Raw genomic sequence first — 144,179 nt, 5'->3', positions numbered from 1 at the left:
CAAGGGCTTCCTTTTGGTGGGAGAGATGATTTGAAAATCAACAACTGTCTTTCAGGTATGCTTAAGTTTCCTATTAGACCTCAGGGAAGTGAAGAAGTGTGGGCAGTTGGTCAGAAGAATCCAGAGTTTACATTGGAGGGACAGGTGCTCTTTGTAAATCTGAATTTGGGATTATTGCCTATGCTGGTAACTAAAACCATGGGACTTGCTGATTGTTGGCGAGGAATGGGGATAGAAAGGGAAGAGAAGATGCTGAGGAAGAAACTCCCAGGAATCCCGTGTTTAGAGGGCAGCGCAGGAGGAAGCAGGCGAGAAGAGAGAGTGGCCAGCGGGCTATAAAGACAGTTGGGAGCATTCATTCTAGAACCCAAGGAAATAAAGGGTTGTGAGGAAACGGGGCTGATCCAATGCTCCTGGCAGGTCAGGGAAGATGAGAATTGAGACTGACTCTTGGATTTGGCATCCTAGACAGAGTCCTTTCAGTACTATTGGGGGCAGGAGGAGCCTAATTTGAGAAGAACCAGGAGAGAGGTAGGAAACAGATAAGGGAACACAGGGAAGTAGGTGGGTTTGATGTGGGAGCACAAAGGAGTTCCCCTCTGACAGCTTCTCCTTCCTCGGTGAGGCATGAGGTTACTGCTCAGCATCGGGCGAGGAGAAGGCATGGCTGCAGCCTGGAAGAAGTGAAGAGACTGACTGGGATATGCAGCAGGACGACTAGGAGCTGTGAGGGCCACCAGTGGGCTGCAGCCATGAGCGGGGAGCAAGACAAGGCAGCACAGCAGAGGTTTGTGACATTCTTCAACATGGCTCAGCTGCTTGGACACAAAGAGGAGGAGGGGGAAACCTGAATTTAACTAGAATTTGGTCCCCCTACCCCAGGTAAGTATGAGAGAGGCGGTAGGGTTGAGAGCAGATGCAGTGGTGGCAGATACATAGCGTTCGCTGTGGCAGGCAGAGTCTCATTGTTCTACAGTACTTGCTTACCAGACCTGTGGGTCTCAAACAGACCTAGGAGTAGGTTCCATTATCATCTCCATTTTACAAGTGAGGAAACAGTGAGGAAACAGAGGCACAGAGGAGAAGTAACTTGCTCAGGTTGCAAAGCCAGTATGTCATGGAGCCAGAATATGGACTCAGGCGGTTTTGGTTGGATAATCCCTGCTCTTAACCCTGTGCTGCATTGGTGCTTGCCCTCCTGGCTACATGCAGGGGAGTGATTTCAGTGAGGAGATATAGGAATGCAGCTGATGTAACAAAATGCAATGGTTCAAATTAAATATATTTCCTTTTTCTTTCTTAATACTCCGGGGAAGATGTTCTAGATGGGTATAAGTTAGGGTCTCAGGCTTCCAAGATCACTGTGGTTATCATCACTGCCATTCTGAACCCTGTTCCTATGCACACATCCTATCCACTCATGTCCCATTGGCTGGAACTCTGTCACATGACTGCACCTAGCTGCAAGGGAGGCTGGGAAGTGTGGTCTGGTGTGTGCTTAGTAGGAGTTCCTGACACATGGACCATGAACTCTAAGCTGGACAGTGAGAGAAGTACAGAACAGTGAAAAAGTGGTAGGATTCATGAATCATAAATGGGAGGTCTTGATGAGCACAAAAAATTGTCAGAGTTGGGTAACTTGAGGGAATAAGCTGGAAAAATAGTAGTCAGTGGCTGGTCTGAGCATAGGATGTTTGAGATGTAAGTTTTGCAAGTAGTACAGCAACATTTCCTTGTAATGACAAAGGTTGAGTTATGAACATAGAAGTAGATGGCTGAGGTAGGATGAGGAAGGTAAAGTGAGGAGATCAAAGATGTGTTGACGTTATAAAGAAGCAGGGCAGGATAGACCACAGGGAGTCCAGAGCTGACAGCTCCAGTAAAGGAACAGGCCCTCTCTAAAATATGCAGGACCCAGGACAAAGAATGCAAGTGGAGGCCCACGTATGTTAGGTCTAAATATTTAAAAGTTATGAGTCAAGCCATCAGACTTTAAATAAAAATCTGACTTTAAATATGTCTGTCTTCGTACCTTAGTAAATGTACCTTCATAACCTCCTGGAAGATTAAATGTGAAATGAAAATTCTAACTCTTTGGAATTTATGGACTTCTAGCCCCAGGCCACGGGCCACTACTCTTCCAAGTCTTCCCCACACTGTCGGGGCTCCAGGTCCTCACAGCCAAGCTCCAGCCACATCCACATCTGGAGGACAGATGCAGGGAGGAGGCAACCCATACAGGTCCTGAAAGCTGGCATAGTGCTGGTTGGGCAGAGCACTTGGAGCAGAGCCCAGAGGAGGGGCATAGGGGCTAGCACATCACTGGTTTTACCGTGTTTCCCACCATTCAGAAGCAGCTGGTTTAGAACAGAGGGATGGCCTTTTGAAGACTCAGTTACAACACCATCTAGGTGGCAATGCCTTGCAGGGTTGGGGAAGCATTCTCTGGGAAGCTCTATATGCTCTGAATCAGCATTCACTAAAGGCGTTCCTTCTCCCATAGCCGGGTTTCATGGGCCCAGAGTCAGGCGGTAGAAATGAGGGTGGCACCATTCATTATTACCCCTAGTCACCCACAGCAAAAGTTTTGCTTCCTGTTCCTGTGACCTTATGCTGTGCATGCTGTTAAGTCTTAGTTTCAGATGAAAGAATGCTTCTACTGGGAGACACAACAGTTAAGACTACCCAGTCATTGTGGGTTCTTCATGCCTCTGAATCAACAGGCAAAGATGGGAGTTACTATGCTGGCTGAGGTGACTGATCCTCACTGCCAAGGGGAAATTCAACTGCTGTTACACAATGGAGTAAGGATTGGAGATCTCTTAGGGCATCTCTTAGTATTACCACGCCCTGTGATTAAGGTCAATGGAAAACTACAACAACCCAATTCAGACAGGAGCTACCAATGGCACAGACACTTCAGGAATGAAGGTTTGGGTCACTCCATCAGGTAAGGAACCATGGTCATCTGTGATATTTGCTGAAAGTAAAGGGAATACAGAATGAGTAGTGAAAGAAAATAGTTATAAACATGAGCAACGACCATGTAAACAGTTATAGAAATGAGGACTGTAATTATCATGAATATTTCCTCCTTATTTTGTTATGAATATATTTTTTGTGTGTATATAATATTTGTTTTCTTTCCTTTCTTATTCCTTTTTCTGGGACATAATATATATTGACTTTATATCATAGTATTTAAGTATTGATAATTTTACATCAAGTATTTAAGTTATGATATATCAAGAGGAGAAGTAAACATCATTCAAGGATTTTACCTCTCTTATGGGGAAAGGGTTATTAAGTGGTTTTATTTATTTATTTATTTTTTGTCGTATGCAGGGTAGTTGTAACATGTTAGGTGAAATAATGCCCTTGTTATTGTCTTGTCTTTATTTGGAAATTAAGTGTGATATACACTTTACAGATACACTGTGTGTCTTTAAATCACAGTCAAGTAGACACAGGGTAGACTTGTGGTGGCTAATTTTATGTGTCAATTTGATTGGGCCATGAATTGCCCAAATACTTGGTTAAACGTTATTCTGGGTATATGATATTTTTTGGCTGTGTTCCCACCCAAATCTCATCTTGAATTCCCACATGTTGTGGGAGGGACTTGGTGGGAGGTAATTGAATCATGGGTTCAAGTCTTTCTCATGCTGTTCTCCTGATAGTGAATAAGTCTGATGCTGTCTGATGGTTTTAAAAAGAGGAGTTCTCCTGAACAAGCTCTCTCTCTTTGCCTGCTGCCACCAATGTAAGATACGACTTGCTCCTCCTTGCCTTCCGCCATGATTGTGTGGTTTCCCCAGTCATGTGGAACTGTAAGTTCAATAAAACCTCTTTATTTTGTAAATTGCCCAGTCTCAAGTATGTCTTTATCCGCAGCATGAAAATGGACTAATACAGTAAATTGGTACCAGTAGAGTGGGGTGCTGCTGAAAAGATACCCAAAAATGTGGCATCTACTTTTTAACTGGGTAACAGGCAGAGGTTGGAATAGTTTGGAGGGCTCAGAAGAAGATAGCAAAATGTGGAAAAGTTTGGAACTTCTTAGAGACTTGTTGAATGGCTTTGATCAGAAGCCTGATAGTGATATGGACAATAAGGTCTATACTGAGGTGGTCTCAGATGGAGATGAGAAACTTGTTGAGAACTGGACCAAAGGTGACTCTTGTTATGTTTTAGCAAAGAGAATGGCAGCATTCTGTCCCTGCCCTGGTACCCCCCAAATTGATACCCTGTACACCCCAAATTGGAGGAGATTTTTGGAAATTTGAACTTGAGAGTGATGATTTAGGGTATCTGGTGGAAGAAATTTCTAAGCAGCAAAGAATTCAAGAGGTAACTTAGGTGCTGTTAAAGGCATTCAGTTTTATAAGGGAAGCAGAGCATAAACATTCAAATCATTTGCAGCCTGACAATGTGATAGAATACAAAAACCCATTTTCTGAGGAGAAATTGAAGCCGGCTACAGAAATTTGGAAAAGTAACAAGGATGAGGCTGGAAACCATCATTCTCAGCAAACTAACACAGGAACAGAAAACCAAATACTGCATGTTCTCACTCATAAGTGGCGATTGAACAATGAGAACACATGGACACAGGGAGGGGAACATCACACACCTGGGCCTGTCGGAGGGTTGGGGGCAAGGGAAGGAATAGCATTAGGAGAAATACCTAATGCATGCAGGGCTTAAAACCTAGATGATGGGTTGATAGGTACAGTAAACCACCATGACACATGTATACCTATGTAACAAACCGGCATGTTCTGCACATGTATCCCAGAACTTAAAGTGTAAAAAATAAAAAAAATTAGAAAAAACAGTGACAAGGAGCTGAATGTTAATCACCAAGACAATGAGGAAAATATCTCCAGGGCATGTCAGAGACCTTTGTGACAGCACCTCACATCACAGGCCTGGAGGCCTAAGAGGAAAAGGTGTTTTTGTGGGCCGGGCCCAGTGTCCCCATGCTGTGTGCAGCCTAGGGACTTGGTGCCCTGTGTCCCAGCCACTCCAGCTGTAGCTGAAAGGAGCCAGTGTAAAGCTCAGGCCATGGCTTCAGAGGGTGCAAGCCTCAAGTCTTGGTAGCTTCCACGTGGTGTTGAGCCTGCAAGTGCGCAAAAGTCAAGAATTGAGGTATGGGAACCTCTGCCTAGATTTCAGAAGATACATGGAAATGCCTGGATGCCCAGGCAGAAGTTTGCTGCAGGGGCAGGGCTCTCATGGAGAACCTCTGCTAAGGCAGTGTGGAAAGGGAATGTGGGATCAGAGTCCCCATACAGAGTCCCTACTGGGGCACTGCCTAGTTGAGCTGTGAGAAGAGGGCCACAATCCTCCAGACTCCAGAATGGTAGATCCACTGATAGCTTGCACTGTGTGCATGGAAAAGATGCAGACACTCAACACTAGCCCATGAAGGTAGCTGGGAGGGAGGCTGTACCCTGCAAAGCCACAGGGATGGAGCTGCCCAAGACTATGGGAACCTACCTCTTGCATCAGCATGACCTGGATATGAGACATGGAGTCAAAGGAGATCATTTTGGAGCTTTAAGATTTGACTGCCCCACTGGATTTCAGACTTGTGTGGGGCCTGTAGAACCTTTGTTTTGGCCGATTTCTCCCATTTGGAATGGCAGTATTTAAACAATGCCCGTACTCCTACTGTGTCTAGAAAGTAACTAACCTGTTTTTTATTTTACAGGCTCATAGGTGGAGAGACTTGCCTTGTCTCAGATGAGACTTTGGGCTGTGGGCTTTTGGGTTAATGCTGAAATGAGTTAAGACTTTGGGGGACTGTTGGGAAGGCATGATTGGTTTTGAAATGTGAGGACGTGAGATTTTGGAGGGGCCGGGTTGGGATGATATGGTTTGTCTGTGTCCCCACCCAGATCTCATCTTGAATTCCCACATATTGTCGGAGGGACTCGGTGGGAGGTAATTGAATCATGGGTGCAAGTCTTTCTCATGCTGTTCTCATGATAGTGACTAAGTCTTATGAGATCTGATGGTTTTAAAAAGAGGAATTCCCCACACAAGCTCTCTGTCTTTGCTTGTTGCCATCTATGTAAGATGTGACTTGCTCCTCTTTGCCTTCCACCATGATTGTGAGGCTTCCCCAGCCACATGGAACTGTAAGTCCAAGTAAACATTTCTTTTGTAAATTGCCCAGTCTCAGGTGTGTCTTTATCACCAGCGTGAAAACAGATTAATACAGTGTACCTGTAAGGTTGTTTCCCAGTGAGATTAGCATGTGAGTTGGTGGACTAAGTAAAGCAGACTCCTCTCTCTAATGTAGGTGGGCATCACCCAGTCTGTTGAAGTCTTGAACAGACACAAAAGCAGAGGAAGGGAGAATTTGCTCTCTCTCTCTCTCTGGCTGACTGTGCTGGGCCATTGGTCCTCTGCTCTTTGGGACTTACCATGTTTCTCAGGCCTTTAGACTCAGAGTGAAACTATCTCATCTGCTCTCCTGGATCTCCAGCTTGCAAAAGGCAGATTGTGAGGCTTCTCAGCCACCATAATCACATGAGACAATTCCTTATAAATAAATATCCAATTGGTTCTATTTCTCTGGAAAACAAAAGAGCACAACTGGCAATTGGATTTATTATTGAATTTCACTTGATTATATACCTCACTTTCAAGAACTCTCTATAAATAGTAATAAACACAGTTTTTGAAAGTGAAGCAATTAAATTTAAACATATATAAACTCAAAGATTTCGATCAGCCTAAAACCTCCTTCAGCTGATAAACAACTTCAGCAAAGTTTCAGGATACAAAATCAATGTACATAAAAATCACTAGCATTTCTATGTGCAAACAACAGCCAAGCCAAGAGTCAAATCAGAAAGGCAATCCCACTCACAATTGCCATAAAAAGAATAAAATACCTAGGAATACAGCTAACCAGGGAGCTAAAAGATCTCTACAATGAGAATTACAAAACACTACTCAAAGAAATCAGAGAAGACACTAACAAATGGAAAAACATCCCATGCTCATGGATAGGAAGAATCAAAGCATTAAAATGGCCCTACTGCCCAAGGCTATTTACAGATTCAATGCTATTCCTATCAAACTACACAATATTCTTCACAGAACTAGAAGAAAACTATCTTAAAATTCATATGGAACCAAAAAAGAGCCTGAGTAGCCAAAGCAATCTGAAGCAAAAAGAACAAAGCTGGAGGCATTGAGTTACCCAACTTCAAACTATACTACAGGGCTACAGTAACCTAAACAGCATGATGCTGGTACAAAAACAGGAACACAGACCAATGGAACAGAATGGAGAGCCCAGAAATAAGGCTGTACACCTACAACTATGTGAATCTTCGACAAAGCTGACAAAAACAAGCAATGAGGAAGAGACTCCTTATTCAATAAATGGTGCTGAGATAACTGGCTAGCCACATCCAGAATATTAAAACTGGACCCCTTCCTTATACCATATACAAAAATTAACTCAAGATGGATTAAAGACTTAAATGTAAAACCAGAAACTATAAAAACACTGGCAGACAACCTAGGCAATCAATACCATTTGGGACATAGGAACTGGCAAAGATTTCATGACAAAGACACCAAAAGCAATCACAACAAAAGGAAAAATTGACAATGGGATCTAATTAAACTTAAGAACTTCTGCACAGCAAAAGAAATTATCAACAGAGTAAACAGAAAACCTACAGAATGGGAGAAAATATTTGCAAAATATGCATCAAACAGAAGTCTAATATCTAGCATCTATAAGGAACTTAAACAAATTCACAAGAGAAAAACAAACAACCCTATTAAAAAGTGGGCAAGGGACATGAACAGAAACTTCTCAAAAGAAGACATACATGCGGCCAACAAGCATATGGAAAAAAGCTCAAAATCACTGATCATGAGAAAAATACGAATCAAATCCACAATGAGATACCATCTCACACCAGTCAGAATGGCTACTAATAAAATATAAAAAGTAACAGATGCTGGCAAGGTTGCAAATAACAGGGAACACTTATACACTGTTGGTGGGAATGTAAATTAGTTCAACCATTGTGGAAGACAGTGTGGCAATTTCTCAAAGACCTAGAGAGAGAAATGCCATTTGACTCAGCAATCCCATTACTGGGTATATACCCAAAGGAATATAAATTGTTCTGTTATAAAGACACATGCATATTTATGTTCATAGCAGCACTATTCACAATAGCAAAGACATGGCATCAATGTAAATGCCCATCAATGACAAATTGGATAAAGAAAATGTGGTATACATACACCATGGAATACTATGCAGCCATAAAAAAATAATGAGATCATGTTTTTCATGGGAACATGGATGGAGCTGGAGGCTATTATTCTTAGCGAACTAATTCAGGAACAGAAAATCAAATACAGCATGTTCTTACTTATAAGTGGGAGCTAGATCATGAGAACTACGAACACAAAGAAGGAAACAACAGACAATGGGGTCTACTTGAGGGTGGGGGGTGGGAGTAGAGAGAGAACCAATAACTATTGGGTACTGGGCTTAATACCTGGTTGATGAAATAATTTGTACAACAAACCCCCATGACATGAGTTTACCTCTGTAACAAACCTTCACATGTACTCCCGAACCTAAAATAAAGTTGTTTTTTTTTAAAAAAAGATCATACATAATAAAGAATTTTGACATGAAAAGAACCTTAAAAAATAAAAATACATAAAATATTACAAAATTATATAGGGAATAACACAGAGATGACTCAGAGAGAAACAATTAGCTTTGATAACTTGAAAAACAAAAATACATTAACAAAATTTCTGTGCAAAAAAAATGGACTTAATGAAATGTTAGCAGAGCAACAGTAGAGGGGGGTTACTGCTGGATGCTAGTATTTTTAACAGAAAAAGTGAAGGTGGTGGTGACTTTTAGCAGATCAGCATTTACCTGTTGACCAGTGACTTAGGTGTTGCTTTTTTGTTCTGTTGTGAACCAGCCACATGACTGGAGGAGTTAACTTTCTTCCTCTGGGGGAAAGATTGCATTGTCAGCCTGAGAAAATTACTAAATAAAAATTACCTGGACACTTGCTGAAAATACAGATGCTCTGGCTCTGGCCCAGAGATTCAGGTTCAGCAGATTCAGGGCGGTGCCTGGGAATCTGCATTTTATCGTCTTCAAGGCTGAATCTGATGAGAAGATAAGTTTGGAAAAAACAGTAAAAGATGGTTGCAGATATTGTAAAATGTTTTGCTAGCTAGCAGGGAATGTCAATACAGATAGCTTTAAGCAGGAAAAATAATTTGTAAAACATTGTGTTTTTTAGTTTTTTTCAAGTCATATAAGGTTATAAGGGGAAAAATACCAAAATGAACAATAATTTTCCTGACTAAATAATGAACCAAAACTCTTTCCCCAAAGCAACCACTAGTAAGTTGCTTGTGATTCCTTCCAGAACCACAAGACTATGGCTACATAATATTCTAATATACTACAGTGTATAAAGAATAATATACATAAATATACATAAATATACCTGGTCTTTATGTACCTATTTGTGATAAAAGGAAATGTACTAGGCTATTCCATACCTCTTGTCGCTTCAAAAATTTTCTAGGCAATTGTTATATGCCAGCACACACAGAACTACGTTCTTTCTTTACACAGCTGCATAGCTGGTTTTCTGCTGTGTGTGAACCACAGTAATCACTGTTGATGGGCACTTCAGTGGCCTTCAATTTTCTGCTATTACAAAAATACACTGCAATGAGCATCCTTTCTCAGACGCCTTAGTGAACTTTTGCAAGAATGTCCATGGGGTTACTTCTTAGCAGCTGGGTTTACAAAGGATATGTGCATTTACAAATTTGATGAATATTACCAAATTCCCTGCAGAGAGGTTGCACTTATCTATAATCTCACTATTGGCATATGAGAGTGCTCATTCTCCATGCCCTCACCAGCACTGAGTTTCATCAAATTTTTTTTTTTTTTTTTTTTGAGATGGAGTCTCACTGTGTCGCCCAGGCTGGAGTGCAGTGGCGCGATCTCGGCTCACTGCAAGCTCCGCCTGCTGGGTTTGCGCCATTCTCCTGCCTCAGCCTCCCGAGTAGCTGGGACTACAGGTGCCCACCACCATGCCCGACTAATTTTTTGCTATTTTTAGTAGAAATGGGATTTCACTGTGTTAGCCAGGATGATCTCGATCTCCTGACCTCGTGATCTGCCCGCCTTGGCCTCCCAAAGTGCTGGGATTACAAGTGTGAGCCACTGCGCCTAGCCTCAAATTTTAGTATTTTATTCTGTAGTCAAGCAAAAACTCATGTTTTCTTTTTAAACAAATACTTTTCAGTTTTGACACTGCTTTTGATTTAAAGGGCTTGAGAGATCTGTTCTTTTGCCCCTTCCACTACAGAACTATGATCTATTTCTTGCTGTTCTCCATCTCTGCTGGTTCCTATCTGAATCCAAGCATCAGAGAGAGTAAGAATTCCTTTTCCCCTAACCACATTTTTCTTGCTTTCTCACAGACAGATCCAGGTTATCCTTTCCTCCTGCTGCTTTCACATGGTTCCCTGTCCTGTTGGTTGCAGGTCCAATGTCTGACACCATGAAAGGGCGTGGAGGATTCTTGAGTTGATGACACTAAGCTTCTGCTCTGGGGCCGCCCCTAGTTCCTTGCAGAGCTTTCTTTTGATTGGACCAGGAGATAAAGATACATCAGTGTAAAAGCCCTGCTGAGCAGCAATCCCATTGCCTTCAGTGGCACCTAATCCACTTGAGCTCTTCCTGGCTCTCTCACGGGTCACTGGCTTTGAGGACGCAGGCTGCTGGGGTGGCGGTGCCTGCTAACAGGCCAGAGACTGCGCAGAACCCAGGGAACGAGAGTGGTGGCAGGAAAGGGAAGGGGCCTTGTTGACTCACTCACTGGGCAGCAAGTGCTTAGTGACAAGCAGTAAACAAAGGCAGCGGCAACAGTGCTGGTGGCAGGGAGCTCCGCGGACAGACTTGCAAGAGACCCCTGCTCCTTGTTGGAAAGTTGTCCCATGATGAAGGCCTAGACCCGGTCACGGAGACTTTCGGATGCAGCCTTTAACGAAGGACACAGGTATTCCTTGGTGTTATTCAGTTTTTCCTATAAATCTGGGTCAGGGAAAGGGCAAACTTCTTACTGGGTCTAGGTATCCGCAATAAGAAGAACACAGCTGGGCAAGGACCTGTGTCAGTGCCCTTTGTGCTATTATTTGGAGTATTATCTGTTCCAGGTCATTGGCTAAGCCTGATAGACATTGTATTTCTGTTTTAGCAATAAAGAATGGGCTCAGACTAGAAAACATGGACTTTAGAATCAGAACAACCCCTGTTTGAATCACTGCTTTGCTATTCAGCATCTGTGCAAATTCAAATGACTCTTTTAACTTTCCTAAGACTCATTTTTCTCACCTGTAAAATAGGGATAATAATGCCCCATGTGTTACGATGTTGTTGAAGATTCATGGGGTGACACGTGTAAGGCACTTAGATCATACTTGGAGCATCCGAGTAGCCCAGTAAATGGTGGCTGTCACTATCTTTCAGAAGCAAGTGTTTTGTTATTGCTTAAAGAGTATCAGTGGTTTAAAGTAAGAAGTCTCAGGCTATGTCTAGCTGACTTCCAGAAAACAATGGAAAAGAAATGATTCACCTGGCTTTATTTGTATGCTTAAAGGAAAGAAAAAAACTCAGTTGAGGTTTTCAACAGTTTAAACAACTTTTTTTTTTTTTTTTTTTAAAGCAACAGTTGAGTTCAAAGATGAGTCATGCCTATTTCTCCTGGCTAAATCCTGTGATTTGCTATAGGTTGTAGCTAAAACCAATTAAGTAGTTTATTAATTCAACAAGAACTTACTTGGTATCTCCTGGGACCAAGCCACATGCTAGATGCTGGGGATGTCTCCCCCGGCCCAGAGGATCTTCCAGATCATAGGAGAGTGGGAGTTGGGGGGCAGAATGTTGGACCTGCATGAAACCTGGCAGTGATAGCAACTGCTGAAATGGAGTCGGCGTGGTCTCCTGGGAGAGGTGATGCTTGAGCATGGCTTTAATGCTAAGTGGACACTAGCAGGAGGTGGGAGCAGGGGGAGTGGGAAAGGCATCTCAAGCGGAGAAAAGCACATGCAAAGGCCCAGTGGCATGAATAAGTAAAGCATACTCTGGGAACAGCAGGCAGTTTGGCCTAACTTTAGTAAAATGGGAACAGGGGAGTCTGATAAGAAAGGAAGCTGCAGAGGTGAACAGGGGAGAGCAAGGAAGGCCTTCTATGGCCCAGAGTTCACTCAGAAGGTCCCAGATAGACACTGGTAGTTTTAATGAAGAATGTGTCGTGACTGCATTTAATATTAAGAAGATTAATCTAGTAGCAATATGGGTGTGGGATTGGAGAGGATGAAACCTGGAATGATGACAGATGGCCTAACCTAAGAAAACAACAGTGGGATGTAGAGAAGAGGAGGCCTCCAAGCTGGTGCTGCCAGCACTGTGAGCAAAAACAAATAAATATGCATCTAATAAGTTCATTATAAATTTTACTGATATGAAGGATGTATATTGCATAATTTACAAGTAATAAAATATAAAATACTCGTTATTACAAATTCTATATAGCCATTTGATTCTCACAGCATGCATTCATTGATTTTTGCTGAACTCTTATACCGTTGGTCAGCCTGTTTGCAACTGACCACTGAATGTAGTTCCAATATGAATGCTGGTTGATATTTTTGTTTACATTGACAAGTAAGAAGAAAGTGAAACAATGAAGATGATTGTCTTAACTTCACTCATCTGTAATGACATGAGTGACTGCTGGATCAGATGACAGTTTTTGAGTTTGGAAGAGTATTTTCCCAATTTTTGTGTTATTCAGAATGTAACAAATATGGACACGGCACACTTTTAGGTTTAATCTGCATGAACATTTTCTCCATCACTTTCTTAGCTTTCTTAGGGAATGAAAAAAACAGCAAACCAGCCCTAATTTGTAGCTTTTGACAATTTCTGTGGTATAAATACTACCACCATGGCCAATCACAAGCTCCCAATGTGATATCGCTAAACACAAAGGTGGAAGAGCTGTGCACCAGCACACCATTACATAGTGTTTCCAAAATAGAAATATATTTCATTTAAATAAGTTCCAAAGCACAGACAGCAGTAAAATGCAGAAAAATAATTTGTAAGTAGTGAGTTTCAACATACTGTTAATATAACTTATTTAATTGGAGATTTTTATAACACTTTTTGGTAATGGCTGTGTTTAACAGCCAGCTTACAAAATTTTTGGAAATTTAATAATTGGCTCTCACAGGTCAGTAGGAGGCTTCTTCAGCATGTCACAGGATCCAAGAGAGGTTTAAGGAGCAAAATACAGGGTGGTGAAAAAAATGACTCATGGGCACAAATGAAGGGAGCACGAAAGGAGGAATTAGGAAGACTACTTCTTTCTCTCTAGGGATGAAGCTGTCACTCACCAAAATGTTGGACTCGTTGAAAAGAACACGAGTTGAAAAGATGGCTATGAATTCAACTGCTAAGGAGTAGCAAGGGCTGGAGTGTGCAGCCCAGGACAATGCTACCTGCAGCTCCATCAATGAAGTCATTTCTGATCTGAAACCCTAGTTTTGCTGGCTTGTCTCTAGCTTATTACCTGCCCTCTCCATATATTCAGCATTCATAACATGAAAAGCTAGGATTTATTGAGAAACTGCCATGTGCCAGACACAGTAACTCATGGTATAAACGAGTAAAGAGAGGAAGTAACTTGCCCACGGTGAGGTGGGATCAATCCAGCTCTGACCTCGGAGCCTGCTCTTCCAGCCACTCTGCTTTTCTATTCCCATTCCCCTTCTGAGTTGTATTCACCCTGAGATGTCAGTGTTTTTAGCTGCTTTCCTGGCAGAGGTCTGCTTTCGAGGCTGATTCCTGTTCCCCAGGCTTCTTTTCACCCTTGGTCACTGGCAGTTCTATTGTTAACTGCCCTCTCTTTTTTTTTTCTTGCCTTAGCTGTAAGCCTCCTTTATTCCTGTATTTCCTTAAGCTATCATAGCCCAACATTGTTGGAAATAGAGTACGTAATGAAGGGAGGCAGGAAGGAGATGTGTAGGATGGTGCACAGGAACCAGTTCCAGGAGGGCTGGTGCCAGGCAGGAGGCAGATCAAGGCTGAGCTGTCAGAATTCACTCTTCCATAGATTCAAGATGGGTTAAACAGTGTCTGGCTAGACAGTAAATGTATTAGACATTTTTTAAAAGTGCCATCTAGGAATTTCCTTTGTTTCTTCTATCAGTATCGTTTTTTTGTGATGCCAGTTCACAGAGTGCAGGCAGCATCTGAAGTATTCACCCGTTAAATTACTGAGTCATTCAGCCAGTGGGGGAAGAAGGAGCTCCAGATTTGAGTGTCCCCACAGAGCCTGCAGAAGGACAGGAGGCAAGGAGGATGTGGTGCATCTGAGGCTGGAAAAAGGCCATGGGAGCAAGAGGAAGCTGCTGGAGATCAGTCCAAAGAGGTGGGCCTGAGGTCCTGTAAACCTTGCTCAGGATCTGAGCTGATCCTTTGGAGAACAGAAAGTGGCTGAAGGTTTTCACGAGGTGTGACGTGGTCAGATTTGTGTTTTAGGAAGAGAACTCTGCAAGACAGAGAATGGATCAGGGCAGGGGCAAAGTATGGTTGTAGGAAACCATTTTGTAGGATTTCCATTTCAGTGGTCATTCAGGGGAGGGTGCTGGTGGCTTAGACCAGGTCAGTGGTGGTGGAATTGGAGAGAAACAGGTGGATTTTGGAGATTTTGGAGATGATGATTAAAGGAATGGGGAGTTGAGGGATGGGAAGGAGACAATAATGTTGTCTGAAGGTTTGGCTTGAGGGGTTAGGTGGTGGAAACGCTGTTTGCTGTATTCAAATAAGAGAGGTTGAAAGAGGAGGAGGTAAGGGGAAGGTGAATTCAGTTCTGTGCATCCAAGGGGGTTGTCTAAAGGACATCCTGGGACCACAAAGCAGGAGCTCAAGAAACAGGTCTGAGCTTAAGACATGGCTGTGGAGGGGATGGACTGATGGTTGGTAACTTTGGAGCATGTAGAGTGATTTGAAGAGGGGGCCAGGGCAGGGAGAAACCCAAGGACCACTGACATTTGGCATTGCCTTTATTCATTGTTACAAATAATACCATGGCAAATATCTTTGAATATACATCTTCGTCAATGATGTTCTTGGCATCAATACCCAGAAGAGGAAGACCCTGATGGCGGGAATGGACATCCCTTGGTTCTTGATACAGATTGCCAACCTGCTTTACAAATCAGCTGTCCCACATTGGCCACACATAAGTAAGGTCTCTGAGAGGGATGGTTTCATTGCCACCTCATGGGCACTGAGCGCTCATCATCGAAGCCCGCTTGAGGGATGAAAATGGGCCTCGTGACTGCGTCCACTGGCAGCTCCTTGGATTATAGGCAGGAGTGGACAGTTTTCCATATTGTTTAATAAGGAACCACAGTTTCTTTTATGACTTTTCTTAGTCTCACTTTCTCAATTATCTACTGCTGTTGGGCCCATAAGATTTTTCTGTTTCTTTGCACAGAAATAGTCACTTTCGGTTTGACCTTCATCCCTTATCCCAGCTGGCTGTATAGCTCTTTGTAGATATCACTGTGGGAAGCAGCTTCCTGACTCAGGGCCTGAGGAGGGGTTTGTGGTAAATAAAGCCCAGGAGAAGAGCTTGAGACTGGAGTCCTCTCCCTGAAACCACTCAGAGCGGGATTCTGGGCAATGCCTTCACCCTCCCACCTTGGCTGTCTCCCGTTTCCCATCTGTGCTACAGCAGGTCTCCCGGATCCGTCAAGTGTGAGTTAAGGACCCCCTCTTCACTAACCACTATTTTAAATGATCTGCTCTGGATGGATTAATTTGACTGAATGAAGCTGCTTCACTTCTAGAGGAAAATTTTTAAACAAAGCATTCACCTAGTGGGATTTGTGACAGGGCGAGCCACTTCTCAACCTGCATTAGGCTGGGAACCCATGGACAGCCTGGCCCTGCCAGAGTCCCATCAGCCAGAGGTTTATCCCTCAATCATCGCTGCAGGAGGAGAGAAGGCTCTGCTCTCCATGAAGGGGGGAACTCCCAGGCCTGTTCAGCTTCTGGATCCCCCTGAAGGCTGCATTTCAGTGACCCTGGCCACCCTTGTACCAGGTACCACCTGCCCCCCCGTCAACATCCACATGCAACACGCCTCTGTGCATCCTATTTCCTGTATGCTGAGAAATGTTCCCTAGGAGGCAGAGAATTGGCGTTGCTGGGACTCGGCAAATGCATGTTCTCAATTTTGATAGATGGCTCTAAAAAATCTATACCAATTTAATTCCCATGTTAATGGGTGTTACGAGAGGGCCTGGTCTGCAGCCCCCACCTTGCTGACATCAAATATTTAAATTTTTGACCCTCTGATAAATTCTCATTGCTGTTTTGTTTTCCTTGATTTACTAGAAACATAACAAATCTTTTCAAATATTTATTAAGTAGTTGTATTTTTTCACCTGGTTATTTCTTAACTTTTAAATTGAAGATTTTTTTTTTTTCTGAATTGATGAGTAAATAATAATCCTTTTGCCATTATATATATTTTCTTCTAGTCTGTTGCATATTTTCTTTTACATTTTATTTTCATATATGGTTGGATAAGAAGTTGTAAAGAAGTTCCAAGGAGCACAGAGAAGTCCCTATACTCTTCCTCCAACGTCGCCCGGTGATTATATCTGACCTAATTACAGCACAATGGCAAACCCACCATTTGACATTGGTACAATATGTGTATAAAGTACTACGCCATTGTAACACTTGTGTAGATTTATGTAACCACTACCACAATCAAGACACAAAATTATCCTATCCCCACAAAGATCTACCACTCTGCTCCTACTATCTCTGAGATCAGTCTCACAATATGTGACCTTTTGAGACTGGCTTTTCTCATTTGGCCTAATGCCCTTGAGATCTATCCAAGCTGTTGCATGTGTCAATAGTTTGCTCTTTATTTCTGAGTAGTATTCCATGGTATGAATATACCACAATTTGTTTAACCATTCACCAAATGAAGGATATTTTGACATTTTTGGCTTTCACAAATAAAGCTGCTATTACAAATAAAACACACATGTTCACATGCAGCTTTCTGTGTGGATATTCGTTTCTCTGGCTTAAGTGCACAGAAGCACAATTGCTTAATGGTATAGTAAGAGTATGTTTAGTTTTTCTCTTTTTTTGAAAGAAACCAACAAACTCTTTTCTGAAGTGGCTGTACCACTTACATTCCCGCCATCAACTTAGAAGAGATCCAGTTTCTCTGTGTCCTCATAAGCATTTGGTATTGTCACTTTTTTTCCCCCGTCATATAGGTGGACAGGGATATCTCATTATAGACTTCATTTGCCTTCGCCTTATGGCCAGTGATGTTGAACATCTTGTCATGTGCTTATCCGCCGTGTGTATGTCTTCAGTGAAATGTCTTTCTATGCCATTTGCTCATTTTTCTAATTGGATTGTTTGCTTTCTGCTGTTAAGTTTTGAAACTTCTTTATAGACATCCTATATGTGAGCACTTCGCATTAAGCATGGCACTTAAATCTACTTTCTGCCTCTACGGATTTGTTTATTCTGGATATCTCATATAGATGGAATTACACAATATGTAGGCTTTTACATCTGGCTTCTTTTACTTTAGCATAACATGTTCAAGGCTCATGAATGTTGTAGCATGTATCAGTACTTGATTTCTTTTTATGGTTGAATAATATTCCATTGTATGCATGGACCACGTTGTGTTTATCCATTCATCCCTTGATCGACACTGAGTTGTTTCCACTTTTTGATTATAAATAATGTTGCTACGAGCATTCACACATATTATTTGTAGAAATATCTGTTTGAGTCCTTTGCCCATTTTGAAATTGGATTGTTGGTGTTTTTGTTACGGAATTGTAGGAGCTCTTTATATATTCCAGCTACTAGACTCTTACCAGATTGAGGATTTGCCAATATTTTCTGCCATTCTGTGGATTGTCTTTTCACTTTCTTGATAATGCCCTTTGATGCAGAAATGTCTTTTGATATCTGTTGTCCGATTGGGTCATTTTTCTTGTTCTCTTCTCAATCTATGGATTCTCTACTCAGTCTTCTCCATTCTGTTGCTCTACTCAGTCTTCCCCTTTCTGCTGTTGAGCCCACCCATAGTGTTTCTAATGTTGGTTATTGTATTTTTCAGTTCTAAAATTTTCATTTGGTTCTTTATATTTCTTTGTCGAGCCTTTCTATGTCTTTGTTTTAATTGTGCTTGTCATTGCTCACAAAAATCCTGGTCAGATAATTCTAGCATCTGTGTTATCTTGGTAGTGGCTCCTGTTGTCTTTTTTTACTCAAGTTGAGATTTTCCTGGTTCTTGATATGATGAGTAATAGTGATTGAATCCAAAATGTTTGGGTACTATCATATGAGACTCTGGACCTTACTTAGAGCTTCATTTTTAGCAGATGTTCCCTGACACCGTATGAACAGAAGGGCTCTGCTTCATTACTTCCAGGTAAAAGTGGAAGTCTAGGTCCCTCACTCAGTCTCTCTTGATAACCTTAAGGGCATCTTGTTATGACTTTTCTGGCTCCCCTCTAGTCCTCTGCTGACACCACCCTTGTTAGGAGGGTTGGGAACACCTTATTACTGCTCCTCATGCAACACGTCAGGGGATGCCTTGTTACCACTGCATGGTGGTAAAAGTACTGACCCTCTATTATACATTCCCTGGTACCACCCCCGTCAGGAGGCCAAGGGGCATCTTGTTATCACCAGAGGAAGGTGGAAGTCTAGGATGTGGTGCAAGTCACCACTAGGTAGGAATGAGAGTTTCGGCTCCTACTTGGCCTTCTCTGAACCGACTGTGTGGAGGAAATGACTGTGCCTCATTATAGCTGGTTGATTGTAAAGTCTGGGGTCTCCTCTAGGCCCTTGCTGACCATTTGTTGAAAAGACTATCTCAATACTAATTGCCTTTGCTCCTTTGTCAAAGATCAGTTAAATGTATATGTATTGGTCTAGTTTTTGACTCTCTATTTTGTTCCTTTAATCTATTTGTGTATTCGTTCACCAACATCACACTGTCTTGATTAATGTACCCTATAATAACTCTTTTTTCCTCTTTTTTAAATTGAAGAATGAATGTTAGAAGTTTTTATTTTTTACTTTTTAGACTTTTATTTTAGGTACGGGGTACACGTGCAGGTTTGTTATATGGGAAATCTTGTGTCACCAGGGTTTGTTGTACAGATTATATTGTCACCCTGATACTAAGCCCAAGGACACAATAGTTATTTTTTGGGCTCCTCTCCCTTCTCTTAGTCTTAACCCACAAGTAGGACCCAGTGTCTGTTGTTCCCCACTTTGTGTCCATGTGTTCTCATCATTTAGCTCCCACTTATAAATGATAACATGCAGTGTTTGATTTTCTGTTCCTGTGTTAGTTTGCTCAGGATAATGGCCTCCTGCTCCAACCATGTTCCTGAAAGGGACATGATGTCATTCTTTTTATATGGCTGCATAATATTCCATAGTGTATATATATACTACATTTTTTTTTATCCAGTCTACCATTGATGGGCATTTAGATTGATCCCATGTCTTTGCCATGGTGAATACTGCTGCAATGAATATACACATGCATATTTCTTTATAATACAATGATTTATATTCCTTTGGGTGTATACCCTGTAGTGGGATTGCTGGGTCAAATGGTAGTTTGGGTTTTGTCTCTTTGAGGAATTGCTACACTGATTTCCACAATGGTTGAACTAATTTACACTCCCACCAACAGTGTATTAATATTCCCTTTTCCCTGCAACCTCACCAGCATCTGTTATTTTTTCTTTTTATTAGTAGTGATTCTGACTGGTGTGAGATAGTATCTCATTGTGGTTTTGATTTGCATTTCTCTAATGATCAGTGATATTGAACTTTGCTTCATATGCTTATTGGTTGTGTGTATGTCTTCTTTTGAAAATTGTCTGTTCATATCCTTTGCCCACTTTTTAATGGGGTTGTTTGTTTTTTTCCTGTGAATTTGCTTAAGTTTCTTATAGATGCTGGATATTAGACCTTTGCCAGATGCATAGTTTTTCAAATATTTTCCCCCACTCTGTAGGTTGTCTGTTTACTCTATTGATAGTTTATTTTGCTGTGTAGAAGCTCTTTAGTTTAATTAGATTCCATTTTTCAAGTTTTGCTTTTGTTGCAATTGCCTTTGGCATCTTCATAATAAAATCTTTGCCAGTGCTTGTGTCCCGAATGGTATTGCCTAGGTTTTGTCTTCCAGGGTTTTTATAGTTTTGGGTCTTACACTTAAGTTTTTAATCCATTTTGAGTTGATTTTTATATAATTGTTTAAGGAAGAATTTTTGTTTTAATCTTCTGCATATGGCTAGCCATTATCCCAGCACCATTTGTTGAATGAGGAGTCCTTTCCCTGTTGCTTGTTTTTGTCAGCTTTGTGGAAGATCAGATGGTTGTAGGTGTGTGGCCTTATTTCTGGGCTGTCTATTCTGTTCCATTGGTTTATGTGTCTGTTTTTGTACCAGTACCAAGCTCTTTTGGTTACTGTACCCCAGTAGTGTAAAGTTGGGTAGCTTGATGCCTCCTGCTTTGTTATTTTTGGGTAGGATTGCCTTGATATAGTAACTCTTGAAGTTGGATATTTGGACCTGTCCTACAACTTTGTTTCTCTTCTTCAGTATTGTGTTGTCTGTTTTAGGTGACTTGTTTTCCTTTTTCATTTAAACTTTAGAATTAGTTGTTGATATTCACAAAATAAATTTCTGGGATTAAATCTACAAGTTGAGAAGAAATGACACTTTAACAATATTGAGTCTTCTCTCAGTGAACATAGAATACTCTTCCTTTGTTTAGATTTTTAAAATATTTAAAAGAAATATTTTTATTTATTTCATCAGAATATTGTAGTTTTCCTTAGAGGGATCTTACATATATTTTGTTAGGTTTATTTCTACATACTTCGTATTTTTGGTATTAATGTAATAATTGATATTGTGTTTATAATTTCACATTTCAGTTGTCATTGCTGATGTTAATTAAAGTCAAAACAGTTGAATTTTGTATATTAGCCTTCTGTCCTGCAATGTTTCTATAATCACTTATTAGTTCTAGGAGATTTTTTGGTTCATTGTTTGAGATTTCATACATACACAATCAAGTCATCTAGTAACAGAGATAACTTTCTTTCTTTCCTTCTAATTTATATACTTTTTATTTCCTTTTCTTGTCTTATTACATTAGCTAGGACTTCCCATAGTGAGAAGGGACATCCTTGTATTTTTCCTGATCTTAGCAGGAATGCATCTAATTTCACCCCCTTAGTTCACGTGTTGGCTGTAGTTTTTTTTTTTATAACATATTTTTAAAAAATTAAGTTGAAGAAGTTTCTCTCTATTCCTGGTTAGCAGAGAGTTTTTAATCATTTGCTGCTGGATTTTGCTAAATGCTTTTTCTGTATTTATAAATTTGATTATATAATTTTTCTCTTTAGTCCATGAAAGTGGTGGGTTGCATTAATACATTTTCAAATGTTAAACCAGCCTTACATACCTGAATTAAATTTCACTTGATCATGGTGTATGATTATATTTATACATTGTTGGATTTGATTTGCTAATATTTTGAAGATTTTTGCATCCTTATTCATGAAAAATATTGATCTGTAGTTTTACTTTCTTGCAAGATTTTTATCTGGTTTTGGTATTGGGACAATTATGGTCTAATAGGATGAATTAAGAAATGTTCCCTCTGCTTCTATTTTCTGGAAGAGATTGTAGAGGATTAGTGTCATCTTTTCCTTAAATGTTTGGTAGACTTTAATAGTGAAATCATTTGGGCCTGGTGCTTTATGTTTTACAAGGCCATTAATTATTAATTCAATGTATGTAATACATATAGGCATACTTAGAGGATCTGGTTCTCTTAGTATGAGTTTTGATAGCTTTTCTCTTTCAAGAAATTGATCCATTTCTTCTAAGTCATTATAACTGTGGTCATATTATCCTTTTTAATGTCCATGGGATCAGCAGCGATGGCCCTTATTTCATTTGTGATTTTAGTTATTTTTATCGTCTCTCTTTTTTTTTCCTCTCTTTGTTACTTGGCTATGGGTTTATCAGTTTTGTTGATGTTTTCAAATAATCTGCTTTTAGTTTTGTTGATTTTCTCTACTGTTTTTCTGTTTCCAATTTTATTGATTTCTGTTCTAATTTCTTATTATTTGCTTCCTTTTATTCAGGTTCATGCTGTTATTTTTTCTGTAGTTTCCTAAGGGTGGAAGGTTAGATTATTAATTTTAGATCTTTCTTCTATTCTAATATATGCATTTAATGTTAGAAGTCTCTGTATAAGTACTTCGTTCATTATATCTCACAAATTTTGGTAACTTGTATTTTCATTTTTGTTTAGTTAAAAATGTTTTTTATTTTCTGTTGAGATTTCCTTTTTGACCCATTTGCTATTTAGAATTGTGTTGTTTAATCTCCAAATAGTTGAGAATATTCTGGCTATCCTTCTGTTATTGATTTACAGTTTGGTTCTACTGAGAGAACCACTTCTCTATGAGAGAAATCATACTTTGTATGATTTCTGTACTTTTTTTTTCTTTTTTTCTTTTGAGATGGAGTCGTGCTCTGTTGCCCAGGCTGGAGTACAGTGGTATGATCCTGGCTCACTGCAAGCTCTGCCTCCCAGGTTCAATCCATTCTCCTGCCTCAGCCTCCCGAGTAGCTGGGGCTACAGGCACCCGCCACCACGCCCGGCTAATTTTTTGTATTTTTTTTAGTAGAGACAGGGGTTTCACCATGTTAGCATTTTTTTTTTTTAGTAGAGACAGAGGTTTCACCATGTTAGCCAGGATGGTCTCAATCTCCTGACCTCGTGATCTGCCCCACCTCAGCCTCCCAAAGTGCTGGAATTACAGGCGTGAGCCACCACACCCGGCCGATTTCTGTACTTTTAAACTTGTAATCTCAGCTACTTAGGAGGCTGAGGCATGAGAATCGCTTGAACCCAGGAGGTGGAGGTTACTAGTGAGCCAAGATTGCACCCCTGCACTCCAGGCTGGACGACAAAGTGAGACCCTGTCTCAAAGATAAATAAATAAATAAATATACATAAATAAATAAAGTTTATGGCCCACAATGTGATGTATCTTGGTGAATGTTCCATGAGAAACTGCAAAGAACATGTATTCTGTTGTTGTTGGATAAAATAGCCTATAGCCATCAACTAGATCCAGTTCTTTGGCAGTGTGTCTAGTTTAACTACGTCTTTACTGATTTTCTGCCTGCTGGATCTATTAATCCCTGATAGAGGGATGATGAAGTCCCCAACTGTAATAGTAGATTGTTTATTCCTTCTTGCAGTTCTACCAGTTTTTACCTCATGTATTCTGATTCTCTGTTGTTAAGTGCATCAGAGATCGTTATATCTTCTTGGAGTATTGACCTCTATCATTATGTAATGCCCCTTTTTATTCCTGATAATTTTCTCTATTCTGAAGTCTGCTTTGTCTGAAGTTAAGATAGTTACTCCAGCTTTCTTTTAATTTGTGTTAGTGTAGTATATCTTTCTACATCCTTTTAGTTTTCTTAAAATTAATCTTTTTATTCTTCCCTTTACTTTTAACCTATATGTGCCTTCATATTTAAAGGGAGTTTCTTCTAGACAACATAACTGGGTTTTATTTTTTAATCTACTCTGTCAGTTTCTGTCTTGTAACTGGCATACTTAGAACTTTATATTTAAAGTGATTATTGATGTTGTTAGATTAATAGCCACCATATTTATAACTGTTTTCTATTTGTTGCAGTTGGTTTTTGTTTCTTTTTAAGATCTTCCCATATTTTTCTGCCTTCTTTAGTTGTAATTGAACATTTTCTATTATTTCAGCATGTAAATTATACGTCTTTTAAAAAACATTTCTAGTAGTTGCTCTAGAGTTTGCAGTATACATTTACAACAAATTTAAATCCACTTTCAAATAGCTCATGTGTGGTACAGGTACCTATTACAGAGTAATATCGGTTTCTCCCTTCCAGCCTTTATAACTGACTGGCATTAATTTTACTTATTTATAAGGCATAATCACCCAATATGTTGTTGCTATTATAATTTGAAAAATAGTTATCTATTAGATCAATTAAGAATAAGGGAAATAAGTGGCTTAAGATCTGAGTTTCTCTTCTGTATCATTTTCCTTCTCTCTGAAGAACTTTTCAAATTTCTTGCAAGGCAAGCCTACTGGTGACCAATATACTCAGGTTTTGTTTGTCTGAGAAAGTCTTTATTTCTTTTCACTTTGAATGATAACTTTGCAGTATACAGAGTTCTAGATTGGTAGTTTTTTTACTTTCACACTTTAAATATTACATTGTACGATCTTTTTACTAGAACAGTTTGTGAAGAGAAATCCATTGTAATTCTTATCCTTTTTCTGCTATGTGTAAGTTACATTTCTCTCTCTCTCTCACTTTCTTTTGTTTTTTGTTGTTGTTGTTGTTGTTTTGTTTTTTTCCCGGGGAAAATTAATTTACCTTTTTTTTTTTTTAACTTTTAAGTTGAGAATTGCATATGTTTCTTTTATTTATTCTGCTTGATGCTTTACAAGCTTCCTAGATCTGTGGTTTGGTGTCTGTTGTCAATTTTGAAATATTCTCAGCCATTATTCAAATTTTTTCTAGTATTTTCCATCTTCTCCTTCTGGTATTCCCTTACACATATGTCACACCTTTTGAAACTGGTCCACAGTTCCTGGATATTCTGTTCCATTTTTCTTCATTCTTTGTTTTCTTCACATTTCCATTTGGGAAGTTTCTACCAACACATCTTTAAGCTCCTTGATTCTTTCCTTGTAGGTGTCCAATCTACTGGTGAGCCCACCAGAGGAATTCTTCATTTCTCTTATAATGTTGTTGATTTCTAACTTTTAAGAAATTTTTATTTTTAGAATTTCCATGTCTCTGCTTACATTTTACCCATCTATTCTTGCATCTTGCCCACCTTTTCCATTTGAACACTTAGCATATTAATCATAGTTATTTTAAATTTCTGGTATGATAATCACAAGGTTTCTGCTGTATCAGAGTCTGGTTCTTTCACTTGTTTTGTCTCTTCAAACTGAGTTTTTTGTTGTTTTTATACATGACATAATTTTTTGTTGAAAGCTGGACATGATGTGTTGGGTAATAGGAACTGAGATAAACAGGCCTTTAGTGAGAGCATTTGTGTTTTTCTGGCTAGTAGTAATGCTGTGTTTACTGTTTGCTATAGCTGTAAGTATTATAATTAATTTTATGTGTCAATTTTAATGAAGCCATGGGCTGCCCAGATGAAATGTTATTTTGGAACGTGTCTGTGAGGGTATTTCTGGGACAGATCAGAGTTTGAATTGTGCTATGGGCAGGCATCATATAATCTATTGAGGGACATAATAGAACAAAAGACACAGGAGGGAGACACTCATCCCTTTTTTCCTACCCAGCTTGAGCTGGGACATCTCATCTCATCTCCTGCCCTTGGGCTGGGATTTACATCATTAGCTCCTGTGGTTGTTAGGCCTTCAGACTTGGACTGAATTATACCATTGAGTTTCCTGGGTCTTCAGCTTGTAGATAGCAGATTGTTAAACTTCTCAGCCTCTATAATATATAAGATATCTAAATCTATCTATACATATACATAGATCTATGTATACATATACATATATAGATCTATCTATCTATCTGTCATCTATTCTCAGCCATTATTACCTTAAATATTTCACATATTTTTCTACTCTTTTCCATTTTCTCCTTCTGGTATCCTTTTACATGTATGTTATACCTTTCGTAATTGTTCCACAGTTCTTGGATATCCTATCCAATATTATACATTGGATATATCTATATCTATATCATCTATATCTATGCATCTTATTGGTTCTGTCTTTCTGGAGAGCCCTAATACAGTAGGTATCTGAGACTTCCATTTTTTTCTATTGTTCTTGTTTTTCTCTCCCTTATTGTCTTTACCTTTTCCTAGAAACTCCTTCTTAAGTAGAATCTGGGCCTTGCTGTTCTTTAGCTGTCATCTGCTGTTCTTATGCAGGAGTCCTGGTGATGAGGCGATAAGGTGGGAGAAAAGGGTATGTGCTCTGTAAGTCTATGAGTAGTGAGTCTATTACCCCAGGCTATGACCTTAGCTTCCTTCTTCCTAAGATAAGAAAAAAAAAAATGTGTGCGTGTGTATACTCTCTCACACACACACACCCCCCCCTCTCACACACACACATTCACGTACTACTGGTTCTGTTTCTCTGGAGACCACCAACAGATTATGAATACATTACATATTAAACATCATGTGAAATGGTTCTTCTCATATGCAAGTCACTAGATTAATAGCACATAATACTTTAAATTTAAAGGTTTGAGACAAAGTTGCTTTTTAAATTCAGAACTTGAATAAACTGAAGACCAATTTAAACCCACATAGCTTTAATTAGTCTTGTTAGCTCACAACCCCAGCCTTCCACTCTTGCAGAAATTTAAATGGCCCTTACTAGCTGTGTGACTTTTGTGACCTTAAGTCAATTAAATTCTCAGTTTACTCATCTGGAAGTGGAGATCATTTTTGCCTTTTCTATTTTTAAGGATTTTTGTGGAAATCACAGAAGTTTATGAAGACTCTGTAAGCTGTAAAGGGCTACTCTCCTTAGAAGTAATTATCATCAAGTATAATCGGTGAGGATTCAACTAATTCACACCGTGGTCACATTACATTATAACTGGCTCCAAAGCCTGAGAGAAGGATAGGTGGGGCCATGGAACCCATGTGGAACATGACTGCATTAGTAACATTGAATGATGCTCTTGACATTTTACTTCACTTTTTCAGATTATGTCAAGAAGACAGTTTGCTCAGAAATAGACTTTTCATATTTCTAAAACTAATTGCTTCTTTCATAATGAAAAATCATACCCAGGCTCAGAGCCTTTGAAGGCAATTTTATTTGGCAAAAATTCAATAATTTTTATAAAAATAGTTATAATTACCTTCTATTTACATCTGATGATACTAACTTTCCATTTGCTGTAATGATATGTGGTATCCTTTTAAAATAAATGCATTTTAATGAAGAAACTTGTCTTAATTGTACAAGTGAGATGGGAAGGTGGCAAACACTGGGGAAATGGGATGTAAAAAATTGAAGATGCGAGAAACACTACTCTAAAATGTTCTAAATGCCCAAAAGTATTTCTCTGTACTAGTGTGCATCCTCTCATCTACAAATGCAAGATTCCATCTTGGAATCCTGAAGAATGGTAGGGTGTTCTCTAGTTGCCTTTCTTGCATTAGCTTGTTCTGTTTTTTACACACACCTTGTAAGGTAGGAGTTAACGTCTCTGTTTTGTAGATGGGGAAATGAGATGTGGAGAGTGTCCTTGTTCAAGGTCATACTGTATTAGTGCTGTAGCCACTATTTAAATCAGGGGCTGTGGGGGAGAAAACAGAGCAGGGAAGGGTCTGTGTGGAGAAGGTGATAGTGATGCAATGTCAGCATCACTCACTCACTCAAAGTCAGGCTCTGGGAAGCTGACTGTGAAAGAATTCCAGAAGATAAGAGCCTTGACACCGTTAACTCTTTAACTAGGGCCTAGATGAGGCAGGACAGTCTTTTCCTTCTTCGGGGGAAAAACTTGCCTTCTGGCAAGTTTTGTTCAGATCTCTGGTTCTGACTGTGGGCAGATGGTTTTTAATAAATGTCCAGAGGGAGAAGGAATGAAGAGAGACTGAAGGAACAAAAGGAGAAGAGAGGAAAAGATCACTCTGAGAGCTTCGATTCCTTGGGAGTCCCGCATTCTTCCTGGTTCCTTCCTAGGGTGTCATGGAGATACTTGAGGCATTTTGCTAAGGTTGAAAATGGGATGTTTATAGCACCTCAACCCTGGCAGACAGCTGGAAACAATTAACACCATATCTTAAAAATCCCATAGTTGGAAGCTGCTCAGCAGCCCTGATGTTTAAATCCCTTTCTGGATGGTTGGAGCAGAGATAAAAAGAGACAGGAAATTTGATGCACTCATTACCTTTTATGTGCTGAGCACTTGGGCAGTTTTATGAGGTCACTGCTGCTGTTAGCCCTATTTACCAGATGATAAGACTGAGTCTCAGAGATAAGTATGTGCCCTGTGCCCAGGGTCAAGGAGCTAAGAATTCAACCTCCCAAAGCTCATGTCTTTTTCAGGTGAACAGGTAGAGAATGTTGAATGACAAAGAGGGTGGGGTGGTCTGAATAAAGCCTCCCTCTAAAAAAAGGTAAAGGTTGGCTGGGCGTGGTGACTCATGCCTGTAATCCCAGCACTTTCAGAGGCAGAGGAGGGCGGATCACTTGAGGTGAGGAGTTAAGAGACCAGCCTGGCCAACATGGTGAAACCCCATGTCTACTAAAAATACAAAAATTAGCCAGGAGTGGTGGTGGGAGCCTGTAATCCCAGCTACTCGGGCGGTTGAGGCAGGATAATTGCTTGAACCTGGGAGGCAGGGGTTGCAGTGAGCCTAGATCACACCACTGCAATCCAGTGAGTGAGAGAGTGAAACTCCATCTCAAAAAAAAAAAAAAAAAAAAAGTAAAAAAAGTAAGAAAAAAAAGAAAAAAAAAAAAAAAAGAAAATCGTAAAAGTATCCACATCCTGATTTGTGGAACCTGTGAATGTTACAGGCAAAAAAAAAAAAGAGAGAGAGAGACTGCAGATGCCATTGGGTGACAAGATGTTGAGATGGGAAGATTGTCCTGGATTATCTAGATGGTGCTTAACTAGAATCATAGATATCTATAAAAGCGAGGCAGACAGAGATTTAAAATAGAAGAGGAGAAGGCGATGTGACCACAGAGGCAGAGACTGGGGTGATGTGGCCACAGCCGAGGAATGCGGCAGCTGGCAGAAGCTGGAGGAGGCCCGGGAAGGATTCTCCCTCAGAGCCTGTGGAGGGACCGTGGTCCTGCGGACACCCCAACTTCAGCCCAGTCAAACTGATTTGGATTTCTTGTCTCTGGAACTGTGAGATAATAAATTTCTCTTGTGTTAATCCGCGAGGTTTGTGGTAATTTGTTATAGAAGCCACAGGAATCCATACAGGGCCTCAAATAGAATCCTGAGGGACAACATTTCAGGGACCGTAAGAGGGAGAAAGGATGCTGAGGAGGTGAGGACAAACCAGGAGTTTGGAGAAACAAGGAGTGTCCCAAGGAGAGATAGTGGCCCGGTCCCCTGACCCATGAGGCCAGGAGTTGTGTGACTCGTCCCCATCCTGCAAGGCCTCCTCTGCTTCCCTTGGTTCCACGCCTTCTCTTCCTGGGCAGTGGCACCTTGGGCTCCAGAGCTGAGAAGGTCCTTAGCGACCTCTGAGACCTTGGTCCAACCTCTGTCCCAATGCAGAAGTGTCTCCAGGACATTCCAGAGAGTTGTCAATCTCGCTAACCAGTCACAGATGAAGGCCAGAGGTCATGGGTGGTGTCTTGATGGAGAGTTGGGGAGGGGAGATGAATGAAGGCAAAATACCAAAATGTGACCAAAATCTCACAGTTCAAAAGCCACTATACAGTCAGTCAATCAATATACAATTAGGGGTAACAGAGATCCTTACTTCTTCAAAAGCCAGCACTTTACAAATGCTGCAAAATATCTTGGCAACTAATGCATATGGTGTGCCACCTGGGTGAGGTGGCTGATCCCTGCAGTTGACACTCGGGGATCAACTGGGCAGCTCTCTAGGGGACAGGGACCCAAGGGTTCTTCCTGGGTCGGGGGGCAGGGAGCAGATGCGAGCCTTGCCCTTGATTAAAACCATTCCCACTTACAGGACTGATGAACATCAGATGAGCTAAGGTGTTAGCATCCAGCCCTCTGGAACTCTCCCTTCCTTCTAGTTAATACTCAGCCGCAAGCCAGTGTCAAAAAGCTTTTCCCTGGCTTTACAGTGTGGGTTGCACGTGCTCTGCAAACTAGCAGGTAGGCCAAAATTCATATTGCTCCTATGCCAAAATGCAAACTCTTTTTCTTGACCTAAGAGGTCTGCAGGCAGATGGGGCCCACCCACCTCTCCAGTTCCACCTCCCACCTCCCTACCCCTGGCTTATCATCTTCACCTCCCTCACCATGAGCGGGCTTCTCTTAGTTCTTGGAATCTGCCAAACTGGGATTTTGTGCTTGCTCTTCCCTCTACCTGGGAAGTTTTTCCCATGGCTGGTGCCTTCTCAACTTCCAAATCTCAGCTTCAGTGACACCTCCTGGAGGTAACTTCCTTGACCACTTCAGCAAAGATGTCCCCCACACCAAAAGCTTGTAATCATGCATTGCCTTTTCTTATTTCATAGTCTATCATTCTACAGAATTATTTTATTTGCTTACCTTCTCATTGGCTGTCTTCCTCTGCCCACCCCATGACTCTCAGGGTAGGTTATTAACATTGTTCCTCATTCTACTCGTAGTACAGAGCTTGAAATATACTAGGTCCTTGATGAGTATTTGTTAAATGTAGTAACGGCTGAGGGAAGGCTGTAGGGACAGCCTCACAGATGAAGCTGAGGGCTACTGTTGCCATGGCACGTGGAAGAGGGAGGCCCAAGTGGAACCACTAAAGATCAAGGGCAGGGGAAAAATTCTAGCCCGAGGCAGGCCAGGGAGAGGGGCTGCTACAGGCTAAGGCCGACAAAAACAGGATGGCAGACAGGATGCTCCTCAGCCTGGTAACTCACTGGAAAGGGCCCAAGGAAGCTCTAGATGGGCTAGTGGGGTCTCAAATGGCAAAGAAGACTTCTATGCTACTAGATGAGCCTCAAAGCCTTCAGATAGTGGAGTCAGTATAGTGGGTCAGTCCATGTAGGTGAGATCTGGGAAGGTGTATGAGAGATAAGGGTTGTGGAGGGGCCCCCCAAAATGCCCATTGACTGGATGCTTTCCCAGAACATCCTCGCTGTCAGGTCTCTCTATGCAGTGGGATCCCTGCATCCTTTACATAGTTAATGATCACCTTTTCAGTGCATGATACAGCCCACCAGACCATGAAAAACTTGGAGAGAAGCCCAGAGGCATCTTGGTATGATGGCTAAAGATTAATGACTGTTTCATAGCCTGAGATTATAGGCCCCATAAAGTGCTTCACAGCATTTCCACAGCCAGCGTGATATGGTGGGGAAGAGCCCTGCCTCTGAGACCAAGAGCATAAACCCAAGTCCAAGCTGTGTGACACTGGCCAAGTCATTTAACCTCTCTGTTCCTCATCTTTAAAATGGGCATGATAGTAGCCCTATTTCAGAAGGCTGTCATGAGGCTTAAATGAGTTTAGCCCATAAGGCACTCTGAACAGTGCCTGGCGTACAGTAAACACTATGGAAGTATTTAGCTTGTATTGTCATTCAAGGAAGTAGCAGTGGGCTTTGAAATAGTATTCACAATATTACACAGAGATAACAATGTTAATTGTGAGTCCAGGCTGGTTCTTGAGGGCTGGTGGGCTAGTGTAAAGAATTATCTTACTTTATAATCTATCACCTGCAGGCGGGCGTGGCTCAAGCCTGTAATCCCAGCACTGGGAGGCGAGGCGGATCGAGGTCAGGAGGTCAGAGACCATCCTGGCTAACAGGTGAAACCCGTCTCTATTAAAAATACAAAAACTAGCCGGGCCCGAGTGGTGCCTGTAGTCCCAGCCTGGGAGAGCTGAGGCAGGAGAATGCGTGAACCGAGGAGGAGGAGGCTTTGTGAGCTGAGATCCGGCCACTGCACTCCAGCCTGGGTGACAGAGCAGAGACTCACGTCTCAAAAAAAAAAAAATCTATCACAAGCCCAGTGTGATGGAACATGGTGAGGGAGGAATATGGTGAAGGGAGATAAGCAAGGGATAGGGAGGTGGGAAGTGGAGTTGGAGAGGTGGGTGGGACTCATCTGCCTGCCAGACCTCTCAGATCAAGAAAAGGAATTTGCATTTTTGCCTAGAAGCAAAACAAATCTTGGCCTACCTGCTAGCTTGCAGAGCATTGGTAACCCACGCTGTAGTCCCGAAGCCAGCCAGGGAAATTCAGAGCTCTGTATGGTTCCCAGGCTTCCCGCACTCTCTAGGAACCAACTTGCCACTGTGGACATCATTCCACTGTAACACTGTAGTTGGTCAGGCAGGGAGTTGGTGCAGAAAACTGGAATGCACATGTTTCCTTCTGCGGAGGGATCATGCTTGTGCATTGGAACAAGCATGACAACGGTTTCTTTCTTTTTTTTTTTTAATTGAAAGGATGATGAGTAATTTCCTGTCATTGACTCCTGAATCATGGTTATATTTGATATGGAAGTTGTGATCCTGACACTTCCAATAACAAAAACAGCAACTTCAAGCCTCAAGTGACTCTTAGCTTTAACAAAAAGAAGGGTGCTTCATTGGCAAACCTGGTCAGTTATGTGCTTTTCCAGATGTTGGATGCTCCTTTTAAAAAACTTCTTGTGGGAGAAAAAAGGGATCCAGTTAAAATACATTTTTATTGTCTTTTACATTTACCTATGTTATTATCTTTACTGGTGCTCCCATTTCTTCATGTGGATTTGAGTTACTGTCTAGTGTCTTTTCATTTCAGTCTGAAGGACTCCATTGGGATTTCTCGGAGGGAAGGGTGTACTAGCAACAAATTTGCACAGTGTTTGTTTATGTGAATAGGTCTTAATTTCTCTTTCAATTTTGAAGGATTGATTGCTTTGTTGTCTACCAAATTCTTGTTTGACAGTCTCCCTTCCAAGCATTTTGATATAATATCAAAAATGTATTTTGATATTGGGTGGGGTTTTTCTAACTGCCTTGTGACTAGAAAAAAATGCCTTAAGTCTTCAAGGCTGGTGTGGCTAGTTAAGACCATATGTCATCCAACTGCCTTTTGGCCTCCATGGTTTTTGATGAGAAATCAGCTGTTCGTTTTATTGGGGAGTCCTTGTTTGTGATGAGTCCTAAATATTTTCTCCCATTTTCCTCCATGAAAGTTTATAGTTTTATGTTCTATATTAAATCTATGATTCATTTTGAAGTAATTTTTGCATAAGGTGCAAGGTTTAGGCCATGTTCAGCTTTTTTCCATGACGGATCCAGAACTATTTGTTGAAAAGTTTGTCCTCCCTCCACTGAATTATTGTACTGAAATAATGGTCTTCACTAGCCATACCAGCCTAGAAGATTTGAATGCATTTTTATCTAGTCATAAAGCAATTTAAAACACCCCACCCATTCAATATTTTATTTTGGGATTTAGAGATTTTTTATATAAGAATCATGGTCTTGTTCTTCCCCCTTCTTATCTTTAATAAGCAATCTTTCACTGTGGCTATAGAGAGTTAGAAAAATGTGGTGGAATGGGAATGCCAAGTCTGTAAATCTCAAACAGTTTCTAAAATGAGAGGGGAGATAAAAAAAAAAAAAAAAAGGAAAGAAATGGAAAGGAAAAGGAAGGAAAGGAAAGAAAAAAGAAAAGAAAGAAAATAAAAAGAGAGTGGGCCTGGAGTTCAGCTTCGAATTCATCACTTTTCATCTGATTACCTTGGACTTCTTTCCTGTCTGCAAATAGAAACAATACTCCCTTCTTCACAGACTCCTTGTGATAAGTGACGGCTCACAGGTCAAGCTTCCTGAGGGGGTCCTGCTGCACCTCCCTTCCTGCCCCAGGGAGAGGTGGCAGACCAAGCCTCTTTCTCCTGAAACCTGCCTCTCTTCCTGAGGCTGGAGGAGGCAGGTAGCAGAGGTGTCTGCAGGGAGGTGGGCAACTGGGGGGTAGATCTTGGATTAGTGTGCTAATGGGGGATGGGGGTGCCTCTATGTGCTCCTCATCTAGCGCCCCACACTGCACACCCGCCCTGCTTGAGCTCTGGCTATAGAGAAAGATCAATGAGGATGTAAATGGATTCGGAAAAGCCTGCCTGGCTTCTTCCTGTGCCACCCAGCACCTGGGTCTCTGGAGATTAGTGGGTGGCGGCTTTGTCAGGGAGATAGACATTTAAACATCAGCTTTGGTCTAAAGGCCCTGCTTCCCAGAAGAGAGGGAAGAGAAGACTAGCCCTCTTCAGCCTCCTCCAGTTTCTCTGTGAGGCTGCCCCTTTCTGAAATGTGGAGCTTATACTTCTGTCTAGTGAGTCGCTCTTGCACTTCAGGCAGGTGCTGGAGAAAGGGGTGGTACTGGCACCAAATCTAACTCTGCATGTGGCAGTCAGAGATGAAAGATGTGAATCATGTATTGAAGGCAAAAATGGTTAGCTAACTTCCCCAGAGAGAGAAGGAGAGGAGGTCACACACTACCCAGGTGTAGGTTACTCTCTGCAACAGCTTGCGCCCAGCTGGGAGGTGCTGTTCTCATGCTTCATTTGGTCATTCATGTATTTATTCATTTAACCTTTCGTTTGGGAATTTGTTTGTTTACTCATTCACTGAGAACTGACCAGCCAGCCTGGCCAGTCCCCCAATTAACGTTTCTTTAACTCCTCTGTGTGCTTGGCTCTCTGCCTGACCCCAGAGACCTAGGTGATGAAAACAGTGCCAGTGCACGGTGCACGGGGAGTGGCCAGACCATGCCTGGCTGGGCCAGAGTGGCGAGTATGGGCCCGGACATGTTCCTGGACATTACAGGGGCCCTGTCACATGCATGTCTTTATCGTAGGCATGAGCCTGTCCTCTGTGACACTGGCCAGTGCCCTGCAGGTCAGGGGTGAAGCTCTGTCTGAGGAGGAAATCTGGTCCCTCCTGTTCCTGGCCGCTGAGCAGCTCCTGGAAGACCTCCGCAATGGTAAGAGAGTATGCTTGGGGCGGTAAAATCACGGGGGGTTGTATGTGAAGCTTCCCACACTAACACAGTTCTGGCTGCTACTGCTTTTTTTAAAAAACATTTTTTTCTTTTCAACCTCTGAGGGCACAGAACAAGGTTGCTGCTTCTTGATCTGTGATTAGTCTGAGGTATTAGAATGAGTGGACGAATAGCACCCACCCTTGGAGCTGCACTGGGAGGGCAGGCCTGTCTCTTGGACCCATGCCATGTGGCAGAGTTGAAAGAAAGGCTTTGTTTCTGCCTTGGAGTTGCAGCATTTCCAGGCATGCAAAGCTGGGAGGATTTAGGAAGAGAGTGGCTGCAGTGCTATGTGCATCTAACAGCACATAGGCTGTCTCTGGGCATAACCAGAGATGAGAGGCATGGGGTGGTCACCCAGGAGACCCCCACACTCTGTCCACCAGATGTCGCACTAGTCTGTGCCCCATCAGAAGGCAGGCCTGGCCGGGCGTGGTGGCTCACACCTGTAATCCCAGCACTTTGGGAGGCCAAAGTGGGCAGATTACCCAAGGTCAGGGGTTTGGGACCAGCCTGGCCAACATGGTGAAACTCCGTCTCTATTAAAAATACAAAAAAAAAATTAGCTGGGTGTGGTAGTGCCCACCTGTAATCTCAGCTACTCGAGAGGCTGAGACAGAATTGCTTGAACCCAGGAGGCAGAGGTTGCAGTGAGCCAATATTGTGCCACTGCCCTCCAGCCTGGGCAACAGAGCAAGACTCATCTCAAAAAAAAAGAAAGAAAATAAAAAGGCAGACCTACCCTGTGTTCTAAACAGGGGAGGTTAATAGAAAGAATTATTAAACTGTATTTGAAGACAACTGTAAGGCATAAGAAAATGCTGGTGGGGTGTGGTGGCTCACTCCTATAATCCCAGCACTTTGGGAGGCCGAGGTGGGTGGATCACCTGAGGTCAAGAGTTCAATAGCAGCCTGGCCAACATGGTGAAACCCTGTCTCTACTAAAAATACACACACAAAATATTAGCCGGGCAAGGTGGCGTACACCTATAGTCCCAGTTACTCGGGGGGCTGAAGCAGAATCGCTTGAACCCGGGAGGCAGAGATTTCAGTGAGCTGAGATCACACCATTGCACTCCAGCCTGGGAGACAAGACCGCAAAACGCCGTCTCAAAAAAAAAAAAATAAAGAAAGAAAGAAAAAGAAAAAGAAAATGCTGCTGGGTCTCCTAAGGCTGAGGGCAGGTAGCCAGTGAGGGAGAAACTTTGGAGGGAAGCCCCCTTCCCTGTTTGGGGTTCAGATCTGTGAAAGGAGCTGTGCTTGTAGCCCATGATGATGGTAGAATTTGCTGGTGTGCCCCGCCAGAGGTGGTCTGCAGTCATGGCCCAGGCAATAGCCACCGGTGGCCAGGTGGAGAGCACGCACTGCAAGTGGGGGTCAGGGCGACCCTTTGGGGTGTAGGTGGGCTCAGGCAAGTCACCTCTCTGGAGGTTGGTGTGGGCAGGAGGGCCGCTAGAGTCCTGTGTAGATTGGAGAAGGTGGTCATATGTCTAGTTCAGGCCTTGAGGTTGCCAAGGGATCTCATGTCTTGGGCATGTGTTCTGTGCAGAGCCCAACCTCCAGGTGGCCTCACATTTGCACTAAACTCTAGAAACTGCGGGAGAGATAAGGCCTCCTGCAGTGTCTCTTCAGAGCCCTCTAATGAGAAAGCTGCAAACTGCTCTCAGTACAGGAGAGACCTAAGGCAGCAGTATCCAAGGATGACTATGGGGCTCCTAGGCATTAAGCTCCAGAAGAAACGCTGAGTGCCCACACTGAAGTGTCCACTCAGAGGTCACACGTGCTTGGGGGCTTCAGTACATGAAGCAGAGGCTGCTGGCATGAAAGATCACACATGTTCTGTGAGGGCGATGGGTCCCAGCGTGGGCCGATGGAGGAGGCTGTGTACCTACGCCTTCAGTGTCATCTTCTCCCTCTTCCCCACCATGGAGGTTCTGATGAACAGCTACAGGGCTCTCAGAAGACCAGCTGCCTTGGGTCCTGGTCTGTCTCTAGAGAAGAGAGACAGGCTTGTGCTAAATTCCAGGTGTGCCTGACCCTCTCTTTACCTTTTACCTTGAGACTCTTGGGCCACGGATGAATTTAAGTGCAGGTGGTAACTTCCTGGCTGTGGCCACAGCCACCTTTTAGTATACCATGCATCAGGGTTGAATTTGTTCTGTTCCATGTCTCCTCCGGATCTTGCTCACATTCAGTCCCAGAGATGGGTACTGCCAGGCACCTGCTGGGCACAGTCCCATGCCGGCCCCCCAGATGGAAGCTCTGTCTCTACAGCCCCATCCCTGGCTTGGTTTCAGATTCCTCGGACTATGTGGTCTGCCCCTGGTCAGCCCTGCTTTCTGCGACTGGAAGCCTTTCTTTCCAAGGCCATGTTTCTCACATAGAGGCTGCTCCTTTCAAGGCCCCTGAACTGCTACAGGGACAGAGCGAGGATAAGCAGCCTGATGCATCTCAGGTAAGCTGTGCAGCTTCTCTGCAGCTGCTGAGTCCTGTGCCCTGGAAAAAGCCTGTCCCAGTGGCAGCCTCCCCAGCTCCCAGCTCAGCCTTGCAGAGCTTGGTTCTCAATACCAAAGCAGAGTGGGTTTCAAGAGTTTTATTCCCAGGATGTCTTGTCAGCAACTTACTACCTCATGGACAAGGGCAAGTCCACTTCTCTGAGCCCCAATTCCTACGATGGTAAAGTGGGGTTAATGTGGCTTAACTGATCAGGCTATTATCAATATTCAAAAAGAAGTGTTGAAAAGCTGTGGTTAAGTGGTCTGGCACATTGTTACCGTTGGCAGTATGCAGCAAGACACCTCAAAATGACCCAGCCCGTCCTCAACTAGGAATTTATTCCAAGGCACAAGTAAAGATAAATTTAGCTGCAGCAATGCTGATTGTTGTATTGCTGACATTAGTGATAAATTGAAAACAAGCTAAATAGTCAGTGGGAGAGAACATGAGACAAAACAGCATTAAAATGAGTCTGTAGAAGCTTATTTAATGACTTGAAAAGAAATTCAATATATGCGCACATAATATTATCCAAGTTTGGTTAAAGAGAATGAGAGAGAGACAGAGAGGAAGTTCTAAAAATACATGCACCAAAGTGTCTACAGTGATTGTTTCTGGATGGCAACATCAATGGAGATTTTTGATTTTCCTGCAATGGACATGTTTTGCTTTTGAACAGCAAAAGTTTCCAGTAAACATCATTCTTTATTTCAAAGAGAATTTTAATTCTCTCGAAGGAGAGAATGATGCAAGGTAGCCACACAACACTGGGTGGGGCATGGTGGGTGTTCTCAGAGTTCTGTTTCTTCTTCCTCGCCCTTTCATGAGAAAAGTGCAGATGTGAAAATGCTGCTACCCTCGGGAGGCATTGTGGAATGGGAGCTGCTTTCCCTCCAGGCTCTGAAAGGCAAAGAATGGGGACTTGGTGGCTTCCAGATTTGGTTTATCTGGGTCCACGTGTCTCTAAGGCAGCTCACAAAAGTGAAGGTCTAAGAGTTCCAGTTCCACTGACCCCAGCTCCGGCACCCCCTCCCTGCTGACATCCTGGAAGTCACTCTGGCATCCAGGCCCACATACCTTCTTACACAACCGGGACCCCAGGGCTGATTCACTGATTCCTGGATGGGACACAGACTTGGGTGCCTCTCAGGTCTGTTTGGGTCTCTTGGCTCCACCTACACCGAGTTGCCTCCTATGCCGTGGACTCAGCTAAGATGTGACATCTTGAGCCCTGGGACTGGGATTTCTGCATGACTGCTAAAGGACCATGCCAATGCAACCTGAGAATGCAGGGGAGCTAGTTTCTTATGGGGTAAACTTAGCCAGTAGTAAATGAGAGTCTGGAGGGAACTAAGAGGATACGTTTTCCCTTCTCGTTCTCTCATGGATGGTTTTGTGCTGTGCAAGCCTTGCAAGCTTTCTAGAGAAGTCCTGAGTTCTAGGAAGCCCTGTCTGCTGCACTTCAGGCTGTGCTCTGTTGCTTGTGGCAAGGAGGTGGCCAGAATTTTGACCCTGCATATCACATTGGTCCCTGTCTCCCTTCCCATTTTCTCTACACTCTCATTACCCTGGGATTGCAGCCCCTGAATGAAGGGTCTGCACTTAACCCTTGCCTCAGGCTCCACTTTCTGATGTACCTGAGCTAACACAAATTTGAGTGCTCCTGGAGTCCTTCCCTGACCATCCCAGCACTCACTGATGAGGATCAGGCATCACCCTCCTGATTGCAGGTTGGCCTCCATTGAGCACCTTGTGAAGGCCTAGTCACTCCTCTGCCCGGAGCATCTTTGAGCTGGAAAGTAATATGTTCCTCCCTCCTGCACACTTTCCTCCAGGCAAAGGCACGTGGACTCCAAAAGATTCAAGGCTAATAGGTTGAGTTAAGAACTGGCTAAATGTATTGCTGAGTCCTGGCCAGGAACATGAGAGTGAGTGTGAGCTAGAAGAGGTCCAGCATGAGAGGGACTGAGCTCTGAACTAACCAAACATTGGTTTAGCGCCCTAGGCATATGAAGCATGGCAAGTGGAGTGGGCTTTAAGGGGCCAGAGCCACCAGCCTCAAGCCCTCTTTATTAGGCCAGAAGGCAGAGTGACCAGGTTACTTGATCTCTTACAGCATCTCTAACACTTAGTTCTGTTCATCACTGTTCTTTTCCATTCATTACAGGCCCCTCTCTTCATCCAACTTGGCATGGGTCCATGAGGGGTTGGTTGGGCAGCTATGAGCTAGGAGAATGGTCCCTGGACAGGCTGTGCTCAGAATCCTCCCCCAGTCCTGGGCCTCGTTCTGATGCTGGGAGGGTGTACCCAGACCCTCTCCTCAGACCAACATCTGCCCTAAACAGTGCACTGACATATTTCCCCAACTACTTGGCATCTTAGTCCCAGGTGCAGGTCAGGTGGAAGGTGTGAGCAGGTCTCTAACTACAAGTCATCTGTGTTGCCAGTACCCCATCCTGTGCTCATAGCAGACATCACCAATCAAACATGGTGTTCTTTCCCACTGAGCCAGGAGTTGCCTTCAAAATCCTCTCACCAACCCTCTACTGGCAGTGTCTACCAATGGGCTGAATTTAGAATTTTGAATGAAGCCTTTTGTCACTGTGGCCAAGGCCTTGCCCTAAGACACTTTTAGACAGAGCCCTTGGTATCCATGTGAGCTCCCAGGTGTGGGTGGTGCCTCTGGCAGTGCTCAGGATGCTGGAGCTCTGTCTGCACTTCAGTCCCTGCAGCTCCATGAGTCTCTATGCTCCATCGTGCTAACCATGTGGGAAGACCAGCCTTGCAGGTGGCAGTCACTGCCATTGGTTCTGGGAACTTGTTGGGTTAATGAGAAAGAAGTGGCTGTCTACCAAGCCCCCGCTCTTCGAGTCCTTTCTCTGGAAGTGGAGGTGCAGCTTGTGAACTTTCTTGCATGGTATCTATGCACGTTCATCTGAGGGATGGGAGCTGGTTTCAGGATATAATTACAAACAAAGATGAGAGCTAATGAGTTGTCACAGGTGACATTGAACACATCTTGACCTTGAGGATGTAAACAACCAAAACCAAAAACTAAAACCACTTATATTAAACCCAGTGGGTGGCTCAAATAACTGTGTGTTTTTATATGAAATGTTTCATTACCTCATTGTTTCCTTCTAAAGTCCCAAAAACCATTTCCTGAGAAGAGAGATCTTAAGGTAAATGTGCCTTGTCAGTTATAATAGAAGCCCCACAATAAAAACCAACTGACATTGATTGAGGACTGGTATAATCCAGAGGTCATGTAGCCAAGTGGGAACAATTCAAATACTATGTCACAGGATTGCAGTGAGCACTAAATAAGTTTATATGGGTAAAAGACTTAGAACAAAGCTTAGTATATTGTAAGTACTCTATGTCCAATAATAACAATAATGGTAACAATAATAATAGTTAATATTACCATCTTTGGGTACTTTTGACTTGATCTTTATTAGAATTCAGGCAGAATACTCATTTTTAATATGATGAAACCGAGGGTCAGAGATGTCAGACAATGCTCTTCCCATGATACCATTTTGCTTTTTGACAACATATGGTGCTTTTTAATCAGGCTGAACCACAATGTGTCATGGAAACAGAAGGCCTAAAATACAATGGCCAGGGCCAAATATATGGTTATTAGTTACTTAACAAGAGGTCTAGGGATTGGTCAGCAGCCGATTCATGTCATCAAGGATCCAGGCTGTGTATTTCCATTCTACCTTCCCCAGTGGCTGGTTTTCTATCCTATTCTTGCTGCCTCATTGTCACAGAATGGCTGCAAAGACTCCATGTATCAATCACATCAATGTTCAAGGCAGGTACAAAGGGGAAAGCGTGGGGTCAGTCACATGTGTCCTTTTGTCAGTAAAGCAAAAGCCTTATCAGAAGCCCCCTAACAGATTTCTCTCACGCCTTTCACCAATATTGAGTGTCATGGTTTCTGCTAGAAAGCAAATTTCTGGCTTTCTAGCCTCCGAAGTAGAAGGGAACAAGGGTCAAGGGAGTTGCAGATGGTGCTGGACTAGCCAGACAACAGTGTCTGTTCATGTGGAAATTGGGTTGTATTTTTCTTGCAGAGCTATGGAATAAGAGAGATGATTGGAATCTAATCATGTACTCTTCTTTTGGGCAGATGCACGTCTATTCTTTAGGAATGACCCTCTACTGGTCGGCAGGGTTTCATGTTCCGCCACATCAGGTTTGTAAACAAGACACTTCAAGTCTTGCCAGGCTATGTCTTTGGGTTTATTTAGTGGTTTTCTCCTGGGCAGGGACCACATTTACTGAGCACATATACCACTACTCTCCCCTCCTCTAGGTCCTAGGCAGGCGTTGTGAACTCATCACACGACTCCTTCCTGCTAGTGCAGAAACAACCTCAGAATCCTACTCAACATAGCACTCCAGGCAGCCACAATTTGGGACTGGCAAGCAAGATAAGTTTGGCCATCTCCACTCAGGGGAAGTATTAATAGCAAGCTAGAGAATTTTATAGACACTGAAGATACAGATTTACATATATTTTTTAAAAGGCTTTAAAACAGCCCTTCCCAAAGTGAGATGCTTCCCTGAAAAAGGCTTCTGGGCTCAACAGATTTGGGTAAATGCTCCCTACAGTATCTCCCTCTCAAATAGTTTTTAGAGTCATTTTTTAAAGACTACAAGAAGGTTTAAAGCTTAGAAACTTTTAAACTTTATCCTGGCTGGGCATGGTGGCTCACACCTACAGTCCCAGCACTTTGGGAGGCTGAGGCAGGCAGACCACTTGAGCTCAGGAGTTCGAGACCAGCCTGGCCAACAATGGCAAAACCCCATCTCTACTACAAATAAAAAAATTAGCTGGGTGTCGTGGTGCTTGCCTGTAGCCCCAGCTACTCGGGAGACTGAGGCATGAGAACCGCTTAAACCCTGGGGACTGGGAGGGGAAGGTTAAAGTGAGTGGAGATTGAATCACTGCACTCCAGCCTGGGCAACAGAGCAAAACCCTCTCAAAAAAGATATACACAAAAATATCCTAATATTTTACACAATTTTTGACTACAGAATAGAAGTGTTTGTATACATTTCCATTTGACACTATAACAATTCTTTAGAGACTGGTGCCACAAGAACACATGCTGGAGAGCCCTGCCCAGCTGACCTTCTCCCTTCCTTCCTTCCTGCCTTTCTTTCTACTCACCCCATCCTCTCCAATTCAACATCCGGCACTTCCTGGGTGGTCTTTCTAAAAGAGAGACCAGCTCACCGCTGTCACATGCAACCTTTTGTAACGCCTCACTGCCCATGGGGTTGCCTTCTGGCTTCTCAGTGAGACACACTGGGAGCCTAGGAAAGGGTCCCTTCTTCCGTCTGGCTCCCCTTTGGCACTCTGCCAGAATCAGGACCGGCTTCCTGGATGTGTGTCCCGGATGTGTGACCCTGTGTCATAGCACAGGGTCCTGCATTTAGTTTAATGCTCTGCTATCCCTGTCTTGGAATTCTTAATAATTTTGAACAAGAGACCCCACATTGCCATTTTCCCCCAGGCCCCTGTCCTGCTCATAATCCCCTTCCCTTCAGATGCGTGTCAGCTTATCTGCATCTTCATGCCTTTGCACACACTGATCCCTTCACCAGCACCTCACTCCCCACTTTCCTCTTGGTTAACCCTAGCCTTGGCTAAGCCCCTTCCTTTACCTTAGTGCCATGGCCTGTGCTTCCCAAGGTCAAAGCCCTCGTCATCCTCTATGGTCTTTGTCTCTTTTAGTGACCGTCTCTCTCATCACACCATTATTTTCCTGAAGGCAGGGACTGTATCTGGTGTGGCTGGATTTACTGTGACGGCAGGACTCAGCAGCTTGGCTGTATACAGAGATAGGTGCTCACAGCTGATGCTCCCTGGCAAGAAGCGGTAGTGCAGCCTTTATCTGGAAACTGACCTGCAGTGTGAGTTGCGCTTGAGAAACAGTCTGATTTTGAATCTGAATTTGAGGCCTTTCTCATATGAATTGTGATCATTTAAATGCATGAGGGAAATTCTTATAAGATGCTTCCGTTTTCTTTTGCTCGATATGTACACGTGACATAAAGTTCAACCAGCAACGATTGAGCATTTGTGCTGACTGCTGGCTGTTGTGAAGTGAACAGGAATAGGCCACAGTCTGTATGTCCCTGGAGCTCACATTCCAGGGCAAAGGCCCAGTGAGACCCCATGAGTGACTGGATGCAACGACAAGCTGCGCAGGTGAACTTGAGTGAAAGACTGACCTCTGGTTTGATTTGGGGTGCTTGGCACAGGTGGAAATCCATCTTGTCAAAGCATCTATTTTTCATGAGCATTCCAAACACGCTTGGGCAGAAGGGTGTTCTGGTTTAGAAAGCAGCCGGCAACACAGAACTGATGCAGAGATGATTGCTCTGCACTTTGCGGCCTCAGTGATGGATCTTGTGTGTCCTTAAACTCTCCAGAAGGAGCAGGCATCTGCTCTGGTGCTTGTGGGAACACCCATTTCCATGTCTCCAAGGCCTGCCTGACAAGGTGCTGCCTCGCAGCAGCAGCTCTTACTGCTCTCTCCTCTCACCGGCCCTATCTGCCTCCAGCCCCTGCAGCTCCGTGAGCCCCTGCACTCCATCCTGCTGACCATGTGTGAAGACCAGCCTCACCGGCGGTGCACATTGCAATCGGTTCTGGAAGCTTGTCGGGTTCATGAGAAAGAAGTGTCTGTCTACCCAGCCCCTGCCGGTCTCCACATTAGAAAGCTGGCTGGCTTGGTTCTGGGCACCATTTCCGAGGTCAGTAGAGAACCGTGTTTTTTAAGCAGTAGCCACTGGCCTTGTGTGGCTATTAACATTTGAATTAGTTAAATTATAATTAACGAAAATAAAATAAAAAATTAAATTAATCAGTCACATTTCAAGTGCTCAGTTGCCACTTGTAGCAGGTGATGACCCTATTGAACAGGGTGGATCTAGAACATTCTTGTCATTGCAGTTCTATTGGGCAGTGCTGACAAAGACCTTTGGGCAAGCCCCAGTTTCTCACATGGGTAAGACCCTTGACATCTTGGCGAGTGCCTCCTTACATAAAGCAATCATGTTTAGAACCCATCATTCAGTTTTCTTTTCAAAATTCAACTCCAGGTTCTGCACAGAAGCCTTCCCTGACTTCGTTTTTGTGGTCCCTGGGTACGCTCCCCTCTGCTATTTTATACCTGCAGGGGGTCCTTTGTTGTGCTTGTCACACTGTGCTGCTTGCTGCCCTGTGCACTCCCCAGAGTGCAGCAAGGGGCGTGGCACATGGGAGGCATCTGGCTTAGGTTGGATTCCCTCCAAGCTAACCCAGAGCCAGGGATTCTTGTGCAAGTTATTTATTGGGGAAATGTTCCTGGGAGAGGGGAGTGATGGTAGTACAGCTGACAAGTTGAAGGATAAAGTCTCAGCTGGAGACAGGCCCAGCCTGGCCACCTGGGGAGCTCTGGTGCAGGAATGGCACCTTGGAGTTGGTCCCCCATGAGACCCGGGTGGAGCTGGGGTAGGATGGGCAAGTGAGGTGCCTATGGCACAAAATGTAAGGAAGTCTGTATTTGGGAGGAACCAAAGGCAGGTAAGCTAGAGACCAGTTGGGTGGCTGCACTTGTCCAGGGACAAGTTGGGGAGCTGAGACCAGGATTCATGAGGGGCCATGTGGATGGAGATGAGGGAACAGCAAGGTGGATAGTGGCAACAGTCAATCAGAGAAGGCCTCTTCCATCAGAGAAGGTCTCCTTCTTGGACCCTTTCTCTCTTGGCATGGGAACCTGTGGCTCCTGTGAATTGAGCCAGAGGATTTGTTGGGGGAAGCGGACTATATTTATTTGAAAGATACTGAAGTCTACCATCCACTGATGTGCCATTGTCCTTGGATAGACACTGTATTGACCTGCAACATTTCCATCAGGGACCTGCAAAGTAGATGTCAGTCACTTGTCAGCATTCACTGGGCACTGCATTAGGTGTGCTATGGCAGTGCGTAAAGCACACAGAGATGTTGGGGGAGACAGACAAGCAGCACACTCAGGGAACATGATGCAACAGAGCCAGGTGTGAGTGCAGTGATAAGGGAAGGTGATCAGAGGGCAGAGGTGGAGAGGCTTAGAAGTAGAGAGGACACAGTTCTGGGTCTTGTGGGCACAGAGGAGCTTCTGTGCCCACAAGAGGGAATGCATGAACAAAGGCACAGATGTGTGTGAGTGCGCAGGTCTGGAGTGGGGGGTGAAGTGCCTTCAGGGTGCATGTGGCGGATGGGTACAGAGCACATTCTGGGTGCCAGAGAACACATCATTAGGTGCTCACTGTGTAGGGCAGACAATTCCACATTGATTCAGTCTGACAGCCAGTTTGCATGTATCTATAAAAACGCCCCCTCCTTATCTTGGTATGTGGATGTGGGATGCACTTGACCCCCAGGTGGAGAAAAGAGTTGTGGAGGAAAGCTCCTCTGTGCAGCAGAACAGAAGCTACCTGCTCAGGAAGAGGCTGCATGGGACAAGCAGTGAGAGCCCAGCGGCACAGGCCTCGGAGTGTCTGCATCCTTGCAGAGGTGGGTACGTGCCCTGAGCAGTCCCTGTGTGGGCCGATGGTACCAATTCTATTGTTTCCTGCCCTGTATGGGCCACACATTCACATTGTGATGGCAGAGACAGCCTATGTAAGTGCCACTCTTTCAGGAAGCCACTGAAGAGAAGGGGCTGAGCTTAGGACTCACCTGTGTTCCCAGGAAAGTCTCATTTGGGGACACAACACAGTTATTTATATCAAATGAAAACTTTAAAAATGAGTTCTAACTGTCCAAGTTGAGAAAATCCAAATTAAAACAAACAAGAAAAGAAAAACTTGATTTTTTTTCAGTTATTGTTCTGGGTGTGTTAAAAGAGTGGTTTTTGGAATAATCTTCAAATCTACTGTTCTCTACTTTTCAACTAAATCTGAGCTTTTTTTTTAAATTAATGTTATTGTTTGTTGTCTCTAAAACAAGATGCACTTTGCCATTAGGCTTTATCTTCCCTTGTAACTCTCCCTCCAACCCTCTATAACTGTCCTTTCTGTTTTCTACATGAGAAACAGATTCAGAGAGGTTAAGTAATTTCACCAAGGTCACACAGCTAGTAAGTCATGATGCCATTCATGCTCTGGGATGCCTGATTTAAGAAAGCCTATGCCCTCTACCATGTTGCTTGGTTAGTTTCAGAAAGAAGCACGGAGACCCAGAGCTCGCCAGATCCCCATTGGAGCACCTCAACACATAGTCACTGCAGCCTCCTTGTTAACCGGTAAGCAGCAAGGCCTGCAGGGTGCTGTGAACTTGATGTGAGACATAGGTGTGGGGGCTACGGTACCTTATTTCTTTACTGATTATTAATGAGAAGCCTCTTGCTCCTCCAGAAAATGCCAATGCTGTTCCATTAGCAGTTGAAGAAGCCGCATTTAAGCAGATCCGAAGCCAAGATGATGGGGGCCTGGTGGCAGCTGTGCTGTCAGGGCATCCTGTTTCCCCTGGGAACCATACTCAGGCCGAGTGGCGGAGCGACAGCATGCCTCAATATTGTTGCCATTATCCATTGCCATATCATGCTGCATAACAAGCAACCACAAAACACAGTGGCTAAAAGCAACAATTATATATTTAGCTCATGATTCTGTGAGTTGGTCATTTAGGCTGTGCTCAGCTGAGAGGTTTTCTAGACTCTGCTGAAAGCCTTCCTGCATCTGTGACTATCTTCAGCTTGGCTAGCCAGCCTCTCCTGGGGGGTGAATGGCCATTGTCTGGGAAGCTCTGGCTCTCCTCCATCAGCAGGTCAGCCTAGGATTGTTCTCGTGACAATGGCAGAACTGAGAGAGAGGAACTGAGAGAGAGAGAGAGAGAGAGAGTGAAGAGAGGAGAGAGGAGGGTGGGGTGCATAAAGCCTTCAGAACTGACCTTCTATCATTTCCACATCATTCTGTTGGCCAAGTCAAGCCTAAAGGCCAGCCCCATTTCAAGGAGTAGGAAATAGACTCCTTCTCTTGATGGCAGGAGGATGCAAAGTCGGATTGCAAAGGGTGCAGATCAGGGAGAAGAATTGTGGACATTTTTGCACTTGTCTAACTTAGGATGCTTGAATCAGATCAAAACCTAGATGGGCTCATGTCTTCCTGGACCTGGAACCTTGTTCATTTTGAAGTTCGGGTGATTTATTTATTCACATATTGACTGTTGAGGGCTGTAACGGTGTCTTGTCATAGTTGATGTCAAATCCACAGTTGGCGCCCTGATTGGATATTGTAGAGTTTATCTTGCAATTATTTTTTCCTGCCATTTAAAACTTTGTTTTCCCAAATGAAAACAATTTTTACCCCCTGATTCCTTAAACAATATATTTTATTGTCAAAATATTTTGAGCAATATATCAAATTCTAAAGAAGCCAGAACCACTGCAATCCCATGACCTGCTGGGTGGTTGCTCTAGACCTGTGGTCCTGGCACCACAAACAGAGAGGCAGAGCCATGGGGTGGAGAAGTTGACTGTGCCTTGCACCTCCAACCCCACCACACCCCAGTGGCTGTGCAGCCTGGCTTTTCCAGGCCTCAGCTTCTGCCACTTGAAAAGTGGATGTAACTCCCCCATAGGTGGGGGAGAAGGTGACACGCATCAGTGGGCGCACCCTGCCCAGCTGAGCCCCTGTGTGGGTGGTCTTTCATGCAATGGAAACCCTTGTCGTTGCTAAGTGCTTCACCCCTTCTCAACCCCTGACCAGCGCTCTTTCAGGAGCAGATCCCCAGGACCAGCAGGAGGGCCGGAGGCTCAGCTCTGGATCTGTGTACTCGGCAGCAGATAGCTCATGGCCAACAACTCCTTCTCAAAAGGGTTTTCTGCAAAGAAGGAGCAAGGTAAGCAAAAGAAGGCTGAAGGGCACTCCTCAAGGAGGCTTGAGCAGGGAGCTGTGGGTGGCTGGCACAGTGGCTGAAAATGGGCCAGGTCTTCTAGGGCACAACTTCCCTGGGCTGAGGTTTATAGGATTGGACCAACATAAACCTGAAATTTGCAAGTTAGGGCATAGGCATTCACTGTGTGGTCTTGCTGGGGCAGGCTCTGTGGGGGACATTGTGTAGGATGTAGAGTTGAAGACATTGGGTCCCACCCTAGAGGAAGTTTGCAGCCACCCTGCGCAGGGTGGTGGCAGAGCGTGCTATGTGATTCGAGAGCTGACAAGGCAGAATGTGTTTGGAAGGGGCCTTCTGCACAGGTGAAAGGCAGGAGCACAGATCCAGGGCCGCAGGGAGGGCTTCTTTAGGGAGGAGAGAGTCATTTTTCCAGCTGGGTAACCCTAAGCTGACTCCCAGCTGAGTCCTGCTGGCCCTCCCAGCCTCAGCTAGGGAATGCTGTGAAACATCTACCAGGTGCCAGGCACTATTCTAGGCCCCCACCTATGCTGTGAATGAAACAAAGTCCTTTTCGTGTGGAGATTACATTCTAGAAGGAGGAGGCAAAGACAGTCAAATGCATAAATATAAAAGAATGCCAGGTAGTGATTTGTGATAAAAACAAAAACAAAAAAAAAAAACAATGAAGAAAGGAAGAGGATGGAGCATGGCAGGTGGTAGGAGGGAGAGTGTGCTCTTTTACATGGGGAAGTGGCTCTGGGGAGGCATCTTGTGAACAAAGACTGGGTGAAGACAAAGAGTGAGCCATGTGGGCTTTTCAGGAAGGGCAAATACTGTGTGGGCTGTCAGTTTCCTACCCCAGAGCCTGAGCATGTCCCCTGCAGAGCCCCATGTGTGGCTGGTCTCACCCTGAGCTCCCCAGGACATATCTGTCCATGTTCAGGTCCATATCTCTGTTGTCTAGGGCCCAGTTGGGGTCGGGAGCTTCTCAGTCAATGTTGAGTATTTGAATGTGAGCCTTTCCCATCTCCCCAACCCCCAGGGCTGGAAGCGCACACATTGTCAGTTTGGCTTTCTGGGCCTCTGTTCAGGGCCTCCTGGAGGCAGGGCTACAGTGGGGCGTGGCTAGACGCTCTCTCCTCCCAGGCTCCTGCATCACCTACCACTTGTCCTTCCTGCACTGAAGAGCACCAATGAGCCCACCTCTGGCTCACTCCAGCAAAATCCCATTGAATCCCAGCTTCCATATACTCCCCTGTCAAGGGAATGTCTGTTTCAGTGCACTGACATCATTCCCTCTACACTTGAGTCCTGAAAGTGTTGAAACAAACTGGTCAGTGCAAGTGGGATGCCCGCCTAACCCGGGCCTCCAATTCCTATGCAATGACCAACTGCATCAATTCATGTAGCACACACTGACTGGGCACCCACTGTGTGCCTGGTCCCTCTGCACTGGCACAAAAAGTATGAAGTGGGATGATAACTTTTACACCCCAAGTATGCAAGATTGAGTTACCCAAAGCATGAAAATGCTAAACTTAAGGAGACTGGTGTGTGAGGGGCTGGGGGTGTCAGGGTGGCTCACTCTGGAGGTCTACAACTTTCTGAAGACACTTCCTGTATGGGGCTTGCAAGTCAGAGGGCCATGGCCTCCTCAGGCCAGTCCCACCTCTGCCCATCCCCTTCAAATCACCAGCCCTCAGCTGAGGGGAAGAAAGGAAAATACACCCAGGAACCCCTTCCTGACATCCCTGTGGTCACATGGTTTACGTGACTGGAGACTCCTCTACCCACCAGGTAGATGGGCCAGACCTGCTGTGATGGGGGCCAGCTTCCCCTGCTCTGCAGGGACGCTTGTGCAGTGCTTAGGTACCAAGATTCCAGGTGATGGAAACAGTGCTATTGTCCCAGTTCTGTCCGGGGTGAGCATCTTGACCTACACACCAGGTCTAGGAGCCTAGTTATAATCCTCAGAGGGGATCTTGAACCCTAGCCTCTAGAAAGATGCCAGAAAGGCATGAGGGTGACCGAGGGCTCCCTCAATAAAATATTTTTTGGACCTCTGTCCCTTACCTGGGAAAGGGGAGGCCCCATTCCCAGGGTTTCCTATGTCACTCGGTCTGTTTGTCTGACTTGGACTGGAGCATTTGCCCCTGTTGCTTTAGCCCCTCCTTTCCTGTCCCCATGGTCCTCAGTCAGTGTAGCTCCCTATGTCTCCCTGTAAGTGGAGTTCTTCGTACACACACCCTTTCCTTCTGCTTCCCTATGGGTGTTGGGAACAAAACAGATTCCCCTCACAGCATGACTGTCCCATGGGAAATGCTGGCAAATAGGCTCACGGAAACGTGAAGAGGCAGCATCCTGTGTTCAAAAGCAGCCACCAGAGGAGCTGAAATATAAAACATTTTTTTTTCTCCATGTGTACTTTCTCTGTCTCAGCATGTCATGGTGTTTTATTTTTTATTTGCTGTTTAATGTCACATTCTCTTGGGCATAGGGATATTCACGAGGTGGACAGAGACCCTTGCAGGTACCTGGGACCCTGCTCTGTGACTTTGTCACGCCAGTTGCTGGATCCAGGCACCATGCCCCACGCAGGGTGAAAAAGCCCAAGCTCCCTTCCCATGACTCTGCTGCCCCCGTCCAGACAATCAGTGGTCCCCCAAGGGGTTATACCCTTTGTATGGAGATGCATTTGGTACCTGGCTTGGGAGCTGGGTGGGTGAGAGGCTTCTCCCTGCTGAATCGCCCATAGAAAGAGCTTTGATGCTGGTGGGGACAGCCACTGTCATGGTTGCTCTGACATGCCTTGGGTGCATGTGCCTACTTGGGACCTTTCCTCCACCAGCCCCTGAGGAGGGCATCACTAGGGGACAGTGAAAGCCATGGCTGCCCTCAGTGGAGGGCAGCAGAGGTCACTGTGCGGGGAGGACGAGGAGGCAGGGGAGGCTGGGCCAGGCCTGGGGATTCAGAGAGCAGAGGAGTTGGCAGCCAGAACCCTCCAAGGAGGAGGGGAGGCAGGACTGCTGAAAGTCGAAGCTTTGTATACACGCTCATTGTCCTGGGGACTTCACTTAGGAAACACACATTCCAAGACGCAGCTATTAAGAGTGCCCAGAGGGCAGCTTCAGAGCACTGGACCCATGCAGGGGCCCATCACTGGCGAGCATACGATTCATCACTGAGGGCCTGGGCAGCCCTCTCAGGAAGCAGCTGGGATTTCTGCAAGGGAAAGAAGCGGGTCAGATCTGCCTCCCAGCCTTCCTGGCCCTGGCAGAATCAACTTGGGAAGCTTTACAAGATATTGATTTCCCAGGCCTTGTGCCAGACTGACAGAACCATCTTGGGGGTGGTCCCCTCACCTCTCAGGTGACTCACATGTGCAGCAAGTGTGGGAACCGAGGTGGCGTGGAGTGTGCCTGTGTGATCAGCCCTGCCCAGCAACTTGTGGGAAACCCCCTCCCACGGGGTCCTCAGAGCTGTTCTGGCCCTTGGAGTGCGTAGGCTGCCCCTGGGTGCCAGGAGGGTCAGGGTGTGACCGCAGGCATGGTCTCGATGGCACTAAGGCTACATATGCTAGTGTCTCTCCATGACTGCCTTCTAAAGAGAACTTCCCGGGGGAGGTCCAGGCTGGGATTTGGGACATGGGGATACTAAGGAAGAGCCACAGACAAGGGCTTCAGAGCCTGACCAGACAGACCCATAGGAGTTTGCCACGTGGGGAGGGAGTGGAAGAGCCCTGGGGGCAGTGGGTATTATATGTGCAAAGACACAGGCAGAATGGCCCAGGCGGCTGCCTGGTCATGAACTGTCCAGGAGGCTGAGCCGAGATGACAGTGGTCTGGGTGGGGCTGTGGTGGGAGATGAAGAAGCAGAAGGCACACTCTGGAGGCTCTTTGGCTCTGCTGACCCATTTCTAGAGTCTAGGTAATCCCTTTGCTCCAACTCTGTCTCTTCATTGGATATGCACCCACCCAAATTCTCTCTGAAGTTTAGAATTAATTAACCTGTGCTCTGCTGGAGCCTGGGGAGACAGTGTCAGATCGACAGAATGATCCAGGGCCATACGATTCATTGATGAGGGCCCTGGGTGACCTTCTTAGGAAGCAGAACCCAAGGGGCAGCTGGGATTTCTGCAGGGGAAAGACATCAGTCAGACGGGCCTCCCAGCTTTCCTGGCCCCTGCTGAGCCTGGCAGAAGGCTCAGATTTGAGTTCAATTCCTGCTTTACAAACTTTGCAAACCCTGGGCAAGACTCTTACCATTTCTGAGCCTCGGTTTCTCATCTGCTGCATAGGAACTGTAAATATACTCATCTCTTAGAGTTGTTTGTCAATTAAGTGAAACAATGTGTGTAAAGTGCTTAGTACAGTAACCAGCACACACTAAAGGCTCAATGACTTATCATTATAGTATAATTGATACTATTGTTTTCAGACCAAAAAAGGGAAATCCTATTTGGCTCTCAGGGACCTCTGTGTGGTCCTGCTGAACGGGCAGCGCCTGGAGGTAAAATGTGATGTCGAGTCAACAGTGGGAGCTGTCTTCAATGCCGTAACGTCCTTTGCCAAGCTTGAGGAACTCACCTACTTTGGCTTGGCATATATGAAAGGTAAGCATCTCTTGGGCAACTCCCAGCTGGCCTGGTGCCTCTAGTAACTCGGGTGTCTGGGTACCTGAGCTCTGTTTCTTCTGGGAAAACTGTTTGAGACTTGGGTGCCTCCCTTTGTATACCTGGACATTAGTCAGCATGATGAGGGCTTCAAGTATTCACGGATAAAGCATCAAGCAAGTGCAGAAGATTGTCAGGAAATAATGAGTGTAAGATGTGGGTTTCTGTGGCTTGCTGGATCTGGTTGATTGATCTCAGGGCACTGAAGTTAGACAAACAAGCAAATGTTAAAAGCATTTCCATCTAATGATGCAGGACTAATGGGGACTCAGTACCCTGACCCTAGGAGCCTAATTAAGATTCCATTCTAAATATCCAAGAAAAAGGGTTTCTATACCCTCTTCCCTCTCTGACGTTCCATTAGAGACTCTTTATTTCTGCTGTCAACCTAAAATAACAGTGGAGAGAGACAGGCTCTCCAAAGAATGAGTTTATTTGGGAATTAGCAGGAAATTTCAATCTAGGATCCACATGCTGTAGTGAACTATAGATGCATCTAAGGAGGTTGGGCAAGGGCAAGCCTTTATAGACAAAAGAGAGAAGTATATGCGAGTTGTTTTGAAACTAGAAGATGATCGGTTCCGAGGGCTTATTGCAGGAGTTCACGTCAGTTCATTAGTGAAAACAGTATCAGGCAAGTGTTCTTGTGTGAGTGGCGAGCTGTGCTTGTGTAGCCTAGCTGTCCTTGTGCTGCTGTCTGTCATTGTGTGACTCATGTAGCAAGCTGTGGTTTGGAAAAAAATTTCTATGGTATTTTTCATTATAGGTATAGAGCATGAGTGACCCCCCTCACGGCCTCCCAGCTCCGTTTTAGTAGGGTTAAATATAAGTGACTTATTTTGGTATTGATAATGTTTACATTTCTCCAATCAAGTTATTGTTCTGAAAGCATCACTACTGGATCATCCTGTGGTTAGGTTTTGATTATTCCTCGGTGCTGGGATGGACCTTTCCGGGTCGTTCTAGTCTCATGTTGAAGGGAAATGACCAGCAAGTAGGAGTTGATGTCAAAACCTCTTTCAGCTTCATTTAAGCAACATGGAGGTTTGGAAGGAGTGGCTCTGAGGCTAAGTCTTTCTGGAGTTCATTGTTCTGTTTCCTAGGTGTTGGTGGTCATTTCGAAGTACTAGACCATCAATGGGCATTTTGGTGAACTCTCTGTGTAGCTCGCACATCAGGCGGGAGACTTGTTCCTAGAATTTTACATCGAGTTGTCCAGTTTCAGTTTATAGGGCTTTAGGAACAGAGCAGTTCTTGTTCTTAGTTCTCCAGATACTGGAGGAAACAAGAATTCAAGGTCCAGTTCAGTCTACAGGTAGATTAGAAACACACAAAAGCAATGAACAGGACTACAGTCAGATAACAGGTGTAATACAGTTTTCACCTTCCTTCAGAAGCATAATTTCTTATCTACAGTTACCCCCATTTTTACTAAAGATAATCACAATAAGACAAATTTGCTTGCTAAGTAAGTTTAGCCTCATCAAGTTTGGCCTGAGTATTTGCGTAAGTGTATCAAGAATAGTGATTGACTACGCAGGTTCCTTTGAAGCTTGTTCTGCTAGAACTTTTGATAAGAATCTCAGCCTGGACTTTTAAAAGTCTCCCAAGGCTAGGAGGCCAAATCAAGACGAACCTCAGTTTGGCTGAGGTAACTTTATGTGCATTTTCAAATATGACATCCAAGTCAAAGCCTTAGTAATATAACCAATTTTAAATATTGTATCCTGTTATAAAGAGAGCATATTTTTATTGAACTTATATAAATAACTATATTATCATAAAAATAAGAATACTTATGGTTAGTTTTAGAATTCTGGTTGGATTAGGTAGGGAGAAAAAGCAAATATTTTAATTTTGTTCACAAGAGTGCACTTTATTATATTGTTGTAAACTATAGATAACGTACAAGGAAAAAGTTTCCTTAAATCTAGAAAACAAAACATTTAAAGAACCAGTGAAATTTCAAGTAAAAATTATAAAAACCCATTATTCTTTTTCATCTATTCATTCAGCCTCATGTAATGAATTCTTGTTCTGCTTGATCTTGGTTAGCAGTTTCACAAACTTAGTTTCTTTAGTGTCCCGGACATTTTTCCTTAGTCCAATGGTTTTATCTTGAAGTTATCAGAAACCTGTAACTTGTCAGAATTCTTTCCATCCTTTCTGTGAACCTCCTTGAAGAAAAAGCAATTTTTGGACTGTAGGTGATTGCAAGGGCGTTTAGAAAAGTATCAACACCATAATATTCCATGGATGACAAGGACTTAGAATGGTCATGGTTACAAATCTGAGGAGATTTTATTATAACCAGCAATTGACAGAGAAATTTGGTTATTTCTATGGCATATATCATTTTAACATAATAACCAAATATTATACTAAGCCATACGGGAGTTCTAGCAATTTTGTACAATTTTAGGAACATTTATATCAAAACTATATTTGTAGATATAACTTAAAGTTTTCTTACCACTTGTTATTGGACAATGTTTCCCATGCATTTTAAAATATTGAATAAACCCAATTAGTTTAATATCTCTTTTACAAGGTGAGGGACATATCCTTTGTTGCTTTCAAGGGTCCAGCTGGAAAACCCAAAGTAAATTCAAGGTCAAAAAGACTCAATTTAGAATTTGATTTTGGGAAGGTGTCAAAGCTGTCAAAAGGTTTAAAACTCTTGATCAAAATAGAATCACAGGTCACTGTGAAATAATTGCCATTCATATAACCAGAGTGATAATTAAAAGGCTTCAAAAGGCAAATACATAATGGTCAAAACTTAGCTCTTTTAATATTGAGAAGACTCACTTTTTTAACTAATCAAAGACCTAATAAAACACAGCAGAGAGCACAAGAAACTATTTTGATAAAACACAAAATCTTTTTTTTCTAGGCCAATTACTAAAAAGTTAAGGAAAAACATCTTATATTAATATTAACAGCAGAGGCTAATACTGCAATATAACTTTATTTTATTAACAGAGAAGACAAAATAATAGTTTTTCACAAGTATGCTTTTGATATTAAGGCTCAAGTTTTAGAAAAACATAAATAAAGAATTTTCTTCTAATTTTAATTACCTTGATCACACAAAAATTTCTTTCATAATATTCATCTTCCATAAACCTTTTGCAATTTTCTCAAACTATTTATAATGTTCTTGTTCAGTTTTATTAATATCACTTTTTTCTTTATTTGTTTTGAAGCAACCCTTAACTAACCTCCAACTAGAGAAAATTACTTTTTTAAAAAACAACAAATAAAAACACATTCTCATATCTTCCTTATAACTTTTCTCACCCAAACATATCTTACTTTTTTGTACACTTTGTATACAGAATTACGCATAGTAATTGAAATTTAAAAACTCTTGGTAACTTTAATTTCTATTGAAAACCAGAAAACTAGAAAGTAAGCAATCATAAACTGCCTTTTACAAATTTGTGAAAACATTATTTTATAACATCTAGAAATATATGCTCCCTCATAGCACATTTTTTCAGTGTAGCACACAGCATTTTAATTAACAGACCCAAATATCTTTTGTTCTTCTGCAGTGAGCAGACAAAAGTTTATAAGCTTAAACTTATGTTCAGCAACTAATGTTTCAGCATTATATCTTTGGAAATGGTCTATTACATGAATATTCATCATTTCATTCAACGTACTATAACTTTAAGGTTTTAAGTAACCAAAAAGATTTTGTAAAACATTTTAGGTAAATGTATCTTATAAAACATAATCATTGTTGTAAAGCTTACTTATATTCTATTTTACTTACATTTACATTTATCAATTCACTTGGTTTTAACAATTATGTTTGAATTGTTTATGAAAACTCCATTAGACATTAAACAAATGTAGTCATTATCTTAAGTTATTTTTCTTGTTTAGTAAATCAGGCAAATTAAAAAATACCACAGAAACAGAGGACCTAAAAGTTAAAACATACGGCTTTTTTTTAACTCTCTTTTCTCATTGTCACATTTGTCACACATCAAGCAATTTATTTTTACTGTGTGTTTCATTCTTAGGTTACATTTATAATTTTACCATCTTAAACATACTTACACTTTTGCTCAATAAATCCAGATAGAAGTGATATGTCTGCATTATGTTTAGTGTTGACAAGTCTCCACACATGCCTGTTTTAGTTGAACCAAAAAACTTAAACTAGCTTCTATGTTTACCAAAAATTATACCAGATCACCTGAACTCGAAAAACATTTAGGTTAGTTCTGTTTTTCTGAGAAAATAGTTAATTTATAAAAGTGTGTGTTTTCTTCCGTCAAGCCAGATCTCACATGTCCCAATAGGACAGTTGTCAGGATGAGAACTGTCTAAAAAATACTTTTAAATATAAAAGTCCAAATATCCAAAGGTATAGCCACTTCAACTGTGACTCAAAGCCAGTAGCCTTTTATGGCTTAACCATGGAAGCAAGAGGCTTCCACAAAAAGAGTGTGAAAACTGCAGTACCCCCATCGAGATCCAACATTTCTCCCAAAGATATAAAACAAAGGCCCTCCTTGTTAACAGGGTAGTGGAGGTTGAAACAATTGAGACAAATTCCCCTGGGAGCTGGCACTCTGGGACAAGGAGACGCTTCGTGTTTCAGACTCCCAGTCAGCTGGCTAGCCATCTGATGCAAACCTGACAATCTCTCCACGGCCCGGCTGGTGGAGACCAGAGAAGATATCCTCACTGGCTACAGAGCTCTTGAGACATAAAACAAGATGAAAGGAGAGTCTTATTGTAACTTTTATCCTTGTGGTAAATCACACAGAAGACAGAGATTAAGGAAAAAAAAGAGCTATTTCTGTTAGAACCTAGGACCAAATTCACAAAAGTCACAATTCAGAGAACATTCTTACAAATGTTTTTCTCCTGCCAATTGAAATTTAGAAAAGAAGGGACAAGAAAAAATTTTTACCCTCTTCTCTTAGCCAGGCACTACCCATAGATGTTTGGGAAAGCTGGCTTTGGAAAGAATCCCCACGTTTTGCAGACTTTTGTCAGGCCTCTCGGCATCTCATCCATAGGCTGGAGTGAGTGGAGTGTCCAGCCTGTTAGGGTGCCATCCTCATTGCCAGAAACTGTAAGGATGGAAAATTACCACTTCTATCCTTTATCCTCACAGGCTCCAGCTGTGTCTGAGAAGTAAACTAGCATAAGACAGATCAACAGGAGTAAAGCATAATACATGTGTTATGTGGTATGGGAGCCCCCATAAGAAGAAGAAGACTCCAACAAATTAGTTACTGGGTTGGACAAAGAACAGTTAATTGTGAAAATGGGACTAAATTATGAGAAGGCTTAAAAGATCAAAGTTATTCCAACAAGGTCTGTGTGGTATTTTGTCTAAACTTCTTGTCCTTGAAGATAAGGATGTTGCCTTTCCTTCCAGGAGAGGGAGGATGACTATCACATGGGAATTTCATCTTCTTTAAGAAATAACACAAAGGTCAAAGTGGCCAATTTGCACCTGCTCTTAAAAGTGCACTTAAAAGTGTCTTTAACTTAAATAGCTGATAGGCCCAAATGGCAGAGTTTAACTTCTTTATTCTACCCAACTAGAACTTCCCTAGAAGATTCACATATTAAAAGATGACTTGGTGGTCATGGAGAGAAGAATTGGGTTAGTAGTTGAGCAATTTGGAAAAAAGGAATTCAGCTAGAGGAAGACAAAGAGGAGGAGGAATTGTAGATGGGGAGGGAAGGTTCTGGAGAGAAATGAGTCTCAGCTAGCTTTGAGATATTTGCATTAAGGCATTTTTGAGTCCTGAATGCGTTTTGAAGCCTCAAGATGCCAATTGAAATATGTGCCCCATGCAACTGACCTTATAGCTGCAGTCTTCTCATTTTAATTCTAAGGAAGAAACGAGCTTGGGCAGTTCAAATGATCTCCATCTGGCCACTGGAGTTCTAAATTATCTTTGGTATAATTTGCCCGTAAGCTTAAAAATTCATGGGGTGAATTATGTTTGAAAAGTCTACGTGATGCCAATTTAAATTCTGTGCACAAACAACCGACTCACCAGAAAGGATGCTAAATCCGCTACAAAAGTGAAACCAAAAGAATACTCAGAAGAAGGACCATGTCCTTCACACCTATAAAACCAGATCTCAAATCAAGTCAAAGCTCAGCCAAAATGAGGGTGCTCAAATCCAAGACAGAACTTAGCACCAGCAGAAAGATGATTCCTGGAAGCAGAGAGCACAATGGACTCCAGTGCGCACTGCACGTGGTTCTGCGGTCACTGATATGGAAAAAGGCTTGTCCTTTTTGGATCCCATATCTCTGACACCAGGTTTTGCCAACCTAAAATAACAACAAAGAGAGACAGGCTTTCCAAAGAAAGAGTTTATTCAGGAATTAGCAGGAGATCGCAATCCGGGATATGCATGTTCTAGAGGACTACAGGTGCATTCCAGGAGGCTGGGGGAAGGGGAAGCTTTTAAAGACAAAAGAGAGAAGTACATGTGAGTTGTTTTGAAACAAAAAGATGATTGATTCCAGGGGCTTATTGCAGGAGTTGACATCAGTTCATCGGTGAAGACAAAGTGTCGGGCAAGTGTTCTTGTGTGAATGGCTAGATGGCCTCGTGCAGCTGGCTGTCCTTGTGCTGCTGGCTATCCTTGTGTGACTCATGTAGCAAGCGGCAGTATGGAAAACATTTCCTGTGGTATTTTTCGGTGTAGGCATATGCATGAGTGCCCCTCCCTCATGGCCTTTTGGCTGCACTTTATTAGGGTTAGACATAAGTGACCTCATTTTGGTATTGATAACTTTCACACCATTAATGTAAATATCATGTTGCCACAGCTGGATCTCTTTAACTGCTGTGTGGAGGCTGAGCTGGCATCACACTGGCCTTCTGGCAAAATCCTCCTCTCCCAGCCCATCTGGCTTAGGTGTCATATCTCAGTGTTCCTCTATTTTCCCATTTGCAGTAGGAGAAGCTCACGAACTTGTATGATTCTTCTTTGTACCAAGCAGGGCTGGTGACAGCATGTTCTTATCCCCATAGTTCTCAGATCTTATAAAGATCTCTCTCCCAAATAAGAACAACTGTTACATGCTTTGATGTGATCAACTGATATTTGCTTGACCTTCCGTAAAGTGTGAATACAGGTGTCTTTAAGAATTGTATTGTTACTGATCTATAATATACAATCTAATCCAGTGTGCTTGCATTGTGAGTGCACCTGCACTCACAAATCCACTTATATCCTACCTGCCTACTCCCAATCAGGTGGCCATCCTGAGCCCCTCCCATGTGGACAATTCTACACCTGCCTAGCTAGGATCATCTTGGGGTAATCACTCAAAAGTGACTACCTCTAGGGTTTGGATATAGATCAACTTGGGAGGGTTCACCAACCAACCTTTGGTGGGGAACTGCCTATCCCTTGGGGAGAATTCATCCTAAGGGAAGGGTGAGTCCAGTGTGGGGCATCAGATTCAGCAGCAAGGGCAGAGGCAGGCGGCAGAGGTGATGGAGGTGTGAGTGCAGTGTGGTGACTGCTATTTAAACCCTGGACACCCCCTCCCCACCCCAGCATGCGTATGCATTGGGAGAAGAGATTGGTCACCAGTTTAAAAGTTCTGCCTTCCAAAACTGGCAGGACTTCTGTGCCCAGGCAAGCTGCTAGAGAATGCTTTGGGCTGAAAGGGTGGACCACTGAGAAGGAGGAGCCACTTTGAGTGTGTGGTAGAACAGGACAGGGGCAGACCTGCAGCAGTCCCCAGGAGTGGCCGGGGGCACTGGAGGGGTTGAGTTTGGCTGTGAAGAGAGCAGAGGGGTGAGGGAGGGGCCTTCAGCAGCTGAGACTGATTCAGCCTCCCTCCCAGAGGTACTGGAGGATACACTTGCCAGGATTTGAAGTCCCGAGCTTGGGTTGGTAGAATTTTCAATCTGGAACCACTTGGGTCAAAGGGCAAATTGACTCCACTTACACCATGTCTTAGGCAGCTCAGGCCGCTCTAACAAAATACCACAGAGCGGGTGGCTCAAAAATAGATACTCCTTTCTCACAGGTCTGGAGGTTGGAAAGTCCGAGAACACAGTTCCAGCTGATTTGAGTCCGAGAACACAGTTCCAGCTGATTTGGTTCCTGGTGGGGTCCTCTTTCTGGCTTTCAGAGGTCTCCTTTTCACAGTGTCCTCACATGGCTGAGAGAGGAAGCTCTGGTGTCTCCCTCCTCTTATAAGGACGCTGATCTCATCATGGGGGCCCCACCCTCATGATCTCATCTAAACATAGTTACCTTCTAAAGACCCCACCTCCTAATGCCATCAGATTGGGTGTTAGGGCTTCAACATATGGATTTTGGGAGGACACACGTATTTGGACCATAGGATTCCATGGCTGGGGAGGAGCGGGGTGGTCCAGCTGAGGTGGAGGGTTCTGGCACATTGCACAAACTTAGTGAAACTCCTTTTGTTGGTTTTCCATTTTATACCTATGAGATGATAGCTGAAGGCAGATATTAAACAACAGCTTGTAAGATAAGATAACTAATGCTATTTTCTCCTCTCAGTGCTGAGTTTTCCTTACTTGATCCTCTCCTCTTTGTCTGCTCCTTCTTAACACCTCACAACCCCAACAAAGATTCCTCGGTACCAGGTGCTCAAAGACTTACCTCCCACTCCTGCACTCACCCTGCGTGACCCTCTGGGTAGGGCTTAGGGCTGTGAGCCTGAGGAATAGTGCATTCCCTACTGCTTCTCCCTCCACACATGCTCTATTTCCATTTCAGGCAAAGAGTTCTTTTTCCTGGACAGTGAAACCAGATTGTGCAAAATAGCTCCTGAAGGCTGGAGAGAGCAACCTCAGAAGACCTCCACGAATACCTTCACACTCTTCCTGAGGATAAAGTTCTTTGTCAGCCACTATGGGATGCTCCAGTGAGTGCTGCAAATGTGTTCATTTGTTCCTTAAGGAATTTATGTATGTCCAGGTGACAAATGCTTTGCAAACTGTAAATTACATACAAATAACAATAGCTATTGTGGTTGGTTTTCTGTTGATTGGATTCTGATCAAGATAGAACAAAGGGGAAAAATCAGTTTGTTTTTTTTTTTCGTGCAGGCCCTGGTCAAAATGAGAATATGACCTTTTGTTTCAGACATACTCCACTCAAGGTCAAAATTCTCTGTCTGTGACCCCAAAATGCCCCCTCACCCCCAACACACAACTCAGCAGCCCAGTCATGAGGGTTAGAGGACAGAGACATGGGTTTGTGGTTTGATCACTGCTTCTTTATTTCTTTGTTTATTAGAAACACTACCAAACTGATTATTAGCTTCCTCACTCAAACCAGAGCAAGAAACACCTCTGTAAGTTTGTGTGAAGTGAGTGATCCTGAACTAGGGGCAGGAGACATGGCGTAAATGGAGGAGAGCACACTTGTCTTGCTGGCATTGCCTCTGAATTCTATTGAGTTGCATCTCATCTTCCCTACTTTCCCAACTTCCCACAGTGAGAAAACCCACTGGTGCTAATGCTCTCCCTTTCCCTTAGCAACCCAACCTTCTTTATTGCTACTTCTTTCCCAGGCACAGCCTGACAAGGCACCAGTTTTACCTGCAGCTTCGGAAAGATATCCTGGAGGAGAGGCTCTACTGCAATGAAGAGATGCTGCTGCAGCTGGGAGTCCTTGCCTTGCAGGCTGAGTTTGGCAATTACCCTAAGGAGGTAGGGGTGAACACCTGGGGCCTTTGTGTGGCATCACTGGAAAAACAGTTACAGGATGAGGGCATGTGTTAGTAATGTGGAGACTCTGCTTTGAATATTGTTACCATCTACCAGTTACATTGGAGTAAACTACAGTTATCCATCCATCCATCCATCCATCAGTCCGCCTATTCACTGATTCATCCATCCACTCATCTGCCTATTTACCTGTCTATCCATCCATCCATCCATCCATCTCATCCATCCATTTACCTATCCATCCATCCATCCATCCATCCATCCATCTGTCATCTATCCATCCATCCATCCATCCATCCATCCATCCATCCATCCATCCACCCATCAATCCACCTATTCATTGATTCATCCATCCACTCATCTACCTATTTACCTGTCTGTCCGTCCGTCCGTCCATCCATCCATCCATCCATTCACCCACCCATCCACCCATCCCTCCACCCATCCATCTACCTATCCATCCATCTACCCACCCAGCCACCCACAAACCCATCCACCTATTCATCCAGAAAGCATTCATTGAGCACTATTTGCTAGACTATGCTAATATGGTTCTAGTCTAATAGGTACCTCCTAAAGACAGTAATTTACTAGTTTATTGAATTCCTACCATAATCACCATAATCAATAGTAATAGCCAACCTTTATTTTCAAAATTTATTTTTATTTATTTATTTATTTTATTTCAATAGGCTTTTGGAGAACAGGTGGTGTTTGGTTACATGAATAAGTTTTTTAGTGGTGATTACTGAAATTTTGGTGCATTCATCACCCAAGCAGTGTACACTGCACCCAACATGTAGTCTTTTATCCCTCATCCTCCCAACCCTTTCCCCAAGTCCCCAAAGTCCATTGTATCATTCTTATGTTTTCTCATTCTCATAGCTTAGCTCCCATTTATGAGTGAGAACATACGATGTTTGGTTTCCATTCCTGAGTTACTTCACTTAGAATAATGGTCTCTAATTCCACCTACGTTGCTGTGAATGCCATTATTCCATTCATTTTTATGGAATAAGATGATAAAGAAATTGTAATATATATATATGATATATATAACCAGCCCAAATGCCCCATCAATGAGATATATATATATATCTATATATATGAGATATATATATGAGATATATCTACATCTATATCTATATCTATATATAGATATAGATATAGATATATATCTCATTGATGGGGGCATTTGGGCTGGTTCCATATTTTTGCAATTGGGAACTGTGCTGCTATAAACATGCGTGTGCAAGTGTCTTTTATGTATAATGACTTCTTTTCCTCTGGGTAGATACTCAGTAGTGGGATTGATGGTTCAAATGGTAGTTCTACTTTTAGTTCTTTAAGGAATCTCCACACTGCTTTCTGTAGTGGTTGTACTAGCTTACATTCCCAACAGCAGTGTAGAAGTGTTCCCTTTTAACCACATCCATGCCAGTATCTATCATTTTTTGATTTTTTGATCATGGCCATTCTTGCAGGAGTGGGGTGGTATCACATTGTGGTTTTGATTTGCATTTCCTTGATCATTAGTGATGTGGAGCATTTTTTCATATGTTTGTTGACCATTTGTATATCTTGTTTTTTTTTATTATTATACTTTAAGTTCTAGGGTACATGTGCACAATATGCAGGTTTGTTACATATGTATACATGTGCCATGTTAGTGTGCTGCACCCATTAACTCATCATTTACATTAGGTATATCTCCTAAAGCTATCCCTCCCCCATACCCCCACCCTAGGACAGGCCCTGTTGTGTGATGTTCCCCTTCCTGTGTCCAAGTGTTCTCATTCTTCAATTCCAACCTGTGAGTGAGAACATGCGGTATTTGGTTTTTTGTCCTTGCAATAGTTTGCTGAGAATGATGGTTTTCAGCCTCATCCATGTCCCTACAATGGACATGAACTCATACTTTTTTATGGCTGCATAGTATTCCATGGTGTATATGTGCCACATTTTCTTAATCAAGTCTATCATTGATGGACATTTGGGTTGGTTTCAAGTCTTTGCTATTGTGAATAGTGCTGCAATAAGCATACATGTGCATGTGTCTTTACAGCGGCATGATTTATAATCCTTTGGGTATATACCGAGCAATGGGATGGTTGGGTCAAATGGTATTTCTGGTTCTGGATCCTTGAGGAATCACCACACTGTCTTCCACAATGGTTGAACTAGTTCATAGTCGCACCAACAGTGTAAAAGTGTTCCTATTTCTCCACATTCTCTCCAGCACCTGTTGTTTCCTGACTTTTTAATGATCACCATTCTAACTGGTGTGAGATGGTATCTCATTGTGGTTTTGATTTGCGTTTCTCTGATGGCGAGTGATGATGAGCATTTTTTCATGTGTCTGTTGGCTACATAAATGTCTTCTTTTCAGAAGTGTCTGTTCATATCCTTCACCCACTTTTCGATGGGGTTGTTTGTTTTTTTCTTGTAAATTTGTTTGAGTTCTTTGTAGGTTCTGGATATTAGCCCTTTGTCAGATGAGTAGATTGCAAAAATTTTCTCCCATTCTGTAGGTTGCCTGTTCACTCTGATGGTAATTTCTTTTGCTGTGCAGAAGCTCTTTAGTTTAATTAGATCCCATTTGTCAATTTTGGCTTTCGTTGTCATTACTTTTGGTGTTTTAGACATGAAGTCCTTGCCCATGCCTATGTCCTGAATGGTATTGCCTAGGTTTTCTTCTAGGGTTTTTATGGTTTTAGGTCTAACATTTAAGTCTTTAATCCATCTTGAATTAATTTTTGTATAAGGTGTAAGGAAGGTGTAAGGAAGTTTCAGCTTTCTACATATGGCTAGCCAGTTTTCCCAGCACTATTCATTAAATAGGGAATCCTTTCCCCATTTCCTGTTTTTGTCAGGTTTGTCAAATATCAGATGGTTGTAGATGTGTGGTATTATTTCTGAGGGCCCTGTTCTGTTCCATTGGTCTATATCTCTGTTTTGGTACCAGTATCATGCTGCTTTGGTTACTGTAGCCTTGCAGTATAGTTTGAAGTCAGGTAGTGTGATACCTCCAGCTTTGTTCTTTTGGCTTAGGATTGACTTGGCAATGCAGGCTCTTTTGTGGTTCCATATGAACTTTAAAGTAGTTTTTTCCAATTCTGTGAAGAAAGTCATTGGTAGCTTGATGGGGATGACATTGAATCTATAAATTACCTTGGGCAATATGGCCATTTTCATGATATTGATTCTTCCTATCCATGAGCATGGAATGTTCTTCCATTTGTTTGTGTCCTCTTTTATTTCGTTGAGCAGTGGTTTGTAATTCTCCTTGAAGAGGTTCTTCACATCTCTTGTAAGTTGGATTCCTAACTATTTTATTGTCTTTGAAGCAATAGTGAATGAGAGTTCACTCATGATTTGGCTCTCTGTTTGTTGTTGGTGTATAAGAATGCTTGTGATTTTTGCACATTGATTTTGTATCCTGAGACTTTGCTGAAGTTGCTTATCAGCTTAAGGAGATTTTGGGCTGAGATGATGGAGTTTCTAAATATACAGTCACATCATCTGCAAAGAGGGACAATTTGACTTCCTCTTTTCCTAATTAATACCCTTTATTTCTTTCTCCTGCCTGATTGCCCTGGCCAGAACTTCCAACACTGTGTTGAATAGGAGTGGTGAGACAGGGCATCCCTGTCTTGTGCCAGTTTTCAAAGGGAATGCTTCCAGTTTTTGCCCATTCAATATGATATTGGCTGTGGGTTTGTCATAAATAGCTCTTATTATTTTGAGATATGTCCCATCAATACCTAATTTATTGAGAGTTTTTAGAATGAAGGGCTGTTGAATTTCGTCAAAGGCCTTTTCTGCATCTATTGAGACAATCATGTGGTTTTGGCTTTGGTTCTGTTTATATGCTGGATTATGTTTATTGATTTGCATATGTTAAACCAGCCTTGCATCCCAGGGATGAAGCCCACTTGATCATGGTGGATAAACTTTTTGATGTGCTGCTGGATTCAGTTTCCCAGTCTTTTATTGAGGATTTTTGCATCGATGTTCATCAGGGATATTGGTCTGAAATTCTCTTTTTTTGTTGTGTCTCTGCCAGGCTTTGGTATCAGGATGATGCTGGCCTCATAAAATGAGTTAGGGAGGATTGCCTCTTTTTCTATGGATTGGAATAGTTTCAGAAGGAATGGTACCAGCTCCTCCTTGTACCTCTGGTAGAATTCAGCTGTGAATCCGTCTGGTCCTGGACTTTTTTTGGTTGGTAGGCTATTAATTATTGCCTCAATTTCAGAGCCTGCTATTGGTCTATTCAGGGATTCAATTTCTTCCTGGTTTAGTTGGGAGGATATATGTGTCCAGGAATTTATCCATTTCTTCTAGATTTTCTAGTTTATTTGCGTAGAGGTGTTTATAGTGTTCTCTGATGGTAGTTTGTATTTCTGTGGGATCAGTGGTGATATCCTCTTTATCATTTTTTATTGCATCTAGTTGATTCTTCTCTCTTCTTTATTAGTCTTGCTAGCAGTCTATCAATTTTGTTGATCTTTTCAAAACACCAGCTCCTGGATTCATGGATTTTTGGAAGGATTTTTTGTGTCTCTATCTCCTTCAGTTCTGCTCTGATCTTAGTTATTTCTTGCCTTCTGCTAGAAATTTTAATTGTGATGTTAGGGTGTCAATTTTAGATCTTTCCTGCTTTCTCTTGTGGGCAGTTAGTGCTATGAATTTCCCTCTACACACTGCTTTAAATGTGTCCCGGAGATTCAGTTATGTTGTGTCTTTGTTCTCACTGGTTTCAAAGAACATCTTCATTTCTGCCTTCATTTCATTATGTACCCAGTAGTCATTCAGGAGCAGGTTGTTCAGTTTCCATGTAGTTGAGTGGTTTTGAGTGAATTTCTTAACCTGAGTTCTAATTTGATTGCACTGTGGACTGAGAGACAGTTTGTTATAATTTCTGTTCTTTTACATTTGCTGAGGAGTGCTTTACTTCCAACTATGTGGTCAATTTTGGAATAAGTGCAACGTGGTGCTGAGAAGAATGTATATTCTATTGATTTGGAGTGGAGAGTTCTGTAGATGTCTATTAGGTCCTCTTGGTGCAGAGCTGGTTCAATTACTGGATATCCTTGTTAACTTTCCATCTCGTTGATCTGTCTAATGTCAACAATGGGGTGCTAAAGTCTCCCATTATTATTGTGTGGGAGTATAAGTCTCTTTGTAGGTCTCTGAGGACTTGCTTTATGAATCTGGGTGCTCCTGTATTGGGTGCATATATATTTAGCATAGTTAGCTCTTCTGATTGAATTAATCCCTTTACCATTATGTAATGGCCTTCTTTGTCTCTTTTGATCTTTTTTGGTTTAAAGTTTGTTTTATCAGAGACTAAGATTGCAATCCCTGCCTTTTTTTGTTTTCCATTTGCTTGGTAGATCTTCTTCCATCCCTTTATTTTGAGCCTATATGTGTCTCTGCACATGAAATGGGTCTCCTGAATACAGCACACTGATGGGTCTTGACTCTTTATCCAATTTGCCAGTCTGTGTCTTTTAATTGGAGCATTTAGCCCATTTACATTTAAGGTTAATATTGTTGTGTGTGAATTTGATCTTGTCATTATGATGTTAGCTGGTTATTTTGCTTGTTAGTTGATGCAGTTTCTTCCTAGCATCAGTGGTCCTTACAATTTGGCATGTTTTTGCAGTAGCTGGTAGCTGTTGTTCCTTTCCATGTTTAGTGCTTCCTTCAGGAGCTCTTGTAGGGCAGGCCTGGTGGTGACAAAAATCTCTCAGCATTTGCTTGTCTGTAAAGGATTTTATTTCTCCTTCACTTATGAAGCTTAGTTTGGCTGGATATGAAATTCTAGGTTGAAAATTCTTTTCTTTAAGAGTGTTGAATATTGGCCCCCACTCTCTTCCGGCCTGTAGAGTTTCTGCCGGGAGATCCACTGTTAGACTGATGGGCTTCCCTTTGTAGGTAATCTGACCTTTTTCTCTGGCTGCCCTTAACATTTTTTCCTTCATTTCAACTTTGGTGAATCTGACAATTTTGTGTCTTGGAGTTGCTCTTCTCGAGGAGTATCTTTGTCGCATTCTCTGTATTTCCTGAATTTGAATGTTGGCCTGCCTTGCTCGGTTGAGGAAGTTCTCCTGGATAATATCCTGCAGTGTGTTTTCCACCTTGGTTCCATTCTCCCCGTCACTTTCAGGTACACCAATCAGATGTACATTTGGTCTTTTCACATAGTCCCATATTTGTTGGAGGCTTCATTCGTTTTTGTTTTTGTTTTTTACTCTTTTTTCTCTAAACTCTTTCACTTCATTTCATTCATTTGCTCTTCAATCACTGATACCCTTTCTTCCAGTTGATTGAATCAGCTATTGAAGCTTGTGCATTTGCCACGTAGTCCTCGTGTCATGGTTTTCAGCTCCATCAGGTCATTTAAGGACTTCTCTACACTGGTTATTCTAGTTAACCATTCGTCTAATCTTTTTTCAAGGTTTTTAGCTTCTTTGTGATGGGTTCGAACTTCCTTCTTTAGTTCAGAGAAGTTTGATCGTCTGAAGCCTTTTTCTCTCAGCTCGTCAAAGTCATTCTCCATCCAGCTTTGTTCCATTGCTGGCGAGGAGCTGCATTCCTTTGGAGGGGGAGAGGTACTCTGATTTTTAGCATTTTCAGTTCTTCTGCTCTGTTTTTTCGCCATCTTTGTGGTTTTATCTACCTTTGGTCTTTGGTGATGGTGACGTACAGATGGGGTTTTGGTGTGGATGTCCTTTCTGTTTGTTAGTTTTCCTTCTAACAGTCAGGACTCTCAGCTGCAGGTCTGTTGGAGTTTGCCAGAGGTCCACTCCAGATCCTGTTTACCTGGGTATCAGCAGCAGAGGCTGCAGAGCAGTGAATGTTGCTGAACAGCAAATGTTGCTGCCTAATCGTTCCTCTGGAAGCTTCATCTCAGAGGGGTACCCTGCCGTGTGAGGTGTCAGTCTGCTCCTACTAGTGGGTGCCTCCCAGTTAGGCTACTTGGGGGTCAGGGACCCACTTGAGGAGGCAGTCTGTCAGTTCTCAGATCTCCAACTCTGTGCTGGGAGAACCCCTACTCTCTTCAAAGCTGTCAGACAGGGACATTTAAGTCTGCAGAGGTTTCTGCTCCCTTTTGTTCAGCTATGCCCTGCCCCCAAAGGTGGAGTCTACAGAGACAGGTAGGCCTCCTTGAGCTGTGGTGGGCTTCACCCAGTTTGAGCTTCCCTGTGCTTTTTTTACCTACTCAAGCCTCAGCAATGGTGGGCGCCCCTCCCGCAGCCTCGCTGCCGCCTTGCAGTTCTATCTCAGACCACTGTGCTGGCAATGAGTGAGGCTCCATGGGTGTGGGACCCTCTGAGCCAGGCATGGGATATAATCTCCTGGTGTGCCGTTTGCTAAGAGCATTGGAAAAGTGCAGTATTAGGGTGGGAGTGACCCGATTTTCCAGGTGCTGTCTGTGACAGCTTCCCTTGGCTAGGAAAAGGAATTCCCTGACTGCTTGTGCTTCCTGGGTGAGGCGATGCTTTGCCCTACTTTGGCTCACGCTCAGTGGTCTGCACCCACTGTCCTGCACCCACTGTCCAACATGCCTCAGTGAGATGAACCCAGTACCTCAGCTGGAAATGCAGAAATCACCCATCTTCTGCGTCGCTCACTCTGGGAGCTGTAGACTGCAACTGTTCTTATTCGGCCATCTTGGAACTGCCCCCGACCATTTGTATATCTTCTTTTGAGAATTGTTTATTCATGTCCTTAATCTACTTTCTGATGAAATTATTCACTTTTTTTCTTGCTGATTTCTTTGAGTTCTTTATAGATTCTGGATATTAGTCCTTTGTTGGATGTATAGATTGCAAAGATTTTCTCCTATTCTGTGGGTTGTGTGTTTACTTTGCTGATTGCTTCTTTTGTTGTGCAGAAGCTTTTTAGTTTAATTAAAACCCATCTATTTATCTTTGTTTTTGTTACATTTGCTTTTGGATTCTTGGTCATGAAGTCTTTGCCTAAGCCAATATCTAGAAAGTTTTTTCTGATGTTATCTTCTCAAATTTTTATGGTTTCAGGTTTTAAGTCTTTGATCCATCTTGAGTTGATTTTTGTATAAGGTGAGAGATGAGGATCCAGTTTCATTCTTCTACATGTGGCTAGCGAATTATCCCAGCACCATTTGTTGAATAGGGTGTCCTTTCCCCACTTTATGTTTTTGTTTGCTTTGTCAAAAATCAATTGACTGTAAGTGTTTCGCTTTTTTTCTGGAATCTCTATTTTGTTCCATTGGTCTATATAACCATTTTTATACCAGTACCATAGCCTTATAGTGTAGTTTGAAGTCAGGTAATGTAATGTCTCCAGATTTGTTCTTTTTGCTTAGTCTTGCTTTGAATAGTAACAGCCAACCTTTATTAAAAGATCACTATGTACCTGGCATTTACCTAGACATTTTCGATTTATGTTAACTCAGCTCTCACAGCAACATTGTAAACTGGTGTGATAATATCATAGAGTTGATATTATCACACAATTTCCTAGAAGAGTGATCTGAAGTTCATGTGGCTAGTACATTGTAAAGTCTAAATTTGAGCCCAGATGTATTACTCCAAGGCCAATGCTGATTCTTCTGGGATACACTCTTCTCAAATGGCAATTCTAATCTTGTTGGCCAAGCCCTTGCCCTTGCCCCTGCAGCAGAGTCATATGCAAGTTTCTTTGATTTAACTGCCTATGATAGTCCTCTGTTATAATCCTCAGGGAGTTAATGGAGTTAATTACTTGTTATTTGATTTTCAGATGCCTATTAGTAGGGAAGGATTATGCTAATGTATTTACTTACCTAATTAGGATTTAAAATGGGGACACAAGGCAGGAAGGAGAAACCAACCACTTGAGCTGTTACAGAGAGCAGTGTAATTTTGCTTTCGGGGTTTATGCAGCACTTCCCCCATCTCCTGCCCATGTTCTGGATGAAGGGAAAGGCTTGGGAACAGACCTCAACAGAGACCAAGCAGTGTGACATGGCATCTGAATGTGGAGTCCATCTCTGGATGCATCAGTAGGAGCAGAGAGGAAGGAGCAAAGGAGGGGAAGTTTCCACCAATCTCTTCCCTGGTGACCTCCCAGTCAGCACACGGGGCTTGATCTTGGATAGCACTCACCACTGTCATGTGACAAATGCTGGGTACCACTGGGGAATGCTTAGCTTGGAGAAGAGATGGTCTTCTTCAAGAGGACTGTGTGAAGGAGGAATTCACTGCTTAAAAAAAAAAAGAAAGAACGAAATGTTAACCACACCCACCCCACCCTTCTGCCCCAGAAATCTTCAAAAGGACCTTTAAATCCTTGAGATCCTAAGAACTGGCAGGTACTTGGGCCTTTGAATGCCCTTTCCCATAATGTCTGCACATCCGTCTCAATGTTATATACCTTTCAAGGTCAGTACCAATCCCCTAGAGTTCCTGGCTCCACAAGTGGACCCTCTGGGTCCTTTTTAGCATCCTCCTATACCCTTGGCCAGCACAGGTGATTGGACAGCATTCTGCTGATTACCAGTGATAGCAAATCAAGCTCAGGCTGGCTTGAATAAAACATGTCATTTACTGGCTTGCAAAACTGAAGGGTTCTGGTTCTTTCTCAGCCCCCTAGCATCCCTGTGAGAAGCTTCCAGCCCAATCACTCTTACCTTGGACCCTGGGTGATAGGAACTCACATGATGTCAGCGGGACTTGGGCTTCTTGTGTCTCTGAGCTATGCTCTCCTGTCAAATTTGCCTTTCATGGCTTTCCAATTCCACCCTCCAGGTTCTAGCCCTGTGCAAGAAAGAGAGTCTCTCCCTTGGAAATGGCATGGAAATCCTGGGTTTCTGTCCCATTGGCGCTGACAGAGTCATGTGCCCACCTGAAGCCAATCATTGTGTAGGAGGATGTCATGCTTTGATTGGTTAGACTTCAGTCTAACCCCATGGTCACTCTAGGAGGCAGGGATAGAGCTCACACTGCAAAGTGCATAGACTGAGAGGGAGGAAGGATGGTTTCCCATTTCCAAAAAGAAGATGAATAGTCACATGTGGCCAGAAATACATGTCCACCAACAGTGGGCAGTTAGTGGTCAGAGATGTTATATCGTTGGTGAACAAAGGAACCATGTTTACCTAAAGTTCTAGTCTGCTACATCACCGGGGTCTGACCTTGTATTATGGGCTGAGTCTTGAGCCCCCAAATTCATATGTAGAACCCCTAATTACCAGTATCTCAGAAGGTGACTGTATTTGGAACTAGGGCCTTTAAAGAGGTGATTAATTTGGGATGAGGCTGTTAAGGTGGGCCCTGATCCAATCTGACTGGTGCCCTTATAAGAAGAATAAATTTGGACACACAAAGAAACACCAGGGAGGCACAAGTACAGAGGAAAGGCCATGTGAGGACACAGGGAGAAGGAGGCTGTCAGCAAGCCAAGGAGAGAGGCCTTGGGAGAAACCAAACCTGCGGAAGCCTTGGTCTTGGACTTCCAGCCCCCAGAACTATGAGAAAATGAATTTCTATTGTTTAAGCTTCCCAGTTATATGGCAACTCCAGTAGATTAATACACCCTGAGTCTGAGAAAGAGAAGCAGTAGCCAACACTGGGTGTGGACACCTTCGCAGAGTTCTGTGTCTTATTCCTCATAGGGTATGTGGGATAGATGGGGAGGGCTGTGAATGACTTCAATTATAACTTGCCTGCCTTGGCTCTGGAACTGGACTGAAGAGCAGGGACAAGCCCAACAGTTAAAGCAGTGAGAACAGTGGGGTTGTAAACATTTTTTTGCCATGTCCCATGGATAAATGGACATTAAAACCCAACATGCACACAAGTATATAGAACAGAACTGAAGCAAAAACCTCAGGAAATAAGGTGCAGCCTTTCTATATGCAATGCACATTGATATCTCCTATTATATTTTCATTCATTTTAAAAATGCTGATTATGGCCCCCAAATTGATTCATAGCTCACCAATGGGTTACAGACTGCGGTTCGAAAAACCACTTCTCAGACTCTCCCAACATTGTCTTGCTTTCCTCCCGGTACAGCTTCGGAAGGTGCTGCTATGTCCTGGGGTCTTCAAAGTCCCTGCGTATTCCTTTACCCTGCAGGGTTTTTGTTCACAGCATTTATCATCACGTGGGATGATGAATTCATTTTATTGATCATTAGCATAGAAAACACCTGAGGGTAAGGGCTTTTTTTGTCTGTTTTGTGTAGCCATTTCTCCAGCACCAAGGCAGTGCTTGAAGCACAGGGAGTTTGTGCAAGAGTTGTGAATGAATGGAGCTGAAACTCCTGGACTGGAAGACACTACAGATGACAGTCATCCATCGGAACATCAGCAGTTGACTTGTCAGGGAACTGTAGTTCAATTCCCATCTGTCCCCTCTCCTGGGCCTACCCTGGTCCATGGGGACTGGAACTTCACTTTCTGCCCCTGACACTGCCCCAGGGAGGCAGTGTCTCAGAGCTGGCCTGGACCCCTTAACCTCCTCCCTGTCCTTTTGACAAGCCCTGTCACTGCTTATCCTTGAACTCTTTCCTGCCCTCAGTACCCAGGCCTGGGGCTCTTTTCATGCCTAGGCCACCTTCTTCTTGCCCTTGTGGTGCTACCCTGGGGAGTCCTGGGAGGAGGGTGCTCTAAGCCAGGAGTGTCCCAGTGAATCAGTTGACATTCTTGCTGTGGCCTCTGGTTCAGTAGCTATATGGTCTTGGCATATTTTCTCTCTGAGCCTTGGCTTTTTCATCTGCAAAATGGAAAATAATCATCAATCTCTTGCAAATCTGCTGTAAAGGTGAAAGGTGGCAATGCATGTGTGGTACCTATGCTTACAAGCTTTCCTTTTCCTTCCTCCAGCATTATAGTGCTCTAATATAAAATAACACAACAGCTAACCTTCAGTCTGTAGATTCAGATACAGGATGTCAAACCTGAGTTTAACTCTAGCACTTAGAGTTGTTGGGGACCACAGGTCAGATCCACTGGAGGCAGGTGGGAGTTTGAGTAATAGTCTCTTACTCAGACCTGGAGTCAGTACAGCAGAGTCTCTTGCCCCAGGGCTCCAGGGGCTCAGACCTGTCTCTATGAGCCTATAATAGTCTAGGTTCTCTAGAGAAACAGAACTAATGGGTAGTTACCTATCTATCTATCTATGTATCTATCTATGTATCTATGTATCTATGTATCTATCTATCTATCTATCTATCTATCTATCTATCTATCTATCTATCATCTCTGTATCCATCTTCTGCCTATATATCTATCTATGTATCTATTATCTATCTATCATCTATATGTCTTTCTGTCTATCTATCTAGAGATGTATTAGAAGGCACTGGCTCATGTGGTTATGTAGGCTGAGAAGCCTCAAGTTGTGCAGTTAGCAAGCCGGAAACCTGGGAGGGCCAATGGTGCAGTTCCAGTCCAAGCCTGAGCCCAAAGGCAAGAGAAGAACTGCATCCTGGCATGAAGAGAGTCAGGCAGAGAGGAGCTGCTTCTCCACAGGAGGGTCAGTCTTTTTGTTTAATTCAGTCCTTCAACAGATTGGATGAGGTCCACTCACATTAGGGAGGGCCATCTGCTTTATTCAGTCTATGGATTTAAGTGTCAGTCAAGTCCAAAAACACCCTCACAGGCACACCCAGAATATTTGACCAAATATCTGGGCACCCCATGGCCCAGTCAAGTTGACACATAAAATGGACCAGCACCAACACTCCATTATGGTGCTTTCCTGTGCCCATCCAGTTTCTGACTGATCTTACCCTGCTTCTGGCTCAGTGTCATCTCATTCTCCTCCTTCTGCTTCCCCATCCCCAAATCCTGCCAAGCCTTAACCTGTCTACTGCCCTGAGGACATTTCTGAGGTGCTCTCTGCTGCCCCCATGTGGCCCCTGAAGGCAGACCTTTTTCCTGTCTCATGTTTGTGAAGATCAACAAGTTTACGCAAACCCATTCATTTATACAACCACTTACTCAGTCTTGATTTATGGAAGGCCTGCTCTGGGCTTGGCACCATTGAATTCTTACATCAACCCTGAAAAGCTGGTGCTATTTACATTTGCCATTGAGAAAGTTGTGACTCTGTGAGGTTAGGTAAGCTAGAAAGAGTGCGACCAGGGCTCACTTCACATTGCTTTGCTATATGCCAGGTGCTGCAATGGACACTTCAAAGGGCATTGAGTGAGGCCTCAGAAAGGAGAGTCCCTCTCTGTGTCATTGAATGGACAAGAGGAGAAGTCTGGCCTGTCCGCTGCCTGAGCCTCGGTGGCTGTGAAGCTGGGTGGTGGCCACTTGTTGTATCTGGGAAGACAGTGTGGCCTCCTAAGGGGCTTATATTTTCTTTGATAAATGGTTCTGGTGCTGACAAAAATAACTTGGAAACCACTGTTGTGAAAGATTGGGAGCCCCCGAAGAATTTTAAGCAGGGAAGCAACATGATTACATTTGCATTTTAAAAAGGGAGACAAAGACAATTTAGTATAAAAATAAATCTCCTTAATCACATCATCACAGCAGAATAACTTTCCTCTGGGTGCATTCTCTCCCTGCCTTGATCACATGCGGGGGTTTTTACACAGTTGTGAACTTCACCACATTCGATTTGCATTCTTCTTTCTCACTCAATGGTACATGTCCTCCAGTGGCCTTCCTAGTGATCCTCTGGAGTGGCAGCCTGCTGTGCCTTCCCAGTCTTCCTTCACTTCTTCATTCTTGTGTTGTGGGATATTCACCCAGTAGCACCATGTGAGTGATAACTACTATTATTATCATTTAAATTGCATCTGATTTTTCTGTTTTATAAATGCCATAAAAACAAGTGTACTTGACCCCAGAGTTTTTTCAGTCCCTTATGGACTTTTCTCTTGGATATATTCCTACCAAAAGGATCCTGGGTCAAAGATCCTAAATGCTTTTTAAAATAAATGTTTTAATAGACTTTAATGTTTGGAACAGTTTTAGATTCACAGTAAATTTGATTTGAAAATACAGGGAGTTTTCATATATCCCTGCCCCTCGACATGCACGGCCTTCTACAGACAACATAAAAATCCTGCACCAGAAGGTACATTTGTTACAATCAATGAACCTACATTGACACACCATTACCACTGAGAGCTCATAATTTACACTGAGGTTCACTCTTGATGTTGTACATTCTATGAGTTTTGACAAATGTATAAAGACATGTATCCACCTTTACGCTATTGTTGAAGTCAAATAAAATATGGAGAAGAATCTCTAAATTTAAAACAATTTATTTGGGAAGCAAGAATTGCAGTTTGGGGTATGCTCACATACTGGGTGGTCTTTGGTGTGTCTCAAGAACGAAGAGAAGGTTGGGATTTTTATTAGGAATAAAAATGTTGTAGTTTTGAAAGAAGACTCATCAGCACTTTAGAAGCTTTTGGGAACTGAAAACTGATTGGTGAGTGACAGTGAGAGGTGAAACAAGTCTTAGAGTCCCAGCAGGTCTTTTCAGCAGCTACTAGGTAAAATTGGTCTTAGGGTTACAGCAAGTCCTTTCAGTAGTTGGGCTGATGGAAAAATTTAATTCTTGGAGCAGGTGCTATGTGCCGCGAGTTCATTTTCTTCCTGGTTCCTGGACTCTGATTTAGTTGGATATGACAAGAATTACTCAATTTGTATAACCAGTTTTCAAGTATCTTACAGAGTAGTTTCGTGGCCCTAAAAATCCTCTATGCTCCACTTATTTATTTCTCCCTGCCTCCAAACCCCTGATCTTTTTACACTTCCATAGTTTTGCTTTTTCCAGAATATCATATATCTAGGATCATACAGTATGTAGCCTTTACACACCTACTTCTTTCACCTAGTAATATGCATTTTAGACTCTTCCATGTCTTTTCATGGCTTGACAACTCATTTGTTTTTAGCACTGAACAATATTGCATTGTCTAGATGTAACAGTTTATTTATCCATTCACCCACTGAGGGACATCATTTGCTTCTAAGTTTTGGCAATTATGAGTAAGGCTGCTATAAACATCTGTGTGCAGGTTTTGTGTGGACATAAGTTTTCAACTCCTTTTGATAATTACCAAGGAGCACAATTGCTCGTTTGTATGGTAAGCATATGTTTAGTTCTATGAAAAACCACCAAACTGTCTTCTAAAATGGCTGTGCCATTTTGCAATCCCACCAACAATGATTGAGAGTTCCTGTTGTTCCACATCCTCACCAGCACGGTGTTGCCAGTGTTCTGGAATTTGGCTACTCTAATAGTATTCTAAATGCTTTTTTTACGCACTAGCCTGCTGAACAATGTCTCTCCATTTGTGGTGGAGCTGAGCTCAAAACCAGCACGAGCCAGCATCAGCCTGAGGATTCTTGGTCCATGGCCACATGGGGACATGCTACATCAGGAGAGTGGGAGGTGGCGGACACTGTGCTTTTCCCTTCAGATCCCCCCTCAGGCCAACTCGTTCACCCCCAACCCCAACGAGGCCAGATTCTCCCAGATCCTAGCTGCCTTCCTCATGAGTAACTGCTCTCAACTGGAGGGAAATGGCTTGCCCAGGGTTAGGCTGGCAAGGGCATCCTGAGACCAGGACATGTTGAATTGGGAATACAAAGGTAAGGTCAGGTTCTCCCTCTGGCTGGTCCTGCATTCCTCATTCTGTATATTGGACCTCAATATCACTCCTGCATGGACTTCTGCAGACTTCTGCCTGCCCCAGAGTCTGTGTTCAGGGAACCCACCATCAAGCAGTGAGTGATTCGACCTGCCATCCTCTCCTAGCAGGGATGCAGCCTCAGTCTCCCAAAGAACAGACTTGACGAAGGTGGGCTGGGGGTATCCAGTCTCCCCTTTTTCAGGGGGCTACTCCTTGAACACCTTCTTGTGCAGCAATGATGCCAAAGCTAAGACCTTTCTGGTGTGAAGAGACAATGTTCTGGGAGTGCATGTAGACAGAAATGCTAAATGAATTAAAAAAAAACATGGAGTTTTGGGGCCAAGGTTTGGCTGTGCCTTTTGGTAAAACACACATCATGGAAAGTGTGACGGTTTGGGGTGAACAAATCTTGTTTCTGTCACTTTCAAGTGGTGTGAGCTTTGCCCTGTTGAGTGACCTCTCTCTTGCTCATGTTGGCAATGGCAATGACAATGCCATCTTCAGAGTATTCCTGTGAGAATCAGAAGAGACTTATGTGTTCTGTGAACTACTTGGCATAAAAAGGGGTTCAAAAACAGCTCCTTTACTCTCTCTTTTCTGTTCATGTCCTAGGGTTTGGCCCTGTTTCGAATATAGTGGAAAATAATATCCCAGGTGGGCACCTCGAGGAATTGTCTTTCTCTGGAGCTCTCCTGGAATTGTGACTACAGATAATGTTTTCATTCTGCTCAGAGTCCCCCGGACAGTGTCTTGATCATGCCCTCCCCCTCTGCATCTTACTTCCAGCAGGTGGAGAGTAAGCCATACTTTCACGTTGAAGATTACATCCCAGCAAGTCTGATCGAGAGGATGACCGCTCTACGGGTCCAAGTCGAAATCTCAGAGATGCACCGGCTCAGCTCTGCACTCTGGGGAGAGGATGCTGAGCTGGAGTTCTTGAGGGTAAGGCCTTCCTGACCTGGAGAGAGGTGTTGGTCTTCAAGGGAATGCAGTCAGCAGTCCCCTCTGGAGCCTTCTCAAGGGGCCCAGGTGTGTGCAGACCCACAAGGAGGCACGAGCAAGCGTGGAGCTCTAAGAGGGAGGGAGGGGCAAGGAGAGGCTTCTGGAAGCAGCTGACATTGGAAATGACCCCAAAGAGGGTAGGATTTAGTGAGCTGGGGTGAGTGTGGTAGGGCTTTTCCTTATTTATTTATTTATTTTTTTGAGACGGAGTCTCGCTCTGGGATTACAGGTGCCTGCCACCATGCCCCACTAATTTTTGTGTTTTAGTAGAGACAGGGTTTCCCCATGTTGGCCAGGCTGGTCTCAAACTCCTGATCTCAGGTAATCCGCCTGCCTTGGCCTCCCAGAGTGCTGGGACTACAGGCGTGAGCCACTGTGCCCGGCCAAATCTTAGATCAGCATTCCAGACACTTTCCTCCAAGCAGGGAGACCACGTTTCTTAGAGTTGACACATGGGACAGCAGAAGAACGAGATCAGAGCTTGAGCCAGAGAAAAGCCATTGCAAAACCCCAAGTTTGCAGCCCTCCAGGCAGCAGTCCTCAACACAGCACAGCTGCTGCGGCCTGTGCACAGGGGTACAGCTTGAGCCCGCTGTCTCTTCACCCGCGGGGCAGAAACAGTGGCACTGCAGTACCCCTGTGTGGGCACACACAATGATGAATAGTCTTTGCTACTCCACAACCTCCCCTTGCTGTGGGCCAGGCACTGGAAAATGGAGACAAAAAGCACATGCTCTTTGTTCCCAGGAAGCCCCATGTCTTGTGGGGAGGATTGTGGTCTACCCACAGGCACACAACTCAATAAACGCTCAATGGAACAAGAACAATACCAGCTACTCTATGTCAAGATGTGGGGACCAGGGAGGGAGTGGCTACTGTGCCTATGCAGATACAGCTGGGGGGCAAGTGAGAGGACACTCGCAGCTTCCGCAGGACAGGATACAGGCTGGGCCATTTGATTGGGGGAGCAGTTTTAAAAGGAAGCTAGGAGATCTGTATATTTCTCTGTACAGAAGTCAGGTAGAAATATTCCGTCTGTGTTTTCTAGCCCTTAATTGAGGTGGATACTTGAAAACAGAACAGCCAACATGAGGTCAGGCCTTTGCTTTTCAGCTGGTCATTTTGCAGAACTATCCCTGTATCTAACATAGTGTAACCTGCAAGCGTTTCGTTTGAGAAGCACTGGCAAAGCATGATCAGGACACTCCATAGTCTGGGCTGCACATGTGTTCCCTGTCAAGGGGACGAAGCATTCCCCTGATGAAGGACCAGTGGAGACTTCAAAGCCACCTGATGATGAGTGGTCACAGAGCCACAGACCTGCAGAATCCAGTCTAGAGGCCAAGGACCCAACCCTGCAACAGATGCCTGCAGGATGGACGTTACCTTCTGGCCTCTGCCCAGACCCTGGCTTTGAGTGCTGAGTTCACTGTCAGGGTCCCTCACTTCCTGGTTGAATGATGGAAAATGATTGTAAAAGAAACTACCAGGCTCAGAAGCAAAAATACAGGAAACTAATTTTTCCCCCATTCACAGAAAGCACTGAATAGATTTTATTTCGTTTACATGTAATCTTTATGGGTTTCAAGGAGCACTCTTGCTTTTGCAGTTCCCCTTGGTGGACTGGTTGGGGTTGTTAACACTGGTGTTACCTGCCTGTGGTACAGAGAGAGAAACTAGACAGGGCTCTGTCATCACCCCCAGAGCACACTGGGAGCCTCTCATTAGGGTGAGGGTTTGTTAAAAGTTTTCTCCCCCTCCCTGATTATAAAAGTAAACATCTCCTAATAATTCTGCTGCCTGGAGATAGCACAGTTATATTTTGGTATATTCATCCTTCTCTGTTTGTTCTGTGCATTCCTATATATGTGTATATGCATATATATTTAAAATTAGCTTTATATTATATATGCACTTTTATGTATGCATATAATCCCATAAATCTAAACATTTGAAAACTTCTTTTGAATTAACGTATGTTGTACCCTACTTTTTTCTCTCAATGCTCTATTGTTTAACATATAAATAGTTTCCAATATGGGACTATTTAAAACGATACTGAGATTAGCATCTTTTACATATAAATCTTAGCTGTATTTCTGCTTCATTCCTTAGGGATAGAATCTCATGAGTGGAATTACTGGGTGGAAGGTAATAAACATTTTGAACATTGTTGATACATATTGCTAAGACACCTTGCACTGCAGTCATTTCTGGACACTTTCCATCCCTTCTACTGGGCTATAAATGTCTGGAGGGTCCTGGATCCTCAGAGCCCATCACAGAGCTCAGTTACTACTCTACAAGCAATCACTGGATCATTTAATTATAGCTCCTCATGGCTCTTGTTTTTCATTAGGAAAAGGAGAAAACCATTATTGGGAGGCTGCCTCTCGGCCCCCAGTTCACTAATGACTAACTCTGACAGTTCAGCATCTCATACTAGCAACAGACTGGGCAAAAGTCCATTTTGGGGAGCACTGAATACCATAGTCTGTCTGTAGATTCACAACTATGCTAGCTTATTAATCTCAGAATAACCTGTTTAAGGTGAATTCGGTGTTTTCCTAACTTCCTCAACCATGGAGCCATTTTCCTACATAGCTGTGGGTTGTGATAGGTTATTAAAATATTTTTTTCTTGCTATTGAAATCATACTGGTTGTATCCTATAGTTTCTCCCACTTAGCACTACAACAAATGCACTCTCCTGATAATTACAAATGCTTTATAAATATCCTTTGCAAAGCCTGCCTGATAATCAATTTTAAGGCAGTACTGTTTTTAGGAAACCGTTTACTGCCAGGAGCTGGTTTCCCCAAATCACCCCACAAATCTGTACTGAACAGCATTATGAGAAGGGGTTGTCCTGATTATTCAGCATATTTTCTTAGGGTAGATACCCACAGGTGGAATTATAAGGTCAGAGAAGATGAATTCTGAACCCCTTGATGAATATCCAGAAATAACAATCCATTTGTTTTGAAGAACGTTCAATACAGCAAGGGTGCTGTGTGGCTGGCAGCCAGGAGTGCTTGGTCCCGTCTCAACTTTGCTGCCTGTTGTAAGGAGGACAGGCCTTGTAGTAAGATGGCCCAAAGCACATGGAGAGGAAATGACCCTTTGAAAGGACACCCAGCAATAGCAATCCAAACGGGGCCAGGAGAAGCATCCTAGGAAACTCCCTAGCAGACAGGGAATGGAGGTAGACTTCATTATTTTATTGTTTTGCAGATGAAGATGCCATTGACAACATTAAGTATATTCATCTATGTTTCCAGGCCTTTTGGATTCCCTGTATTTCAGTTGTTAAGAGTGAAGACTCAGGAGCAAACAGGCTCATCTTTCCATATTTCTATTCCTGGCTCCAAAGCAGGAACTTGGACAGATTACTTAGAAAAGGGATAGCTTCACCTTCTCTGTGATTGTTCTGAAGATTAAATAATAATGAAATTATGCTGGGAGAGGCTTAGCATAGTGCTTTACCAGTAGGAATCTTGAGGCCCAAAGAACTGAAAAGTATCATATCTCTCTTTGTATAAACAATAAATTAGAATATAAACTAATACTAAACAATTGAAGAATTGTAAGTCTAGCAAAGGCGTCTTTATCCTAATGAGGACTACTTATTAGTGCTTACTTTTTAAAAGAAATATCACACCGAATTCTTTAAAAACATCTACCTAGTTATCTTGGGGTGGTCCTGCTTTGTTTAACTTTAATCACGTGCCCAGTCTGGCCATTGGATATTTCAGCACCAGCGCTCAATAAATATTGATTTGTATGATGATGAGGATACTGATTGATTATGATGACGATGATAATGATGATGATGATGATGACAGGGTCTCTCCAAAGTTAAACGAAGGAGGCTTAGGGTTCAGAAATGTAATTTGAACCTTGTGTGAAGAGCTGTGGAGTCTGCAGGCAGCATAAGCTGTCTGCATGGACTTCATCAACGGTGAATGGGCAAGGAGCCTGAGAAAGGAGCCCTCAAAAGCTATAATTTGTCCCTGTTTTTGTGACCTTGCCTGGGGGTGAGAGAGATTGGATAGGACATGTTGCTCTCTGGTTAGGGGTAGGAACGGGATACCAGATCTTAGCAATACAACCCTTCTGAGAGGGCTTCAAATGCATGGAGCAAGAGGTCCTGGCTGTGGGTCCCAGAGACACATCAACTTTCTGATGGGGACTGGCGTATTCCTGGTGAAGATGAAGTTGGGAAAGCCCAGGGTCGGAAAGTGACTGCCATTCAGGTGTAGAAACATTTGTGTTCATTTTATACTCTGGTCTCTTAAGAAGTTGGTGGCCTAATGCAGTCCCCAGCTCCAGTTGGCCCATGGCCCCTGGCAAAATTTATTCCCCTAACCTGGTAAACAGAGGCAAGACCTTGGGCTATGGGGACCCCCACGAAGGCATTGCTGCATGGTGAGGAGTGCCAAAGTGAATTGTCATTTTCTCTGCAGTTCACAACTAATACTGGTGATCTGGAAGGTTGCTTTCTATGCTTCAGCCTCAGTTTTTCTATCTGTCATATAAGGGGGTTGGAACAGAAAACACTATAGACTCTGACACAACCAGGAAAAGAAATCTCTTACCATGAGATGTCCCAGAAGAGTATGAATTCTAAAAAACTTATTCAGAATATTATTATTCTACTGTGTTATTTTCATAATAACTGTGTTCTAAGTACTGTTTTAGGTATTCCATAAGAAAAGTATTCCTTGGGTTACAAAAAAAAAAAAAAAAAAGGAAAATTCCATCATATCAGAGGTGCAGAGAAATCTGTATGTAGCAAATAAATCTGCTCGATCCAGTGTTTCCTAAACTTCTGTGACAATCCTACTCTTTCTTTTCAGAACGCCTATCAGTATGTTTTGCATGGAGTGAATGACGTGAGGCCCATTATTTTAAACCATGTGCCTGTCTCTTCTACATCAGCCTTTTTCTGCTCCAGGTCACTCAACAGCTCCCAGAATACGGTGTGCTGGTTCACCAAGTATTCTCAGAGAAGAGGAGGCCAGAAGAGCAGATGGCCCTGGGGATCTGTGCCAAAGGTGTCGTAGTATATGAAGTGAAAAACAACAGCAGAATTGCAACTTTATGGTTTCAGTGGAGAGAAACCGGAAAGATTTCTACTTACGTGAGTGCAGCTGAGTTGATAAATAACCTGCACTTCATTTTCCTCTAATTTGTTGGCCATTTAGAGGAGCAATGGGTCGTGGGTCACGTGGCTTTCTCCTGACCAAACATTCTCACAACCTGTCTGTTTGTTAACCTGCATTCTGATGCATTGAAGGATATTTGGAAGAAGTCTGCCAAGGGATTTTGGGAGGTCCTCAGGAGGCCATTTCTTCCCTACTATTCCTTGCCTGGACCCCCACATATCCCCAAGAACAACCATTGATCTAAAGGGCTACACTTCCCTTCTGGGTAAAGTTTTCTTAATTTGGAGACTCCATTAATGTTGAGAGCAAAGCTGGAGATGGGAAATGGATGTTGAGAGTGTAGTTTAGGTTGAGTGGAGCCTGAGAGGTTTGGAAACTTCTTCCTGTGTTTTAATTTTCCCTTTGCACACAATGTGCCAAGGCCTCTGGTCTGTCTCTGAGGACTACAGGTGTGCTACGGGACACTGAGGATTGCAAAATTTTGATAGATCTTAAAAGTTTCAAAGTCTATTTTTGGATAGAAAATCCCCGTTAAGTATACAACATTTGGAATCTACTTGAACACTATTTGCATGCATATTTCTACCTCCTGAAGTGAGTCGCTCTGGCACTGTACCCTGGTGGCTGACAGCCTCTGCCTGTCCTGTGGTTGTTCCAGTCAGCACCTGTGTCACTTCAGTGATGATTTATTATAAAATATGAAGTTCTTTATCTTGTGGCCCATGAGAAAATATCTGTTTCCTATTTAGTTTTATCTATGGTTAAAAATATTTTCTGACTAGATCACTATTTGTATTATTATTTGATGTTAGAGTTTCCTGAGTAGAACATAATTGCTTTCATTCATTTTCAGGATGTTTCTTTTATTTCTTCCATCTTGGCTTTGAAGTTAACACATTGTCAAGATACAATTTCATAATAAATTATTGTTTGTTTTCAGGAAAGAAGCTTACATCTAAAAATAAATAATAATTGAGCACAATTTAATTGAGTTTATTCAAGTGGTCCATATATTATCAGGAAACTGACTTTTTTCCCAAATTATTTTGACCAAACTCAAATGAATTTATATTTGTGAATTTTTCAGAATTTTAGTTACTCAAATTACTTTAACTAAACTGAAAGATTATATGAAGAACTTTGTTTAATGAATTTAATACTACTACATTACTTATTTTTTATTGCATGTTTAATTGTTCAGATTTTTCAATGCACTATGCTTCAAAATATTCATAAAAATGTAGATAACCTAAAAAGTAATTTTTAAAAATGGAATTTTTTGAAGCTGTAAAGCTCAACAGTCCCCTTAAGTAAATACTTTATGTATACATTGGTTTAACTTTTATAGGTATTTATTTCCCCCCCTACCAGGGGATTTCCTGATTAAATTAGTTGATTAATTTCTTGATTAAAACTGGGAAGTCATCAGGCTCTGAAGACAAACTTACTAGCTCAAAAAATACTTAATTAGGGTTTCCATTCTCTGATGATCATCCTCTTCCTTGGCATGAATAACTTATTTTTACAGAACAGTCATCAGATGAAGTAATGTCATCGGCAGCTTGCTGCAAACCAAGCATCTTATGCAGAAAATGACTTGAACTCTTTATGCTTCTGTAAGAACAAAATAGGGAATTCAGTGAATAATATGAAAATTAACTCAGGAAACTGGTCTTAGTTTTGCTTTTTAATACCTGAGGCCAAAATTCTTCAAACAATTACAGATCATTCATCTTGCCAGCCTGCACCAAAGCAGCAAAGGAAATAGAGAAAGATGACATTTCCAAAGAATATGATTCGTAGATGTGTTGGCATCCATATGTGGTTTGATTGTTCAATCAAAAACTTGTTCCTTCTAGAACAATAAACCTATGCATGTTAGTAACTGTTCTTGGTTATCAACACTAGTTAAATCTCTGAAGAGAAATGCATAGAAACAGAAGCAGATACATGCTATGTAGGGCCCTCTTTATGAAAAAGAATACAAAGTTACAATAGATGGCATGAAAGAAATGTTTATTTAGAATGAGAAAAGAAATCACAAAAACTTTATGAATTTTTAAAAGCTGAACAAATCCTGCAGATATCACAAAAGCCAGCAAGTAATATTTTTATTAACTTCCTGACAATGTCTATAATACTTTTTTCCTTTCAAATTTTTAATGGCATACTGTGATTATTTTTCCGTATGATGAAACTTTTGTTATATAATTTTCTCTAGAGAGGATAGAAATGTAGTTTAGCTTTTCTTCTAGCGTGGTGGATTGAAATGTTTTTATTATTGAAATGATTAATAGGATGCATGAAACACGCAGCTTTGCACGAAACATTTTTGCTGTTTCTAGTGCTGCAACAGAGTTCTTTGCTGCAAATGCGTGAAACCTAACAAATTCTATTTCATGGGATTCCCATAAAATAATTCATATGATGTATTGATAATGCAGTATACACAATTATAGAGTATATCTGTGATAGGGAAGCATTTCAATTGGATGAGTATTTTTGAGAACTAAATTATAGTTTTTCATTTCTGATGAGTGCAAAAACTTCTTGTAGATCAGCTACTGGCTCTGTACAGCTCATGCTTCCGTTGGGGGCTGGGTATTATAGAGCATGGTCAATTTCATCTGGCTGCTGGCCCTGCAACTTTCTGCTGAGATTTTAGGTGAGTTAGACAAATGGAAGGAGTATTCTGGGATGGGTAGCAATAAAGCAATTCTAGAAGAGCCTTCAAATCACCTAAATAAATCCAACTAAATCTAAACAAAGTGTATCCCCATCTCAACTTCTTAGAGAGATCTGGTTCGTATCACCCAATACCACCTGGTGCGAAGGTAAGTGGCAAGGAGGGTGTGTCTGAGTAGAAAGAGTCAGTGGTCTTAACCAACTGGGGTGAGAACATCTTACTTTCTGCGCATTATAAGACCATGTGAATGCATTGCCAGGGCTCCTCCCAGGAGGTGAGGGTCCTGGAGCTTCAGTTTCATTAGCTTGATGGCAAATCTCCCCTGCCTAGAAAACTATTATTTGTATTTGATACAAAGATGTATCAAAACAAATAATGAAGCAGGTGAACAAATAGCAACAGAAAAAAAAAAAAAAACAACAACAAAACTCCTAGGGATGAAAAACATTCAAAATGGTAAACTGATGCTTTGAAACTAGCATGTTACAGAGCACCTGCTATGAATTAGGTGTGTGCAAGAGTAATTGCGGTTTTCGCCATTACTTTTAACTGCGAAAACCGCGATTACTTTTGCACCAACCTAATATGTTTATACTGCAACCACAGAAGTGTAAAGAAGGGATTTCATGCTGGTGCTGAAAACTCAGAGATTGGAGTTATACATCATCGTATACATCATTAGAGCAGCAGCTTGCCTATGCGAAAGTTTGCGGATAAGAATTTTCCATTATATGATGTTATCAAAATGGTGATAAATAGAAATAAAATCCAAACCACTACAGTCAAAACTGTTTTCACCTTTATGTCAAGAAATAGGATCAACATTCCACTCTGGTGTTTGATACCTTGGAGCACTGGCATCTGAAAGGAGAGTTTTGCTGAGAGTTTATAAGCTGAAATAAACTTTGGTGTGTGTGTTTGTTTGTATGTGTGTGTGTGAATGATCCTCCCTTCTCAGATTTGTTAAAAAATAGTTATTACATTTTAAAAAGTGATTTATTCTTGCAAGGCACAGTGGCTCATCCCTGTAATTCCAGCACTTTGAGAGGCTGAGGAGGATCACTTAAGCCTAGGAGTTCGAGACTAGCCTGGGCAACATAGTGATACCCCTGTCTCTACTTAAAAAATACAAAAATTAGCTGGATGTGGTGGTGCCTGCCTGTGATCCCAGCTACTTGGGAGGCTGAGGTGGGAGGATTGCTTGAACCCAGCACTTTAAGGTATCAGTGAGTTATGATTGTGTTGCTGCACTCCAGACTGGGTGACAGAGCGAGACCCTGTCTCAAAAGAAGAGTGACTTGTTCATATAAAAAGTGCTTAATATCTGGATAAATTTAATATAAAACTGTCAGGATTGCATGAAAGACTATCAGTGTGTACTGATAAAGTGTTTGGATTTCAAGCAAATATTCAACTTTGAAAAAGTGTGGATAAAATGATCTGTTGAGTACTAAAGAATTATTACGAGTAGTAGAGCAGCATTTATGAATGCTTGAGACAACACCTTATTTAAAGAAATACTAGTTATAGTACAGTTCAATTGGATTCAGAATCCATTCCTATTAGCACAAGGAGGCTTAGCACTATACTTATCAGTAAAAGTAGAGTATATAGAGAATGAGCAATTTATCTAAAATTAAGTTAATGGTGAAAAGGAGTTTCTCAGAGAAAAAGCAATGAATATTTATCTGCCTTTTGTTGATATCTGACATGCGTGAATGGAATTTCTTGGAAATGGTGACCATCAGGAATTAAAAGAGATTAGCTTTAAAGAGGATCAGGGGTTTCTGGGAGCCCTTTCAAGCATAAGCCCTGTTTCTATAAAGTTATCTTTATAGGAGCAAGCTGAAAGTTCTTATTGAAATAGATAGAATACCCAGAATGAAGATTTTATTTGGAAGTTTTATACGAATTAATATTTAATACCACTTATATTTATATTTTATTGTTCTTATCAGAATAATATATTGCAAAAATTTATATCTTTCTCATAAGGCTCTATACAGGTAGGCTCATATAGGTCATCTTCCCCGGTTTAGCCCAGTGAGCTGGACAAATACTATCACTTTGTTTGTGGGCCTTGAAGGTATAATGTGGGGAAGCATTTCTTTGTGGTGTGACCTCAATTCCTGTGGCATTTTGAGGACTCTTGCTTTTTTATTTTTCATCTGCAGAATAAAAAAAGTGATAGAATCTCTCTTATTCTGTAGTTGTGAAGACAAAATAAATTCATACTCATAAAGCATTTAGAACAGAATCTGCCACGTTATAGGCAGAAATATTATAACACACAGGTGTTTTTATCTTTTTCATAACCCGACTAGTTGAGATTTTGTCTACAACTTCTTGGAGTTTGTACAATAAAGGCAATGGGAGTACTTAGTGGCTTTTCATAATGCACACTGAGGGTTAGGTTCCATCCTTGCTGAGGTCGATGTACCTGACCCACTTCATGTTCTCTTCACCCAGCATGCTCCTTGGAAAATAGTAATTGTTTGATAAACAACTTGATTGATGAATGAAGAAAAAACTAAAAAGAGAGATTTCCTTTACGCCAAGAAGAATATCAGGCCATAGTCAGACAGCATCTGCCATGCACCCGTGAATGCCTGCTACAGGATGTGGAACTGAGGGACCGAGCATTTTCTTGCAGTTGTGCATCAGTGGAGAGTTGTGGATGATCAGTGTATTAAAGTCTGTGTTTGCTTCCTTCAGCAAAAAAAGTTCACCATCACAAGCAGTGTCACTGGGAAGAAGCACACGTTTGTCACGGATTCAGCCAAGACCAGTAAATACTTACTGGACCTCTGCTCAGCCCAGCATGGGTTTAATGCACAGATGGGTTCTGGGCAGCCTTCCCATGTTTTATTTGGTAAGTAGAAGCTATATTCCCCATATACACTGTGACAGTTTGTTATTTCATAAAATAATTTGTATAAATAGAAACAATTGATCTGGGTACCTCTAACAGAGTTGTAAATCTCTCTAATAATGACAGAAATACAATAAAAATGAAATATAGTTTTATTTTCTCATGTTGGCAAGCACTAAAATAAATAACACTGGGAGGGTAAATTAATATGATCTTTTCAGAGTGCAATTGGAAATATATATCAAAAGCCTTAAAAAGTGCATGTCCTGTTGGCCCCATAATTTTACTTGTAGCTAGATATTTATCCTAAGATAATCAATATAGACATACCCAAAAGTTGCTGCCCATGGACGTCTACTAGGGTGTCATTTATGACAGTGACCATTTGAAAGTAATCTAAGTATCCAAACATAGAAGACCAGATAAATAAACCAAGAACATCTATATAAGTCAGACAGTAAAATCAGTTTTTGGACACTGATGATACATGAAACTACATGATATGGTGCTAAGTGAGGAAAAGGAAGTTATAAGACTGTATCTAGCTAGCACCGTCCAATGACACTTTCTTCAATGATGGAAATATCTGCATTGTTCAGTGTGGGAGTCACTAGCAATGCAGACCTATCATTAACAAAAGTTTTTGGAAAAGGAATTCGAAGGAAAAGACTTTATTCTCATTACAGTCTGCAAACCCAGAAGGCACAACCTGTGTATAAAACAAAGGTGTGTTCTAGAGAACAAAGAGAGGGTTTGGCTTTTATAGAGAAAGTTCCCACCTAGGTTCCCAATCAAGTTCATTTATGCAAATGAAGGATTCAAACTTGCTTAGTTCAGATTGGTTGATGTGGTGCAGTTCTGACTAGCTGAAGTAGCTGAGCTCTGATTTGAGGAGGCAGGTGAGCTCTGATTGGTTGGTTCAGGTGAGCTCTGAAAGTCCCAATGTTAAACAGAATGGGGGGTATTCAGGGAACTCAGAGTACCTGTGTGACCTCTAATCAGCAAATGGCTGCTTGGCTCTGTTTTATTTATTTATTATTTATTTATTTATTTATTTATATTTTTTAGCTTTTAGTTTTTATTTACTTATGAAACATAATACAATTTTGGACAAAAGGTAACAAATAAGCATTGAAATTTCAATGGCTTAATACAGCAAAAGTTTGCTTCTCAGGTGCTTCTTAGTCTGGCTATTTTGCAGCTCTCCTCCAGCGACTTGGGGTCTTGGCTGCTTCCACGGAGAGCTCCATTATCTAGAACAATTACTCCAGAAAGGAAAGAGAGAGGTGTAAAATTGCACAAGATGTTTTAAGAGACAGACCCCAAAGTGACTCATATTCCTTTCATCTGCATTTCATTAACAGAACATAGTCACACGGTCCCCATGACCACTACAAGAGGGGTTGGAAAGGGAGGAGTTCCTGTGTGCCCAGGAAGAGGAAGTAGTGTAATGATACACCATGGTCCTTGCCATAATGGCTGTAGCCATCTACTGTATCACCCTTAATTGAGAGTTTGGTATTAAATTCATAGCAGGACCAGATTACTGAAGAGGCAGAGTTTGTAATTTGTGTTTAGATTGGAATCCTTGCAAGGAAAAACACTAAAATGTTTCTGCAGTACACATAATCTAGAGATCAGGTGAACAGCACGGTGACCTGAATGCAGCACAGTTGAAGATTACCTACCAACAAGAATGACAAGGAATGTCCTATTAAATAGCCCTGGAAGCACCTGTACCAATCAGGAAGCTATTTGCTGCTGCTTAGCAATTACAGTGAGAAATGTAACTCATCACATTCTCCTACTTTTGGTTGCTTAGCAGATCTTTTGCTTACTGTGCTTCTAAATTCAAAAAATATAAATACCCTTGTTTTACCAGGACCATATCTTAAAAATTTAAGGTACCTAGTATGGTAGGATTTTTTTTGCCTGAACTTATTTTTTTCAGAAAAATTTCAACTTTTATTTTAGATGCAGAGGGTACTTGTGCAGATTTGTTACATGGGAATATTATGTGATGCTGAGAGGTTTGGAGTATGGATCCAGTCACCCTGGTAGTGAGCATAGAAGCTGATAGGTAGTTTTCTAACCCACCTCACCTTCCTCCACCCTCTATTAGTCCACAGTGTCTATTGTTTCCATATTTATGTCTATGTCTGATCAATGCTTAGCTCCTGCTTATAAGGAAGAACATGTGGTATTTGATTTTCTGTTCCTGCATTAATTTCCTTAGGAATTTGGCTTTCAGCTCGATCCGTGTTGCTGGATACAAAACCAATGTACAAAAATCGGTAGCATCTCTATATACCAACAACATCTCAGGCTGAGAGTGAAATCAAGAACACAATCCCACTTAAACAATAGCCACAAAGAAAATGAAATACCCAGGAATACAGCTAACCAGGAAAGTTGAACAATCTCTACAAGGAGAGCTACAAAACACTGCTGAAAGAAATAAGAGATGACACAAATAAATGGAAAAACATTCTATGCTTATGGATTGGAAGAATCAATATTGTAAAAATAGCCATACTGCCCAAAGCAATTTACAGATTCAGTGCTATTCCTATCAAACTACCAATGTCATTCTTCACAGGATTAGAAAAAAATATTCTAAAATTCGTATGGGACCTAAAAAGAGCCTGAATAGCCAAGGCAATATTTGGGCCCAGTTAGCTGCTCAGAATCCATCTTGAGGGACTGGCTCTTTCACGTTCACATTTGTTCACACTATTGGACACTTCAAAGGTGGCAACAAGAACTGAGGGATTAAATTTTCAATGTTATTTAATTTTCATCCATTTATATTTAAATTTAAACAACCACATGTGCCTACTGTATTGAATAGCACAGTTATAGATAGACACACCACACTAATTTGTTTAATATTAATGTATTTTAAGATAAGAAAGAATACAGAAATGAACTACACCAAAATGTTACTTGTTATTACCTTTGGGAGTTAGGTATGCAGGCATGACTGTTTTCTCTGTGATACTTTTTTGATATTTATTAAACTTACAACAATGAACATGTATTATTGTTATAACTAAGAGTGAGACTATTGGTTAAAATGGGGCACACATCACATAAGACAAATTAATATTTATTGAGCATTTACGAAGTGCTATGGAGCTATTTACTATTGTTATTACTAACTTTTCTGGTGTTATGCTAAGTACTTACACTAATTACCTCCCTTATGTTCATAATTTATTGTTTTCTCAAACTGCCCTGGTCAAGCAGCCCCAGGAGGCGTATACCAGCATTATGGGGAGGAGCAAACTGAGACTTGGAAAAGTTAAATAATGTGCTGGCTGCTTAGTGGTGGGCCTAGTCAAGGTTTGAACCTGTGGCTGTTGGGGCCCGGCGCCTGTACTACGGCCTTTTATAACCAGCCAGAGCATGGAATTCAGTGCTAGAGAGACTTGGTTTTGCACACTGGCTTTACCACAGCTGCTGTCAATCTCTAAGCATTAGTTCTTTGGTTACAAAAGGGAACAATATAATACAGTGGTTTACACCCTTCATGTTCAGAGCATGGTTTCTGGAGCTGCAGCATGCATGTCATCTGGGAGCTTGCAAAGGATGCAGAATTGCAGGCCCCACTCCAGACCTTCAGAATCTGAATCTGCCTTTTAAAAAGAACCCAAGTGATTTGAATGTACATATAAGCTTCAGAAACACTGATTTGGAATGTGGCCTGTGGAGTCCGGTAGACTGAGGGGAGTGCCACTTTCTAGCTGTGTGACTTTGGGCAGCTCACTTCCCCTTTCAGAGCTGGAGTGCCCTCATTGGCGCATACAGACCATCCTGTCGGTTTGCGTTGTGCTCCAGCGGGAAGGTGCGTGCGTGTAACATTTCCAGCTCAATGTCTGGTGTTTTGTGCTCAGTGCGAGAGTAGTAATGGTGGCTCCTGCTCATGGGGGTTTTGTTCAGTGCCAGCCAACTCATGTGGGAGCTGTGTCATTGGGCCCTGGGGCTGGCCCAGGAGTTGGGGTCAACTGGGAAACAAAATTGCTGAACTTTCAGATGCAGAACCAAACGCAGAAAATTATGGTAGCTTATTTTAGTATTTGCAGCAGAACCAGATGAACATATAAACATTTCATTGAAACCACAGGCTGGTGGTTCCAGGATATTTCCAGGGAGCTGGAGGTGACAAATGTAAATTAATTATACCTGACTTACCTGCTGTTGCTGAGAACAGCGTGTGAAACACCATTGATATTGCTTTTATTGCCTGATTTCAGTGACTGTAAAATATTTATAAAGATTTCATGAGCTCACTTGTAAAATTAGTCCTTTCAGGCCTATTTGGCTTGTAATAGGCTGTTTTCTCAAACTGCACATTCTACCGTCTTAGGAGTTTTTAGGAATCTAACATTTCTTTGCATTGAAAGGATGAGTTTAGACAAAGTTTCCTTGCCTTTTAAAATATTTCTTCATTTTAGAAACTCTCTCTGCAGACACCCTTTTCAGTGATTACATGCAGCTGAGAACTGGCCACCTCCAGCTCATGGTCCCACACATCCCTCAAGCTCAGGGCATCCGTAATTGATCTCTTCCTCTCACACGCCTCTCTTTGCCATGATATCTGTCTTGTTCAAATGGGTCCACCCAGCCTCCCTGCAGGAAACTGGGAGTGTCTGGGCCTGCACCCTCTCTTCCCACCCCACTTGTCACCAAAAACAGAGAGAGAGCAATGTCAAAGCTGGGGGAACCCAATACATGTCATATCCTTGAAATGGAGGCATGTCACATAATAGACTTGCTGCTAGTACTCATGTCCCGGATAATTGTCCTTCTCAGCCTTCAGAGTGACCTTTCAAAAGGACCAATCCGATCATTTTCTTCCATACTGAAAACTTGTTAATGGCTTTCTGCTGTCTGCAGGGACAAGCTCAAACTTCTTCTAGAATGGCATGCCAGACACTTCCCACTCTGCCCCCAGTCCTGCTGTATTCTTTGCCCTGACTCTTCCTCTCTGGCCTCTGGCTGTTTTTCATGCCAGCTTGCAGGCTGTTCAGCACACCAGGATGACTCAGCTTCCAGGGCCTTTGTGTCCAGCATACCCTCTGCCTACAGCGCATTCCCAACCCTTTCCTGGCTCAGACCACCAAGATAAGTCCGGTAACCTCCTCCTTGAAGGCTTTCCTGATTGACTGCCCCCAGGTGGCTCTTCCTAGGTGGATGGACCACTCCCTCTGCTGTGCAGACCTCTGTCTTCTCACCTGTATTATTCTGCCTCTTTTATTTGTGGATATGTCTGCCTGTAGTCAGCAGTGGACTGGGAGTTCCACAAGAACAGCTCCAGCACAGAACAGAGGTGTGGTGTGTCAAATGGGAAGCAGTTAATACATGTTTTTTGATGAACAAATGGATGATTTGCGTGGAATTACAATCATTTACTGAACCCTTCCCATTTTTGATATTTAGTTCACTTTTTGTTTTTAAGTATTATAAATAATATGATAAATATCATTTGAATAAATATTTTTCTGTATTTTATATCGTTTCTTTTAGTTAGATCTCAGAAGTGTAATTGCTGGGCACCAGCGATGGGCATTTTTAAGACTATTGCTGTTTTCGCGAGTGCCATTCTCAAGCCCAGTATTGTCTTGCCTGTTTTGTTGCATCCTTGCTGGAATAGATATCATCGTGTTTATCTTTGTTCATTTGATAGCTAGAAGTGATTTCTCACTGTGGCTTTATTTTGCAGTCCTTTGATTTTTGAGCAGTTGAGCACTTTCCAAGTGCTTCTTAGTCACTCTTCTGTAAATTGTCTCAATAAACATATTACTTTATAGTTATATTTGGTTCTGTAGGGAGAAAAGATAGATCACTGAGCTTTTACAAATGCATAATTTCAGGACTAAATAGGCAGGATCTGTCAGCCTTGCAGAGTGGGGTCCATGGGCCTTTGCTGAGCTCTTCTCATGGGTGGCCTGGGGGCTGCAGGAATGGTCTTGGCCCTTCCCCAAGAAGGCGGCAAGGCTGCAGATTTGCAGTGGGCTGCCCAGAATCTTGTCCTGGGTGTCTTTTCCTCGTGGCCCTTGGCTCTGAGTATATCCTGTGCCCTTGTGACACTGTAACTGACTTGGACTTTGCCCTTGACATCCAGATGGATTCAGCCTTATTTCCCTAGTGCCACAATTATGCTACGAGTCACCCACAGCAGGGAACAGAAACGGTCCACTGTCCTCGGCTCGCTAGTGGCTTTGGGACATTCATGGCAATACTTCCTTCTATTCTTGAAAGTCTGTCTGCTTTTGGCTCTACCACCTTCCAACAAATCCCCCCTCCACTGTTTGTCCACCCAGTTAGCCCCATGAAGCTGAGGCCTAGCGATGACACTGGCACTCACCGGCAGCCCTGCCAGCCCACAGCTGTAGACTGAGTCCCTGATGCTGAGTGCTTGGCACCCAGGTTCTCATTTCCTGACCTCACTAAGCGGCCCCTCTCCTGCTAACTGAGCTTCCTCCTCAGGCTCCAGGCACTCCCCAGCATCTCACAGGCCCTTGAGCTCGCTCTCCTCTGCTGACTTCTGTGAGTCCCCTGCCTCTAAGGGATGGCTCCTTCCTGTAATCACAGTCTCTGAACAGTCTTGCTTCAAACCCGCTAAACCTCTCTGAGCTGAGACCTTGCCTTCACTCTCTGCCTAGAATATCCCCCCGTGTGTTTTAATATCCATCATGATTAAGTCTAAGGTGACTGTCCCTTTGGGCCCTGGAGAAGGCTGGGCGTGTCTCAGATCAATCTCCCCTGCTGCTGTCATTGTCTTTGTGTCCTCAGCGTCCCCATTTTCCAGCGTGGACTGTGGAGTCTACAGGTTTGAGTGTGAGTCTGCCCTACCGCTTACTGGCTTTGGGACCATGAGCAAATGATTAACAGTCTCTTAGCCCCAAGTTCCATGATCTATAAATTGTGTATAATAATGTCTACCCCACAGGGTTATTGTGACGATGAAATGAGACAGTGCAGATAATGTGCTTCCCCCGATGCCTGGCACATAGTAAGCATTCAGCAAATATTAGTAGTTGGTGTTGACATTACTGCTGTTGTTGCTGTTTCTGAGCAAGCTCTAGCTCTGGAGTAAGATACTATGCAATTTGTGCAAAAGCTGCAGGTCACGTTTAATTTACTTATATTCCTTGATTGCTTTTTGCCTACTGTATGTGAGTCATGTTACCATAATGCCTCATGCATGCAGAAAATTCTCAAAAAGTTTTTTTAAAAATACTGGCTTTTTCAGTGAGCACAGCCCTGGCAAGGAACCAGACACCATTGTAGGGAAGAGAGGGGGGTCTGTTTGAAGAACTATATGCCCATGGATATCCTTGAAAAGGAGGCACTTCACCAGGCTCTAGAAGTGCATGTGCACACACACATACACACACAGAGAAACCAGGAGCCATACCACTACCATGTGTCTGGCCATTCTTTCCTTCTTGGTTTTAGCAAGGCGCAGATGGTCAGAATGTAGTCATCATTTTCCTTTCTTAAAATACTAACTTGGCTTTATGTAAAGCCTCATTAACTTAAAAGCTCTATTTTTCAAATCCCAAATTTTTTTATGAACAATGTGAATAGGGAAGTGGGGAGTTAATCACATCCATTGTCTTAAGTTCAAGATTTCATCAAAGTTATTTATTAAACATTTCTACATGAAAGGATAAAGGCAACTGTCAAAGCTGAGGGGACCCAACACATCTCATATTATATTCCAGGAAATAGGACCTTGTATTAAATATGATTACCAGGGCAAACTAAGCTGTGTAGAGATTAAAGGTTATACTCCACAGAGCAGAGCCTAATCTTGGGATCCCAGGGGATTTGGAGGAACATTTGTTATAAGAATGTTTGGGAGGACAGATCTGTAAAAGCAGAAAGCAGAAAGGGATGGGGCAGCTGATTTCACAGGAGGCTCTGCCAGAGCCGACACACCCGCAAATGCTCTAGGGTTAGCACCCATTTAAACAGGCTCCTTGGCTCTGCATCCTGTTAGTCGCAGGGGGGAGAGAGAGCATCTTGTCTCTTCCTTCTTCTGTTTCTGAGGTTTCTTTCATTAGCAAGTGCTAATTAGGAGAACTTGCATTCCCAGGGATAATCGCAGGAGACAAAATAGCAGCAGAAAAAGAAAGGAGGAGGAGAGCGGGGGCCCAGTGATATGTTACAACCACCACAGCAATGGATCCAGCATCATTCTTGTGTGTGTGTATGTCTATCTTTTTCTCCCCAAATTCAGACCATGATAAGTTTGTGCAAATGGCCAATTTGAGTCCTGCACACCAGGCCCAGTCTAAGCCTCTCATTTGGATTCAGAGATTGTCATGCTCAGAAAACGAGTTGTTTGCATCCAGGCTTCAGGACGCTGTAGGAGGCATGTTGAGTACATCACTGGATAACTTCAAAGTGGACGGCAGCAAGGAGGTTGGAGCAGAAGGCATCGGGCGCAGGTGGGTGTGACACATTTGTTCTCTGGGCTCAAACCACCATGTGCTTGATGCTCTGCAGTGATCTGTATTGAAGATTTTTTTTTTTTTGAGACGGAGTTTCGTTCTTGTTGCCCAGGCTGGAGTACAGTGGGGTGATCTTGGCTCACCACAGCCTCAGCCTTCCAGATTCAAGCGATTCTCCTGCCTCAGCCTCCCAAGTAGCTGGGATTACAGGCATGCACTGCCACACCTGGCCAATTTTTGTATTTTTAGTAGAGACGGGGATTCTCCATGTTGGTCAGGCTGGTCTCGAACTCCAGACCTCAGGTGATCTACCCTCCTCGGCCTCCCAAAGTGCTGGGATTACAGGCGTGAGCCACCACGCCCAGCCAAGAAATTGTTTAAAGAATGTTAGATGTCTAAGAAAAGTATATATTTATTGGGTAACTGTCAATCAATTCCACAGAGATTTACAGAAGGCCAGCTATGGGCTAAGTCTATGTTAAACACTCTAGGACAAACATCTCATTCCTCCTTCTATGATGCTCCCGTCTTTCGGTGAAGAAAGAACTACATGATAATACGAAATTGGAGAGGACAAATAAACAAGTTGCAATAAGCCTATTTGGCCTTATTATCAGCCAGGTGCTGTTTCGAGCATGCGTACACGTCAACTAATTTAAGTCTTATGACTCCGTTAAGTGTTTCTGTTGTCCTCATCACATCACAGAGAGAAAACCCAGGGGTTAGGATTTGAACACATGCAGCTGGCCTTAGAGTCCAACTCCTAACCTCTACACCATGCTACCTTTCCTATTGATGAGCTGCTTATCATTTAAATTTGTATGTAAAAATAATGGGCTTATAAATGCAACTTCACATGACAAAACAATGATTCATAAATTTAAAAATAGCCTAGGACTTGGATTACATTTACACTGCAATTTATAGAAATAGCACAGATTCCCAGGCAGCATATGACCAATGAAGGTTGCTGCAGGATCTGTTTTTTTGGGATGAGTTTTCCAGCTACTTCAGCAAGAAGGTATGGATGATTCATTTGAACTGAAAGTCTATGTGTGTATCTATAGCTATACCTATATCTACATCCATGACTATCATCTTAAAGTAATTCTTAGAAAATTATTGTCTCCAATTCTGTTGATGCAAATATACATTGCTGTGCATCACAAACTAAATCAACAGTGGTAAAGCAAAACGGTTTCGAGCATCTATTGCTATGTAACAAATGACTGGATTAGAAATTTCACAATGAACTGGATTAGAAATTCAGGCAGGACTTAGTTGAGGGATTCTTCTGGGCTTCATGTGCTATTGACTGGGGTCCAGCAGATGTTGGAGTAGTCTAGAGGATGCAAGATGACTTTGTTCACAGGCTGGTTCCCTGGATGGTTGAGAGGCAGTGCTCACGGAGCCCCTCTCTCTCCGTGAGTAGTCTCAACTCCTCTCCCTGTGGGGTCTCCAGCAAGATTCTGCATGGCAGGAGGGCTCCAAGATCCCAAAAAGAAGCTGCCAGTTCTCTTCAAGTCTAGGCCTGAAGCTAGCCTGGTGTCACTGCTGCCATAATGTCAGTTAAAATAGTCACAGGTCAGCACAGATTCAAAGGGAGCAGAAATAGGCTCCAGTTCTTGATGTAGGAGTGTCCAAGACCTTGTGGACATCTTTCATCTGTCACCCAAACTGATGGTACCTTATAGCACTTCATTGTTTAAAAGGCAGAAGAAGCCATGACTGACTCAAGGCCACCTTGAGGATGTGTTTCCCGCAAAGCATCCTTCCTGAGAATGGTGGCCCTTCCAGCGACTGGCCAGTGGTCATGCATAGTAGGGGCTTTTCAGTATTGCATGGTAGCTGGCCTTCTTGATAGAAAGCTGAATTGGTGCCCTCCATACAATTCGGTATAACTCTAATCTTGGTTTACAAATGCCAAATTTTCATGATCCTTAATAACTCACATCAGAAGTTACTGGTAACCCGTGGGTGAAAAGGGAAACCTAATTACTAGGCTTTTGAATTCTTGGCAGATTCCCCCAACCCCACCCCCAAGAAGCACAGCTTGAGACACTGGTTTGGGTGTGGGTATGTTTTTGTGGAGCTGATGCCAAGAAGGAGTGAGCGAGAGAGTGAGTTGAGGAAGCAGGCAAAGTGTGGTCACAGCGGTGGGGGTCACCAGGTAGCTGTTGAGGGCAACCAGGGCTCAGCTCCACAGAGGTGTGCAGAGGCCTCCTAGAACTGCAGGACAGGAGGCAAACACCGTGTACTGGCTCCTACTTCCCTTTGGTCGAAGGATGGGAGGCCTGGACTCTCCCATGCTTTTGGGTAAGGTGGGAATAGTGGCGGTGGAGGAGATGGCCCCCAAGATGGACAAGAATCTCTAGAGCAGAAACAGGGCCACACCTCAGCCAGTATGCTGTCAGCTCAGCTGAGCCTGAGCTCTCATGGAACTGCCCCTCACCACGGCAGTCAAAGTCTGAGGTGGGCCAAAGGCCATGACAGTGATGCAGATGAGATGTTTAGCGTTTCTGTCATGGTACAGAGGCCACTCTGCCGAGGGCCCCTGCTGACAGGGTTCTGGATCAAGCCCTGCATCATGGAAGTCCTTCGCCAACACCTGCTCTACGGTCTAGTGCTGTGTGACCTCAAGGAAGTTATTCAACACCCCAGACCTCAGTTTCCTCATTCGTCCAGTGGTAGTAATAGTCATCCTTCCCCACTGGGTGGCTGTGGGAATTAAGTCATGTTTTAAAAGCTGAATATGGGCTGGGTCTGTGGTGACTGCCCTGATGCTGGTCTCAAACACAGCGTTAGGCTCCATGAACAGTGCAGCAATTTCCAAGCAAGGGCACCAGGGAGGGCTGCTTGGGGGATGTGACATCAGGTCTTGACTGATGAGTAGGATCTGGGCACCATGAGAAGAAGAGGAGGAACACCATGAGCAAGGGCCTCCTCAGTCTTAGTAGAAAAATGGATTGAGCACCTACTGTGTGCCAGCTCTGGGTCAGGTGTGGAGCACTCGGTGGTGAGCAGGGCAGATGTGGTCCCCACCTCATGAGCTCACAGGCCAGCAGATAGGTGGCCCACATGGGGTCTGTGTAGAAAGGTGCGGGCCATGCCGCTGGCCTGAGCCTGGGCATGTGAACACAGGAGGGAAGGCTGACACGTGGAGGCAGGACCCCATCGCCAGTGGCATTCCTGAGCAGTTGTTTACACAGCACCTCTTGGAACAGAGGTGCCAGTGGCTGCCTGCCCTGAGGTACAGCTCCTGCCTGTCCTCCCTCTCCTGGGAGGTGGCCTCTGACTTCACATCACTGCTTTTCTGAAGCCTTTCCCCACTGCCTCAGGCAAAGGTGTGCCTCCTCCACATCCCTGGCTCCAGTTAGGGCAGTACCCTCTGTCCCGTCCACCCTGACACCCACACGCTTGTGTCTGTGCTGTTAAACATGGAGCTTCTCAAGAACAGCAATGTGCCCTGTGTATCCTTAGCTCTGAGGCTGGCAGGGAAAGCTTTCAGTAAATGGGTTTTTTTAAAGTTTGCATTTAAAATGTGTTTAAATTGTGGTAAAAAATACACATAATATAACACCCACCGTCCTAACCATTTGTCAGTTCAGTAGCATGCAGTCCACTCACGATGTTGTGCTACCATCACCGAAGTCCATCCACAGAGTTTTATCCGTCTTCCCAAATTGAAACTGCACCCATTCGACACAACTCCCATTCCACCCACCTCAGCCCCTGGCCGCTGCCGTGCTCCTTCTGGTCTGTGAATGTGACTGCTCCAGGCTCCTCAGATGAGTGGAATCATTCACATTTCATCCTTTTGTGGCTGGCAGTGATTGGCTTTTAAGCAGTAGAGGGTTGCATGTGTGGCCCAGATCACATGAGTCATAAAAACCCAGGCCCAGAAAAGCTCTTCCTTTTCCCTAAAGGCCACGTGAAGGCCCCCTCAGCCTCATCGCCTCTCTTGGCTCCTCCCAGACTGTGGGGATTTCTCCATCCATTGAGCACACGAACACCTTGTCGCTGCCTCTCCCTGGGCTCCTTGGTTGGCTCTAGGAGGCATGAAAGTCATCCCCCCTGCATCCCACAGCAGGCTGGGGACTCCCAGAGGATAGGGCCCATGCCTGACCCACCCTTTACCCTCGGTGCTTTGGAACCCAGGCCTGACACCTGGGGTTCTGTCACTGTGGGTCTATCGTGCTCCAAGGGAAGCACAAACAGGAGCCAGGTCAGAGTGAGGCCTCATCCGTCGCCAGCCTCCAAAGCTACCCTGTGCTGCACCTCACTGTGAGGCTGGACTTCTCCTCCCCCCACTACCCCTGTTCTTCCTTTACCAGCTGCAGCCTCTTTGCACAGTACCAAGCTCCCTGCAGAGAGCCCTGGCGTCACAGTTCCAAGGGTACAGGGGGAGGGTCCACAGGAAACTGTCCGTGCCAGCATCCCCTGCTACATAGTCCAGCTGCTTGAAGCTGTGAGATGGCTGTGGGGCTCTGAGGGGTGGGGTCGGTCTGGGTAACCAGGGAAGCTGAATCTGCTCAGATGTTCGGCCACCCAGGAGGCCCAGAGCTGGCTTTTTCCAGGGCTCTGAGACACACAGCTTTACATCAATTGTTCCCTCTCACTCTAGACATTGCTTACCTCTGAATGTAGCTTATCTCTGTGCAGAACTGACCCCAGGGCTGGGACAACATCTCCCTTGACTCGTTATTCTGCTAGGCTCTAGTACATTATTTACTAGCATGTGGCACATTCCATCAGGGCCAACTGAATGCCTGCATGAATGCTTCTTGTTCACAGCATGGTATGATCAGGCGGCACCCAACACAAGCATGTACAATGATCAAGCAGGTCAGTGACCCTGTGCAGCCCTCAGTCACATGGTAGATGGGGTGTGGAGGGCGCCTGGTCTGGCTGAAGGCCTTCAGCTGAAAACAGGAGCAAATGACAAAACATCAGTATCCACTAAGAGGGCTGGTGTTTGATGCTTACTATCTCATTTCAGTTCCATTGGAAGCCTGGGAAGTAGGAATATTATTCTTATTTTATGGTTGAATAAATGGAGGTTTGCAGGGCCACATATCTTGCACATAGTAGGAAGCTCATATGAAGCCGAGTGACCTCAGTGTCCCCTCTGAGACATAAAGATCCTAGAGCCATTTTTCCCAGTGCCCTCCTAATAACTAGATCAACCCTTGACGGGGTCCCTTTGAGGAGGTACTGGATGACTGGACACAAGGCTGCCCTCCCTGGGCACCACTCAGAAATGCCAAGAAGTTGCTTCCTCCTTCAGCCACCTTATCTAACCTCATTGTCTTTTCCCGGCAGCCCCTGCACTGGCCGGGAGCAGCTGAAGAGTGCCTGTGTGATCCAGAAGCCAATGACCTGGGACTCTCTCTCTGGGCTACCTGCTCAGAGCGTGCATGCAGGTATGGGCCAGGCCGCGGCCAGGTCTCGGGTAGAGGAACCCCTACGCAGGAAGCTTGCTTTGAGTCTTTTACCACCACTTCATTTTGCTTCCCACACAATGTTTGTAATCTTTTTGTTTTTTGAATTATTTTCTTTTTAAACTACCTGTGGTTGGGAAGAGACATTTAGCTTTGGCTGGGTATGTGGATCTGAAGTGTGTTAGCTCTGGCGAAGACAATCCCAACACTCTCGTCCAGAAGGAAGAATACCTCCTATGGAGGGTGTGTTCAGAAAAAGGCACCATTCACTGTAGATATGCTTCTTTATGCAGGCCAGAACACCCATGTTTCCTAGTATTCACCAGAAAACATACACAGAGTAGACGGCAGTCCCTTCTGCCATGCACCCTCCTGGCCAGTTCCCCGTTGAATGTAAGGACAAAGAGATCCGACACTTGGAAAAATATCTCTACTCAGTGAGCATTAAACCTGGGGATTGGATCAGTGTATTAGTCTGTTTTCATGCTGCTGATAAAGACATACCCAAGACTGGGAAGAAGAAGAGGTTTAATTGGACTTACAGTTCCACACGGCTGGGGAGGCCTCAGAGTCATGGTGGGAGGCAAAAGGCACTTCTTACGTGATGGCAGCAAGAGAAAAATGAGGAAGAAACAAAAGTGGAAACCCCTGATAAACCCATCAGATCTTGTGAGACTTACTCATTATCATGAGAATAGCATGGGGAGACCAGCCTCCATGATTCAATTACTTCCCCCGGGTCCCTCCCACAACATGTGGGAATTCTGGGAGATACAATTCAAGCTGAGATTTGGGTGGGGACACAGCCAAACCATATCAATCAGGAAAACTGCCAGGCAACTCTTTACCAGTAACCGTCTGCCAATTTCTGCCAAGGTCCCTGGGGGAGGGAGAGACGCGGAAGGATTGCAGTGGTGGGTCACTGTTTGGGGATTGTCCCAAGTATGCTGTGGCACACACTGAAGTGCCTCACCCCAGGACTCCAGCTCTCCAGGAACAGCTTCGGGGCTCTGTCTGGGGCTCCTCCATGATCCAAGCCAGGGGAAGACCACAGGTCACACAGGCTGGGCTGCTGGCACCTTGTCACCCCTGGTTATTTGAGGCCTGGGATGGGAAGGCTTTGCTGTCTCATCTCTGTTTTAGCTTTTGTTTTTGTTTTCACTCTCAGCAAGTATTAATACATCTCTGCTCATCCTCTGTCTTGTCCCAAAATGAATGCGGAACAAAATAGCTACAATAAGTCGTACAGAAAACACGCACCATAGCCCATACTGTTCTTGCCCCTGCTCTTTAAGCTGGAACTTGAGCAACACTGAGTGACACTCCAGAGAGGCTTATGCGAGTGTGTGTTCAGGCATCCATTCCCAGCACTGCTGGAAGATAAAATATGAGCTACTTTTGTTTTCAGGAATGTGTGCATGTGAATGTGCATGCACGTGTGTGTGTGAAATGCTGTTTACTCCTTTTGTATTAGCTCCCAAATAATTTTGGGGAAAAGCACAGTGTGGTGCTCTGATTCTACCTCTAGGGTCACAGAATAATAGGAGGAAGAGCTTTACAGCTGAACCAGGCCGAGAAATCGTGCGTGTGACACTGAAACGCGACCCACATCGTGGTTTTGGTAAGAGGGTTCCCTGCAGGTGAGGCCCAGTCTCTACCGCTGGGCAAAGTGGGGAGGTGGGTGCTGTTTTCCCTTTCAACTTGTCTACTACCCTTTCCTATCCCTCCTCTCCCAGTTTGCCTTTTCTAGTAATCACTTCTGCTTTTTTCTCCCTTTAATTGTTCCTAAAGAGCAATGAGACTTTTGTTTCAAAGTTTTTCTTTTAGGCCTGATACATTTTTGCAGCGCATCTAAGTACAAGGCAGAAAAAGATTTTTTCCCCTAATACCATGTAGCAACCTTCCTCTAGTCAGCCATGGGGAAGAAGAGTCAATTTATTTTGCCTCTTACTAGTAACCACTTTCTAAGACCCTAAAAACTGTATAAGAAACAAGGTACGGAAACAAGGTACTTGATTAAAAATCATTTCTTTCCTATGTCTCATTATCTACTGAAGCAAAATCCAGTGCCTATTGGTGGTTTGTGCTCCTAGCTTTAGCTGTGCTTACTAATGGGGAACAATCCACCTTTCTCCAAGTATCATGGCAGAGTAGAAAGGATCCTCTATTTGAGGATCAGAAGACCTGACTGTAACTATTAGCTAATGCCACTTGGTAGCTGTGTGATATCAGGGAAATGACCTAACCTCTCTGAACAGCAAAATCACTAAGTATCATCTTATCATGGACTGTCATCTTGGATTACAGGTTTTGTCATTAATGAGGGAGAGTATGCAGGCCAAGCTGACCCTGGCATTTTTATATCTTCTATTATACCTGGAGGACCAGCAGAAAAAGCAAAAATGATCAAACCAGGTACATCTTTTTAAATCACTAGAGATACTGTTTTAAGAAATCACTCTTTTTTATTTCCTTGGAAGGATTATTTAGATGTATTATTTTTCCAGGAGGGCAGATACTAGCCCTGAATCACATCAGTCTGGAGGGCTTCACATTCAACATGGCTGTTAGGATGATCCAGAATTCCCCTGACAACATAGAGTTAATTATTTCTCAGTCAAAAGGTATGTTTTAACCTGCTCTTGGGAGCTGAAGAGCCTCCCCTGTTTTCAGGAGTACATGATTACTATGAGGTACTAGACCTTGAAGTCCACGTAGGTCTTCTGTATTGCTTTCCTTGTGGTATTGGCTTGCAAAGAAGCAGTGTAGTGGCACAAATTAATAAGCTTTTCAATTTCAGGCGCAGGATGGGCGTTACCACTGCTTGTGTTGCTGAAAGGGAGTAACCTACTCTAATTCTTTGTTAGACACGGCTGGATACAACCAGTCTTTTTTTTCCATCAACTCTCCTTGCATGGCAGGGAGAACCTTTTTCTTGCCACCCAAAGTCCTTGTTGATAGGGACTGCGCCAGGATTTCTGTAGTTTGGGTTTAGGTATAGCAATCAGCTGGGGAGGAGACAGGAACTGTTCTTTGTTGAACTTTTGTTTTGGGTTCAGGGCTACCTGTGTAGGTTTGTTATTACAGGCAAACTTGTGTCACAGGGGTTGATGTACAGACCTTTTCATCACCCAGGTGCTCAGTAGAGTGCCCAATAGTTATTTTTCCTGACCCTCTCTCTCCTCCCTCAAGTAGGCCCCGGTGTCTGTTGTTCCCCTCTTTGTGACCATGGGTTCTCATTATTCAGCTCCCACTTATAAGTGAGAAAATGTGGTATTAGATTTTCCTTTTTTTTTTTTTTTTTGAGATGGGGTCTCACTCTCTCCCCCAGGCTGGAGTGCAATGGCATGATCTCTGCAGCCTCCACCTCCCGGGTTCAAGCAATTCTCCTGCCTCAGCCTCCTGAGTAGCTGGGATTACAGGCATGCGCTGCCACACCCAGCTAATTTTTGTAGTTTTTAGTGCAGACGGGGTTTCACTATGTTGGCCAGACTGGCCTTAAACTCCTGAACTCAAGTGATCCGCCCGCCTCAGCCTCCCAAAGTGCTGGGATTACAGGTGTGAGCCACCACGCCTGGCCCGGTATTTGGTTTTCTGTTCCTGTGTTAGTTTGCTGAGGATAACGGGAACTTTTCTTTTTTTTTTTTTTTTTTTTTTTTTCAACAAGAGTTTCACTCTTGTTGCCCAGGCTGGAGTGCAATGGTGTGATCTCCACTCACTGTAACCTCCACCTCCTGGGTTCAAGCAATTCTGCCTCAGTCTCCCAAGTAGCTGAGATTATAGGCATGCACCGCCACGCCCAGCATATTTTGTATTTTTAGTAGAGATGGGGTTTCTCCATGTTGGTCAGGCTGGTCTTGAACTTCTGACCTCAGGTGATCTGCCCACCTCTGCCTCCCAAAGTGCTGGAATTACAGGCGTGAGCCACTGCACCTGGCCTGTTCTTAAAGCTGAATTTTCATGGCAAGCTCGCTCTTCTTACTTGATGTGCGTGTTCATGATCAACCTAAAGAGTAAAGTACTTTTTAGTGATGTTTTTCTTCATCCTTTAGATAAGAATGAGAGAGCAACAACTGCCTATATCAAAGGAAAATACTCTTGTTTTTGTTGGGAGCAAGCTTGAGGAGCCTGGGGGAAGTAATGGGAGGAGGCTAACATCCCTTCTCCCTAGTTTCCTGAGACCACTGCTGCTTTTGGTTGGGTGATCCTGTAAACTACCAGCAGGCTGCCTGCAAATTCAGGCTCACAATTGCTTCTTCACACTTCAGGGGTGTCGTACAGTTTTCCTTTGTATACAGGAGGACTTCCTTTCACACCAGCCTGCATTTTCTAGGTCCTAAATGCAGGCACTACATTTGCCTTGCCTTCTGAACACTGTGTACACTCTCACTCTTGTATATGTACACAGTGCCATGCAGCTCCCCCGTCCAGAAGCTATGGATGGTGGAAGGTGGCCATGCTGGGGTCTCAGCCCCACACCCTTCATCCCGGGGTTGAAGCCTCCCAGGGGCTGGCCTCAGCATGTCCCCAGTGCCAGTCTCAGGCTTGTTGTCTCTGTCGGATTTCCCAGCACCACTGCTCTCCTTTCTGCAGTGGTTCAGCAATCCCTGTGTTTTCTTCCACATCCTCCACTGACAGGAGCAATCAAACCATCCCATGTGTCATCAGGAAACACAATGCAGGTGACCGAATCACAATTCAGCATAGTCCAAGGATGGCCTGCTGTGATGGAGGTTGTCAAAAAGCGGTACTCGAGGTCTGCTATTCTCAAACCGCAACCTCACATTAAAATTCCAGACAATGAGTTTCCCACAATGGCTGGGAATAAAATGTCCTTTCACTGTGGTGCCCCAGCTACCTTTTGACAATGCTGCCTTCATCATGGTGGGGTTTCCTCATACAGCTGGGCCACTGCCAGAGGAAGACGTTTCCTTGGTGATGCTGGCTGGGTCTCCGTGGCAGAGACTTGACCACTGTGACTTTCTTCTATCTGGTTAGGCTGCTGTTAAGGCACCTGGGCTAGATTGGAGATCGGGATCAGACAGATAAAATGTCCATCATGAGCCTCTGTCATGGCCTACAGTAAATTGAGTTTTAGTTACCAAAGAAGGTCTCCCAGCTCATATGTCTACTAGGCAGGACACCAGCTGCAGCATGGCTTGACTTTTCAATTCAATCGTAAGTCCCATCCTCACCTCTCATGGAGGATGTGGAAGATAATGAGCCGATGCTTATGATACTGCCAGAAGGACAACGATGACAGAATCTGTGAATGAAATGGCCAGAAATGCAGCATTATGAAACAGTGGCCCAGCCACTCCCTGCTGGATACCTTTAGATTTGAATAACTTCAAATCAAATTCATTAAATCAAATTTATTCAAATTGAATTCATTCAGCATATGAGTTTGGGCACTTCCCTGAGTGTTAATGAGTCTGTATCAAAAGTAGTAAATCTACTTGTATCCAGGTCTAAAGAAAATCTGACTATTATTCATTCCTCCCACATGTATTTGTTGAGCAGCTAATAATAACATATTAACAGTAGATACATTTATTGAGGCTCTACCATGTACTAAGCTGTGTGTGTCTGTGTGTGTGTGTGTGTGAGAGAGAGCCATATATATACATATGAGGAAATATATATTCTTTCATATATACATATATATTTTTATCTTTACATATGTAAAATCTTTTCTGTATGTATAATCTCTAAGCCTCATCAACTCTACAATATTATTGATATTGATATTATCTCTACTTTAGATACAGGAAAATTTAGGTTCAGATATGTTAAGCACCTTGCCCAAGGTTTTTCTACTGATTCACAACCTCATATTCTTTTCTTTGTTCGGTGCCAGGTCACAAGTCAGACATGGGGTAAGCAGGAATCAGTGGCCTAGCCTTCACTCAGAGGGGCCTGCAGTCTGGTTATTACCAAGCCTCCCAAAAGGACCTGATACGTTGGTTTTTGATCACATGGTGGTTGTAGATATGCTCAGTGGGGTGTTCAGGAGAGGCTGGGTGTAAGTGCCCACATGCTGGCTGTAGGATTTGGGGCAAGATACTGAATAGTTTTGACTGTGTTTTCTTATGTTTGAACAGGGATTACACCTTCATGGTGGTCTGCTGAGAAGATGGGAAGATGTCCATATCTTCCTATATGTATGTATATCTAAGGTGCCTATCACATGGCTAGAGCTTAATAAGGGAGAGCTGGCCTTATAAAGTTCTTTTGAGCCTACGCATTCATAGTTGGGTCACTTAAGCTCTATCTAGGTTTCTAAATCACATATAGAATCTTCCCTTTCTCTAATCTAAATGCAACATCTTTCAGGAGGAGCTAAATTCACATTGTTCCTGAGCAGCTATAAAAGATCCCTCTGTCATTGGAGGAAAACGCTGTGCCCACATAGAGATGCCACCGAGAAGCCAGCCTTTTTAAGCTGTTGACTTTTTCTTGGCTTGTTTTTATAGGTGTTTGTGGAAATAACCCAGATGAAGAGAAGAATAGCACAGCCAATTCTGGGGTCTCCTCTACAGACATCCTGAGCTTCGGGTACCAGGGAAGTTTGTTGTCACGCACACAAGACCAGGACAGAAATATTGAAGAACTAGACATGGCTGGGGTGAAGAGCTTAGTGCCCAGGCTGAGACATCAGCTTTCCTTTCTGCCGTTAAAGGTAATCATCCCTTGGTTAACTTTCTAGATCTGGAGGAACGAGAACAGGCTGTGGAGCCCAACAGCCTGGCCCCTAGGCCCTCCCTGCTCTCTGTTTTCCATGTCAGGTGGATGGAAGTTACTTAGCCCCTTTGAGCCACAGCTTCCTCATCTGCAAACAGAAGCACATGCCTGCATGGCATGGTTGTTGAGAAAAACGCATAGAAGAAGGCAGAGTTCCTAGTCAGTGTCTGGGCACAGGCTCAGTGTGGGTGCCTCTGGAGTCCTTAGTCACTAATTATAATTGTTATGATAATAGCAACCTGAGGAAATTGATTGCTGCCAATGGCAAGGCGTGGGCAATCAGGCACCTCCTATTGTTGTCCTTGAATTGGTCCTCAAGCTGGGAACTCAGTGGCTTTGGTCTTGACCATACCCCATGGAGGAAGAAGATGGGATCTGGAGTAGGTGTATAGAGGGCTGTGTGCTTCAATCCCAGCTCTGCCGCCCTCTGCCATCTCTTTGGACTCCGAGTGGCGTTGTCTCCTTAGGCCCCTCCAGCCTCTCCATTTCGCTCTGGGCCCTGCACAGCTGGTGCTCATGGACTGAGTCAGCTTGCTGTGTTCTGCTTGGTTCTGCCCAGGAGAAGCCTCGGGAGGAGCCTGCAGTTGTGGGATGAGTGAGGACAGGGTGGCAGTGCCGGGGTCTCAGCTGCACACCCTTCATCCCACTCTCTCCCTGTGCTGACACAGGTTGGCTGTGTCCCTCTACAAAGAGCACAGCTCTATCAGGGTCCATCAGCCACTCCCTTCTCTCGCCCTTCAGCCTCAGGGTTGGTCACAGCAGCCAGTGTTTCCAGCCCTAGGTGCTGAACTGATATTACTGGTTTCTCCAAAGGCTGCCAAGACCTTTGAAAACAAGCCTTCCACGACCTCTCTTCCCTTACTCAGGCTGAGTGGCCCTTCTCATTCTCGCTGGGACAACTTGCTGGTTGAAACAGGCAGGTTATTGCACCTCTTTCAACCTCATTTCTCTTTTTATGACAGAGATAATGATGCCTGTCCACAGCTGTGGAAGCTAAGGTACTATGGCCAGCGTCGGGGAGAACACCCATCTCTTTCTTTCACTCATCTTAGCTTAATCAGCTGGGGCCCCTGTAACTAAAGACAGATTAATGAGAGAAAAGCATCCACAAGTATTTACTGTAAGTTTTATGTGACATGTGAGCCTTCATATGGAAATGACCTGAAGAAACAGTTCTCCCTGAGTGTGTTTCATGAAGAATGGAGAGTCATGGAAAAATGAGATAAGACAAAAAGCAGGAGTATGTAAGCTGGGAGGAACTCAGTGAAGGCCTGTTTGTTCAGATTCCTCTCTCAGTCCCTGTGTCTTCCCAGACAACATGCTCCGTTTTCCCGGATATAGGGAGGGCGTTCTCACTTGAGGGTCTTCTGCCTTGCTTCAGGGGAAGGTTAGAAAATCCTTCCTAGGTTTTAGGGCCTGCTTCAGAGGAGAAGATCAGGGGAAGGTCAGAGAAACTTCCTGCATGTACTGTTTCTCCAATTCCTCCAATGTGCCAAGGTGCCCTATTTTGGGGTAGTGTGTCTTGACCCTTGCCACAAGGATCTGGCATGAAATGGGGCTCCATGAATGACGGTGCCTTCCTAATTGGCCATGGTGCTCACCTGGACAGCACATCCCATGAGGAACTGTATGCAGGAGGCCGGTAGAGGAATAATGGTAGTAGCTGCCGTTAATTGAGTGCTTACTTGTGTACCAGGCAGTGTCCTGAGCACTTTATATGTATTAGCTTATGGAAGCTCCATGGTAACCCAATGAGACCATTCCTATTATCAACCCCTTTTATAGGTGGGGTACCTGAGACAGAGAGAGCAAAGGAGCACACCCAAGTTCTCTCAGGGAGCAGGTGACAGAGCTGGGATTGGAATGCAAGGGATTGGCCTCCAGAGCCGAAACCTTCACCCCAGGCCTTCCTCTGGGAGGTCCTCTCTGTCAGGAATCAGGCCAGAGAGGCCTTCAGGCTGTGGCTTCTTTGGCGGCAAACCTGAGAGTTGGTTTCCTGGGGTTGAGGGCAGTTAAGGGGAGCAAGGGAGCTCTAAGGCCACGCTGACCATGGTGCAGGCTGTAAGACCCAACCCAGATGGTGCAGGCTCTTCTGGGTCTTGTGGCCAACTTTGTGGCCAGATGATCCTCTGTAGTATGGTGGACTTTACATTCTCACTTCAGGTCTCACCCTCAGCAGTTGTTTTGCTCCTTGAATTTTAAAATTTAGACAAAACACCTTGCCAGCCATGGGGTGTGTAAGGTCTCTGGAAGAATCGAGGCTTCATTGTTCAGCTTCCTCCAGCTTGTTTATTTTCCTGTGCGTTATTAGAATTTTCTGACATGCATGGTGATTAGAAAGCACTAAGTAAAGGGGACAGATAGGACAAAAGACCCTATCTTCTAGGCAGAGGGACAGCGGAACATGAACAGTGACCCAAGCATTCTCTGCCTAGGAGTGGCATCAGTCCAGTCCATCGCTCCCTCATCTTCCTCCTGCCTTGTCTGAGGTCACATGGAGAAGGCCTGATAAAGCTAGAAATGCATCCCCTACTGACCCAGCCCAAAGTTCATGCTCTTTCTGAGGTGCAATAATGCTCCTGAGAGCAGGTGAGAGCTAAGAGGTGACATCTGCCTTCATCCCCTCTTTATTTTTGTTTGTTTGTTTATGGCAGGGTGCTGGTTCTTCTTGTCCTCCATCACCTCCGGAAATCAGTGCTGGTGAAATCTACTTTGTGGAACTGGTTAAAGAAGATGGGACACTTGGATTCAGCGTAACTGTAAGACTTTTTAGGAGAGCTTGAAAAGCAGTTAACAAGATGTCCCTCCAGAGCCTGGTGGCCATCCCACCCAGACGGCACCCTCTGACAGTGTGCTCAGTGTGCACAAGTGCAAGGGGTGAATAAAGAAAGTCAGTGGGGGCCTGCACTGGGGGATGAGTTCAGAGACAAACAGAGGTACTGGGGAACTTCAGGCTGAGCAGGACATACACTAGGGAATTCCAACCACATGGGGAGGCAGTGTGGGCAGAGTTGGGTGATGTGTCCCGACTCTGAGGTCAAGCTGGACTGCAGAGAGAGAGAAGCATATTGGGTCTTCAGGGACACAAGCTAAAGGTGAGAAGGGCAGTCCACTGTCATCTGGCCAAGGATGGGTGGGGCAGTCCACTGTCATCCAGCACGGAATCAGTGTGGAGCCTCTTACTCAGACATCCCAAGGGCCAGGCCTCCATCAGGACTGACACTTTGCATTTGGTTTCTGAGCTCTACCTGGTAGACCCTTGTGGAAGGAGATTACCCATGTAACTGTGTTTACCCAAGGGGTTGGGGAATGGCACACACAAAGCTGGTGAAAATCCAGAGGCCAGAGGTTGGAAGGTGCTGCTTTTATTACTGAGTATTGAAAGTGATCCATTACTGGCCGGGTGCGGTGGCTCACGCCTGTAATCCCAGCAGTTTGGGAGGCCAAGGCGGGCGGATCATGAGGTCAGGAGATCGAGACTACCCTTGCTAACACGGTGAAACCCCATCTCTACTAAAAAGCACCAAAAAATTAGCTGGGCATGGTGGTGGGCGCCTGTAGTCCCAGCTACTCGGGAGGCTGAGGCAGGAGAATGGCATGAACCCAGGAGGCAGAGCTTGCAGTGAGCCGAGATCGCACCACTGCACTCCAGCGTGGGCGACAGAGTGAGACTCCGTCTCAAAAAAAAAAAAAGAAAGAAAGAAAGAAAGAAAGTGATCCATTATCTTGAGACCCTGGAATGGGCTGGACTTCAGGAATGCCATTGTTGGATTTAACTGTTGATGGGAAATAGAAGCATCTCCCATCAAAGTAAGGAAATGCTATGACTGATGAAAATTTTCAGAGGAAATTGAGAGAGCATCCTTCCTTTCCCCTGTGACAATGCTGTGCACCTAGAGCAAGGATATTTGTTTTCTTGGACCCTAAGCCTGCAATGAGTTTGTCAGCAGTGTATGATTTTAAGGGACCAAGTAAGAAACCAAGCAATAAGGCTCATGAATCCACGTGGAGGGAACAGGCTGATGCCAAATATGGTCAATTTATTCTTGGCTTGGGGTAACAGCTCTATCAGACACCAAACATAGCTATTTCTTGTCTGAAAAACTCACTAAATTTTGGGTTATTCACAAATATATATTTGCTGAGAAGAGGTTGGTGATTTCCTTTGGCTGGTAAAAACTTGGATTTTCTTTGCAGCTATTTCATTTCAAAAATAATTCCTGAAATGTCTCACTCAAATCCAAATGGCCATTAAGCACATGAAAAACAAACCCATGAAAAGCCACAGGAATACAAATTAAATTAAATGAAATTTTAAACTTTATATCTATCAGCTTGGCCAAATATAGCTGGTGGAATGTCGAAAAGTGGTACTGTCATACAAAGCTGGTGGAAATGTGAATAAGTATATCCATATTCACATAGGGATGCAATCTGGCAGCATCTATTATAATGAAAAATGCACATATCCTTTGGCCTATCAAAGCACACAAGAAGTGCCAGGCACAAGCCTTCAGGCCCAGAGCCATATCCACCTATACTGGTCGCTACCTATAGAGAGATAGTGGTACATCCCATGTGACCAGTTGCTGAGCACCTGCCCTGTACCAGTGCTTGGGCTGGGGACATGCCCAGATCTCTCACATAGTTTCTGTTGTTAAGCTTATGAACACCTAATCTTATTGCTCAGTGGAGAATACAATCTAAACGAACAGGTGAATACAGAAGACAGTGCCAGTCGGAGGTGAGGTCATGGGATACAGTGGTGGGCAGGTGGGGATTCCCTTAGCCGGGGAGGTTGGGGAGGCTTCCTGGAGGAGGACAGATGGGTAGTGAGTTTTCTGTTGTGTTTTTCAGGGTGGCATTAACACCAGCGTGCCCTATGGTGGCATCTACGTGAAATCCATTGTTCCTGGAGGACCAGCTGCCAAGGAAGGGCAGATCCTACAGGGTAAGAGGTGGGGTCTCATTGGGAACTCTGTGCTCCATGGTGTAAAGAGCCCTGCACAGGGAGGGCAGCCTCTAGGCCTTGCCCTGCTCCCGTTCTGAAAACTATGCAAATGATTGCCACCCCAGGTCATGCTTTTCTCACCTGGAAAGGGGGCGATAGAACCTGCCCTGCCATTTGACAGGTTGGGGGTTCTGCAGTGGCACACTGGGAAGCATAGGTGATAGAAAAATAGTAGAAGACTTAAAAGACTTGTGTTGCTCTTTGGCCTTCATAGGGAAACATACTGCATCTCTTGGAGGACAGGTGGACCTCAGTAACCTCACTCGCACATCCGGGGAGGACACCTGAGCCTTCTGTCGCCTTTGCTCACCTCCCACTGCTCTGAGGGAAGGGAGTGATTTTTGTTGGTCTCCAAAACTGCCAGAATTGAGCCAAAAAGAGAACCTGGGATCTTACTTATCTCCATTTCCCCTAGAATTCTGATGTCTCCAGCATCAACCATGCCTCCCTGACCTTTTTTGAAATAATAATAATAAAAAAATACATCCTGGAGATATAAATATCTAAGCAACTTGAAAATACTTTCAAAAATGGTTTCACAGGAAAACAGGAGGAAGGATGAGGTTGAAAAGAGCTGGCTCAACCATTCTGTGAGCCAATAATAGAAAGGCTTTTATATCCCTGATCTGTGATGTGCCTGAGAAGAAGGGAGCGAGGCTGCTCAGAGAGGCAGGATTCCTGCTGACTCCGGGGGGACACCTGGCACCTCTGCTTCCTCTCCCATTTCTCCAGGCTGCATGGAGGGGCACCGGGCAGGGGCCTCCGGGAAGGGAACCTCCTGCAGTCTCAGGTACCAGGTCATGACATGACATCCGTCCCTTTCCCAGGTGATCGACTCCTGCAGGTGGATGGATTGAGTCTGTGCGGCCTCACCCACAAGCAGGCTGTGCAGTGCCTGAAGGGTCCTGGGCAGGTGAGTAGACTGTGCTGACCAGCTTCCCCTCCTTCCAGAGCTTTCCTGGACAACATCAGAAGCTGACATTGCCTCTGGGTGGGAGGGAGGCAGGCAGGAAACAATGCTTTTTCTTTGTTAGTTTTTTTTTTTTTTCTCTTCCATTTCTTCTACCCTCACTTTTCTATGGGGATGTGCAACCCAGGAGGTAGCAGACAGATGTTTCCAAGTAAAAAAATCTCACCCCCTGTAGATAGCCTTAGAAACTTACTGGTGGCTTGCCTGAATTCTAGAATTAGGCAGCAGAATGGAGAAGATGGAGTGAAGTGACTGCTGTAGCCTGGCTCTGGCTGCCCCGGCCCCACTGGCCCTGTGTCCATAGGGTCTTGGGCCTTCTTACTTCCCCACCTTTGCATAGGATGACCCCACTCCACTCCCTGTTCATGACATTCCCCATCACCTGTGTTGTACCCACCGGGGCCTGGGTCAGAGTGTCCTGGGATTCTTTTACTCACAGTGAGGTAGGAATTCAGAGTGCCAAGAGCAGAGCCATTCATCCTTTTTGCCCCTTTATTCCCTGCCCCGCAGTGACCCGATGTTACCCCACTGTGCCAAGTCCTCTGCCGGAGGGTGGGAGCCTCGAACTGCCCCAGTGTCCTGAGCCACAGAGCTGGCATCACTCTCTCTTGGCAACTAAAAAGTCAACAGAGACAGGAGGGATTCCTAAGGGCCCTTCCAACAAGCTGTGGCGCAATGTTCTGGCCACTTTTTGCTTTCTTTCCTAAAGTGGTCCTCTGGTGTCTGGTGAAATTTGCTTATATTAGTGACTTTGGTTGACCTATCTTGAGAATGGAGCCATAATTTATTGATACCTTCTGATATTTAGACCTTTGCTAATGAGCATGGGTAGAGAGGGTACTTGGCTGGCCTCCTGGCTGCTTTGGCAGGTGCTGAGTGACAGGTGCAGCACGAAGATGAAGGCAGGGCCACATGTCCTGAATGGTAGCTTGGCATTTCTGAGAAGCTTCCAGGTGATGTCTCGCTGCTGGTTCTTGAACCACACTTAGGGCAACAAGGGTATATGGTGTTGTGTGGAGAAAGGTGGGAAATCACGTTGGAAAGAAAGGGGAGGGCAGTTGGTGCAGACCTGGGGTGCCACAGGTTTGAGTCTTAGGTGATGGGAAGCATTGGAGACTTTAAGTCAAGAATGTTGCATGTTCAATTTGTTCAATGGCAGTCATGATGGGGTGGACCAAGAGGGGTGCAGATAGGGTCCAGCGAGCCAAGGTAACCAGAGTTTGCCACGGCCCAGGGGGACACTGGCAGTGAGAGGGGGTGGAGGGGAGGGGGCACTGGGGAGTTGTTCCTGATGGGGAATGTTCACAACTTAGAAACCAGATGAAGGAGAGCTGGACCACTCCAAATGTGGCCCTTGGCAGGTTAATGGTGGGGTGAGCCAATGTGAGGGGAGGAGTGTTTTAGGAAGAACGAGGAGGGGAAGTGAGGGTGAGTGAGGGGAGGAAGATGAGTGTGGCACTGCATATGTGAAGTGGAGGTAAATGTGTTGCTTCCAGGTGTACTTGTCTAATAAGCACTGAGAAATCTGGGTCTAGACTCCAACACATAGGCTAGTTGAGAGATTCAAATGAAGCTGCTCATAGGAAGCGTCCGAAAATTAAAAAGCATTTGCAGAGTCAAGGGAGTGCCTCCTGGTTGCCACACGAAGTATAAACTGAGTTTGTTCACCCTTCCTTCTAGATTGCAAGACTAGTCTTAGAGAGAAGAGGCCCCAGGACTACACAGCAGTGTCCTTCTGCTAATGACAGCATGGGAGATGAACACACGGCTGTTTCCTTGGTAACAGCCTTGCCTGGCAGGCCTTCGAGCTGTGTCTCGGTGACAGATGGTGAGAGGAGAGAGAATTGAGTGTTACTATTGTCATGTTATTGTGTGCCGCTTTTGAATTGTCAGGTCAAAAGGGAAAGGCACAAAGGCTTCCTCTGGGTTCTGAAAAGAAAGTGAGCCATGGTGATCATGCTGAGATCAGCTTTCTCATGCGATGGAAGCCCATCTCATGGAATAGGTTTCTGGAAACAAATGCATTTTCCCCAAATGATTTCTAGGCGTCTTTCTGCCCCCAGCCTTCCTCAGTCCTTTGATCAGCTGCCAGAACCTTAATGTTTGTGTGAATATTTAGGATGAAATTGACTGAAAGGGTCATACATTGTCAGATACATTTGGCTTCACAGTCCAGCCAAGTCATTTGTAATGAAGTTATTTGAGGAATGACTAGGCAGGTTGGGAGAGGAAGGTTCAGGAATCTAGCTTTGTTATTAGCATCATTTTAAAAAGCAAATGAACAATCAGTTTAGAGGGACAGCACTGCATGTTTTCCAATGGGCTGCCCCTCTGCACTTGCCTTGTGATTTTGGTATTTGCCAGGAACATGTTAATTTCCTCAGTAAGAATTATTTGGACCTTAGCCATGTTTTAGTCCCTTCATAGAGATTTTCTGGTTTTGCTGCAGAAGATGCAAGGCAGCCACAGGGTTGGGATGGGGTAAAGGGGAATGCTTCTTTTTAAATCAAGTCTCCTCTGTCCTCATCCCTTTGCTCACTCCCTTGGGGCCTTTGAGAAACTGACTCCAAAGAGTGGAAGAGGCCTCATGGCGATGGTAGAACTGGTCGTGCGACACACCTTCACATAATTGCTTCACATGCTTCCATTCTTGCCCTGGTGAAGTTTGCAAGTCTGTGCTCTGTGCCTCTGTGCATTGATGCCAGCAGAGTCGCTGGCATCAGAGAGGAAGCCCAGAGGCCTTTTTGGTGGACAGACCATGTAGATGGCCAGCTGTGCTCATCCTTGGTGCCCAGAGGCAACCGTTTTGTCTTATGGTCAGCCTACCTGGGTAAACAAAATGGCAGCTAAAGCACTGTCCATAGAGTCGGCCATAATTTTCTCCATGGTCTAATTATGCAAAATTTAGTTTCAAGTATACTACAAAATGACTAGAGTTCTAAAGGAGTAATAAGAATATATGTGATACAGGTTTTATTAAATGCCAAGAGCATGTTGTGTGTGCCTGGCAGCTATATCTTTATGTATAAACATAGTTGGGTTATCTATAATAGTGCTATTCAATATAGTAGCCACTTGCCACATGTGGCTATTGAGGACTTGAAATGTGACCAATCTAAATGGATAAAATAGGTATTGGATTTTGAAAGTTTAGTTTGTAAGAAGAATAAAAAAATCTCATTAACAATTTTTTCATATTGATGACATGTTGAAGTGGTAATATTTTAGATATATGGTATTAAATAAGATGTATGATTAAGTGTATTTAACCGGTTTCCTTTTACTTTTTTAATTGTTTTATTTATTTTTTGTTTTACTTTTTATTTGCTTTTTTCTTTTCTTTTAATGTAACTATTTGAAAACTTCAAAATGACATTTGTGGTTTGTATTTATAGCTCACATTATATTTTATTGGACAGCACTAATCCATAACATACATAATGTACTCTGCATAAAAAGTAGCAAAAGAATTATTTTAATGTAAAAGAAATAATTCATCTACTTGACAATTTACATTTTGAGACTGGTCAATTTCACTTGTAATCTACTGAAGAATTTGTTTTTATCAACATATCACACTACAGGTCCTAAGTTTGAAGTTAAACTAAAAAAGAATGCCAATGGTTTGGGATTCAGTTTCGTGCAGATGGAGAAAGAGAGCTGCAGCCATCTCAAAAGTGATCTTGTGAGGATTAAGAGGCTCTTTCCGGGACAGCCAGCTGAGGAGAATGGGGCCATCGAAGCTGGTGACATTATCCTGGCCGTGAATGGAAGGTCCACGGAAGGCCTCATCTTCCAGGTGCTGGGGGGCATGGGCAATGCAGCTCTATCTGCAGGCTGGCCCCAGCTTTGCCTCTTGCTGGCGTGCCACCATAGGGAAAACTCTGGGCTCTTGAAAATCACACCAGCAGCCTGGATTTTAATCACACAAAGAGAGTAATTAGTGGTACACGCTCACATTTAATTTAAAATCTCTGTTTTTAAATATCTGACCTTAACTCAGCCTTGCTTCTCGCTGGGTTCATGAGAGAAGCTGAAGATAAAGCCCTGGCCTCTGTGCTGGCTGATGTCTCTTCACACACATCCTGGGAGTTGGGCGTGGGGCTGAAGGGACTAGATTGGGTCCCTTTCTGTTCTCCTTCTCATTTCTCAGCTACACTTATAGCTTTTCATACGTTGTTGCACTGATTGTCCTGCCTATGATCAAAAATGCAATTTAAGAAGAAGAAAGAGTAATGAACTATTGTATATATTAGACAGAGTCCTGGAAGAAAATGGAGTCATTTGAGGAACATTTAATTAAGGTGTGGGCAGGTTGTTAGGAAGCTCAAGGGAGCATGTTGTGGCCTAGGGCTAGGAAGAGTGGGAAGCAGTTACCCGTAACCCGAGACCAAAGGGGATGCGAAAGCGCAGTTACCCCACCCCAGGAATGGAGAGCTGGTGGAGGGATTCGCTGGCATGAGCTCTTGCCTTGGCTGAGGTTGTAGTCATCCCATGGCAACCTGAAGGGAGGAATCTGGAAGCAGCAATGACCTCCTCTCCCTGTCTCTGGTCTCCCGCCGTGTTCCCCTAACTGAGCCCAACAGGAAGCCTCATGCAGTCTTCATAGGTCAGCTCCAGAATCACAAAGCAAGATGGGCAAAGGGGGACAGTGGTTCAGGGCAGGGCAGGGCAGCGGGGAGGTCTCTAGAACACCATACACTCGAGTGGAAGGGTGTACCTTCATCTGTCCATCTCCTGATCCAAGAACCCTTCTCTGAGAACCACTGCTGGGCTGGCAACTCTATGAGAGACTGAAGACACAGAGGAGGACAGCTCATGCAGTCTCAGAGCTCACGGGCAGGAAACAGCGGTGATGGCAGGAGACACGTACTCTGGGAGACGAAAGCCCATGCTGCAGTGCTCACACCAGTGAGCCAGGAAAGAAGTGTACCCCTTGGAAGTCCTGGATGGCTGAGGCAGGGACTAGGGAGTGTTCTGATCAGCAATTCTCAAGCAGGGATTATTTCCCTCTCAGAGGACATTTGCTTAAGTCCAGAGCCATTTGTGGTTGTCACAGCTGATGAGTGTTTCTGGCATCTAGTGAGTAGAGACCAGAGATGCTGCTAAACACCCTACGATGCATAGGACAGGCATTCCCACAAGGAATTGTCCAGCCTGAGAGGTCAACAGTGCCAAGAGTTTGAGAAATCCTGGTCTAAATAGGAAATAGGAGCTATCGAGGCAACCTTGAGCCCTGGACATTGAGAGGGTGGCTTGGAGCAACAGGTTCAGCATGGCAGGGGCTTAGGATGTGGGTGCAGAGGGGAGTAGATGGGAGAGAGGGAACTGGGGTGAGAGGCAGCAGCAGGTAGAAATGGGGTCTATGTGCTATGCCTTGGAGCTTACATTGAGGGAAAAGTGAGTCAGCCAGGGTGTGCAGTGGGAGGAAGGACTCAGTTATATCTGCATTATGGAAAACTACCCTTGAGCATTGTGGAGGGAGGCAGGTGGGTGACACTGGAGAAGGCAGCAAGCAGAGAGGAGGTCACTGCAATCCTATAGGCAAGAGGTTCCCAGAGCTCAAGCCGAGCCCTGATAGGAAGCTTAGAGCCAAGGATCAGGCTTTAGAGATTCAGGTGGTGGAGCCTGCACAATTGGTGGCCCAAGATGAGGGGAGGTTGGGAGGAAAGGGCAATTGAGATGAACAGCCATTTGTTGGAGCCACTCTTTCTCTCTCTGAAGAAAAGGCATTGGTATTGGCAGATATTGCCATTCCCTTGAGCAACGTGGAGGGAGGCAGGTGGGTGACACTGGTGAAGGCAGGGACCAGTGAGGCGGTTACTGCAATATTACAGGTGAGAAGTTCCCAGAGTCCAAGCTGCACAAAGGTGATGCACAGCCCAGCATCTTGCATCAACTTTGTGGAAGCTGCAGGACACTGACGTTGGTTCCTTGCACTTTGAAAAGTCAGGCCCACAGCAGTGTTCTCTGGAGTTCTCAGGAGTGAGAAATAGACCAAGGTGCAGGAGGGAGGAGCCAGTGCCTGGAACACAGTGGGGAGAACATCGCTGTATCCCCAGCGATGCAGTCCCAGATCTAACAGTGAATCTTGGTTTCTCGCAGGAGGTGCTGCATTTACTGAGAGGGGCCCCACAGGAAGTCACGCTCCTCCTTTGCCGACCCCCTCCAGGTGCGCTGCCTGAGATGGAGCAGGAATGGCAGGTAGGCTGCAGTGTCTTCTACTCGCTCTGCCTGGCTCTGGTTGGGCCCCCCTTTTTCCTGATTCTAGGGTCCTAAGAGGGTTGTAGGGTTGTAGGTAGGTTCAATGCCACCTCCTTTCACAGGGGCAGGAAAATAGCTGGCCCCCGAACCTCAATAGGTCTCCTTCCTCTCCTTGATTCTGACTCTTCCAACATTTGGGTCTTCCTGTAGATGTTTACATGTTTAGACTTTGGCTGTGAAACTTTTAGGGCCAGGTTCTTTGGAAGCCCAGGCATCAGAGAGGGAAGCCTGGGAGGAAGGAGAGTAGACACAGAAGCAGACCAAGGGAATTTCCAATAAGAATTTCCATTCTGAGAGATGATGTGGAAAACAGGATATATGATTACCCCCCTAATGCATGAAATAGGCGCGCGCAGTCTAGTGCAAAGGAGAGAGCCATTGGAATCAGGAAAATCAGGATTTTTACCTTGATTCCTATGTTAGTCAGGTTCTCAGAGAAATAGAACAGATAGAATGAGTGTGTGTGAGTGTGTGTGTTTATGTGTGTTTATATATGAAGAGAGTGAGAGAAAGAGAAAGAGATTTATTATAGGAATTGGCTCATGTGACTATGAGGGCTGGCCAGTCCAAATTCGACAGGGCAGGCCAGTAGGCTGGAGACCCAGGGAATAACTGATGGAGATCAAGCCCAAAGGTGATCTGGAGGCAGAACTCCCTCCTCCTCAGGGAGGTCAGTCTTTCCTCTTAGGGGCTTCAGCTGACAGCATGAGGCCCACTACATTATGGAAGACAATCTGTTTTACTCAAAGTTTGCTGATTTAAATGTCAAATCACATCTAAAAAAAAATACCTTCACAGCGACATCTAGATGGTATGTGACCACTTATCTGGGTACCATGGCCTAGCCAAGTTGACAGATAAAATTACCCATTGCCATGCCTTCTGTGAGGTCCCTAGGAAACAGATTTTGCAGCAGACATGTGAGTGTGGGAGGTTTTTATGGGCCTGCACTTGAGAACATCCCCTGTGAGGGTGACCGAAGTGGGGTGAGGCAGAAGGAGAGATCAATGTGCAGCTATAACCAGGGCCTCAGCTGACCCTGGAGGGAGCCCTGGAGCAGAGATGGCCCTTTGGAGCTGCCATGAATTGGGACAAGAGAACCTGTGCCTTTGCGTGTTGCCCTAACCAGCACTGGGGTGTAGGCCACCCCAAGGAGGGGAGAAGAGGCAGTGGGATGTGAGTCTCAGTCCTGGAGAGGGGATCTGGGCAGGTACCTGGATCACCTGTACCTGCTGTGCTGCATGGGCCTTGGGCAGTTGCCTGTCCTCTCTAGGCCTCATGATTCCTCATCTCTAGGATGTGGATAAAAAGGATCACTTATTATGCCTGAGGGTGTCACCATCACTAGGACAACATAAAGGGCTTGATGACCCAGATCCTGTTGATGCTTAGACTCCAAGAGGTCATTTGACATAGCATCTAGGGAGAGAAGAGCTATGGGAAAGATATCCAAAAGTTGCTGGTTTGGAAAAGAAGGTAGATGACAGCAATTGTGTTAAGAAACTGAACCAGATGAGAGAGGGCCAAATTTCACATACACCAATTCAGGCCAAGGTGCTGGGACTCTGTGTTTTTGTTGAAATCTCTAGGAAATCCCAGGGAAAAAAGCAATCTTTCCATCCTGGAAAATAGCTCCTCCCAGGAGAGCCCATAAAGCTCTAGCAGGAAGGGTCCAGGTGAGGTGTGGGGGTGAGCTTTCCCTCCTCATACCCGAAGGCCAAGTGGGAGAAGGATTGTGATTTGCTCGGGTGGCTCCAGTGGTCAGATTGCAGAGCAAGGGTAAGCGGCTCTGGGGAGTGGGCATTTAGTCCATAAAGTAAAGCACCTCTGAGAAGGAGGCAGCCATGCCCACATTTGGGGTAAGGACATTCCAGGCAGAAGGAACAGCATGAACAAAGGCCCTGAGATGGGAACCCACCTGGATGTTTGAGGGACAAAAATACAAGTGTGCTTGGGCCGTCGTTAATGAAGCAGAAGTGGAGGAAGTTGTGGAGGCGGCAGGGACCGACCCTGGAGGGCCTTGGGGATCAGAGGAACATGATGCCACCACCCTGCATGCAGTGGGAAGCCACTGGGCTGGCATGGAGGGTTAAGCAGGAAATGTCCTCCTCCATTCTTCAGAGGAGCCACTTGGGTTGCTCGTGCTCAGGGACTGCAGGAGGTCAAGCAGGTCAAACATGATGTGGCTTGGACTCAGACTGTAGCTGAAGAGTTAAGCAGTAGCCAGATTTGGGATACATCTGGTAGGTGGAGTCAGGAGACTACTTTGTGATTAGAAATGGGTATGAGGAAAGAGAGCCATGAAACTTTGGCACGAGGAAGCCAATACAGGGTGAAGGAGGGGTCAGAAGGTAAAAAGCCCAATTTTCCTGATTCCAATACCTCTCTCTGCACTAGATCGCACATGCCTATTTCATGCTTTAAGAGGGTAATCATAGATCCTATTTTCCTCTTCATCTCTCTTGGTACCAATTACCAAGAGAGGGACTGCTTACAGGGGCTGGGGAAGGCCATCTGGGGTGCATGGAGGAGAAACAATAGTTCTAATATCATGTAAAACTGAGATGTTTATAGGCTATCCAGTGAAGATATCTCTTAGGCAGTTGTGGAGAATAGGCATGAGATCAGGGCTAGGAAAAGTGAATTTGGGAGTTGTCAGCATGTAGAGGCCATGTAAAGCCATGAAATGGTTGAGATCACCTTGGGAAAGAGTGCAGATAAGTTCCAGGAGAGGACTCAAAAGTCAGCACAGAGCATGCCAACATTGAGAGGCCTGGTACAGAGATGGAACAGCATATGAGATTAAGATGGGGCCTGGGAACTGTGGAAAAACGAAGCAAGGGTGAGACTAACGATCAACTCCAGGTAAGTACAGCAAATGAACGAGGAAGCTCTCAGGCAGGAAGGAGGGACACACTTTGTTGAACGTTGCTGAGAGAGAGAGAGAGAGTGGGAGGACAGAGATTTGTTCTTCGGCTTTAGAAAGATAGAGGTCACTGGGGACCCTGATGTGGGCTCCTTCCATTGGGTGGTAAGGACAGAAGGCTGGTGCTAGTGGGAACGAGAAAGAAGGAGGGAGGCATGGAAATTGTGAGAAGAGACACTCATGTAAGAGGCTGCCATGAAGTAGAGCACAGAAATGGGTGGCGAGAGGTGGAAGGTGAAGTTGGGGTAGGGGCAGAGGCTGCTCAGTGGAATTTGCTGTGGGAAGATGAAGAGTTCTCATCTGAACGTGTCCGTTTTCACTGTGAGGTCACAGGCAAGGTCAGGGGGGAGTTGTTGGAAACTTGAAGAGAGAGACAAGATGAGAAATAATTTAGAGAGCAGAGGTAGAAAACTGAATTGATTAAGGACACAGAGAAAGATTATCTGGAAGTCTTGACTGCCCATTTGACATCTGCAGTCACACACTTGAAGCTAATCTAGTCAGAGGCTCAGAAGCAGGGGTGAGGTTCACACAGTTTGAGTAGGAATTAAAATGGAAACCCAGAATCTGCAAGTGACATGTGGGAGGAAGAGAGGGGCAAGGAGGTGGGCGCTCAGGGTCTTCCTTGTCTGTAAGTGAGCATCTAGGGGGCAGAGCCATGGATGCTGAGCAGAATAAGAGGCACACCGAGGACATGTGTGACAGGGAAGGGGAGTGGGAGTTATGATGAAAAGCAGCAGCTCCACAGACTGGAAGTCTTGGAGTGGGGAAGGATTGCTGGAGAGCGTGTCCAGGGACAGTGAGCTAGGAGAGGATAAGTTAAAAAACAGATTTTGTAGGTCTCTCCAAATAGTATGAAATGTGATAAAATATGCTCTTTCTTAAAATTTTGATTTTTGGTGTATCCTGTATAATGTCCAGTCTATCAGAAGAGTAGTAAATGTTTATGACTTATAATTAAATAAATGTGCACATTTGGAGGTGTATCCCTCTCATTGCTAGGGATGTACAGTCAGAAAGGTGGGGAGACCACTCATTGGGGTGGTTCTTCTTTTGTAGGTGAGGGCGGGGGTGGGAACCCAGCCATGGGCTTTATTACATCAGGGATGGAGATCCGGGGGTGGAAGTGCTAGAAGATAATTTTCTGGAAAAGGTAAAATCATGATTCCTACAGATATAAAAATGAACACATGTTAAAGATTTTATTTAACTCATTCAATGAGGGGACCAGGCAGATGTTAAAACTGGCTCAAAAAAAGATTTCAAAGGACCTGTTTATTTATAGAGTTGTAAAATAGCTCAAAGACAGTGGAGACAGCCAGAATCAGGGAACCCAGCAGGTTCTGCTGTAGATAAAAACAGTTTTCTACTGAAACACAGATTGTTTTTCTGTAGAAGGTCGAGCAGTGGCAGCAAGACATAGCACGTCACCAAAACCAAACCTAAAAGGCTGACAGGGAGGTGAGCAGTTGAGATGAAGCAAGTCATGTCTGGGAAAGTGAGGAGGAGACCCAGGAAAGAACATCATCTTGATGGGGCAGGAGACAGGGAGACAAGCCCTGCGATGACAGATGAAGATGAACTTAAAAAGAAAACATTTCTTATCGGAAAGTGGAATAGAGTCATTGTTGAGCATATTTATCTTCCATTTTTATCTTTGTCTAAATTTTGCAAATATTTTTTATTTAAAAATAAGGCTCACATTTATGGAGAGCTTCCAAAGCCCCCTAAGCTAAGGTGCCTGAGTGTGCTGCCCAGGGTCCAGCCGGGAGCATGTGGAGGAGCTGGGATGCTATGGTGATAGGCCAACCTCAAAGCCCATCTTGTAACTGCTCTGATCTACAACCACATGGGGGAAAAAAGCTTTTTATTTTTTAAAAAACAATTTGCACCCCAGAGTCAGTAATCAGTAGCATTTCTTTTAATAGACACCTGAACTCTCAACTGACAAAGAATTCACCAGGGCAACATGTACTGACTCATGTACCAGCCCCATCCTGGATCAAGAGGACAGCTGGAGGGACAGTGCCTCCCCAGAAGCAGGGGACGGCCTGGGTCTCAGGCCAGAGTCTTCCCAAAAGGACATCAAAGCAGCACAATGGGGCCAAAATAGAGAGAGACCTTGGGCCAGTTCCTTGACACATTCTCCTGAGTCCCACCCTCATTTATGCAAACTTCACCAAGAAAGGGATGCATCAACATTGGAGACCTCTTTGGAAAAGGATGTGAGGCAAAACTGCTATTCAGTTTGTGATATCATGAGACTTGGAAGGTAAGAATTGCCCCATTTGCAGTCATTTTGTAAACTGTATGCATCTCATTGCTAGGAAATTATAATCAAGCCATCAATAACTATGCTTGAATGCTTTTTGTACCCAGAACTGTTCCGGGCATTTAGGAGAGAGGTTGCACCAAGAGAAGCATAAGGTCTGGTGCTGCTGTGACCACCTGTGAGCTTTTGGGAAAGCAAACCCTACCCAGACCACAATTGTCCCCAATATGTCTTGGAAACTATAGATGACAGGCCTCAGGTTTTCTCCTGGCACACAAACTTTTCTCTTGTATCCTCTATGGCCTCTTAAAGCTTTGTAGTAAGAAGGAAGTTCTTACATGCATCCTCGTTTCTATTGCTAATATAATGCTTTATTATCAACATCAGTTTTTTTAAAAAGATGAGGTCTCACTAAGTTGCCCAGGCTGAATTCAAAATCCTGGGCTCACGTGATCCTCCCACCTCAGCTGATCAAGTAGCTGGGTCTGCAGGCACTGGCTGTCATGCCTGACTATACCAGCTTTTGTTTTCTAAACACATCTATATCTTCAAGACCACCCTGCAGCATTCATTTTCACAGTCATTTTAAACTTAGTCTGCATTTTTGTGTCCATCCATCTATAAGTATTTCTGGTTCTCAGTCCTATGCTGAAGGAACACATAGTCTTTGATTCAGTTTGACAAGTACTTATTACACAAGGGGCTTGGAGACCTGTTGGGAGCAGACAGAGGGCTGCACATGTAGGATAAGACCTGCTTCTAGGCATTTGCCAGCCAGAGGCTTGGGCATAAAGCAGGCAAATAACAAGGGGCAATCATTTGTGTCTGACACTCTATAAATCCACTTAGATGAAATGGCTCTCATTTGATGGTCATCTTAGAAGACTGTCAAAGGTAGATCCATAGGGAATGATAGTCCCTGTGAAGTGTAAAGCGGTGGTGTAATACAGTTGGACCTGGTGAGAGCTGTAAAATCCAGGAGCCAGGCATGCATTCCCTAAAAGTACCCTGCTACAATTTTTTGAAGAACGCTGTGTTAGCCGAACAGAAGCTAACTGGTTTGCAAAGTAGAACAGGGTGGGCAAGCACATTCATCAATGACATTCACTTTCATTGTCTGATAATGTATAACATAAGTGTATTTATAGTTCTTTACAATTGCACTCTAGGCAGTAATTGACATACTTGATAAAATAATAAAGAAAATAACCTACAGCGACTTGTCCAAGGACAATCATTACCATGATCTTAAAGGACATATAAAAGGAACCGTACTTTCCTGTAGGCAGGAGGCACTTGTTTGGATATTGAAAGGTTTTGCTGCCAGATAGTTTGGGATAATGAAAAGAGACCCTGGGAGCTGAATTATAAAGTGACTCTGGGTACAGGTACAAGCTTGGAATTTGACTTGCCAGGTGCCTTTAATTTAATATAGTCAATAGTTATTTAAAATGGTGTTTTAAACTATTAGTATAGGCAGTCACTGTTTCATTCATTAAATTACAGAAAATCAGCCTGTTCAATATAAAAATGATCTAGTTTAGCCTCAGACTCCATGCTGGAATCTGCTCCATAACATTCCTGAAGAAGGGGTCCTAGCTTTTGCTTGAATATCTGCAGGGATGCGGAGCTTGCTACCTCTTGAGTGACCCATTTTATCATCATCTAGTTACTGATCAGAGGTTCTTATATTAAGGTGAAATCTTTATGCTGTTATGCTGTTCCTATGGGACCAGCATTTAAAGTTACACATTTTGCATACAGCATGGCTTATAAATTCAAGCCTCCTAACTTCATCCGAAGCTCAACCAAAGAAAAAGTGATTTGCTCCCACATAGAGAGAGCAAATACATCTTTATGCTTCTTTATGTCTTCTACTTCCAAGTCCGGATACCTATTTCTGCCTATCTTTTAGCATTTGCTTTTTTTTTTTTTTTTTTTTTTTTACATCAAACATCACATTATTCTGTTTTTCTGAACCAAATTAAATTTGGCTTAGTGGCCCTATTTGCAAGGGTATACCAGATGTCCAAAATCTGTCATTCTTGGAGGGACTGCTCCTTCTAGAGCCACATGAGAGTCCCAAGGGCTCATCCAGAGCATTCCAGGGGAGTCTCCGATCTTCAGTCTGTTGTGAACGCCCGTCGCCCATCATACTCACTGCCAGGCCAACATGGTCCATGTACCCATGGATGAACTGTGGGCAGTCAGCCTTACTGTTCTGCATATCCTGGCTCTCTCAATGGCCAACCGCTCCCCCTTTTTCTCTAGCCTCCCTGTGGTGGTTCTGTTGATGAATGCTTTCTGCCTCCTCACATTTCCTGACTTTATTTTTACTTCGTTTTCCCTCCCTCACTTAGGAACCTTTCCTCCCCTCTGAAAAAAACTCAAACCAAGTCCACCTCTCCTCCAACAGGACGTCAGTTTGCATTTAATGCACACATAGTTAGTGGCCGCCCCCTACAGGAAGAAAAGAGGGACGCATGCCCCGCAACCCCTGGACACAGCTCCCCTAGTTCCTGGGTAGGGTCTGAATAAGAATTTCAAAGTGGGATTGTGACTCTCTGCAGAAGCCTTAAAAGTGTTTGCAGCTCAGTTCTGAGGTGGCTGTCGCAGGCCACTGCCTCTTAAATGTCTGGCATCTGTGAGTCAAACTCTTTAACAAAAAGAGCATGGATTTCTGGATCCTATTACATGGTTTCAGCATTGCCACTTACTAGTATGCCTGGAGAGTTGCCTTCCCTGAGCTGGAGGCTTCCCAAATGTAAATGGGGACCATGACAGTTCCACAGGGTACTGTGCAGGTCAAAAGAAATAGCACGTGCAGGGTGCTGTCACACTGCCTGGCATGCAGTAAGAACTCAATGCAAGTCTGTTTTCCTTCCCTTTCCTGAGCTATTTCCAGCTAAAGAACAGGTCCCTTCAATTGAAATTCCCAGCAAATTGCCGGAACTTACCATCTGCCAGGTGGCAACTTCCTACAACCAGATGGCTGCCAGCACCACAGAAAACCCAAAGTGTTCATGGACAAGATTCGATTTCACTTTTCTTTCTCTGTTCTCTTCTTTTCTCACACTCTATATCTAGAGGTTTTACCGTCTAGTAGTAGATCTTTATAAAAATATCTTATAATAAAGCACTATAGTACATTTTTATGGAGGAGATTTGGATTACGTGCCTATCAGAGGGAAAGCTTGGCTGAAGTCACATTTTTTATAAGGTTAGTTCCTAAAGGTAGGCATAAGGCAACAATCGCATCAAGTCTCATTACCCTTGAAACATCACTTTGGAAGGAGTGATGTTGTTTGCCCCTTGGTGTGGGAGCAAATCACTTTTTGTTTGGTCAAGCTTCAGACGAAGTTAGGAGGCTTGCATTTATGGGCCATGCTGTATGCAAAATGTTTGTCTTTAAATGCTGGCCCCATAGAAACAGAGACAGACTGAGAGGATGGAAGATTTAGTTCTCCCACTCATGTGCATTTCAGGGCTTACACTCATTGGTTGGACAGTTGGTCTTTGCAGAATGTTTAAGGTTCTCTTTCTCTTTCTTTTTTTTGCCTAGCACATATCACTAAACTCATGTAAGTAAAATGCACGTAAGTTCACCAAGCATCGCTTTGTGAAAGTGATGGTATAAATCTTGATGGTCATTTATTTAAGAAAGCAAAATGAAGCAGGAGTCCTTGAAATGAACCTAAAGTTATGACATACCTTCTGGGGAAGGGCACTGCCTGGAATAGCAGAAGATAATTAGGAGGCCAGAGATCTCACTCAACTGCAGCTGCTAGGCCAGGTGTGATGTCAGAGTAGTTAGGGAGGGATGCAGTTGCCAGGTGAGGGAGCTGTCATGCCTGCTCCTGGGTTGGAGTGTGGCTGAGGGGAGTGAGTGAGCCTGGGATGGAGCCTGGGTGCTGCCTCTAGTAGGGTTCTCTTTATACCTTCCAGGCTCCCACGGGTACCTGCCCCCTGCATTCCTATTCCTATCCACACAATTCTGACAAATCCCAACTATTATACTTCAGCTCAGATTTATCATCTGAGCTTCAAATCTGGCAGTCCATTGAACTAGTCTACCTTGATGTTTTAGAGATACCATAAATCCAACCTGCCAAAACTAAATGCAGTTGTCAGGAGCAGAGACCTGGGGCTCCCAGCTGTGTCATCAGGGCTAACAGGGACATCAGTATGGGGCCTGATGATGGAGAACTGGAGACATGAAGAAACACAAAACCCAAACTTTGTTGTGAGTTTAAGCATAAGTAAATAGGACAATTATAATACCTTCATATTTCAAGCCTGAAATGCCCAATCTGCTTCTGTGACTTTCCTCCTGAAGGTAGAGATGATTTTGGTGGCCCAAGTCTTTAAAGGATAGCTGTCCAGAAAAGTTGGGCATAGTGTCTTTTCTCAGTAAATATCCTGTAGCAAGCAGAGCCTTCAGAATGGTTTCACTGACCTCAGAGCTGAACTAGGATTCCTCTTAAAAATACCCACTGAGGAGTTTCAGGACTTGGTGGGGACCCTGGTTCTGGGGTCCTGCTGGTTTGTGTGGGAGAGATGGCTGGCCAGGGAGCCCATGTGAAATCTCCAGATTCTCCTCTGGTTATCATCTGTCTATAAAAGCCTCCTTCTGTTGGACAGCTTGGTGGGCAGAGAATGAGGGCAAGAAGAACTTGAGGTCATTACACAAACCCAGGGGGTGAGCATAGAGCTCCGTGTACCCTGACAGCATCAGGGTCTTGCTGAAAGTCCTGCTACATTAGCCATGAGCTGGCTGACCTTGAACCCTGGGTGTAGGATTCCACCTCTTTACCCATCATGTCCACATGGCAAAACATGAGGCTTGCTGTGAAAGAATGTCTCTATCTTAATGAAATTCTCCAAATTTCCAAGTCTTGCCCTTTCCGTGAAATAGGCATACAGGCTTCTGGTGCCTCTTTATTCCCTAGTCACCCTTTCCCTATGCCCACAGTTGAGCCCCAGGTCAAATCTCCAAGGGCAGCCTGATGGCATGTGCAAAAGGGTAGAAGGATAGGCAGTCGTTGTCCCTACTTGTGGTGAGATAATGGCCAAGATTTCACCCTTGGGACCCCAAGTCCCCCTGGACAAGCGGGAAGAAAATAACTTTTTCTTTGGTTGAGCCTCAGATGAAGCCTTGCCTCTTGCCTCTTAGGCTGATGGCTTCCCTAGGTCTCTGTCCAGGCAGAGCCAGTAGCTGGAACTCCGAATCGAAACCAGAGGGCAAAGAGCTTATTAGAAGGGGTGGAGGGAGTCTACTGGTGGGAGGTGAGGTGTGGACATAAGCAGCTGCAGTGGCCAATGGAAACATACTGCTGCCATCTCTCACTCCTCAACAAGGCTTAGTGTGCTCAGAATGGAGGGAAGTGGGTGCTGCTTGAGGGGGTGGGGTCAGTAGTGAGTCTTGACCTGGGCAATAGGCTAGATTTCCCATTCTTTGATAAAACTTCTTGAATGTTTCTTTCCTATTTTTATAAGAAAACAGTTTCTACATGATTTGGCCAAGTTTAAAGCCAATTTTCCCTGCAAATTCTCAAGAATTAAGAATGTCTTTTGACAGTGAGTGTTCCTCTTCAGTCCTTGTAGAATAATTTCTTTTTTATACACTTGAGTGTGCATATATTTACATGACATTCACTATTTCACATACCCTGTAGCTCTTATGAGCAGAAATAATGTCTCTTTCACAGTGAAGCTCAGTTTGGGACAGACGCTTCCAGCTCTACTGGGGAGGAAGATGGACTCTCTGGATGTCTGGGTGTTTGTAGCTATTGGGGTGCACCAGAGCCAATTTTAAGAGAAAGAGGCAATGCAGGAAAGGAGAAGGATAGCAGCAGCACATAACAAAGCCAACCCATTGATTTGGGTATGGGGAAGGAGGCTGAGAAATGAGGATCCATGTATTTGGTAAAAAGCTAAATCTTTGTGCTTTTCTCTTAGATATTCCTTCTCATCTTCTCTAACCAGACCTTCGACAGATATTTTCTGAGCACCTTCTCTGCATGTCTGCAGTGCTGTGTAAAATGCCCTACCTTTGCATGGACTGTTCTTTCTATCAAGAGGCGTGTGTGGCGAACTTGGGGCAGCCCCTGGAAGCCTTGTTCTTTGACCATTACGTCTGCAGCTGCATCACCAGATAATGAGCTTCACTACTCACTCGTCTGACTCCTGTGTCCTTTCACGGGGAGTAAATGTCACTCTAGCTGGCCGCCTTTCTAAATAGGCACATTTTCAGTGCTCAGAAAAGGACCTGATCTTTGCACAAAGTACTTTGATGGTTGCCTGCTTGAGTCACTCCCAACCCCTTCCTGAGGCCCTTTCTTTGTAATTCTTCTGTTGAAATAGTTATCATATTCACAGTAGTAATCACAGCATCTCACATTTACTAAAAGCTTACCCCATATCAGGAACTCGGAGCGAGGGGGCTGTGTCGGAATTATGTAATTTACATGTCCCAATAATCCTAGACGCTTCTTGACCATTTAGTTTTGTCAAATGAGAAAACTGAGGTTCCAATGAAGTCAATAAACTTGTCCAAGGTCTGACTGACTCTGTTTGCCATGTGAAGAGTCAGTCTTAGAATTGGGTCATTGCCCTGCTTGCAATGCTGTGCTCTCTGGCAAGCCCCTCTGTCTCCTGAGCTCAGTAAGGTGCTGCAGCTGCCTCTATCATAGCACTTCCTACATGGACTGTAACATTTCTTTACTGCTCCAACTTCTCATTAAATTGGGGGCTCCTCAAAGCCGGGGCAGTGCCTTATTCGTTTCTTGCTTCTTGGTGCCCAGAGCAGCCTCTGGCATGAGCTGTTTCAACATTGGCTGAGTCTCACCGGCCTGCGTCGTGGAGAGTATTCTAAAAGGCAAGGGGAAGGTGGGGCAAGGAATTTGTTTTATTAAGGCTGGAAGACACATGGGCTTCTGTTTTCTAGTCCTGAATTGGATGGGGAGGATGGGGAAGGTGACATGTACCATCCATGTGGAGCCCCTTCTCCCACCTCGGAGGATGAAGAGTATCTTACCATCAACTCTACATGCCAAGGCCAGCTACCCTGTGAAGAATGTTTGGAGGCAGATTCTGGGACCATTCTCTTGCCACAGTTCTGCTCTTGGGGCACTGTCCCAGAGTCTTTGCCTCCAGAAGAGTCCCCAGAGAGTGGGAGTGAATGGGAAGACCTGGAGGAGCCTGTGGACCTGGAGTACGGTGCCCTCAGGTGGGTATCACTCTGACTGGGTGGTCTGGGGCTGAGCTCTGACAGCAGCAGGGCTCAGTGCTATCAAGTCACTTCAGCTGGGGGCGGGGAATGGTCTGCTGGCATTGCCCAGTTTCCCCTGCATCTTCTCTGGGAGTCATGCGTCATTGTGATGGCCATTTTCACAGAGCACTTACCATGACCCTTGCACCATGAAAACGACCTACAACATGGGGACTGTCATCAGCCCCATTTCACATGACACATTTGGGGCTTTCTCAAGGTTATCCAGTGAGTAAGTGACAGAACCAGAATTCAAGCCTGATCGGTTCCCCACTCCATGGCCCACCTGTTGAGTGCCCATCTATTCTGACTCCTGTGTACAGGAGGGTGCATCTCTTTCCTCGGGTCTCTTTCTTTTGGGGGTCTAAATGTCTAGTGCTGATTCCTGTTTTGCCTGCTCCTACCTGCCCCTCTGCTGGATGTACTGCAGAGAAGAGTCTTGGTGTCCTGTCATAGGGCCCATCTTGTTGGACTGCTGTGGCTGAGTATAGACCAGCATCAGGAAAGTCTCACTGTTAAAGCAAGGAGCCACCGGAAGCTGACCTGGTCACCAGGCAGGGTCAGAACATATTGATGAGGACACAGGAGGAATAAGGACAGCAGAAACTGTCACACTGGGAGGAAGGGAGGTTAAATTCTGGGCAGGTCTGTAACCACCCAACATTCTGTTAAAGTACTTACAGTGCATATTTAAAAATGCCGAATGTTCCAAAAACTTTCACATAAACAGAGTTTCAAAGTCCATTGAAACTTACCGAGACATCAGTCCGAGAAGTTTCAGGTATAACTGAAACACACTCCTCCACTTTCCTCCCACTGTGTCCCAGATCCATTTTCCTGGCTGTACATAAGGAAGCTCAGCCACCACAAATGATTGAGCTGGAGCCTCAGAGGACAGTGGTGGGCCAGCTGATAAAGAGAGTGGATATTTGAAATTAAAATATAACAAAAGGGCTAGTTCTTATCGGAAATAGGAAGCAACAAGTTAATAGAGTGGAAGATTCAGAGGCTTTGAAACCGTTCATGTTCATGTATGGGGAAGTAGAACACTTTATAACATCGGGAGTGTACATTATGGACTGACAGAAGTGTGGGCAAGCAGGAAGCAGCTTATATGCAGGGGCAGTCTTCTTGGAGCTGACTCCACAGGGCTGGGAAGCTGAAAGAAGAAGGCTGAACAATTGGTGAACCACAAGGGCCAGTCCACTGACATGTGCAGTGCCTCTGAGCCAGCTGGGAAGAGAAAGGCAGAAGGTGTGGCATTGTGGTTGGGGGTGCTCAGATTTGAAGCCTGGCTCTGCCACTCACTAGCTGGGAGACCTGCAGCACATGACTTTTAAACTGTTCCATATGCAGCTGACTGCCAGATGGAGATAACCAAACCCACCTCATGCGGTTATGATGCCAAGTGTATAGTGGTAAGTGCTTAAAAAACATTAGCTACTTTTATCTTCAATCACAAAGGAGGGAATTACTCCAGTGAGAGGATACAAGCTTTTTAATGCATTCAATCCTGTTGGGTTTTTCCATGTAGTCAAAGGAACTAGACAGTTGGCCTTGTGCCTTAACATGTGATATGGGTCTGGGTGGGGAGAAACACTCACCTATGACAAGGGTGCCAGGCTCTACCAAGTCCTCATCTATGTATGGACTGTGGCGTGGGATGTGCTCAGGGTGAGTCCTGTTAGAATCACTGATCCCGCACAAAAAGGAGAACAGGTCTCACCCTCCCCTGCAGACAGAGGATGGGTGTGCCAACATGAGTGCTCAAGGCGTGAGTTCTTAGTTTGGCTCCATGCAGCAGCCCACAGGTGTGCTTCATGGCATCTATGGGCTACTGCACCTAGAATGTTGACTCGTGTGCTTCTTTGGGGAAATGAAGGTCTTAACAGCCTTTAAATTCTCCAAAATGTCCATAACCCCTATAAGCTGAACCCCCTCCACTGTATATATGATCTCATTTATAAGGAGGACTTTGCCTACAGAGCAGTGCAGCCTTTAAACCTAATCGCCAATTATTTCATTTGGTCCTTTTAGACATTAAGACAGTCCTAGTACATAAGATAGTTTCTACATGTGATTTAACTTAATCCTCATGTCAATTTTGAGTGATATTCTTATTTCTCTTTTTAAAAGGGGCTTAAAAGGTTTAATTTGCCTGAGATCATACAGGTAGGAGGGGTGGATTCACACTACATCTGCCTGGTTCTCCTTTTGGTGCCTTTTCACATTTCCCCTAGAATGTGTCTTTTCATGTGAATTTGTGTAACACAAGTCTTTCCACAAAGTGGCATGAGTCCTACTTTTCCTTCACAAAATATTTCTCTTTTATGAGGCTAAGAAAAACACCCTTGTTCAGTGGTATTAAGAAGAGGACGGAACTGTTCTGTTTAGGGAAGGCTGCTAGCAAAATGAGGAGGCCACCCATTAAAAGCTGCTTCTTGTTTTAGGTAAACACAGAGAGCAACCGTCTCCCGAGGCAGAGACTGAGGGTTTCTGCATGGAAGTCCTTTTGACAGAAGAGCCCTCAGGTGACCTTGGTCCAAAGAGTGTACCCACTGGCTCTGCCACGGGGAAAGAAACCTGTAGGCTCCTGCGAAGGTGACCTGGGATGAAGGGCCTGGCCCAGTTGTTAAGAGCTCACTGCAAGAAGAGTATGCTTGTCAATTCCGCGGCTCATTTTGAATCATTGCTGTTGCCTCTCTTCAGTTCTGGGATTTACGTCCAGCAAAACTTTGCGTGTGTGTGTGTGTGCGTGTGGAAAGGGGAGGTGGTGAGAAGGGGGTGGGTGGCTTCCCTTTGTGAAAGGAATTGAGAACCAACCTCCTCCTCAAAGATACCCCAGGCAGGGTGAGGTCTTGCTGCGGCACTGGCACACACTCTCCGGGACAGATACAGGGTTGTAGGGTGCACTTCGTAGTTCACCTTGGAACAAAGGAGTTTCTATGGTTATCACAGTGGAAGGACTCTGTAAAGGGAATTGGCTCCAAGGTTATGGGTGTAATATGTTTTGATATCTTTCTGTATCTTTTCTGTACAACTCCACATAGCTATACATTCTTTTAAAAGGACTTTCCTTTTGGACTTTATACCTGATTCTACAAAGCATATGAAGGAAAAATAAGATGGGGATATCTAGTAAAGAAAGCGGAGTGATGTGGTAGATCCAGCATTACCCCATATTAGGACAAAGAACTAAAGACACGTGGATTAGCAAACGCCCAAAAGAAACACTTGGGGGACCAGAGGCAAGCCCAGGAGCATACCTGGTGCTGTGTAACAGAGAAAGCAGGGCAGAGTCGGGGTCTCAGCATAGGGGAAGGGGAGACAACTTCATAGATACAACTGGGAGAGCTGGAAAAATGATTTAGTTTCAAAGCCCACTTCATCGACTAGAATCTCTCACACACACACACACACACTCACACACACACACACACACACACACACACACACATCAGAGAAAGACTGGTAGGAAACAGGCTCTAGTTTTATCAGATCTGCAGAGGAATGATCACTCTTCCAGCTTACTGCAGTAGACCAAAAGCATAACAACAAAAAACCTACAAAGCTGACAATATTGAAAAAGTTTAAACTTCTGTACAATAGTAATGACAAAACTCATGTAAAAAGAACAGCAATGAGTTGGGAAAGCGTTTACATAATTGTGAACAAAGATTAATATTTTTAATATTTAGAAAGCCCATTATAGTTTATAATAGATCAATACAGGATTTCAATAGGCAAAATATACAATAAAATACAAATGACCAACAAACATACAAAACATTCTAACCAAAACAATGTCAATATATTGATTTGCATTCATTACGTTCACAAAATTTAAAAAAAAAAAAACTGTCCAATGCTGGCAAAATTTTGCTGAAGCTGGCATATTCAGAAATATCAAAAGCTGGGTATGTCCACTGACCTAGCAATGAAATTTCTGAGAATTATCCCATAGAAATAATCCAGAATAGCAAAAATATTAATTTATTTAAAAATGCTCACTGTAGTGCTCTTGATAAAAACAACACATTGGAATTGGCTGAAATGCCTTAGAATGATGGTAACATTAGAGAAAATGATGGTACAATAGCATATTAGAATATTGCACTGCCAAGAAAGCAATATAACTATGAAGAACTCACAACTTAGTCAAGTGTTTGATGTAATAACTCAGAATTACATGCTGGTTACAACTATGGAAGGCCTCGCAGGCACAAGGAGAAGCAACATGAACAGAGGCGAGCCTCAGCAATGAAACAGAAATTGACCAAAGTTTGGGTGATGGGATTAGGAGAATACACTTTATTTTGTCAAAAATTACTTTTATATAGCTATAAATTTTACATTGAAAATAAAGAGACTGAAACTGCAAAATAAGAGAGAGAAAGAAAGCAAGAATAACCAACCAAACAGAAACAAAGACCAAGGTTTAAAAAGTCTGTGCTCTAAAATCTAATTCGTGAACTCTCCTCTATGTGCTTTTGTTTCTAATTTTTCTGTTCTCCTTATGACAGAAAAATCTTATAGGTCATTTGGCTTCTTCTGCTATTAATGAAAAAGATGTTTCCAGGGATCTGAACAGCCTTGTTCTAAATTCTCTCAGAGCTGAGGCCAGCTCCCCTGGTGCATCATTACAGTTTCACAGTCCTCAAGGTTAGGGAACTAATCAAGTATGCAATGAAGTGATTAAATAACAGTATTTACGATTTTAGAACTGCTCACATTCTGCTGAACACTGGTTGCTTATTTCCTCTTTGGAAAAGAAATTGGTGGATACAGGCTCAAAATACATCTGGTCCTCCTCCTTATAGGAAAGGACCACCCTTGACTCCCAGGCTGCTATACTCATTTTGAGCCGTATGTTAATTTGTCTTAGGTGGACTCAATTGCAGCTACCACTTGCTTTGTTTCAGGGCAAATGTCAGAAAGAACAGCTAATTCCTACGAGACTCAACTGCTTCCATTGTTGGCTGCTACATCCTACAAACCTGGCTGTACTTGAGGATCAACTATAGCAGGTGTTCAAAATACATATTCACTGGCCTCATCCCTGGAGATTCTGAACCAGTAGGGCTGAGATGAAGCCCAGAAACCTGTACTTTTACCAAGCTCAGCAGATGATTGTCTCTGTGGCCAGATTTAAGGACAACTGATCCAGACTCTTCAAGACTTCACTTGTCCTTCCCATCTTCCCTCCATGCCATAAATATTTATGAAGCTCCTATTATGTGCCAGCACACCATTGTTATGAGGTTGCTAAAGCATATACATATTCAGCACTAAGTTGAAGTGCAAAAGTGGGCTTCCAAACTCAACATAGTAAAGGCATCAATTCTCCCTAAATTAATTTTATAGGTCTAATGCAATTCTTATCAAAATCCTAGCAAGGTATTTTGTAATCATAGATGAGTTTATTCTGAAATTAATTTTATAAATTTCATTTTATATTCATAATGTAATTTACATTATACAAATAAAAATATCTTCTGAAACTTAATTTGAAAATGCACAAGCACTAGAATAGCTATAATATTCAAAAAGTAGAGTGGAGTGGGAGGAATCACTGTAATCAATATTAAGGCTTACTATATAGCTAGAGTAATAGTGAGATAGAGAAATAGACACATAAAACAATGGATCAGAATAGATAATCCAGAAATAGACCCACACAAATATTCCCAACTGATATTTGACAAAATGCAGGAGAAATTCAGTGAGGAAAGAATTGTTTTTTCAACAAATGGTGCTGGAAAAATTGGACATCCATAGACAAAAAAAGAAATGATCATTGACATTAAACGTCGCACTGTGTACAAAAATGAACTCCATATGGATCCTGGACTTACATGTCAATGCAAAACTATATGATCTTTAGGGAATAAAAGGGGGGGGGAGGAAAATTGTTGGGATCTAAGACTAGGCAAAGAGTTCTCAGACTTGACACCAAAAGCATGATCTGTAAAAAGAAAAGGAAAAATTAACAAATTGTTTTTTGTTTATTTTTTTCTCTGTAAAAAGTCTCTGTTAAGAGGATAAAAGATCCAAGCAACAAATGAGGAGGAAGTATCTGGAATCATATATCCAACAAAGGACTGGTGTTTAGAATACATAAAGAACTCACAAAACTCAACCGCGACAAAACAAAAAAATCCCATTAGAAAATAAGAAAAATACATGAATGGATATTTCACGGAAGATAATATACAGATGGCAAATAAGCACATGAAAAGATGCTCAACTTCAATTAGCCATTGGGGAAATGCAAACTGAACTACAATAAGTTATCTCCACGTATGTATCAGGATGGTCAAATCAAAAATAGGGAAAACACCTAATGCTGCTGAGGATGTGGAGAAAGGGGATTGTTCATACATTGCTCATGGGAATGTAAAATAGTGTATACATTGTGGAAAATGGTTTGATTGGGTCTTATGAAACTAAACACACAATCACCGTAAGACCCAGCAATTGCACGTAGGGTACTTATCCTAGAGAAATTAAGATTTGTGTTTATACAAAAACCTTTATGAAAATATTCATAGCAACTTAACTTGTAATGGCCCCAAATGAGAAAGAACCCAGATATCCTTCAAATAAGTGAATGGCTAGGTAACGTGTGGTAATCCATATCAAAAGAAATAACTCTTGACACTCACAACAACTTGTATGAAACCCCAGAGAGTTATGTGGAGTGAGAAAATGCCAATCCCCAAAGGTAGTACAAGTATGATTCAATATATAGAACATTCTTAAAATGACAAAATTATAGAAATGGAGAATGGATTAGTGGTTACAAGAAGTTAAGGAGATGTGGGGGAGGAGAGAAGGCAGGTGTGGTTATAAAAGGGCAGCAGGAGGGGTCCTCTTGGTGATGGAAATACTCTGTATCCTGACAGGTAGCAGATATATGAGCCTACCCATGGGATAAAATTGTATAGAACACATACACACACTCTCTCTTTCACACCTACACAAACAGGTATAAATACAATTAAGAAAATCTGAATAAGATGGATGTATTATGTCAATGTCAATATCCTAATTGAGATACTATACTCTAGTTTTATAAGATGCTACTGTTGGGGAAAACCAGGTAAAGGTGACAGGGCATCATCTGTGTTATTTCTTCCAACTGCATTATGAGTATACAGTTATTTCAAAATAAAAACATTTAACTAAAAACTGGGTTTTCCAACTGTGCTTTAACCATGCCATAGTGGCTCCACATATTGGCAGGTCAAGTTCTATAGAAGGTTACAGACTCACTGACCAAGAATGAGAGTGCTCAGCCTCTGAGGCTCACTGTGGCTGATTAGCCCACCTACATAGTCAACGTTATCACTTTGGCACCTGTAGTAATTTTTAATAAATTATAAGAGTCTAAACCAATTCCATCCCTCAGTACTTATACCTGCTACAGAATAAAAGCTTCAACTTCAGAGTCAAATAATCATGGAGAAAAACATACAGGAAGAATGTTGGAGCAGCTCTAGGTGTCTCTGCTCCCTTGGCTTGACACACATTCACTGAGCACATGCTGTATAGCAGGCTGTAGGCAAGGCCCAGTGGACGGCCGTGATGTGGATGAGAATTGCCATCTGGGGACTTGCTTCCTGTGCAGGAGATAAAACATAAACACATGAAATAGTATTACAATCAATGGGATGGATGCTGGAATGATGGTATGGAAGTAAACATATAAAAAAACAAGGATTTTTTTTTTTTTTCCCCAAAAGGAAATGGGAATCCTGCCTGAGGAGAGGGCTTTGGATGGGGTCGCAGGAGCTCCTCTGGAAGCAGAGGTGGAAGCATGAAAGGGCTTAGCATGCTAGGCATGGGAGGAGGCCATCAAAGACCCCAACATGCAGACAGACTATGTATGGAGCCGAGAGGCAGGAGGAGAGCCACTGAGAGGTGGGCACGCACTGTGAGCTAAAAGGCTTGACTTTTAAGCAGGTATTTGTTATCATCAGAACTCAAATCTGAAAAGTTAGTCTGGTTTGTGGGGTGGAAGATGGATTGGTATGGGAAAGACAAGAATTGAGACCACTCTAGAGACCATTACTCATTCCAGAGAAGGAGGAGTGATGGGGTCATCAACTGAGTTGGAATATCCTATTTGGTGATCATTTTGGCTTTGTACATTTTGAATTTGTGATATCTCTGAACATGAGGGATCCCAGAGGGATATTTCCACTTAGGCGAAATCATGGTGAATTCCATTGCAAGGGAAGCAGTCACTGAGGCCTCAAAGCAATGCTGTGACATGGTTTTATCTACATGAGGTTCTGTAGAATGCACTCTAAAGAGAGCTGACACGCAATGAAGCATCAACCCCCAAAGGGAGTAGCAGAGGGAGGGAGTTTCAAGGTGAGTGTCAGTGGATGCATCTCAGGGTTGAGGGTGAAGGAGAAGAGCAGAGGAAGGGACACCATGTCTCCTCTGTGGTTCTTCATTGGATTTCTCATTGCCTGACTGACAAGCGCTTTCAAGTCATCCCACGTCTTTGAGAAGAAACTGTTAAAGATCATCAGGTTTCAAACCCATCTCTGGCTCAGTTCTTAAAACCAGGCCTGCTTACTCTCACTGGGTAACGTAGACTATGCGTTGTCTATTCAGCATCCTTTCCTCTTTATTCCTGTCAGCATGGCCCAATTGGCTTCAAGGCAACCCTTCTTGCTAGGGACAGA

The 144,179-nt window shown here is 43.8% G+C and overlaps 1 protein-coding gene across 1 annotated transcript; it reads left to right on the top strand.

Moving 5' to 3' along the window:
* Positions 1–33,574: 33,574 nt before the first annotated feature.
* On the top strand, positions 33,575–134,976 carry LOC101020244 (FERM and PDZ domain-containing protein 2). Its single transcript, XM_031651928.1, has 27 exons — positions 33,575–34,910; positions 37,265–37,422; positions 41,605–41,670; positions 44,052–44,243; positions 45,897–46,029; positions 46,672–46,759; positions 48,225–48,575; positions 52,779–52,963; positions 61,790–61,937; positions 62,589–62,727; positions 79,177–79,332; positions 84,349–84,534; positions 89,961–90,117; positions 98,369–98,579; positions 103,905–104,005; positions 105,552–105,644; positions 106,331–106,438; positions 106,531–106,647; positions 110,500–110,705; positions 113,422–113,526; positions 115,625–115,718; positions 116,606–116,691; positions 118,429–118,576; positions 120,333–120,547; positions 122,854–122,952; positions 127,867–128,210; positions 134,169–134,976. The coding sequence occupies exons 1-27, from the start codon at positions 34,652–34,654 to the stop codon at positions 134,215–134,217; spliced, it is 4,194 nt and encodes a 1,397-aa protein (XP_031507788.1). The 5' UTR covers positions 33,575–34,651; the 3' UTR covers positions 134,218–134,976.
* Positions 134,977–144,179: the final 9,203 nt, after the last annotated feature.

Source organism: Papio anubis, chromosome 11, assembly GCF_008728515.1.
Source record: "Papio anubis isolate 15944 chromosome 11, Panubis1.0, whole genome shotgun sequence".
NCBI classification, from domain to species: Eukaryota; Metazoa; Chordata; class Mammalia; order Primates; family Cercopithecidae; genus Papio; species Papio anubis.
This window is presented reverse-complemented; position numbering and strand designations above follow the sequence as displayed.

Bases quoted from the DNA above. Each gene is read 5' to 3' on its own strand.
- LOC101020244 (XM_031651928.1), top strand. From the start codon at position 34,652: ATGAAAACAGTGCCAGTGCACGGTGCACGGGGAGTGGCCAGACCATGC. The intron at 34,911-37,264 runs GTAAGAGAGTAT...GCTTGGTTTCAG, and splicing joins CCTGGAAGACCTCCGCAATG to ATTCCTCGGACTATGTGGTC. The intron at 79,333-84,348 runs GTAAGGCCTTCC...TTTCTGCTCCAG, and splicing joins CTGAGCTGGAGTTCTTGAGG to GTCACTCAACAGCTCCCAGA.